This window comes from Rutidosis leptorrhynchoides, chromosome 6, assembly GCF_046630445.1.
Source record: "Rutidosis leptorrhynchoides isolate AG116_Rl617_1_P2 chromosome 6, CSIRO_AGI_Rlap_v1, whole genome shotgun sequence".
Lineage (NCBI taxonomy): Eukaryota > Viridiplantae > Streptophyta > Magnoliopsida > Asterales > Asteraceae > Rutidosis > Rutidosis leptorrhynchoides.
Genome location: NC_092338.1, coordinates 245,561,684 through 245,705,862, shown reverse-complemented (window position 1 = coordinate 245,705,862; position 144,179 = coordinate 245,561,684).

Sequence of the window (144,179 nt, the reverse complement as noted above, 5' to 3'; positions counted from 1 at the left end):
CTTCTTTAACCATGAAATGGCATTTCTCCCAATTAAGAACTAGATTTGATTGTTCGCATCTAATGAGAATTCGTTCAAGATTAACTAGACATGATTCAAATGTATCACCGAAGACTGAAAAGTCATCCATGAAAACTTCCATGCATTCTTCTATCATGTCATGAAAAATCGCCATCATACACCTTTGAAAGGTTGCAGGGGCGTTACAAAGTCCAAATGGCATGCGTTTGTAAGTAAAAGTACCATAAGGGCACGTGAATGTGGTTTTCTCTTGATCTTCGGGTGCTATTGGAATTTGAAAATATCCGGAAAATCCATCTAGAAAACAATAGTAACTATTTCCGGCTAATCTTTCCAACATTTGATCTATGAAAGGTAAGGGAAAGTGATCTTTTCTGGTGGCGTCATTTAATTTTCTATAATCAATACACACACGCCATCCTGTTACAGTCCTAGTAGGAATAAGCTCATTTTTCTCATTTGTAATGACAGTCATGCCACCCTTCTTAGGCACGCATTGAACTGGGCTTACCCATGGACTATCAGAGATTAGATAATTTAGACCTGCGTCTAGCAGTTTAATAATCTCTTTCTTAACTACATCTTGCATATTAGGATTTAGTCTTCGTTGGTGTTGCACATACGTCTTATGACCTTCTTCCATAAGGATTTTATGTGTGCAATACGAAGGACTTATTCCTTTAATATCATGAATCTTCCATGCAATGGCTGGTTTATGAGCTTTCAACACAGAAATGAGTTGTGATTTCTCATTTTCAGTAAGAGAAGACGATATTATTACAGGTAATTCAGATTCACCATGTAAATAAGCGTATTCCAAATGGTTTGGAAGTGGCTTTAACTCTAATTTCGGAGGTTCTTCTATCGATGATTTATATCGATATCTGTCTTCTTCTTTTAGCATTTGAATTTCTTCTGTTGTTGGTTCATATCCATTAGCTATAAGTGTAGCTAACATTTCAGCTTCATCAATTGGTTCATTACCTTCTCCTAAAGAACATTCTCCTGTTCCTTGTAATTCTGGAAATTCTTCTAATAATTCTGCATGTGCATCTATAGTTTGAATATAATAACATGTATCATCTGCAGATTGTGGTTGTTGCATTGCTCTATCAACTGAAAAGGTAACACTCTCATCCTCTATACTTAGGGTCAATTTCTTACCGAACACGTCTATCATTGCTTTAGCCGTGTTTAAGAATGGTCTTCCTAATATGAGAGGAACTTGAGAATCTTCTTCCATGTCCAAAACAACAAAATCTATTGGAAATACTAAAGTACCAACTTTAACTAGCATGTTCTCCATTATCCCTCTAGGATATTTTATTGATCTATCGGCTAGTTGTATGCTTATTCTGGTTGGTTTCAATTCTCCAAGGTCTAGTTTAGTGTATAGTGAATATGGCATTAAATTTATACTAGCACCTAAGTCTGCCAATGCTTCTATTGAACTAAGACTACCCAGAAAACATGGAATTGTGAAACTTCCTGGATCAGATAATTTTTCTGGTATCTTATTCAACAGCACTGCTGAACAATTAGCATTCATAGTAACAGCCGAGAGTTCTTCCATTTTCTTTCTATTTGAGATTAGATCTTTCAAGAATTTAGCATATCTAGGCATTCCTGAAATCATATCAATGAAAGGAAGATTTACATTTATCTGTTTAAACATATCCAAGAATTTGGATTGCTCGGCTTCAAGTTTCTCTTTCTTCATTTTACTCGGGTAAGGAAGTGGTGGTTGGTATGGTTTAACATAAGGTTTAGCCTTAACTGTGTTATCTTCATTAACCTTTTCAACTACCGGTTCTTTTTCCTTATCTTGATCAGGTTGTGGTTCTTGTGGAGTAGGAATAGCTTCATCAGAAGTTACAGGTATTTCCGGTGGTTTAAGTATTGTACCACTTCTTGTGGTAATAGCTTTAGCTGTTTCATTCTGGGGGTTAGCATTTGTATCACTAGGTAGACTTCCCGGTTTTCTTTCACCTATTAACCTTGCTAGGTTACTTACTTCTTGTTCCAGATTTTGAATAGAAGCTTGTTGATTTCTAAATGCTTGAGCATTTTGTTCATTAGTTTGTTTTTGAGATGTGAAAAACTGCATTTGAGTTTCAACTAGCTTTGTCATCATATCTTCTAAATTTGGCTTTTTATCATCGGTTTGTTGTGGTGGTTTGTTTTGAAAATTAGGTCTTTGCTGGTTGTAAGTATTATTGGATACTTGTTGATTGCTAGGACCTTGTTGGTTGTTGTATGGAATATTTCTGTTATAATTCTGGTTTTGATTGTAAATCGGTCTTGGCGGTTGATAATTATTCTGATAATTATTTCCAGGCCTTTGGTTTATGTATGAAATATTCTCTCTTTGTTCCATTGTTAATTCAATACTGAGACAATCTTTTGTCAAATGTGGTCCTCCACACTGCTCACAACTAATTCGTATTGAGTGAATCTCTTTAGTCATCTTTTCCATTCGTCTCTCGACAGCATCTATCTTTGCGGAAATGGAATCTAAGTCATGGCTAGAATCGGCTCTAGCTGCTTTAGATGATCTAACGATATCTTTTTCTTGGTGCCACTCATGTGAGTGGGAAGCAGTGTTATCAATAATTTTGTAAGCATCAGTTTCGGTTTTCTTCATAATAGAACCACCAGCTGCTATATCTATGTCTTTCCTTGTAGTGATGTCGCATCCTTGGTAGAATATTTGTACTCTTTGACAGGTGTCTAAACCATGTTGCGGACATCCTCTTAACAACTTTCCATATCTAGTCCATGCCTCATATAGAGTTTCATTCGGCTCCTGTGTGAACGTAACAATTTCTGCTTGAAGTCTTACGGCTTTAGATGCCGGAAAGAATTGTTTAAGAAATTTGTCAACTAAAACATCCCATGTATCGATCGCCCCTTCAGGTAATGATTCCAACCAATCTTTGGCTTCTCCCTTTAAAGTCCAGGGAAATAACATGAGATATATCTGTTCATCCTCCACTTCTCGGATTTTAAATAGTGCGCAAATCCTATTAAAGGTACGTAGATGTTCATTTGGATCTTCCTTCGGCGCACCACTAAATTGGCATTGATTAGTCACCATGTGTAGAATTTGTCCTTTGATTTCATAATCTGGCGCATTAATGTCTGGATGAGTAATTGCGTGACCTTGGCCAGTGCGTTTAGCTCTCATTCGGTCTTCCATAATTAAAGGTTTCAGATTCTCAATAATTTAATTTGTTGAATCGAAATCACTAGAGGATTCTAATTTAATGGTTCGTTCCTCAACAATCTCTGTTTGAATGATTGGTGGTTCCGGAGGAAAGTTTAATGGTTCAGGATCTACGAACCGTTCCTGAATATTCTCCGGATTCTCAATTGTGAGGTCGGGTTCAAAAAATGGATTATCGAAAATTTGAACTGAAGTACTTGGTCGACTGGATGACGATTCTAAAGAGAAATCAATGGCGGTTATATTTGCTAAATGTCTTGATCTAGTTACAGGTGGTGAACGTACAAAAGGTGGTGAACGTCTTGCTCGGTGCATTCACTGAATATCCTATTAGTTTTAAAAAGGAAAGAAAAATTATAATAAGTTATCCAATCAATAGACTTTTCTGATTTTGCCCACGTTTTGAATAGCCAAAAGATGCAGCAGAGGGGCAGGATTCGTTTGGTCTCAATATAATTGAGGACTGTTTGGCTCCAATAACCCGGTCCACATACAAATCCAACTATTACTACGAACCAGAAAATTTTGATGTCTATCAATTTAACCACTTAAAATAAATTTTCGTAATTTTAAGAAATTTAGATAAGAAGTAGAATAAAAATCTATGTCCTAAAAACTAGAATAGCGAGAAATAAGAAAGAAAAAGAGTTCGTCGGAAAAAGGTTGAAAAAGAAAAATGGTTGAAAAATAAAAGGTGACGGAAAAATTAAAGAAACTTATAAAACTTAAAAGTACTTGACTAACCTAACCTTATTACTACAACTAACTTAAAATTATAATCGCAAATTGAAATTACTAATTGGAATGATAATTGATACATAGTAAAAGGTGTCTAAAAATATTAAAGCTTACAGGAAAAACTATATCCCAAATGGAAATAACTTAAAAAGAAACTAAAACTTAAAAAGGCATCGCAAAATTCTAAAGCACTTAAATCTTAGTCTAAAGAAAAACTTAAGGAATTCTACGGCAAAGCCTAAAAATCTAGAAGTAAAAATAACTATGGCAAAAACTATGAATTAAAACTAAATATGAGCGAAAAATACAAATATTACGCTAAAACGATTAAAAATGAAAAAAATATAAAAAAATATAAAAATATATAAAAAGTTGTAAAAAGTACAATTTTTATAAAAATATTATTTTTATATTATTTATTTTATTAAACTATTAATTTTGTAATTTATAAAAACTAATTAAAATTTTAAATACAAATTAATTAAAACTAATCTAAATAATAAAATAACCTAAACCCTAATTAGGGTTATAATTAATTATAATTAATAATTATACTCCGTAATGATTGCTGGCTGCAGTCTAATCTGGCGTGTCAGATGGGCTCATGCGATCGCATGAGTCCTCAGTTGCCCAGCCATGCGATCGCATGGGCTAGGGTTTCGGGCCAAGAGCTGGGCTGCTAAAGTGTTCGGGCCGAATTAATTATTTTTTTTTGTTTTGTTTTTGCTGTAAAATATAAAATATATTTATAAATTTAATAAAACTTAAATTTTTACAAACTAAAAATTAGAAATAAAGAAACTTTATAAAACTTAAATATTTAAAAAACTCTTAAAAAAATATTTATATTTTTGTTTTTCTTTTAATATTTTTGAATATTTAAAACGTATTTTTACAAAAGCGTACTAAAAATAAAAATCTTTTTTTTTTATATCAGCGTTGCGCTTCCGGCTTTTAAGCTAGAATGATGGTCCCCGGCAGCGGCGCCAAAAATACTTGATGTTTTAGCAGAGTGGTATAAAATAGTTATTAATTTTAGCAGGAAAATACTATTAAATACGATACAATTTTACACAAGATATTTATTTATTTATAGAATAGATATACTTAAACCTTGCTACAACACTTATAGGCAGTGTACCTAATCGTACAGTAGTGTAGTTTTTAGTAAGTCCGGTTCGTTCCACAGGAAATCTTTTTAAACAAAGCTTAATGCTATATTAGTTTACTTTTATAAAAATACAAATATATATATAAGTAATATTATTATTATAAAGGGGGGTTTTTACCGTTTAATGACCGGTTTGTCGATTTTAAAACTTTAGTCGCAGTTAAAACCAAATGTAAAATATTAAAAATAAATACAAGACTTAAATTAAAGCATAAAGTAAATAACGATAATGAAATTGCGAATAATAAAAGTGCGATAAAATAAACTTGCGATAATTAAAAGTGCAATTAAATACAATAACAATAAATAAAAATGCGATAATTAGAAGTGCAATTAAATATAAAATAAAGGAAATTAAATATGAAATAAAAGAATTATGCTTATTTAAACTTCCGTAATCATGATGTTTGACGTGTTGATTTTAGTTTTATGCCCATGCGTTAATTGTCCTTTGTCCTGGATTATTTAATATGTCCGTCTGGTTTTTGTCCATAACAGTCCATCAGTCATAAATATAAAGTGCGAGTGTCCTCGTCAAATTATCCTTATACCCGAAGTTAAATATTCCAACTAATTGGGGACTCAAACTGTAACAAGATTTTAATACTTTGTTTAATAATTACACCAGGATGTCGACTGAGTGTAACTCAAGGTTTTAATATTTTGTTTATCAATTATACCAAGTGTCCTTGTACATAATTTCACCCCTGTTTTAATTATTCTAGTGGCTATTAATCCATTCCCGTGTCCGGTTAAATGAACGATTATTCGTACATATAAATACCCCGCCCATCGTGTCCGATTGAGTGTATATGGTAATTTATAGGGATGCCCAATTGTAAATCTTTATATTAACATTAACAAACTATCATTTAGTTAAACAAATATAAAGCCCATTAATAGCTCATAGTCTAATTTCCACAAGTGTCGTTCTTTTGTCCAAACCCCAATTATGGTACAAAGCCCAATTACCCAATTTTAGTAATTAGCCCAACATCATGATTACTTCGTTTTAAATAAGCATAATAATAACTTAGCTACGAGACATTAATGTAAAAATGTTGAACATAACTTACAATGATTAAAAATAGCGTAGCGTTACACGGACAGAATTTCGACTTACACCCTTACAACATTCGCTAACATACCCTTATTATTAGAATTATAATTAAAATTAAAATATAAATTATAAATATATATATATATATTTTACGTATGAATGAGGAGAAGAAGAAAAAGATTATGAAAAATGCTCAGAATTCGGTTGGCTTTATAGGCAGTTTCTCATTTTGGGGGTCCGCGACTCGCGGCCAATTTTGCCTCCAAACTCCGCGAGTCGCGGAGTTTGAAATTACAGCTCAGAGGAGTTTGGCTCTTTGTTTACCGACGGTTTTAAATAAATATAATATATTAAATAATTATAAGAATTATTTAAATATTATATTATATTTATTTGCATAGTTAACTTATAATTTTTAGTCCGTTGCGTCGAGCGTTGAGAGTTGACTCTGGTCCCGGTTCCGGATTTTCAAACGTCCTTGCGTACAATTTAATATCTTGTACTTTGCGTTTTGAATCTTGTACTCTTGTAATTTCGAGACGTTTCTTATCAATAATTGGAACCTCTTTGATTGTCTTTTGTACTTTTGAGCTTTTTGGTCATTTGCATCTTCAATTCGTCGAATCTGTCTTTTGTCTTCACCTTTTATTATTTAAACGAATATCACTTGTAAATAGAACAATTGCAACTAAAAGCTTGTCTTTCTTGAGGAATAATGATATGAAATATATGTTCGTTTTTAGCATTATCAGGTAGTTTACTTATTACTCATTTTATTATTATTATTATTATTATTATTATTATTATTATTATTATTATTATTATTATTATTATTATTATTATTATTATCATTCTTAATGCAAGTAGTATTATTATTGAAACTAAAATTTTTATTTTTTATTCTTATATAAAAATTATCATTTTTATTATTAGAACTATCATTATTATTATTATTAGAATTATCAATACTTTTTATCATTATTATTTTTATTATCATTTTATTATTTCTAACACTAATATTATTATTTTTATCATTATTATTTTTAGTATTATTAATATATCAAATAAAGATTTTCTATATAAAATATATTATTTACATAAAACATAACTGTATTAATATGTTTGTAATAAATATTAATTATCTATTTAATGTATAAAAATAAATATAGTTAATTTAGTTATTAATAAAACGTACAAGTTACTAAAATAACAATTAATAATAATACCTAAATTGTTCGATTACCATTATATGTGTTAATATATATACTTGATATAGGTTCGTGAATCCAAGGCCAACCCTACGCTTGTTCAATGATGTCATATGTATTTTTATTACGAAATACAGTATCGTGAGTTTCATTACTCCCTTTTTATATATATTTTTGGGACTGCGAATACATGCGCTAATTTTATTAATGTTTTACGAAATAGACACAAGTGATCAAAAACTATATTCTATGGCTGGATTATGAATATTGAATATCACCCCTTTTTAGCTTGGTAACCTAATGATTAGGAAACGGGTATGGCCATAATCGACACGAATCCTAAAGATAGATCTATAGACCTCGACAAGTCTCATTCGGGGTACGGATGCTTTAGTACTTCGAGATTATTGTTATTATACAGATGAGAGGTTCTGTTTGGGGATATTCTATGCATTAAAGTTAAGTCAGTTATCATAATTTTAATTCGCGGGTTACGCGTGTTATTATGTACTCGAGTTACGTGTACAATTATATATCTGAAATCTTGTGGTCTATTAAAATGATGAAAATGAATGTTTATGATAAACTAATGAACTCACTAACCTTTTGGTTGGCACTTGAAAGAATGTTTATTCTCAGGTTTGAAAGAAATCTTCCGCTGTGCATTTGCTCATTTAGAGATATTACTTGGAGTCATTCATGACATATTTCAAAAGACGTTGCATTCAATTCGTTGAGTTCAATAAAGATTATGATTAAGTAAATGACAGATTAGGTCATTTATAGTTGGATATTATGAAATGGTATGAATGCCTGTCAACTTTCGATGTAAAGAAAGTTTGTCTTTTAAAAATGAATGCAATGTTTGTAAAATGTATCATATAGAGGTCAAATACCTCACAATAAATTCAACTATTGTGAATCGTTTATAAACGTATATGAACGGGTCCTTTCAGTTGGTATCAGAGTGGTGTTCTTAGCGAACCAGGTCTTGTATTAGTGTGTCTAACTGATAGTTGTTTAGATGCATTAGTGAGTCTGGACTTCGACCGTGTCTGCATGTCAAAAGTTTTGGTTATCATTTTGTGTCGAAAATTACCTGCTTATCATTCTTATGGAATCATTTGCTTATCATTCTTAGTTTAGATACATCTTACTGTATTGATTGCATGAATAGTGTATAGACAAAATTCATATCTTACTGTATCTGTTACTATAAACTTTGCATGATATATTCCTCAAATTCCTCCGTAGTCTACGAAATCTTTAGTACTATATATATAGATATTCTATATAGTTAGAATGTCATCCAATATTCGAAAATCATTTCATATCAAAAAATCCTTTATTCACTCTTTTCGACCGACAATCATCCCGGAATAATAGAAGAAGTCAACGAACTTCGCGCTCGGGTAGTGGCTTTGGAGAAAATGGTGCAAAGGTTACAAGCACCAGCGGCAACACCGGCAGCAACAGTACCACCATCCACAACATCCACATCCCATGATTCAACATCACAATCTGTATCTCGAGCATCAACGTCATACGCACCATAGCTACCAAGGAGTACCAACAACAACAACCGATGTAAAATTAATCTATAACATCATTGGAGAAACAATCGATAGCAATAATGTAATCCCTAAAGTCTTAGAGATTATTCATTTCTAGTTCCAGCCGAAAATCAAATGAGCTTAATATGATATTAACTCATATTACATCTGAAGAAAATATATATGTAAGTATATTTTCATAAAGATTGTAAATAAAAATTCTTTCGTACAAACTGTTAATGGTGAAAATATTTTAACGGGTGGGTAATACCCGAGGAATATTTAGATTTCACATTAATAAATTACATTGTACATTCTTCGAACCTGATTCAACAGTCATATACTATCCTATTTACATCCACAGATATACGTATCTGTTCACCGCAGAATAACCATTTTCATTCAATTTCATATTTGGATTTTGACCTATCAGAATCCAACAAGTGGCATAATGAAGAAAACATTGGACAAAAATAAAATTTTTTAGAAACAAACAATTTAACTATGAGAAGAATTTTGATAAGAATCCACGCTAACTGTTCCTAGCTAACTGTTCCTAGCTAACTGATTAATTCCGTATAACAGTTTATTTATCGCAATTTATTTATCGCAATTTAATTATCGCAATTTTAATTATCGTAATTTTATTTATCGTCATTTAATTCCTGTTATTTATTTTACGCACTTTAAATATCGGGACACGTATACAAGGTTTTGACATATCATGTCGACGCATCTATATATATTATTTGGAATAACCATAGACACTCTATATGCAGTAATACTTGAGTTAGCTATACAGGGTTGAGGTTGATTCTAAATAATATATATACTTTGAGTTGTGATCGAGTCTGAGACATGTATATAACGGATCACGACTATATTAATCTATATATGAATTATTGAATTACTAATTGTGGACTACTAACTGTGAACTGCCAACATTGAACAATTAAAATGAATTAAAATATTGATTATAACATATGAAACTAAACAATTCTTCAAGTTTACCACTTGATTTTATCTTAAACCTCATTTGTATCTTGACGATTACAATCTGCGTTCAAACTTTTCATGAATCTTGAAAACACCTCAAAATAAAGGATGAACCAACCGCACTTCATCTATGGAAGGAAAGATTTATGCATATAGTTATGCACCTGAAAACTCTTGGGAACTGAGTAAACGTTTAAACATGTATCTGTGCTAGCTCTTTTGGCATTGTTATTACCGAAAATCACTTTGAAATCCCTTTCCAAATTAGCCAATTCTATCACAGGTCCATCAAGACAACTTCAACTTTTCATCCGGATTAGCTTTATTATAACCTTGATATATACGTTACCCTATATGTCATTGTTATCAGAGAACCGTTTATATTCCACCACAGTAGCAGTAAACTTACCAGCAACTTCATTACTCATTGACTTAAGTCTCTCCGAAGAACCATTATATCTGTTCATTAAAAACCTGCCTTCGAAGAATCCAAATAATTCAGTATCTGCTGAAGTCATTAACGAATACGTTGCTCCTAACTCTACACTTTTACGGATAAATCTTCATCATCATTCAACGATATTAGAAATTGTAAGATATCATCATATCTTTCATTATAAATATTCTCAATATTTCTGAAGATATCTTCATAAATATTCTCGTCCGATATTAATTATCTCTCCGCGCTATCTGTGTTATCTCATAAAAGGAAACTGTTTTAGTTTCTATATTATGTAAATATTCGAATTTAAAATATGAATGTTTTGAAGTAATGTTAGAAATTGATGCATGAGTTAGTATAATATAATGACACTTGATCAACGTGATTATATTACAGTAAGTCATGCTGAGTTTCTAATAGAACGTGATGATTCACAGATTATAACGTCATTATGTGTCATGTTACACGACTCTTACATTCTATCTAATCTCCAAACATATCAAGAACATATCTTTCTGAAAATTCTATCTTTTCTCTTGAATTCTGGTAATTTAACAAATCAAGATCGTGCTATTACAATTTCTCTCATAGAACGTTAGTCATGTTCATTCGAAACTTCATACCTACGAATTCTGGACCATTTTTCGCTTGACTTAAAGTCGGGAAGAGAAAACAAGAGAATGGAACTCCAAAATATAAAGGACACGAAGAGGGTGGAGTTATAATGAAATATCAGACAAAGCAATCGAGACAGATAGTCGCATTTAATCAAATAGGATCCTAATTTCCTTAAATTCCGAAGAATCAAATCTTATTACGAAAATTTTCTCTAAATCCCTTGAATTCCGGAAATCAACCATATTTACGTCAAAAGATATGACGAAACATTTTTTTCTCATTTCACTCTTTTGTGATAGCTTCATTCGTACTCTTCGAATAATCGAATTGTTTCATTCATATTATTCAAGGATGATAAAACTCTATTTATCAACTCATATTCGTCATGAAAACATATTTATTGTCAACAATGACGATCTCTATCAAATTTCGGGGACGAAATTTCTTTAACGGTTAGGTACTGTGACGACCCGGAAATTTCCGACCAAATTTAAACCTAATCTTATTATGATTTCGACACGATAAGCAAAGTCTGTAATGTTGAGTCTCGAAAATTTTGGAACTATGTTCATATGTTCAATTGACCTTCGACCAATTCCGACGATTCACGAACAACTATTTGTAAATACATATGTATATATTAATTTGAAATATTATATAAATCAATTATCTGAATTTACTATGTAAGATAAAATAAAATATGATATTATAATAGTTATTATTTAAAAACATAACTATATACATATAAAGTGTATTAAAAAATAAATATTAAGTGATTGTAATACTCGTTAGACGTTTCGATTATTATTTAGAGAAGTTTTATTCGAACTTATATGATTTTAAAATAAAAGGTGATCCGAAAATGAGTTATATAAGTTATAGGCTTATTAAAAGTATATTTAGGATCTAATTATTTAATTTTAACACTTTTTATATTTTACCCATAAATGAGAGGGACAGTTGATGTAATTTTTATTTATTAAATTAATGACTGAATTTTATACCATAATGACCAAAATAAATAAATATAGTTAATTTAAAAATATGGGATTATTCTGAACACTTTTATCCGTCACTGATTTCGCACGATACACAGTCCGTGAAAACTGTCGGTAATAAATTCCAAAGTTTATGGCTGCTGTACTGTGTTCGATATTGTGTTTGATTGAATTTATATTCCACATGTCTATTTTTATATTATGTTATAAATATATTTATTATATTAAATAATTCTATATTCATATATATGTTAACATGATTACATCGGGCAACTTGTTTATGTAATGTTTACTGTACTTTATTGAAACCCACAACAACCATTTTTTCTGTTGTTACTGTAAATTATGTCATCATATTACAAATGAGTTTTGTTGTTTTCTTTTTGATCAAGGAATCACTTAACTTTCTTTGCTTCTCTTTTTGTGTAAAAACTGAACCCATTACCATCATAGATGGGATATTTATATATACATAGCCTATACATATACATTTAATTTAATTGATTCCTGTCCTTGTTTGTTATAAGTCACCATCCAAGCCATATATATATATGCTTGTGATACAGAGAGACATAAACAATCATCTCTCCCTCTCCTCTTCTCATTCGAAAACTACCACAACCATCGATCACCTTGGTTAATACACGGCTTCCTTCTTCAACAAAAGGCCACCATGAACCGGTTAAACACTTTCACCATGAAACAACCATTACTCGCCATCCACAATCATGAACACCATCATCAATCACCTTTTTAAACCGTTGTAACTTTATTATATGTTCCTGTCTTCGATTACCAACACCACACCATCAAGGCTGCTGCCATTCACAGTTAAATAACACCAAAAACACCACCATTCACCTCCTGGTTCAACCATCGATAACCACTCAACATTACCAATTTTGCTATCTTTATTCTTATCAACCTACAACTATTGATCCCCATCACCAAAACCCATTTGAATTGGTTGCTGCACTAAACCAAACACTCTTTTCACTCTCATACAATTATCGGTCACCACCATCTTTCCATGCAATTAATTGTTTCTTTTCATTTTCATTGTCACCAACAAAACAAGCTCACAACCACCGTAACTGATAATGCTAAAAACGAACATATATTTCATAGCATTATTCCTCAAGAAAGACAAGCTTTTAGTTGCAATTGTTCTATTTACAAGTGATATTCGTTTAAATAATAAAAGGTGAAGACAAAAGACAGATTCGACAAATTGAAGACGCAAACGACCAAAAAGCTCAAAAGTACAAAAGACAATCAAAGAGGTTCCAATTATTGATAAGAAACATCTCGAAATTACAAGAGTACAAGATTAAAAACGCAAAGTATAAGATATTAAATTGTACGTAAGGACGTTCGAAAATCCGAAACCGGGACATGAGTCAACTCTCAACGCTCGACGCAACGGACTAAAAATTACAAGTCAACTATGCACATAAATATAATATAATATTTAAATAATTCTTATAATTATTTATATATTATATAAATATTTAAAACCGTCGATAAACAAAGAGCCAAACTTATGTGAGCTGTAAAAGCAAACTCCGCGACTCGCGGAGTTTGAAGGCAAAAAGGGCCGCGAGTCGCGGAGCCCCAAATTCTGAAACTCCCTATAAAGCTCGCGCATTCTGATCATAAAAATCATCCTTTTTCTTCTTCTCTCATAATACATAAATATTTATATTTATATTTTAATTTTAATTTTAATTTTAATTTTAATTTTAATTCTAATAATAAGGGTATGTTAGCAAATGTTGTAAGGGTGTAAGTCGAAATTCTGTCCGTGTAACGCTACGCTATTTTTAATCATTGTAAGTTATGTTCAAACTTTTTAATTTAATGTTTCGTAGCTAAGTTATTATTATGCTTATTTAATCCGAAGTAATCATGATGTTGGGCTAATTACTAAAATTGGGTAATTGGGCTTTGTACCATAATTGGGGTTTGGACAAAAGAACGACACTTGTGGAAATTAGACTATGGTCTATTAATGGGCTTTATATTTGTTTAACTAAATGATAGTTTGTTAATGTTAATATAAAGATTTACAATTGGGCGTCCCTATAAATTTCCATATACACTCGATCGGACACGATGGGCGGGGTATTTATATGTACGAATAATCGTTCATTTAACTGGACACGGGAATGGATTAATAATCACTAGAATAATCAAAACAAGGGTGAAATTATGTACAAGGACACTTGGTATAATTGATAACAAAATATTAAAACCTTGGGTTACACTCAGTCGACATCCTGGTGTAATTATTAAACAAAGTATTAAAATCTTGTTACAGTTTAAGTCCCCAATTAGTTGGAATATTTAACTTCGGGTATAAGGATAATTTGACGAGGACACTCGCACTTTATATTTATGACTGATGGACTGTTATGGACAAAAACCAGACGGACATATTAAATAATCCAGGACAAAGGATAATTAACCCATGGGCATAAAACTAAAATCAACACGTCAAACATCATGATTACGGAAGTTTAAATAAGCATAATTCTTTTATTTCATATTTAATTTCCTTTATTTTATATTTAATTGCACTTCTAATTATCGCATTTTTATTGTTATTGTATTTAATTGCACTTTTAATTATCGTACTTTTTAATTATCGCAAGTTTATTTTATCGCACTTTTATTATTCACAATTTCATTATCGTTATTTACTTTACGCTTTAATTTAAATCTTGTATTTATTTTTAATATTTTACATTTGGTTTTAACTGTGACTAAAGTTTTAAAATCGACAAACCGGTCATTAAACGGTAAAAACCTCCCTTTATAATAATAATATTACTTATATATATATTTGTATTTTTATAAAAGTAAACTAATATAGCGTTAAGCTTTGTTTAAAAAGATTCCCTGTGGAACGAACCGGACTTACTAAAAACTACACTACTGTATGATTAGGTACACTGCCTATAAGTGTTGTAGCAAGGTTTAAGTATATCCATTCTCTAAATAAATAAATATCTTGTGTAAAATTGTATCGTATTTAATAGTATTTCCTGCTAAAATTAATAGCTATTTTATATACACCTCGCACGACATCAAGTTATTTTTGGCGCCGATGCCGGGGAAAACTCTTAAACGCCGGAAGCGCAACTCTAATATAATATATATAAAAAAACGCGTCGAATATTAAATAACCTGTCAGTTGAATTCTGGAACCCCGCGAGTCGCGGGGTTTGATGCTTTGAATACCGCAAGTCGCGGAGCCGTCTGACACGGGCCACACAGAACCCTAATCTGCATTAATTACGGAGTATTATTAATTATTATTAATTAATTTGTATTAGGGTTAAATATTTAATTAATTTAGTATTTAATTTAAGTTTTAATTAATTTATGTATTTAGTTTAATTAGTTTAATTAATTTGTAAAATTAATAGTTTTAATAAATAAATAATATAAAAATAATATTTTTATAAAAATTGTATTTTTTATAACTTTTTGTATATTTTTATATTTTATCCCTTTTTAATCGTTTTAGCGTAATATTTGTATTTTTAGCTCATATTTAGTTTTAAACTTAGTTTTTGCCATAGTTATTTTTACTTCTAGATTTTTAGGCTTTGCCGTAGAATTCCTTAAGTGCTTTTTCTTTAGACTAAGATTTAGGTACTCTAGAATTTTGCGACGCCTTTTTAAGTTTTAGTTTCTTTTTAAGTTATTTCCATTTGGGATTTAGTTTTTCCTGTAAGCTTTAATATTTTTAGACGATTTTTACCTATGTATCAATTATCATTCCAATTAGTAATCTCAATTTGCGATTATAATTTTAAGTTAGTTGTAGTAATAAGGTTAGGTTAGTCAAGTATTTTTAAGTTTTATAAGTTTCTTTTATTTTTCCGTCGCCTTTTATCTTTCTTTCTTGTTTTTCTTTTTCGACCTTTTTCCGACGAACTCTTTTTCTTTCTTATTTCTCACCATTCTAGTTTTTAGGACATAGATTTTTAATCTATTTCTTATCTAAATTTCTTAAAATTACGAAAATTTATTTTAAGTGGTTAAATTGATAGACATCAAAATTTTCTGGTTCGTAGTAATAGTTGGATTTGTACGTGGACCGGGTTATTGGAGCCAAACAGTCCTCAATTATATTGAGACCAAACGAATCCTGCCCCTCTGCTGCATCTTTTGGCTATTCGAAACGTGGGCAAAATTAGAAAAGTCTATTGATTGGATAACTTATTATAATTTTTCTTTCCTTTTAAAAACTAATAGGATATTCGATGAATGCACCGAGCAAGACGTTCACCACCTTTTGTACGTTCACCACCTGTAACTAGATCAAGACATTTAGCAAATATTACCGCCGTTGATTTTTCTTTAGAATCGTCATCCAGTCGACCAAGTACTCCAGTTCAAATTTCCGATAATCCATTTTTTGAACCCGACCTCACAATTGAGAATCCGGAGAATATTCAGGAACGATTCGTAGATCCTGAACCACTAAACTTTCCTCCGGAACCACCAATCATTCAAACAGAGATTGTTGAGGAACGAACCATTAAATCAGAATCCTCTAGTGATTCCGATTCAACAAATTCAATTATGGAGAATCTGGAACCTTTAAGTATGGAAGACCGAATGAGAGCTAAACGCACTGGCCAAGGTCACGCAATTACTCATCCAGTCATTAATGCGCCAGATTATGAAATCAAAGGACAAATTCTACACATGGTGACTAATCAATGCCAATTTAGTGGTGCGCTGAAGGAAGATCCAAATGAACATCTACGTACCTTTAATAGGATCTGCACACTATTTAAAATCCGAGAAGTGGAGGATGAACAGATATATCTCATGTTATTTCCCTGGACTTTAAAGGGAGAAGCCAAAGATTGGTTGGAATCGTTACCTGAAGGGGCGATTGATACATGGGATGTTTTAGTTGAAAAATTTCTTAAACAATTCTTTCCTGCATCTAAAGCCGTAAGACTTCAAGCAGAAATTGTTACGTTCACACAGAAGCCGAATGAAACTCTATATGAGGCGTGGACTAGATTTGGAAAGTTGTTAAGAGGATGTCCGCAACATGGTTTAGTCACTTGTCAAATAGTACAAATATTCTACCAAGGATACGACATCACTACAAGGAAAGACATAGATATAGCAGCTGGTGGTTCTATTATGAAGAAAACCGAAACTGATGCTTACAAAATTATTGATAACACTGCTTCCCACTCACATGAGTGGCACCAAGAAAAAGATATCGTTAGATCATCTAAAGCAGCTAGAGCCGATTCTAGCCATGACTTAGATTCCATTTCCGCAAAGATAGATGCTGTCGAGAGACGAATGGAAAAGATGACTAAAGATATTCACTCAATACGAATTAGTTGTGAGCAGTGTGGAGGACCACATTTGACAAAAGATTGTCTCAGTATTGAATTAACAATGGAACAAAGAGAGAATATTTCATACATAAACCAAAGGCCTGGAAATAATTATCAGAATAATTATCAACCGCCAACACCTATTTACAATCAAAACCAGAATTATAACAGAAATATTCCATACAACAACCAACAAGGTCCTAGCAATCAACAAGTATCCAATAATACTTACAATCAGCAAAGACCTAATTTTCAAAACAAACCACCACAACAAACCGATGATAAAAAGCCGAATTTAGAAGATATGATGACGAAGCTAGTTGAAACTCAAACGCAGTTTTTCACATCTCAGAAACAAACCAATGAACAAAATGCTCAAGCATTTAGAAATCAACAAGCTTCTATTCAAAATCTGGAACAAGAAGTAAGTAACCTAGCAAGGTTAATAGGTGAAAGAAAACCGGGAAGTCTACCTAGTGATACAAACGCTAACCCCCGGAATGAAACAGCTAAAGCCATTACCACAAGAAGTGGTACAACACTTAAACCACCGGAAATACCTGTAACTTCTGATGAAGCTATTCCTACTCCACCAGAACCACAACCTGATCAAGATAAGGAAAAAGAACCGGTAGTTGAAAAGGTTAATGAAGATAACACAGTTAAGGCTAAACCTTATGTTAAACCATACCAACCACCACTTCCTTACCCGAGTAAAATGAAGAAAGAGAAACTTGAAGCCGAGCAATCCAAATTCTTGGATATGTTTAAACAGATAAATATAAATCTTCCTTTCATTGATGTGATTTCAGGAATGCCTAGATATGCTAAATTCTTGAAAGATCTAATCTCAAATAGAAAGAAAATGGAAGAACTCTCGGCTGTTACTATGAATGCTAATTGTTCAGCAGTGCTGTTGAATAAAATACCAGAAAAATTATCTGATCCAGGAAGTTTCACAATTCCATGTTTTCTGGGTAGTCTTAGTTCAATAGAAGCATTGGCAGACTTAGGTGCTAGTATAAATCTAATGCCGTATTCACTATACGCTAAACTAGACCTTGGAGAATTGAAACCAACCAGAATAAGCATACAACTAGCCGATAGATCAATAAAATATCCTAGAGGGATAATGGAGAACATGCTAGTTAAAGTTGGTACTTTAGTATTTCCAGTAGATTTTTTTGTTCTGGACATGGAAGAAGATTCTCAAGTTCCTCTCATATTAGGAAGACCATTCTTAAACACGGCTAAAGCAATGATAGACGTGTTCGGTAAGAAACTGACCCTAAGTGTAGAGGACGAGAGTGTTACCTTTTTAGTTGATAGAGCAATGCAACAACCACAATCTGCAGATGATACATGTTATTATATTCAAACTATAGATGCACATGCAGAATTATTAGAAGAATTTCCAGAATTACAAGGAACATGAGAATGTTCTTTAGGAGAAAGTAATGAACCAATTGATGAATCTGAAATGTTAGCTACACTTATAGCTAATGGATATGAACCAACAACAGAAGAAATTCAAATGCTAAAAGAAGAAGATAGATATCGATATAAATCATCGATAGAAGAACCTCCGAAATTAGAGTTAAAGCCACTTTCAAACCATTTGGAATACGCTTATTTACATGGTGAATCTGAATTACCTGTAATAATATCGTCTTCTCTTACTGAAAATGAGAAATCACAACTCATTTCTGTGTTGAAAGCTCATAAACCAGCAATTGCATGGAAGATTCATGATATTAAAGGAATAAGTCCTTCGTATTGCACACATAAAATCCTTATGGAAGAAGGTCATAAAACGTATGTGCAACGCCAACGAAGACTAAATCCTAATATGCAAGATGTAGTTAAGAAAGAGATTATTAAACTGCTAGATGAAGGTTTAATTTATCCAATCTCTGATAGTCCATGGGTAAGCCCCGTTCAATGCGTGCCTAAGAAGGGTGGCATGACTGTCATTACAAATGAGAAAAATGAGCTTATTCCTACTAGGACTGTAACAGGATGGCGTGTGTGTATTGATTATAGAAAATTAAATGACGCCACTAGAAAAGATCACTTTCCCTTACCTTTCATTGATCAAATGTTGGAAAGATTAGCCGGAAATATTTACTATTGTTTTCTAGATGGATTTTCCGGATATTTTCAAATTCCAATAGCACCCGAAGATCAAGAGAAAACCACATTCACGTGCCCTTATGGTACTTTTGCTTACAAACGCATGCCATTTGGACTTTGCAACGCCCCAGCAACCTTTCAAAGGTGTATGATGGCGATTTTTCACGACATGATAGAAGAATGCATGGAAGTTTTAATGGATGACTTTTCAGTCTTCGGTGATACATTTGAATCATGTCTAGTTAATCTGGAACGAATGCTTATTAGATGCGAACAATCAAATCTAGTACTTAATTAGGAGAAATTCCATTTCATGGTTAAAGAAGGCATCGTTCTTGGACGTAAAATTTCAAAAGAAGGAATTGAAGTGGATAGAGCTAAAGTAGATGTAATTGCTAAACTTCCACATCCCACCAATGTTAGAGGAGTTAGGAGTTTTCTAGGGCATGCCGGTTTTTACCGACGTTTCATAAAAGATTTTTCTAAAATTGCCACTCCTATGAATAAACTCCTAGAAAAGGATGCTCCATTCATCTTTTCAGATGAGTGTATCAAATCTTTTAATATTCTTAAAGAGAAACTCACTAATGCGCCGATCATGATAACACCAAATTGGAATCTACCATTTGAACTAATGTGCGATGCAAGTGATTTTGCAATGGGATCCGTTTTAGGACAAAGGATTGAAAAACGATTTCAACCTATATATTATGTTAGTAAGATGTTACAAGGAGCACAAACGAACTATACAACTACTGAAAAAGAACTCCTTGCTATTGTCTTTGCTTTTGACAAATTTCGATCATATCTCGTTCTAGCAAAAACGGTGGTCTATACCGACCATTCTGCTCTTAGATACCTATTTTCAAAACAAGATGCTAAACCAAGATTAATCCGTTGGATCTTACTCTTACAAGAGTTTGATATTGAAATCCGAGATAAAAGAGGAGCAGAAAATCTCGCCGATGATCATCTTTCTCGTCTTGAAAATCCCGAATTAGAAGTTCTAAATGAATCGGCCATACAAGACAACTTTCCTGATGAATATCTATTGAAGATAGATTATAAAGAAATTCCATGGTTTGCAGACTATGCAAACTACTTAGTTTGTGGATTCCTTGAAAAAGGATTATCGTATCAAAAACGAAAGAAATTCTTCAGTGATATAAAACACTATTTTTGGGAAGATCCACATCTGTTTAAAAGTTGTCCCGATGGAATAATACGCCGATGTGTATTTGGAGATGAAGCTAGTAAAATATTAAACCATTGTCACACAGGACCAACAGGAGGGCATTATGGGCCTCAACTAACAGCAAGAAAAGTTTATGATGCTGGATTCTATTGGCCTACAATTTACAAAGACGCACACCTTCTTTGCAAATCCTGTGATGCTTGTCAAAGGGACGGAAAAATAAGTCAACGTGATGAAATGCCACAAAATGTCATTCAAGTATGTGAAGTATTTGACATTTGGGGTATTGACTTTATGGGTCCATTTCCAAAATCTCATAATAATCTATATATACTCATAGCCATTGATTATGTATCTAAATGGGCGGAAGCACAAGCTCTCCCAACTAACAATGCACGAGTTGTAGTCAACTTTTTAAAACGTCTTTTTGCAAGGTTTGGAACACCGAAAGCTTTAATAAGTGATCGGGGTACTCATTTCTGTAATAATCAACTTGAGAAAGTTCTTAAAAGATATGGAGTAACTCATAAAATCTCAACCGCATATCATCCACAAACAAGTGGACAAGTTGAAAATACCAACCGAGCTTTAAAACGTATTCTAGAGAAAATCGTAGGATCAAATCCGAAGGAATGGTCCATTAAATTGGAGGATGCACTCTGGGCTTTTAGAACAGCCTACAAAACTCCAATTGGAACCACACCTTTTAGACTTGTTTATGAAAAGCATGTCATCTTCCAGTAGAAATTGAACACAAAGCATTTTGTGCTTTGAAGACATGTAATCTTGATTTACATGAAGCTGGACGTCTACGGTTAAGTCAACTAAACGAATTAGAAGAATTAAGACATGAAGCATACGATAATTCGTTAATCTATAAGGAAAGAACGAAGAAATGGCATGATAAAAGAATCAGAAGTTCAAAAGAATTTAAAGAAGGAGACAGAGTTCTTCTTTTCAATTCACGATTCAAGCTATTTCCTGGAAAATTGAAATCAAGATGGTCTGGACCATTCATAGTTAAAAGAGTTTTCCCATATGGAACGATAGAATTAATAAATTCAAATGGGATTGAATTTAAAGTTAATGGTCACCGAGTTAAACACTACATAGATAGTCTGATGGAAGTCGACAACGAAGTTAATCACAATTTCGATAACACAGCTAACTAAGTGTGGGGAGAATCAAGTCTTTAAAGGATAATATGTATTTCTGTTAGAGTTAGATTGTCTGTTTTCGTGTAGTTCTCGAAAATGGAACCCGAATGGTCTTTCCCTAGCAGACCCTAAAGAACTAGTCTTCTCCCCCCATTCTGAATTTTTATTTTTTTTAGGAAATGAAGACTGCCTGTGAACTAAACCATGGTCTAATGCTACACGCTTTGATCACTAAACGTAATAATGACACACTACCGAGTGAAATAGTATCAGTAATCAGAGAAAGAATGGACGGAGTTAGAAAAGAATCCAGATGCGAAGATAATAAGTTACAATTTGGTAAAGGAAAATCAAAATCCGCAGCGAAAAGAAGAGCACGACACCTAGAAAGATGTCACAAATGCGGAAAATGGTCACATGGAGGTAAATGTTCAAATAATCAAACCTATTCAAACACCGAATTTGTTACTTTATGCAGAGATGGACCGTTCATATGTTTAGAAGAAAAGACACTGAATGCTCGAGGTTACGCCTATGTAGCTATGGAAAACCAATTAAATCGACTATCTTATGAATGGGATAGATCATATAACTAAGAATACTATCTCACAGGTAAGTCTGTACAGTCTTTATTTATTTTTATTTTTAACCTTTTGATAATAAACGCTAATTTGTTCGCTAAAAAGTATTAAATTGGTATTGAATAAATTAGGTTTGGCGACCGAAATTATTGATATCATTCAAAAATTTATTACATCACTGCGAAATTTAACGTTTATTCTTAAGGTATAAATATCTTAAATCAATCAACTCAAAATATTTCAAAAATTCGTCATGAGTTAAATTAGGTCTTGGAACCGAAATTACTTTACCGAAAAGAGGGGCGCATATTTTCGATAATATTTGATTGATTAAAGTGTGATAAAAAGCCAAAAAGATTTTTAATTTTATTTTTACCATGTTTTAAAATTAATATTTAAATCTTAAATTAATATTGTAAACTTTGTAAAATCAATATATTTAAAATTGTGAATATTTGAAAAATTAATATAAGTTTGGTGTGAATTTATAATATGAATTTTTTTATTAAGTTTGGTGTGAATTTTTAATTTTTAAAATATGAATTTTTAATTTTATGCATTTTAAATTTTAAGTTTGGTGTGAATTTTTAATATTAATTTTGAATTTTATATTTAAATTGTGTGAATTTAAAAACAAAAATTTACTTTATCTCATTAAGTTAAAAATATGATTTTTAAAATTCGTCGTAAGTTGAAGACTAGGTCTTTGAACCGAAATTGCTTTACCCGAGGGAGGGACGAGAACTTTTATTATCATTATTTTTAATCTTATTGAATTAAAGTATGCCAAAAACATTTAAAAAAAAAACCCAAAAATCTTAGCTTTTAAAATAATCGCTACAAAAAGACAAATTTTAAAATTTTGTCGAAGGACGGACTAGGACATCGATCCGAAACGACCTCGTCCTAAATAACAAGGGAAACAAAATTTTAAATTTAATTACTTAATTGTTTTAATTAATATAAGATGTTATAAAAAAAAATACAAACTCCGCGACTTGCGGAGTTTGAAAGGGAAATCCACCGCGACTCGCGGAGGATGAAAAAACCAGAAAAAAATATAAGCTGAACGAACAGCTCAAACCACAAACACAGAAAATAAAAAAACTGCGAAATAACCCTCGAAAAAACCCGCAAAAACACCCCCAAAATCAAAATTTTTAACCGTTAATCATCAAATCTTTTACTAAAATCATGTTAAGAAGGATGCTATCAAGGAATTACTCAAGAAAAATGGTAAATTTCTACACCTAAACACCATTTAATCCGAAAATTAGTGTTCTTGAGCAATTTTTTTCCCAATTCGATTTTGATGCTTTTTTGTGTAATTATGCTTAAATTGTTTATGTATTATGCTTGTATAACCTAGATTGATGCTATTTAACATGATTAGAAGCCTTAAACTTCAAATTTAGAGTAATCTAGGGTTTGTGTTCTTGAGCAAATTTGGGGCTTTTTGATATAAACAGGTTATGGCCGATTTTTGTCATGAATTGTTGTTAAATTAAGTAGTGTAACATGTTTAGGTAGTTAAATGATCCAAACTTTGAGCCTAAACATGATTTTGAGAATTAAAGTGGACTTTTTCAAGTCTAAAATTCATGAACTTGATTTTTGAGAGATAATGCCATTTGAAACTTGTTTAATTGCTAGTAATGATTATTTTGACATGTTATTTGAGTTGAATGCTTATGAACTTGGCGAACATTTTCGTATATGCTTATTTGAAAAAGTGTAGATTTGATGAAAATATGAAAATGAGTTTAAGTTTGATATAAATTGATCATGTCATTGTAATTATTTTAATTGATGATTTTGCTGACACTAATGCATATTTGGATGCACAAAAATTGTGGTTGATGTGTTTTGCAGACTGAAAGGGGTGAATCTTCATCCCAAGCTCGCAATGCTCCTGCTGAGAATGCGGAACAACAGGAGGTGGATAACTACTACAATCAAGATATACCTCATCCAGTCATGACATTTTCTGATATGCACTTGGAAGATTTGCACCCAAACCTGAGATTTGACAGACTTTGGATAGATTATCCAAAATACCAAAGGGGTTTGCATACTCTTCATTCTAAAGTTGTTGAGGTACCTAGGGTCATAGAATGGGGACCATTAGAAGCTGTAGAATTGGTCGGGCCAATTAGGGAATTACTTGCACAGAGGTATGGTAATTCTACTTTTAATGACTGGGTACGTTTATTCACCATGCGTAGACCTGTATATAAAGTATGGTGTGAAGAATTGTTGTGTAGTATAGAATTAAATGATCGGGTAACTAGTTTAACCGATCGATCTTTTATTAGATTTTTGTTAGGAGGTTCGATGTGCCACATGTCTTTACTAGACATGGCTCAGGCTTTACGTATATATACGCCTGAGGAGTTAGCATCTGCCGATTGTAGAGGGTTGATACTAAATGGTAGAAAGATAGATGAAAATTTTGATACACACGGTGTATGGAGTCAAATGACAAGCCATCACCGATTCAAAGGGGAAATTACTCTTATTTGGATATAGATAGAGCTGAATTAAGAGTGATTCATAGGTTTTTAGCTAATTCGATTACACAAAGAGGTAAGAACAAGGAAAAGGTAAATGAACAGGATTTGTTTTACCATATGTGTATTCGAGACCCACAAAGCGCTGTAAGTATACCTTATTGTGTGGGTTATTATTTATCAGCTATGGTTAGGGGGATGAGACCGCATAGCATAATAGGAGGTGGTATTTTTATTACTTTGATTGCTGAATATCTCGGTGTGGATATAAGTCAGGGGGGATTATTAGTCGAAGAACCAGAACCCCGCGATACAATAGGTTTAAATGTATACCATGGTGCGAAAGTTTTGAAGAGGCGAAATAATGTCGCAGTACAATACCATGGTAGACATCCACAGGTTGAGAGAAACCAACATCAAGGTAATGTAGGAGGGGGAAATGAAATGCAAGAAATGCAAAGGTTTATAGCTTCACAGGAGTACGAAAATGCTAGACAGAGAGCATTTGAAGATTGGCAAGTTCATCAAAACCAAATCATAGCTCATTGCCAACATATAGGTAGAAACTATATTCCTACGCCAAAACCCATATTCCCTCCCTGGTCTATAGAGATGCAACCACCGTATCCTACGTATAACCCTGCCGAAGCATTCTATAGCACCTATGGTTATGCTTGGAACCACTATTGGTATCAATATCATCCCTAGTCTACTTAGTTTTATTTATTTTGTAATTTGTAATACGTTTAATACTTATGTTAATATTGTAATAGTTTTTATAATTTTCTAACTTTTATTCTTAGATTTTAATAATTTTTGAATGTGGGGTAATATACCAAACTTCAAAAATATGTATATATGTTTGCAGTTTATCTTATGTACACAACAGGGTAAAACAACGCATTTTTAAAGACTGGCATTAAGTTCAGCAAAAGCAACTAATTTTGACGACAAGATGCAAAATATATGTGAAATAACAACAAGACGGAATGAACAAATGATGTGCACCATTTATCATTCAGCAAACAAACACCAATATATTTGGAAACTTTGGTAAAAATTTAATCATTTACACACAAATCACCCTCAATAATTTAAATTGTTACTGATTTCTTGCAAATGAGGGCATTGCAAGATCTTAAGTGTGGGAAGGGGTTAAATTCTTTCGGATTTTAAAATTTTTACTTTATACACTTGGTTACCATTAAAAATACTAGTAAAGCAGTAGTTGTATTAGAATCTAGTGCTCTCTGATAATAAAGAACAGCCCTAGTCTTATATACTGACTACCCAATTCTAGTAAAATTTTTCAAAATTTTCAATTAAATGAACTCAAAATCATATTTATACATATTTATGAACGATAAAACTAGGTTTTAACACCGAAATTATTGTTACCTCGAAAAGGACATAAATTGAGAAACAAACCAAAATGTTAAAATTCATTTAAAATGGAATAGAGGACGATAAAAAGGAAAATAAAAGCCAAGTGTGGGAAAGTTCTCCAAGTTATCTTAAACATATGTCACATATATCTATAACAAATAACTGAAAATACTTTTGCTTTGGACTAAACTAAAAAGTTTTACCTGATTTACTGTAAGAAAGATGGATCTACACGATGAATCAATTCCATCATTAAAAGGAAGTAAAGTCTTCCGAAAAAGACACGCGCTTCTTGATTTAGGTCATGAAGTTGTCGTCCAGACCAGCTGTAGGTTGACGAAAAATCTAGAAAAGTCATCACTAAAATCAGCAGGAAATCCACGGACCTCAGCATTAAACAGGGTCGCCAAGTGGTCAGATTTATCCTAACCATGAGAAGGATTTATCTCGTAAAATGGGGGGGGCACCATGCAAATTAGCTGGATAAGACTAATGAATCAGATCCCCAGAAAGGATAATCTCCTTAAAAGATCAAAAATCAGCTTTTAAGCCTGATATTACTCAATCCTTGAGATTGACCTTAAAGATTGAGAATTACAAACTCATGGAATTCAATGATATGTAAACTCGAGCTTGAACGAGAAAATATTTTGATCAAAAATAAAACCGATTTGTTTTCTGAAAACCCTATTTTCAATGCGTTCATTACCATTGAACGTAAAATCCTACGAATTCACCTGGAATTCATTAGGTCACCTGAACTAAATCGGGTGTCAACCGTGAGAACGGTGGTTGCATAGCATGGTCAAAGACAGGACCTTGTGCCAGACCGAAAAATCATAAGGGTGAGCTTTACTATTGCTCCTACCAAGGATAGTAATTGCGTCCAACACGTTATAGACCATAATTAAAAGCATGTCAGGGGACATTGCCTTAACATTTTCTTGTTCAACGCTTTCCTTTACAACCGGACGGTAGTTTACCGAAAGGTAATATACGAGACAAGTAAACTGGACGTGTTGCTTTCCAAATACAAGGTTAGCAAGTGGGTGACACAAAACCATAAGTTTTGAGCTAAAATTTTCAAATCTGAAACCCACCAAACCCACAAAAATATTTTGCAAACACCTGTAAAGGGTTATTCCGGAAAACTTATCTAGGGTAAAAACTAGATTTAATTTTCAAAAGATCAAATGTTTTCATAAAGATCCAATTTCCTTAATGGATCTAAATTTTTATAGTCATGTGGGACGGTAAACCATATCGTTACTACCATTGTTTATACCGCCGTATAGAAATCACTGATGTACAAAGTGTGAAGAATAAACAAGTGATTCTAGTATTTCAAGACGATATTGCTTGAGGACAAGCAACACTTAAGTGTGGGAATATTTGATAATGCTAAAAACGAACATATATTTCATAGCATTATTCCTCAAGAAAGACAAGCTTTTAGTTGCAATTGTTCTATTTACAAGTGATATTCGTTTAAATAATAAAAGGTGAAGACAAAAGACAGATTCGACGAATTGAAGACGCAAACGACCAAAAAGCTCAAAAGTACAAAAGACAATCAAAGAGGTTCCAATTATTGATAAGAAACGTCTCGAAATTACATGAGTACAAGATTCAAAACGCAAAGTATAAGATATTAAATTGTACGCAAGGACGTTCGAAAATCCGGAACCGGGACATGAGTCAACTCTCAACGCTCGACGCAACGGACTAAAAATTACAAGTCAACTATGCACATAAATATAATATAATATTTAAATAATTCTTATAATTATTTATATATTATATAAATATTTAAAATCGTCGGTAAACAAAGAGCCAAACTTGTGTGAGCTGTAAAAGCAAACTCCGCGAGTCGCGGAGTTTGAAGGCAAAAAGGGTCGCGAGTCGCGGAGCCCCAAATTCTGAAACTCCCTATAAAGCTCGCGCATTCTGATCGTAAAAATCATCCTTTTTCTTCTTCTCTCATAATACGTAAATATTTATATCTATATTTTAATTTTAATTTTAATTTTAATTTTAATTCTAATAATAAGGGTATGTTAGCAAATGTTGTAAGGGTGTAAGTTGAAATTCTGTCCGTGTAACGCTACGCTATTTTTAATCATTGTAAGTTATGTTCAACCTTTTTAATTTAATGTTTCGTAGCTAAGTTATTATTATGCTTATTTAATCCGAAGTAATCATGATGTTGGGCTAATTACTAAAATTGGGTAATTGGGCTTTGTACCATAATTGGGGTTTGGACAAAAGAACGACACTTGTGGAAATTAGACTATGGTCTATTAATGGACTTTATATTTGTTTAATTAAATGATAGTTTGTTAATGTTAATATAAAGATTTACAATTGGGCATCCCTATAAATTACCATATACACTCGATCGGACACGATGGGCGGGGTATTTATATGTACGAATAATCGTTCATTTAACCGGACACGGGAATGGATTAATAGCCACTAGAATAATTAAAACAAGGGTGAAATTATGTACAAGGACACTTGGTATAATTGATAACAAAATATTAAAACCTTGTGTTACACTCAGTCGACATCCTGGTGTAATTATTAAACAAAGTATTAAAATCTTGTTACAGTTTAAGTCCCCAATTAGTTGGAATATTTAACTTCGGGTATAAGGATAATTTGACGAGGACACTCGCACTTTATATTTATGACTGATGGACTGTTATGGACAAAAACCAGACGGACATATTAAATAATCCAGGACAAAGGACAATTAACCCATGGGCATAAAACTAAAATCAACACGTCAAACATCATGATTACGGAAGTTTAAATAAGCATAATTCTTTTATTTCATATTTAATTTCCTTTATTTTATATTTAATTGCACTTCTAATTATTGCATTATTATTGTTATTGTATTTAATTACACTTTTAATTATCGTACTTTTTAATTATCGCAAGTTTATTTTATCGCACTTTTATTATTCGCAATTTCATTATCGTTATTTACTTTACGCTTTAATTTAAATTTTGTATTTATTTTTAATATTTTACATTTGGTTTTAACTGTGACTAAAGTTTTAAAATCGACAAACCGGTCATTAAACGGTAAAAACCCCCCTTTATAATAATAATATTACTTATATATATATTTGTATTTTTATAAAAGTAAACTAATATAGCGTTAAGCTTTGTTTAAAAAGATTCCCTGTGGAACGAACCGGACTTACTAAAAACTACACTACTGTACGATTAGGTACACTGCCTATAAGTGTTGTAGCAAGGTTTAAGTATATCCATTCTCTAAATAAATAAATATCTTGTGTAAAATTGTATCGTATTTAATAGTATTTCCTGCTAAAATTAATAGCTATTTTATATACACCTCGCACGACATCAGTAACCCTGACCTCTTCATCGAATCACCTATAACCACTTGTGATTTGGTGTAACCATCAACCATTTAACCATCTTGCTCACTATTACTATATGTTATTCGAACCTGTAACACAAACCCGGACACCTTTTGTTGAATATTACTATAATTATTCCATTCGAAGGCTATTCATCTCGTTGTACAACCCAAACCCACTTTGATCACACTATCACTACCACCATAACAAACCACTAAACCACCACTACTATCACTCTCTCTCTTCTTTCTCACCTCTTTATAATTATTTTTCTTCTTCGTGAACCACGATCAACAATCACAACCACCCCCACCTCTCACCATCACGACAACCATGATCAAATACTTTTACCGCTAAACTATTTCTATTTTTCTGTTTCTTTGACAAACATAAACCACCACCACTTTCCATTTTTGTTCTACTATGATCGTTTCTGTTTCAGATCGTATACCACCACCATCCAACCTGTAAATCCTTCTTGAATTGTTGATATTTTTCTGCTGTGTTGCAGCTGTTTGGCAACCCAAGAATCAACCAATTGCAGCGGCAAATGCCATGTTTCTGTTTCTATTCAAGTTGCTGTTATGCATTTTTTTTTATCCAAAACCGCTCATTTATCGTCTTGTTGGGCGACAATTACAAATATAAAGTATCCCACTTGCTAACTTATTCACTAGTGGGTTACAGAGGTAAATTTTTTTAATATAATAAAGGGACACTTTACAAGTCACTTAAAAGTGATGTAGTGATGCATGATAGAAACAGAATACAATGAAATTGATATCCAGATTCCTTATTTACTTAATTTGGGCCGTAAATTATATTGATAGTGGGCCGAGCTCTATTTAAGGTGTTGGGCCGATTAGTGGTTAGATTTTCTGATGGGCCGCAAGTATATCAGTTGGGCCAAGACTCTTAGACTACTAGAAAGTTAAGTGATTTTGATTATGATAATAGCGCATGATGTATAGGATGATACATGTAAAATGATGATGATTCTGTGATCTTCACTGTATAGTAATGATAATGATAAGATGATGATATAATCATATGATATGATGCCAAATGATGATGAGATGATGAACGAGAACGATGGTGATATTTAGATGATTAGGGTTATGATTATGATGGCGTAATAATGGTAAATGAGGTTGATTTCAAATGATTGATAATGATCATAAAATAATGATGATCATGAATCCAAGATGATTTTGGGTCAATAATGATCATGGAGTATGATTATGGTCATGACGGTGTTAATGATGTGGTTAAACGATGATAGATGTTAGATTGATGTGGATTAGGTGATAATGATATTAGACTATGTTAATAATATGATGATGATGATGATGGAACATATGATGATACGGGTTATATAAATATGTTCAGTGAAATAAAACAGGAAGATAGATTAACTCAACTGGTTAAGGATGTTATCGGGTTAGCGGGACATCGCGGGTTCAAACCCGGGCTTGGGAAATTTTTTTAGGACTACTTATTTGAGGTAGTTTACTTATTACTCATTTTATTATTATTATTATTATTATTATTATTATTATTATTATTATTATTATTATTATTATTATTATTATTATTATTATTATTATTATTATTATTATTATTATTATTATTAATATTATTATTATTATTATTATTATTATTATTATTATTATTATTTTATTATTATTATTTTTAATGCAAGTAGTATTATTATTGAAACTAAATTTTTTATTTTTTATTCTTATATAAAAATTATCATTTTTATTATTAGAACTATCATTATTATTATTAGAATTATCAATATTTTTTTATCATTATTATTTTTATTATCATTTTATTATTTCTAACACTAATATTATTATTTTTATCATTATTATTATTAGTATTATTAATATATCAAATAAAGATTTTCTATATAAAATATATTATTTACATAAAACATAACTGTATTAATATTTTTGTAATAAATATTAATTATCTATTTAATGTATAAAAATAAATATAGTTAATTTAGTTATTAATGAAACGTACAAGTTACTAAAATAATAATTAATAATAATACCTAAATTGTTCGATTACCATTATTTGTGTTAATATATATACTTGATATAGGTTCGTGAATCCGAGGCCAACCCTACACTTGTTCAATGACGTCATATCTATTTTTACTACGAAATACAGTATCGTGAGTTTCATTACTCCATTTTTATATATATTTTTGGGACTGAGAATACATGCGCCGATATTATTAATGTTTTACGAAATAGACATAAGTGATCAAAAACTACATTCTATGGATGGATTATGAATATTGAATATCACCCCTTTTTAGCTTGGTAACCTAATGATTAGTAAAAAGGTATGGCCCCTAATCGACGCGAATCCTAAAGATAGATCTATGGACCTCGAAAAGTCTCATCCAGGGTACAGATGCTTTAGTACTTCGAGATTATTACTATTATACAGACGAGAGGTTCTGTTTAGGGATATTCTATGCATTAAAGTTAAGTTGGTTATCAAGCCGTTACCATATGAATGAATTTTAATTAGCGGGTTACGCGTGTTATTATGTACTCGAGTTACGTGTACAATTATATATCTGAAATCTTGTGGTCTATTAAAATGATGGAAATGAATGTTTATGATAAACTAATGAACTCGCCAACCTTTTAGTTGACACTTGAAAGCATGTTTATTCTCAGGTTTGAAAGAAATCTTCCTGCATTTGCTCATTTAGAGATATTACTTGGAGTCATTCATGACATATTTCAAAAGACGTTGCATTCAAGTCGTTGAGTTCAATAAAGATTATGATTAAGTAACTGACAGATTAGGTCATTTATAGTTGGATATTATGAAATGGTATGCATGCCTGTCAACTTTCGATTTAAAGAAAGTTTGTCTTTTAAAAATGAATGCAATGTTTGTAAAATGTATCATATAGAGGTCAAATACCTCGCAATGAACGGGTCCTTTCATTATTATTGTTAAAATGATTATTATTACTATCGTCATTATTATCGTCGTTATTATTATTATCTAATAATAATAATAATAATAATAATAATAATAATAATAATAATAATAATTATTATAATAATAATTATTATTATTATTATTATTATTATTATTATTATTATTATTATTATTATTATTATTATTATTATTATTATTATTATTATTATTATCATCATTATCAATATTAATATAAGCATTATTATTAAAGATTGTTATTGTTATTATTATTACTATCATCATTAAAGGTTATTATTAATATTAGCATTATTATTATTATAATTATTAGTATTACCATTAATATTATTATAATATTTATTAGTATCATTATCATTAAAACTAATATTAGTATTATCTAATTATTATGATTGATATTATTATCATTATTATGAATGTGATATAAAAGAGGACTAAAAGCTATTAAACAAATCGATTAGGAAATACTGAGTATAAGTATCATGATGAAATTAAAATATTGTAAGATATCGATTTAGATAAAAATATCGTTTTCAGCAATTTTTTTATCATTATTATTATTATTATTAAAAGTATTATTAATATTAAAACTATCATTTTTACTAAAATTATCATTTTTAATAGAAATATCATTGTTATTATAAAATATCATTATTATTATCATTTTAGTATTATTATTATTAAAAATTATTATTTTGAATAGAATTATAATTTTTATAAAATATTATTATTACTGTTAATATTAAAAAGTATCGTTATTATTAAGATTATCATGATTAGAATTATCATTTTATCATAATTAATATCATCTTTAGTAAATATAAATAATGTTATTATTATTCGTAGAATAATAATAACTATTATTATTACAAAATAATACAACTTTTACTTATTATTATTATTATTATCAATATTATTTTATCAAATGAATATGTGATACAAAGATAATTAACCACATGTAATATAATTACATTAATAATACATACCACTATATTTTTATGATATTAAATGAACTTTATAAATTTTATTACTTAAGATATATAAAAGTATATTTTTATTATATATAAATTTTTATATAAAATTTTTATTAATAAATGATTTATATTATTTACTCTAATAAAATCTGATAAATATATTTAAATATATAAAAAGACTATTTAAGTTATATAATAAACATGTATAGATTTTGTAAATCATTTTGGGTCAAATTAACTTTTGTTGACTTTTGCATATCGATCTCGAGGATTAGGATTGTGATACACTACGACTTGGCCTAAATTGTTAGACAGATATTGACCAACATATAAATATATATAATTAATATAGGTTCGTGAATCCGAGGCCAACCCTGCACTTGTTCAGTGCCGTTATATACATTATTGCTATGAAATACAGTATTGTGAGTTTCATTTGCTCCCTTTTTAAATGCTTTTGCAATATATATTTTTGGGACTGAGAATGTATGCGCTGCTTAATGATACGCATAATGATCCGTCTCAAAATAGGCAAGCATCTCGGCAATATCTTACCCGGTACTACGCGTCCCGGGTTGCCGACTCCTTTCTCGACATCCGTCTGACATCTTCCCGGTAATCCTACCATGACGGACAAATGGCAGGACCAAGAACTTGGATGACACACACAACCGGCACCATGCAGGCGGTCAGGATAATCACAACTAGGCACCGTAAAGCCAATCATTATAATCATGACCGAGAAGAAATACTTGAAACAAGTGTCTGGCGAAACCTACCCGGCTAGACTGAGAACATCGTGATGCCTTAACCGGAATCAAACCGCCGACACCACCGTCTCGGCATTCCAAACCGACATGAAGACATTCTCCCGGGACAAGCACGTTGTCCCGAAACAGAATGCATCACCACGAATAGGCACTCTGTCCCGGAGTGACCACTTGATCATGAAACAAGCATGCAAGCAAGCCGCATGCCACGTCAGTCCGCAAATCTAAGGAAGTTTGTTAGGATCTGTTATTCCCCATGAAAGGGACAGGTGCCACATCACCCCTCGGGATTGACAAAGTTTGTTACAACCATGAAAGGGACATGTGCCACGTCATCATTCCCTCTATAACATCTATAAATACACAAGTGAAATCCTTCATTTGGACAACACTGGATGCATAAACGTTACTCTACCAAAATCAATGGCGATAACGTCACTCCAGTCGTTAATTTAATTCCGATCGGTGCTCTGATCACCATCTGAGTTAATCCACGCTAAGATATTAACTTATTCGATTCCGATCGAATAGGGTTAATTCAATTGGTTGTTTTACGCCCTTGGAATCCAGATTCCAAATCGGGGTTTGCACAATTATTGGAGTTAAAACAATCAACCTACTCTTTTTCCCAAATTAAGCACTCAAACCCGAAATCCATTTACACTTAACAATTTTGGTTTGATCAAATGGCGCTACCTAAAGGTACGAAATTAATCACAACTTGCCAAAACGAGCTAGAAAATGAAGAAGCAAGCATACGCAGCACTAGCGACACCGATGTTTATATCATTCATTCATGGGTCGTGGGACAGAGATGGAAATCAGGGGTGTTAGATGAATGGAAACACGAACCCATCATTTTCCCCTCATTATTTAACATCAACCCATCTTCAGACCCTGTTATCATACGAGCACATATCTCCAATTGCCAGATTGGGCGAATATACACCGACACTGGTGCGGGAGCTGAGATCATGTTCGAACATTATTTTCTGCAGCTACCAGAAAATGTCAGATGACAAAAGAAGGCAGCAACTTCGCCACTAGCAGGATTCAATTGCAACTTGGCCGATGGGGTCCATAACCCTGGAGGTGGTTTTGGGAACATTACCCTTTCAAAGTGCAGGAGACATAGAATTTTCTATTTTCAAAACAGATTCAAGATATAACGTCATTTTGGGACGTAATGCCATGCAGAAGTTTGGCGCGATTGCCTCCACAGTCCATGGTATGCTGAAATTCCCGACTCCAGCCGGAATCGCTACAATCCGGACACAAGAAATGGAACCACTTGAATGCATGCAAATATTCAACGGAGCAAGTGATATCGTCGTCCATGATGACGGTTATGTATCCCTAAATCCCAAGCATCCGGACCAACGGATACAGATTGGTACTAATTTGAGCACAAATGCAAGGGATACGCTCTGCAAACTCCTAGCAGCAAGTATTGACATCTTCACCTGAGAACCATCGGACATGACGGGTGTCCCACGTGACACAGCCCAACATCGGCTAAACGTAAACCCGAATATCACACCAGTTGTCCAGAAGAAAAGGGCAATGGCGTCGGAACGAAGTGAATTCCTGGATAACAAAGTACAACGACTAGTCGATGCCGGCATAATGAAAAAAGTAAAATATCAAACATGGGTAGCGAACCCCGTGATGGTAAAGAAGTCAGACGGATCTTGGCGCATGTGTGTCGACTACAAAGACATTAACAAAGCATGCCCAAAAGACAATTACCCTCTGTCGAAAATTGATTGGAAAGTTGAGTCTCTCTCAGGTTACCAGTTTCTAGGCTTCCTGGACGCATACAGGGGCTATTAGCAAATCCCTATGGCAGAAATCGATGAAGTAAAAGCCGCATTCTTCACGAACAAAGGAATCTTTTGCTATACCAAAATGCCATTCGGGCTAAAGAATGCTGGAGCAACATACCATCAGTTAATTGACAAAGCATTCCAGGACCAAATCGGACGAAATATAGAAGCATACGTGGACGACATCGTCATCAAGAGCAAAACAGAAGCGCAAATGATCCTAGACATCATCAAAATGTTCGATTTTCTACGCAAAATCAATATGAAGCTAAATCCGTCAAAATGTTCTTTCGAAATGGAAGAAGGTCGTTTCTTGGGTTTCTTGATCACTCCGAGAGGGATCAAGGCAAACCTTAAGAAGATCCAAGCAATCGAGAACATGCAGTTACCCAAGAGCGAAAAGGATGTGCAGAGCTTAAACGGGAAGCTAGCGGCACTCAAATGGTTCCTGTCACGGGCCGCCGATAGGGCTCTCCCTTTTTTCCAGACGTTAAAAGGGCGCCTGAGCAAAAAAGATTTCATATGGACGCACGAAGTCGAAAGAGCCTTCCAGGATATGAAGGCATTCTTAAAAGAGTTACCAGCGTTAACGGCACCTATACCGGGAGAAACCCTCACGGTATATCTCGCCGTCTCCACCGAGGAAATTAGCTCAGTTCTAATCGCTGATAGAGGCAAGACTCAAATGCCGGTGTACTTTGTAAGCAAAGTATTGCAAAATGGAGAGGTAAACTACCCAGCCATGGAAAAACTGATTTACGTTTTAGTACACACAGCCAGACGGCTACGGCGATACTTCCAAGCACATCCGATACAAGTCCTTACGGACCAACCAATCAAACACATTCTGACCAGGCCGGAAATCTCCGGTAGAATGGAAAAATGGGCAATAGAACTCGGAGAACACGAGATCACTTTTCTCCTGAGGCATTCGGTCAAGGGACAAGTCATAGCAGACTTCTTAGTAGAGCTCCCTTCTGACATGATCAAACAGGGCGAAACCACCATTACAAGAAGGGAAGTGGACGAATTCTGGGAACTATATACGGACGGGTCATCAAGTGAGGAAGGAGCTGGCATAGGCATTCTCCTCGTTTCCCTAACCGAAGAAGAGATCACTTACGCTATCCGGCTAAATTTCGCTGCCTCAAACAACGAGGCCTAGTACGAAGCACTAATAGCCAGATTACGCTTGGCCAAAAGTATTGATGTCCGGCAACTCACAGCTTATGTCGACTCTCAGCTAGTCGCAAGCCAGCTAAACGGCAGCTTTGAAGCAAGAGATACGTCAATGCAAAAATACCTAGAACTTACGAAAGCACTAACCAACACCTTCGCGGCATTTGAAATAAAACAAATCCCCCAAAATCATAACAAGAAAGCGGATGCCCTGAGCAAGCTTGCCTCTTTGCTATATGATCACTTTACCAAGAAAGTTATGGTTGAAGTTCTGGAAAGAAAGTCAACTGAAGAGGATACCCTCATGGCGACAGTTACAACAGAAGAAGAATGTTGGATGACACCCTTCATAAGATACCTCACTGACGGTACTCTCCCAAAATATAAATTACAAGCCCGCAGGATACGAATGCGGGCACCAATGTATTATTTTAGAAATGGCATCCTGTACAGGAAATCTTTCACGGAGCCTTACTTACGATGCGTTGGCCCGACACAGGCCAAAGAAATAATACGGGAAATGCACGAAGGATCCTGCTCCACACATTCCGGCTATCGAACGATAGTTAGCAGGATCAAGAGAATGGGTTATTTCTGACCACACATGTATCGAGATACGTATGACCTAATCGTTAACTGCGAGGCATGTCAAATACACGCTCCCGTCAACAGAACCCCTTGTCAAAACATGATTCCAATACACGCTGCCTGGCCACGGCCCATTCCCACGGGGTGTCGGCAACATTAAATTCTTAGTAGTCGCAATCGACTATTTTACCAAGTGGGTTGAAGCGAAACCGTTAAGCAAAATTACAGGAAGGAAGATCTTAACATTTGTATGGGAGGACATTGTTTATTGTTTCGGCTTACCACGAGAGATAGTCAGCGACAATGGTACGCAGTTCGCACATAATCCATTCAAAGACTGGTGCGCCGACATGGACATTCAACAGTCATTTACCTCCGTGGCCTACCCGCAGGACAATGGGCAGGTCAAGGTCACAAACAGAGACATCGTTGCAGGCATAAAAGTAAGATTAGGCAAACACCGACAAGGATGGGTAGATGAACTCCAACATGTACTGTGGGCACATCGAACAACGCCGAAAGACAGTACAAACGAAACACCTTTCAGTCTGGTATACGGAATCGAAGCGGTCATACCGGCTGAGGTAATAGTTCCAACTGATCGAATAACGGAATTTGATGAACAGCAAAATGACGACGCATTAAGAGAAAACTTGGATGCTCTCGAAGAGCGACGAACAATAGCCCATATCCGGCAAGCTGAAAAGAAGCAACAAATCGCAAACCACTATGACAAAAAAGTCAAACCACTGGACTTTCAGTTAAACGATTTGGTATTGCGCAGCAACGAGGCCAGCCAGCAACAAGATGTCGGCAAATTAAGCCCCAGATGGGAGGGACCCTACAGGGTTTTCGGAATAACTGAGTACGGTGCATACCACCTGGAGACACCGGACGGAATTCCGATACAACGCCCTTGGCACGCCTTTCATTTAAAGAAATATCATGTGTAACTTACCTGCAACCGTGAGGATTGATCACCCACTCGGACGGCAGAAACACTTATGTATTCAAATAATTTCTATGTATAAGTCATCAATAAAGCTTCATTTTATATACTTATGCACTGTAATGACTCTGAATATGACAAAAGTAACATCAAAAAGTCCTTTGACTTATTTCGAACCTACCGCCAGAAGAAATCTTTCGTTGGTAGGAGGACACTCCTTGAAGAACCTTAACGGATAATAAGGACGTCCGACCATATCATCAGTGGCACGGTTTTACCATATAAACAACTCGACCACACTCACGCGTAGTCTAGATATCTACGTTTTTGTCATGACAAATATAAGAAACACAATGGAAAAGTAAACTAGTTTATACACAACATGCAACACGATGTAACAAAATCACATTAATTATACAAAAACCCAACCGAGTGCATATCTCTACGGTTGGTAACTTACAATATCATCAACGGATGAGTTCTCATCCCTACAGATTTTATCTAGTTCATCAAAACTAATCCGACCGAGAGCCTCATGTGCCCGGTGGCAATCCTGCATACAGGCAACACTCAAAGCAGCCTTTTTTCACTGGGCCGCGCTACCAGGAGGTAGGAAACACTGCACCGCCTTCAATACCTCAAACGTAGTCAACTTCTTAATGGCCTCAATAAAGGCACTGAACGGCTAATGAACAATAGATGACTTCAGGAGGCGGGCAAAAAGCACGGGAATGCCATGCTGAAGACGGGTAAGTTCGCCTAGCATGGCTGACACCTTCCCCGATAAATTTTTATTGTCATCAGAAAGTAAGGCGACTTTCTCCTATTCCCAAGCAAGCGCAGCTTTCAACTACTCCTGTGTTTCCTTGGCTGACACCAACTCCCCTTCAAGGCGAGCAATCGTACCCGACAATTCCGCCACCTGACGGTTATCATTTTCAAACAGCACACAATACTCGTGAATACGATGAGCATCAGCCTCGCTTCGGTTCAGCTCATCTGCCGCAAGATGCTGAGAAAATATGGCGAATTAAGAACGCAAGTGTTGTGCCTGAGTAGCAAAAAGCGCGGCCAACGCCTCTTTCAAAGCCGAAAAAGTAATGAAATCAAGATATTCCTTATAGACCGGATAATCTGAAGCTTCACAGCGGAAAAGATCACGGAATGGCCCAATATTACAGTCGGGCAGCACATAAACATTCTGCCCAGCACTAGTCGTCAACCGGGGACGAGCATCCGAGATCTCTATGACGGGTTCTTTACCGGGACGATGCCCTCGAGCCGTATCTCTGCCCATGGCTGACCCTTCCGTCGTCCGATTCTCCCTAGCAACCGACCGAAGTCCTTCTCGGGAAACGGCCCCTTCCAGCAATGGCACCGAGCGAGTAGACGTGTGCGCCCTCGCAGGGGTCACAACTGTGTTACCTGCGCAAAACACAAACTATAATATAATCAGTATCAGATACAGTTAAGTCAAAGAAAGTGAAGGACCAACGCATACCTTTAGCTACCGGCTCAATCCAACGACTGGTACGTCGGATCAGTCCGCCCTCCGAAGAGCCACCAGTCGAAGACCCCAAATCTTCAGGAGGCGCCACCCTGCGGCGGCTGTAGGAAGCCGGTGCGGTCCCTTCAACCAGTTTAATGGTAAAGACCATGCCATCTATGCTCGACGCCCTCAGAACTTCTGGCATGGTCAACTCTGCGCAGATTATAAATTATCATCCTATAAATCACGGTAACATTAAAAAGATGGAAAGCATCAAACGGTAAGCTACCTCTCCCGCCTCTTCGGGCAATAGGGATTCTATCAGCATGAGTCCAGTTGTTGCTAACATTTGCCATTACCAGCACCTGCTTCTCATAAGACCGTTGAGGAATCCTCAGGCCCCTCAATTGGTCTACCATTAATTCGCCTAGCTCAGAGAGCTGCCTTGGTGGCTGAACAGTCACAGACCTAAATAGATAGAATTATTCGTTCTTCAATGGAAAGACAGAACACTTAGCAAAAACGAACAATTGCACCCAACTGTCTGCAATCGCCGGTGCCTCCTCCAGAAAATCAATTTCGTCAGTAAACGTGTCCCACCCCTTACGATAGGACGATAGCCAAAAAATGCTCCTGAAAATATTCAAGCTTAGGCTCATGCCTAAACCATTGAAATACATCTCGAACAACACGATCGCATGAACCCCATTCGGATGTAAGCGAGCAACGCTAAGGTTATAGAAATTTAAAACCTTCATGAAAAAGCGGGTGAAGGGGTACCTCAAATTTGAAACCTCGAACGGTCTCAAATAGATGGCACAATGATTGGGGGCCCACAGGCGCGCTGATGTGACCTTGGAATGATCAACTCCAAACCTCGTAACTGAGGGCATATGTAACAAATCCTATCGAGATATGCTTCGTCAACGCTGCTGGGTGCACGTAACACATCATGAAGAATGTTAGGTCTAGGGGCCATACTAAAAAAAAAGACGAAGATACAAACCACAGAAGATAAGAAAATCGTTTCTCTGTAATTTAAAAAAGAAAGTATTATCGAAGGTGGGACGAATAAAATGAAGAGAAACGCTCCTTTATATAGGAAAAAGTCCCACGCGGGACCCATTCAACTCAAAAAAAGGTACGTTGGAACACGAGAAGTACTATGATTAAGACAGCATGCAACGCGCATTTATTGCACGTCGAATCACATGAACGGGTCATAATAATTTAAGTTTGGCAACGCAACTGTCCCAGCTGACCTTACCAAATTGGGGGGACTTAATGATACACATAATGATCCGTCTCAAAATAGACAAGCATCTCGGCAAAATCTTACCTGGTACTACACGTCCTGGGTTGCCGACTCCTTTCTGGACATCCTTCTGACGTCTTCTCGGTTATCCTACCATGACGGACAAATGGCAGGACCAAGAACTTGGATGACACACACAACCGGCACCGTGCAGGCAGTCAGGATAATCACAACTAGGCACCGTAAAGGAAATCATTATAATCACGACCAAGAAGAAACACTTGGAACAAGTGTCTGGCGAAACCTACCCGGCTAGACTGAGAGCACCATGATGCCTTAACCGGAATCAAACCGCTAACACCACCGTCTTGGCGTTCTAAACCGACATGAAGACATTCTCCCGGGATAAGCACGTTGTCCCGAAACAGAATGCATCACCACGAAGTAGGCACTCTGTCCCGGAGTGACCACTTGATCATGGAACAAGCATGCAAGCAAGCCGCATGCCACGTCAGCCTGCAAATCTAGGGAAGTTCGTTAGGATCTGTTATTCCCCATGAAAGGGACAAGTGCCACATCACCCCTTGGGATTGACAAAGTTTGTTACAACTATGAAAGGGACATGTGCCACGTCATCATTCCCTCCATAACATCTATAAATACCCAAGTGAAATCCTTCATTTAGACAACACTGGATGCATAAACGTTACTCTGCCAAAATCAATGGTGACAACGTCACTCCAGTCGTTAATTTAATTCCGATCGGTGCTCCGATCACCATCCGAGTTAATCCATGCTAAGATATTAACTTATTCGATTCTGATTGAATAGGGTTAATTCAATTGGTTGTTTTACGCCCTTGGAATCCAGATTCCAAATCAGGGTTTGCACAATTACTGGAGTTAAAATAATCAACCTACTCTTTTTCCCAAATTAAGCACTCAAACCCGAAATCCATTTACACTTAACGATTTTGGTTTGATCACTGCTTTTATATATGTTTTACGAAATAGACATAAGTAATCAAAATTACATTCTATGGTTGGATTATCGAAACCGAATATCGCTCCTTCAAGTCTGGTAACCTAAGAATTAGGGAAATGACCCCTAATTGACGCGAATCCTAAAGATAGATCTATGGGCCTAACAAACCCCATTCTGGAATTTGGAATGCTTTAGTACTTCGATTTAAATGGTGATTGTGATTGCCAATATTTATGGCATACTTGCGAGTATGCGGGGGATATTATATATGCATTATGTTAATGTCGGTTACCAGGTGTTCATCATATGAATGATTTTTATTACACTTGCGAGTGTAATGTTATTTATGAAAAATGAGAATCTTGTGGTCTATTAAAATTATGGAAATAATTGATTACGATAAACTAATAAACTCACCAACCTTTTGGTTAACCCTTTTAAGCATGTTTATTCTCAGGTAATAAAGAAATCTTCCGCTGTGCATTTGCTCTTTTTAAAGATATTATTTGGAGTCATTCATGGCATATTTCAAAAGACGTTGCATTCAAGTCATTGAGTTCAATAAAGATTATTATTAAGTAAATGACAGATTAGGTCATTTATAATTTGGATATTATGAAATGGTATGCATGTCTGTCAACTTTCGATGTAATGAAAGTTTATCTTTTGAAAACGAATGCAATGTTTGTAAAATGTATCATATAGAGGTCAAATACCTCGCAATGTAACCATATGTTATTGTATCCGTCCTTATGGATTAGGACGAGTCTCTTCACGGGTAAGCGTGTGGACTAGTGGATGTAACATCCCGCATTTTTCCGTTAAATTATTTTAACGCTCGTCTTTTTGTTTTAATAATATCCTTCGTATCTAGATTCGTATCCTCCGTTAGCTAACATTCTTAATATTTTCGTTATTGGATTATAACGTATCCCGTACTCTCGTGTAATTCAAAATATTCGTTCGGCTAATTTCCGCACCCGATTACAAACTTGAGGGACTAGTTTTGTCATTTAACCAAAAAGATGACTAGTGGTTGACTAAGTCAACCACCTCCCACCATTTTCCACCATTCATCTCTTTCTCTTTTCTTTTTCCATTTTCTAAATACTTCCTCCAAAACTCTCTCAAACACCAAAACAAGAATTCATCATCTAAATTCAGATTTGGGAGCTAACATCAAAACAAATTTCATATTTGGAATCCTCTCTTCATCCTCTACGACTTGATACCAATTTCATCTCATTTGGGTAACTTTCTAAAATTACTAGATTTTGTGTTCTTGATGTTTTTGATTTATAAAGTTGTTAATTAGTGTCTATGGCTCAATTCTAACATGAATATATGATTTATATGCTCGATTTGTTGTTTTAGAGTAACTAGCATGAACTTGAAAATGGGTATGCTTAATCTTTGATTTTGGATAAGTTAATGTGGTTAAATTGTTTAAGTTCATGTTTTAATTGTGTTACTAGTATCACAAGCTTCATTTTGATGCGTAGGTTGATTAAGAAAACTTCAAATACATGATTATTGATTTTTGTGAATTTTGGTTAGGGTTTGATAAGCCTAAAACGAACTTTTGATGTTTTGGATGCCATGAAATGTTAATTGTAAGTGTGTAGTTGTAATGTATGTTTCATTACCTTCAAAACGGCATATCATATGTGTGAATTGGATTCCCGAAACTTAAAATGAATTTTGTGAACTTGAAACTTGAAAATGGACTTTTAATGATCACTTGACGAGAAATCGGTTATTGAAATTGATGTTTTTATTTGATGAAATGTATCTAGTTGTATTCCTCTTTAAATTACCTTTCCAACGATATAAGATACATGTTTTGAATGTTTACGGTTCATAAGTTACGTTTGTTTGAAGTTTTGATCGAGCCTACACTTAAAAACTGCACAGGTATCCTGTCATGCTTTAGCCCGCGGCGCGGCTCCTCTAGATGCGGTGCGGCTTAACACTAACTCAGATGTCTGAAACCATCAAAATGCTCGACCTTCAAAACTAGTGTTAGCCCGCGGCGCGGGTCTTCCAGCCCGGCGCAGCTTAAAGCGTGGGCAGATGGTTGTTCACTTTTCAACTTTCATTTGAATTCTAACTATGCTACGCACCTCCGATTGACATGAAACTTGGCCAACATGCTTATATATGATTTCTAAGCTTATAAAAATTGTTCGAGACCCGACCCGAACACGTTGACTTTTTCGTTGACTTTGACTTTGACCAAGTTTGACTTTTAGTCAAACTTAACCAAATACGTATGCAATCGTTCTAAATTTGCTTTTATAGTTGTATTTTGTATGAAACTTGACAACGTGATTCACCTGCTACATAATCGAGTCGTAACAAGCCATAGGACTAATTGAACATCTTTGACCGATCGTGATTACCGTTATTGATACAACCCTAATTGTTTAGGTCAAGACTAGCGTTTATCTTTGCGCGCGTTTACTTGTTGAAGTACTCTATTACTCTTGCACTCGAGGTGAGATCATAGTCCCACTTTTACTCTTTTGAACTTACATTTGGGATGAGAAAACATAAACATTACTTTTAAGCTAAGTGAACACAAGTAGAGGAAAACAAACATTCTACATACGAGTTTAGAACGAAATCCTCTATTCGATTATCATTAGTTACTCTTGCAGTGTGTAAGTGTAGGCGTGAACTTATGTTGTATGGCCATATGGATTTGACAAACCCTCATCTAGGACGGTTCGCTACCGTCTACGGATGAAATATATTTTCAAAAAACAGTGTTGTTCTAGCACTATTAATGGGGTATCAACGGACGGAATGTTAAGCCTTGATAATTGGGTGCTCGTGAATATTAACTTTTAGAATGTATTACTATTTTATCAATGTTGCAAATCTTGTGGTTCGACTTACTTTTACTCACTTACTTATTTAAACCTATGATTTCACCATCGTTTTCGTTGACTGATTTCTATGTTTTTCTCAGGTCTTTGAACGATATGTGAAACATGCTCCCGCTCATTATTTGATACTTGCATTGGATGTCGAGTATATGTGCATACATGGAGCGTCTATTGACTTTATTTAAAACTGTGTCGCCTAGATTTCATTTGTACGTATAACCTTGTAACGAAACTTTTGGTCGAACAATTATTGTAAACTTGGGAAAAATCTTTATTTAAGAAATGAAGGCGACATGTTTTGGTCAAACGTCATTTTAAAGACTTACGACCACGCAATGGGACCTAAGTAGTCGGCGCCGTCAATGACGATTTGGTCGGGTCGCTACAGTGGACTTGCGTAGTTGCTTTAGAAGGCGTGCTTTTGGATTGATTAGGATTGGGTAGCGTATCCCCAATCTCCATGCTCGGTCTTTATTTTGTGTTAAAACTCACGTGGTCGAAAACTTGTATTTTGTACGAAAGTCGTAAAACGGTCGATATGGACCCGGTGTCATAAAACTCGTTTTATTATTGGAACGCGTTTTTTATCTATTATAATGTGTTGTGAAAACCATTTCGTCTAAAAGTGTCGGGAAGTGGGAGATCATTAAGCCAAAATGGCAAAATTTTGACCGCAAGCTGTCAGGCCTTGTACGCGCCGCGCACATATGGGGCTGCGCGCCGCGCACCCCTTCTTTATAAAAAAAAAAATTCTTGCATATTCGGTTGGATAACGGGTTGGGTCGTTACATTAAAGGATGGGACCGATTCCTGCTATTACCTGAGTTTTCTTATAATAACAGCTACGATTCAAGTATCCAAGCCGCACCGTTTGAGGAACTATATGGGCGAAAATGTAGATCGCCAATCTGTTGGAAGTGGGTGATCGACAATTGATTGGTCCCGAGATCATCCACGAGACGACCGAACACATTGTAAAGAATAAGCAATGGCTAGAGACTGACCGAAGTCGTCAAAAGAGTTATGCCGACATTAGGAGAAAACCATTAGAATTCCAAGAAAATGACATGGTCCTACTAAAGGTATCACCGTGGAAAGGTGTAATACGTTTTGGAAAATGAGTAAAGCTGAGCCCATGGTATGTGGGGCCTTTTAAGATCATCGAACGTATTGGGCTAGTGGCCTATCGACTAGAATTACCTGAACAACTCGCTGGAATACACGATACGTTTCATGTGTCGAATTTGCAAAAGTGCTTAGCAAAAGTGGACCTTATCATCCCACTTGATGAAATTCAAGTTGACGACAAACTAAACTTTATTGAAAAACCTGCGAAAATCATTGACCGAAGCATCAAAAGACTTCGTCAATGTAGAATACCAATTGTCAAAGTTAGATGGAACGCTCTTCGAGGACCCGAGTCCATGTGGGAACATGAAGATCACATGAGAGAGAAACTCCTCACTTATTTGCAAATGAAACGCCAGCTAACGGCAACAACCAAATTTCGGGACGAAATTTCTAATAACGGGTAGGTACTATAACACCCCAACTTTTTCGATCATTTTTATACGAACGAACTTGAAACTTAAGTAGTCCAACGCAAACATATTCGGTTAGAAAACCGAAACTATTGAAAGTAACGAAATGGGTAACGAGGTTACCTAAACTAACGATCATGGGTCATCATCAATAAACATTTAACGAAGGACTAACGCAAATAAAATGTGCAGGGACTAAAATGCACATTAATTAAAATCATAAAAATTAAAAATATAATATATAATATATATAAAACCGAAAAATATATATATATAAATATATATATTTAAATATAAAAAATAAAATAAATAAATAATAATAATAAATAAATAAATAAAATAATATAATAGTAAGATAAATTAAATTATAAAGCTAGGCATTTTTGAAATAAAGAGATAAAGCCTAATTCTAAGCATAAACAAATTGTAATCTAATCCTAACACTTAATCTCTAGAATAATCTTTAAGCAACATGAATTGTGTAGTGACCCGGAAAATTTCGACTAATTTTAAACCGAACTCTCGATACGATTTTAATATTTTTGACACGATAAGCAAAGTCGGTAATGTTAAATCTCAAAAATTTTGAAATGTTTATTCAATTGACCTTCGACTGGTCTCGACGATTCACGAATAACTATTTGTAAATATATATATATATATATATATATATATATATATATATATATATATATATATATATATATATATATATATATATATATATATATATATATGTATATGTATATATACATGAATGTTAATTGTATATATATTTATTTGAATATATATATATATATATATATATATATATATATATATATATATATATATATATATATATATATATAATAAAACCTGATATTAAAATGTATTTATATATACATATAGGATATGGAAAATAAACAATTTCTAAACTTATCAGTTTTTAGAATAGTTAACGTTATAATAAGAAATTGTTATTTACTCGAACACCACAAGTAAGACTTTGTCAACAATCTAAGCACACACTTATGATTCGATTTTCATCCCTTTATGTAATATATGTTTATTGATCAAATTGTTAATACTAATACTATATTTAATGAAATCCTTAATATCATTCATACAAATATCCAATTCAAGGACTAGCTTTCATAAAGTATAATAATTGAGGATTATTTATTAGACCTGTGAACCATACTATTCTTGTTTGTGTTTAACAACGCGTAAATTCTTTTAACTTTACATACCTCATTCATGCCTCAAAACATCTTTCCAAAATATCACCAACAATTGATTTACCTTCTATTTTTGCTTTATGCTCGACCAACCACAGCCTATACACATGTATTATTCTATCTCTTCCATGTCCTACAAGATGCAACTTGTTTTAATTATTGCCAAGGGAGGCTACTGTACCTTCGAATGATTAAAAACTGATTACAATTATTTCTCATCTAAAATCTATTACTTGTATATATAAATATACATGCATATTAGGAAAAACAATACTTCTGCTTTTTGGTTTAGTTAACAAACCACAACCCATCATCTTGTCACTTTTCTAATTTAATAATCGTACCACCAGTGTTGGTCCATAATCTCTCAAAATAAAACTGTTCACGGACTGAATGATCTTTTATCATAATCAATTCACCAAAAACTTTTCACACTATCGAACTTCTTATAAATTGAATTAACACTATTAACTCTACGACTAAAATAACAATGATCATGATTGTTTCTTGTTTGAAATCCAAATTTAGACCAAATAATTATAACTAGGTCCCATCTTTACACATTATTTCAAAGTGGGAGACTTATATTAACCGAACTCTTTCCACTTCTACTATTCGATTTTTGTATCTTTCAAAACAATCCCACACATGCATGTACTTACTTATATAATACTACCTTTCTTTTCTTCTTCTACTGGACATCTCTACTACTGCTATTATTCTCCTTTTCGTTTCTTGTTTTCTTGTGTGATTAACAACATTCATCAAACTACTTGACTATTGCAATTCGCCACCATAACCTATTTCACGTGCAGCTGAATGTTTCTGTTTTTACACAGTCCGAGGACCACCACCTTGGGTTCTTTGGTCATCACAACCAACCGCCACTTGACCCACATTACCGGTCACCCTACTACCGTAAACCACCACCACACCACCCATCAAAACAGCTACACTCTTCTGTTTCTGTATACTACTCGACTGCTACAGCTGCACTTCCTGCTTCTATTCAGCTAGTAACCGAGACCCAAGAACCACCTCACTTTACACCTACTACAACTACAACCTCTTCTATTCCTCTATTTTATTTTTCTATTAATCGAAACCCATTAGAAGGAGGATGAGAACTGTAATATTTTTTTTATGATCGTTAAATCATCTGCAACACAAGGGATAATGATGGTGCGTATATTTTTTTTCTGTTCGGTTAGAAAAATAAGGAGATAAGGAACCTAAAGTGTTTTTTTTTGGATAATGCTACTTTACAGTATTATGTGGAACAAATTGAAAGGCCTACCAAAGTGGAAGTTTGATTAATCTATTTATTTTTTTTCTTTCCTTGGACCGAAGCATCCAGCTCATATATTTTTTTCCCTTAATTTAACCTAGGCTAAGTAATGGTGTTGGGCCAAAGTAAGTTGGGCAGTAAATGAGTAAGTGGGTTATTGGAATTGTTGGGTTATCTTAATAGATGGGCCGATGCTACTATAAATCGTAGTTATTATTATTATTATTATTATTTTTGAGAACGATACACTACAAAGAGAATAGACTTATAAGCTGATATTACAATTATGATTATGATAATCATGATAAGAATAAATGACGTTTAGGAATTTAAAAGAAGAATGGAGATAATGACATGATCAAATGAAAATAATTCGTGGTTATGATATACAGTGATGAAAGTATGATAAAGGTGATGCTTTATTAATGATGAAGGGGACGATGATGATATGGGTAAGTGTAGGAGAAAGTGAACGTGGGATGATGATTATGTCACGATATTAATATTGATGATGATTAGGATGATAGATGATGATTGTGATTATGTGAAAAGATGATGATGATTCATGGATTTTGTTTGTAGAAGGATAGGGATAACATATTAGTGGGTTTAATATAAAAAGGTGGGTTTAATATAAAAAGGTTTCGGATTTTAACAGATAAATAGAAATAGATTAATGGTTAAGGGCGTTTGCTGGTCAGCGGGAGATTGCGGGTTCAAACCCGGACTTGGGCATTTTTAAGAGCTACTTCTGTGAGGTAGTTATTTATTTATTTATTTACTTATTATTATTATTATTATTATTATTATTATTATTATTATTATTATTATTATTATTATTATTATCATTATTATTATTATTATTATTATTATTATTATTATTATTATTATTATTATTATTATTATTATTATTATTATTATTATTTATCTAAGAAATATTAAATACATAAAAAAATATAATTGATACATAATATATTAGTATTACATAAATTATAGGATAAACTTATTAACACTAATTATATAAATATTTGCATATAACAAATTATTGATTTTCAACATAATATTAATCACATATATATATAAAACTATCTAAATATAAATTATTTTAAATGAATATACAAACTAAATATATATAAGATATATAATTTAAGATATAATATATAAATTTATTAGACTACAATTATGTGTGTTAATATATATATAAATGATATAGGTTCGTGAATCCGAGATCAACCCTACACTTGTTAATTGACGTCATATGTATTTTTACTACAAAATACAGTATGGTGAGTTCATTTGCTCCCTTTTTACTCATTACATTTTTGGGATGAGAATACATGCAAATGCTTTATTAACTGTTTTATAATATTTATATGCGTAAGTTCATTTGCTCCCTTTTACTCTTTATATTTTTGGGACTGAGAATACATGCGCTGTTTTTTTTACAACTGCTCTATTAAATGCTTTTGAAATATATTTTGAACTGCATGAAATGATTTTATAAATGTTTGATGAGATAGACACAAGTAAAACATTCCTCAAATGAATTATTATGCAGACAGAAGTTATGCGGATTATTATTGAATTATGTGGACATGATAATTGCCACCATTGAAATATGTGGACATGATAATTGCCACCATTGAACTATGTGGACATGATAATTGCCACCATTGAATTATGTGGACATGATAATTGCCACCAGTTGATGTGAATGTTATATATCGAGAGAATAATTTTATACACAGGTTATGTGTATGTTATTTTTGTGCACAAGATAAGTATACGGTTACTATGATTTATGAAAATGGTTAGGTACACGAGAAAGATGTACTGTATTTAAAAGATATAGCATGTACATTACAGGTGGGTATAGGATTCAGGCCCATTTGTACCATACAGGATTTAAATCTTGTAGTCTATCAAAATGATGAATTTCATTGTTTTATGATAAACCTATGAACTCACCAACCTTTTGGTTGACACTGTAAAGTATGTTTATTCTCAGGTATGAAAGAAATCTTCCGTTGTGCATTTGCTCTTATTACATGGAGTCGTTTATGGCATATAGAGGTCAGAACTCGCAATGGGACCAACTGCTGAAGACTTCGTCCAGATAGATTAGGACGGGTTACTACATGTGGTATCAGAGCGGTGATCTTAGCGAACCAGGTCCTGCATTAGTGTGTCTAACTGATAGTCGTTAGGATGCATTAGTGAGTCTGGACTTCGACCGTGTCTGCATGTCAAAAGTTTTGCTTATCATTTAGTGTCGAAAATTACCTGCTTATCATTCTTAGTCTAGACACGTCTTATTGCATTTAGTGCATCGATAGTGTATAGACAAATTCATAGCTTAGCGTATCTATTATGGTATACTTTGCCTGATATCTCCCGTAAATTTCTCCTTAATTTAAGGGATCCTGGTATTATATATATCTATGCATATTATGCATTGAGAATACCATCCAACTATCAATTACTGTCACTAAACTTTTCATACCAAAAAATCTTTTCTGTGATCGTGTAAGATGGCCTCTACGAATCGACCAAGTTCCTCTGACTCCGAAGACAGCATGACAGGAGCGCACCAACCGATTAACTACCGTGATTTCTTTAGAAAGTGGGGATGTGTTCGCGAAATACTTGCCCTATGGAGAAATGAAGAAGGTACTCCATATCACGAGCCGAACTTACCGCCTAACGTCGGAGTGCTCGATCCGCTTACCGGCGAACCTGTTCGCAATACCGTTTTCACTCTTTTCGCACGGATTTTCCGCCTCGAAGGTCGACTCGATGTCGTTAAAGATAGTATTCGTTCTCTACTCCCGAATTCCAATCAGATAGGATCATTAGAAGAAGTTAGAAGACTTCGAAATAAATATCAAGAATTGACAAACCTTACGGAAGAATGGGTAGAACTAATTCATAGACTCGAGCGTAAAGTAGAAACCATGGAGGTGACGGTATTGGATTTGGAAGCTAGGCTCGCATCTACTACGCAGGTACCACAAGCAGTACTAACACCAGCAGTAACACCACCAGTACCGGCATCCTCTTCAACACCACAAGCACTGCAATCACCACAAGCTCCGTAAGCACCACAGACATCGAAGAGTACTAAAAATGATGAATTATGAAATATTAATTCAAATACTTTCGGTTCACGATTAAAAGGATATACGTATATATGTTTATGTATATCCCGAGATTGTAACAAAATTCTTTTCATATTAATTATGACGTGTGAATTTTTAACGAGTAAGTAATACCCGAGAAAGATAAAAAAAGCTTTAAAGGACTTTTATCATATTTAATTCACATATGCTATCATTCACACCTTCCATCAACAATCTAACAGTCGATATCTATAATCTTTAATCTTCGCTCTACATATCATCCTACATCATTTATCTTTGTTCTACATGTCGATTATGAAATCTCTAATGTTTTAAGAGATTATATATTATAATTCAAACAAAAAAATTAAATGAGATTAATATCATATTAATTCATCAAATCCAAGATTACATCTGAAGAAAATATATATGTATATATATTTTCATAATGATTGTAATTAAAAATTATTTTGTACAAACTGTTAATGTTGAAAATATTTTAACGGGTAGGTAATACCCGAGGAATATTTAGATTTCACATTAATAAGTTACACTGTACATTCTTCGAATCTGATTCAACAGTCATTTACTATCTTACATACATCCACCGACATACGTATTCGTTCACCACATAATAACCATTTTCATTCAAATTTCATATTTGGATTTTAACCTATCAGAATCCAACCAGTGGCATAATGAAGAAAACATTGGACAAAATAAAATTTGTTAGAAACAAACAAATTATCTATGAGAAAAAATTTTTTTTGTTAAGAATCCACGCTAACTGTTCCTAGCTGACTGTTCCTAGCTAACTGTTCCTATATGACTATATCCTTATAATATACTAGTTTTGGTCGAACTATTTGACTATTGGACTACTATCATGGACAATTAAAAAGTATTAAAAGAGTAGGAAATATTAACTACAACACATTTTGACTTAAAAGATCCTAAATAAATTACATCTACTACAATTAAATATTTCCTCAAGTTGCCACTTGATTTCATCTTAAACTTCGTTTGTATCATGACGATTACAATCTGCGTTCAAACCTTTCATGATTCTTGAAGACACCTCAATCAAGAGGATGAACCAACCGTACTTCGTCTACGAAAGAAAAGATTGATGCATATAGTTATGCACCTGAAAAACTCTCAGAAACTGAGTAAATGTCTAACACATAGATGTGCTAATTCCTTTAGTGTTATTATTACCCCAATATAACTTTGCAGTTCTTTTTCGAAATAGCCAATTTTGTCACAGCTCCAGCAAGTCAACTTTGACTTTTCGTTCGAATCAACCTTATTATAACTTTGATATATACGTTTGCCATTGTTATTGTTATCAGGAAACCTGTTATATTCTACAATATTACCAACAGACGTACCAGCAACCTCGTTGCTCCTCGGCTTAAATCTCTCCGACAAATCACAATATTTATCTATTGAAGTCTTATCATGTACTCATCGACATCTTATAGCGATAGTTGCCATACCAAATACCGGAAAGCATTAATCATTAATTCTCAATTTTCGCAGCGTTCCTACGTTAACAATTATATATCTATATATAACGTATATCTTCTGGACCGATGAATTTCAAATTCGGAATCTCTGAATTCCTGAAAAGCACTCTAGCTTACGAATCAGATCTCTGAGTTCTGAAAATGCTGATGAAGCAGCAAAAGTTGTAGATAGTCTTAATGGCCAAAAGTTTGATGATAAAGAATGGAGTGTTGGAAACACTCAATAGGAAATTGGTACTGGAAAACGAATTGAGCAAACCATGAAAGAGACTGTGGACAAATCACAAATAGTAAACATGTACTTAACGAATCCAGACGACTCAGTACCTGACGAAATCTCCAGCGAATATCTTACTTCCTACTTATTTCAATTCTTTGCAGAAAAAGTTTCGGCTTCACCCTTTAATTTCAAGTACTTTAGAAATTCTAAGATATCATCGTATCTTTCGTTGTAAATATCTTCGATATTTTTGAGGATACCTTCACAACTATACTTGTCCGAAATTATTTGTCTCTTTGTGCTATCTATATTACATCATAAAAGAAACTGTTTTAGTTTCTAGAATCGAGTTTAAAATATGAATGATTTCCTAGAGAAATGTTGGGAATTGAAGCATGAGTTAGTATAATATAATGATGTTAGGCCAACGTGGTTATATTACAGTAGGTCATGCTGAATTTCTAATGGAACGTGATGAAGGTTCACAGATCATACCCTCATCATGTGCCATGTTACATAACTCTTTCATTCTACTTAATCTCTAAGCATATCAAGGAAATATTCCTTGATATTTCGGTTCTTCCGTAATTCCAACAGTTTGTTAATAAATCGTGCTATTTCATTTTCTTTCTGATTAGAAGATTTCCTTAAATTCCTTGAATTTCGAAAATCAACAGTGACTACGCCAAAAGTCAAGATGAATCTTTATTTATCATTTCACTCTTTTGTGATAGCTTCATTCGTACTCTCTGCATGATCGAATTATCTTATCTATATTACGCAACGGTGATAAAATTCTATTTTATCAATTCATATTCGTCATGAAAACATTTTTAATGTTAGCCATGACGACCTCGATCAAATTTCGGGACGAAATTTCTTTAACGGGTAGGTACTGTAGTGACTCGGAAAATTTCGACTAATTTTAAACCAAACTCTCGATACGATTTTAATATTTTTTACACGATAAGCAAAGTCGGTAATGTTAAATCTCAAAAATTTTGAAATGTTTATTCAATTGACCTTCGACTGGTCTCGACGATTCACGAACAACTATTTGTAAATATATACACACACGCACACACATATATATATATATATATATATATATATATATATATATATATATATATATATATATATATATATATATATATATATATATATATATATATATATATATATATATATATATATATATATATATAGTTATATAATAAAACCTGATATTAAAATGTATTTATATATACATATAGTATATGGAAAATAAATGATTTCGAAACTTATTTGTTTTTAGAATAGTTAACGTTATAATAAGAAATTGTTATTTACTCGAACACCACAAGTAAGACTTTGTCAACAATCTAAGCACACACTTATGATTCGATTTTCATCCCTTTATGTAATATATGTTTATTGATCAAATTGTTAATACTAATACTATATTTAACGAAATCCTTAATATCATTCATACAAATATCCAATTCAAGGACTAGCTTTCATAAAGTATAATAATTGAGGATTATTTATTAGACCTGTGAACCATACTATTCTTGTTTGTGTTTAACAACGCGTAAATTCTTTTAACTTTACATACCCCATTCATGCCTCAAACATCTTTCCAAAATATCACCAACAATTGATTTACCTTCTATTTTTGCTTTATGCACGACCAACCACAGCCTATACACATGTATTATTCTATCTCTTCCATGTCCTACAAGATGCAACTTATTTTAATTATTGCCAAGGGAGGCTACTGTACCTTCGAATGATTCAAAACTGATTACAATTATTTCTCATCTAAAATCTATTACTCGTATATATAAATATACATGCATATTAGGAAAAGCAATACTTCTGCTTTTTGGTTTAGTCAACAAACCATAACCCATCATCTTGTCACTTTTCTAATTTAATAATCGTACCACCAGTGTTGGTCCATAATCTCTCAAAATAAAACCGTTCACGGACTGAATGATCTTTAATCAATTCACCAAAAACTTTTCACACTATCGAACTTCTTATAAAGTGAATTAACACTATTAACTCTACCAATAAAATAACAATGATCATGATTGTTTCTTGTTTGCAATCCAAATTTAGACCAAATAATTATAACTAGGTCCCATCTTTACACATTATTTCAAAGTGGGAGACTTATATTAACCGAACTCTTTCCACTTCTACTATTCGATTTTTGTATCTTTCAAAACAATCCCACACATGCATGTACTTACTTATATAATACTACCTTTCTTTTCTTCTTCTACTGGACATCTCTACTACTGCTATTCTTCTCCTTTTCGTTTCTTGTTTTCTTGTATGATTAACAACATTCATCAAACTACTTGACTATTGCAATTCACCACCATAACCCATTTCACATGCAGCTGAATGTTTCTGTTTTTACTCAGTCCGAGGACCACCACCTTGGGTTCTTTAGTCATCACAACCAACCGCCACTTGACCTGCATAACCGGTCACCCTACTACCGTAAACCACCACCACACCACCCATCAAAACAGCTGTACTCTTCTGTTTCTGTATACTACTCGACTGCTACAGCTACACTTCCTGCTTCTATTAAGCTAGTAACTGAGACCCAAGAACCACCTCACTTTACACCTACTACAACTACAACCTCTTCTATTCCTCTATTTTATTTTTCTATTAATCGAAACCCATTAGAAGGAGGATGAGAACTGTAATATTTTTTTTTATGATCGTTAAATCATCTGCAACACAAGGGATAATGATGGTGCGTATATTTTCTTTTCTGTTCGGTTAGAAAAATAAGGAGATAAGGAACCTAAAGTGTTTTTTTTTAATAATGCTACTTTACAGTATTATGTGGAACAAATTGAAAGGCCTACCAAAGTGGAAGTTTGATTAATCTATTTATTTATTTTTTCTTTCCTTGGACTGAAGCATCCAGCTCATATATTTTTTTTCCTTAATTTAACGTGGGCTAAGTAATGGTGTTGGGCCAAAGTAAGTTGGGCAGTAAATGAGTAAGTGGGTTATTGAAATTGTTGGGTTATCTTAATAGATGGGCCGATGCTACTATAATTCGTAGTTATTATTATTATTATTATTATTTTTGAGAACGATACACTACAAAGAGAATAGACTTATAAGCTGATATTACAATTATGATTATGATAATCATGATAAGAATAAATGACGTTTAGGAATTTAAAAGAAGAATGGAGATAATGACATGATCAAATGAAAATAATTCGTGGTTATGATATACAGTGATGAAAGTATGATAAAGGTGATGCTTTATTAATGATGAAGGGGACGATGATGATATGGGTAAGTGTAGGAGAAAGTGAACGTGGGATGATGATTATGTCACGATATTAATATTGATGATGATTAGGATGATAGATGATGATTGTGATTATGTGAAAAGATGATGATGATTCATGGATTTTGTTTGTAGAAGGAGAGGGATAACATATTAGCGGGTTTAATATAAAAAGGTGGGTTTAATATAAAAAGGTTTCGGATTTTAACAGATAAATAGAAATAGACTAATGGTTAAGGGCGTTTGCGGGTCAGCGGGAGATCGCGGGTTCAAACCCGGACTTGGGCATTTTTAAGAGCTACTTCTGTGAGGTAGTTATTTATTTATTTATTTACTTATTATTATTATTATTATTATTATTATTATTATTATTATTATTATTATTATTATTATTATTATTATTATTATTATTATCATTATTATTATTATTATTATTATTATTTATCTAAGAAATATTAAATACATAAAAAAAATATAATTGATACATAATTTATTAGTATTACATAAATTATAGGATAAACGTATTAACACTAATTATATAAATATTTACATATAACAAATTATTGATTTTCAACATAATATTAATCACATATATATATATATATATAACTCTCTAAATATCAATTATTTTAAATGAATATACAAACTAAATATATATATATAAGATATATAATTTAAGATATAATATATAAATTTATTAGACTACAATTATGTGTATTAATATATATATATATAAATGATATAGGTTCGTAAATCCGAGATCAACCCTACACTTGTTAATTGACGTCATATGTATTTTTACTACAAAATACAGTATGGTGAGTTCATTTGCTCTCTTTTTACTCATTACTTTTTTGGGCTGAGAATACATGCAAATGCTTTATTAACTGTTTTATAATATTTATATGCGTGAGTTCATTTGCTCCCTTTTACTGTTTTTTTACAACTGCTCTATTAAATGCTTTTGAAATATATTTTGAACTGCATGAAATGCTTTTATAAATGTTTGATGAGATAGACACAAGCAAAACATTCCTCAAATGAATTATTATGTAGACAAAAGTTCTGCGGATTATTATTGAATTATGTGGACATGATAATTGCCACCATTGAATTATGTGGACATGATAATTGCCACCATTGAATAATGTGGACATGATAATTGCTACCATTGAATTATGTGGACATGATAATTGCCACCAGTTGATGTGAATGTTATATATCGAAAGAATGATTTTATACACATGTTATGTGTATGTTATTTTTATGCACAAGATAAGTATACGGTTACTATGATTTATGAAAATGGTTTCGTACACGAGAAAGATGTACTGTATTTAAAAGATATAGCATGTACATTACATGTGGGTATAGGATTCAGGCCCATCTATACCATGCAGGATTTAAATCTTGTGGTCTATCAAAATGATGAATTTTATTGTTTTATGATAAACCTATGAACTCACCAACCTTTTGGTTGACACTGTAAAGTATGTTTATTCTCAGGTATGAAAGAAATCTTTCGCTGTGCTTTTGCTCTTATTACATGGAGTCGTTCATGGCATATAGAGGTCAGAACCTCGCAATGGGACCAACTATTGAAGACTTCGTCCAGATGGATTAGGACGGGTTACTACAAATTGTAGTCCAACTCTAAACAACAACACAACAACAACAAAACCCAATACCACGTGAGTGGTGTATGGGGATGTGAGATGTAGATAATCCTTCCCATGTCTAAGAATAAAAACAAGTAATTTCTCCACCCAGAGTGAAACACTCTCAAAAGTAGAGAAAGTCATCCCTCTCTCTATTCGACGGTTAAAGAGATTGCTTCCGAGTGGACCTTCGGCCAGTAAGTAGGGAATTTTTTTAAAAAAATAGTAAAATAAAATTGAGACGCCATGAAAATGGTAGAATCAAATTTTCATGGGTTTTAAACACTTGCATTATAAAAGGGACTCCTAGCTTCTCTTTTTCTCATTCACAATTCAATACTCAAAACACACCAAACACTCCCTTCCTCCTTGTGATTTTGGCTCACAATATCCCCACCCCCACTCCCTATTTTCAGCCACCCTAACCGAACCATCACCACCGCCTTTGGCCACCCCAAACTGCCCCCATCACTACTGCAGGTCTGCTGTTTTTGCAGCCCACAACAACCACAAAACCGCAGCTTTTGCTGCTGAGTTCGACCACCAAACCGCCACCAATTAAAGCAAGTTTTTGCTGCTATAAAACGCCATCAAACACCACCCATTTTGCTGTTCATGCGCCCTCAAAACAGCCCCTAAATAGCTTCCTGCTACTGCATATTTTCTATCTGCTGTCCACCACAGAAAACCCACCCAAATCGCTATCTTTTGCTCCTGTTTTCTGTTGATTTCTGCTACTGCTATTCGACTTCTGTTTCAGCTGCAAACACCACTCGAAACCCTCTATTTTTCTATTACTACACCGCGCAAACTGCTGTTGCTATTTATGTTCCTGTTCTGTTGCAAACCGAAGCAAACACACCCTTCTTTAAAAAAAAAATTTCGTTAAACGACTCAAGGTATCCCCTAAATACTAAGACTTTAATTTATACATGTTATGCTATAATTATATGCTACATTAGTTTTTGAATATGGTTTGAAAGTTAATATATTAAGAACATCAACATGAACATGATTATGAAGATTAAAGTTTATGAAGGCGAATATAATTATAAAGATGATAAGATTTTATGAAGATTAAAGATAAAGGTGTAATATTTTGAGAGTTATAATGATATTTTGAAATTATGAAGTTTATATTATAAATATAAAGCTTATAATCATGGATGGGTAAAAATAATATGACTAATACTAGCACGTATAGGAGTAAAAAGTGATTAAAAACTAAGTATATGTGCATACATACACGAGAATATATACATATAAAATTTAAACTAATGAATTATGTGTATATGTATATGTATATGTATATGTATATGTATATGTATATGTATATGTATATGTATATGTATATGTATATGTATATGTATATGTATATGAATAAAATCTTATCTTGTTATGAGCTAGAATATAAATTTAATATTTTTAATGAAATTATATAAGTTAGATATATAAGGATGGTTAAAAGCTATAGTTATGATCTAATAACAAGGACACAATGATATTAAAGATGATAAAGATTATGAATATGAATATAAAAATGATGTTGTGTATATATGAAACATGTAGATATATATGGAAGATTGTGTTCATGCGTATATGTAGATATACATGTATACATGAGTGCACACATGTATAAATGTAGATACATATATACGTACCCCAAAATTAGAAGTATATGTGTACGTGTGTAAATATATATACATTAAAAGAGATAATGTAAAGAAATTATAATGTGACTTAAATATTATTAAAGGATAATATAATATATGATATATATCGAAAACGGAAATAAAAAAGTGATGTATTCTTATACTCACTAGAACATACGTGGAATTATAATTGCAAACAGATAAAGTATGACTTTCACGAGACTCACCGCTACTTACTGTCATGGATGGTGTCTGGGTTGCCAGTTTGAGATATGGTTGTGGATCTCGAATGTCACGACTTAAAGTCGGATCAAGAGTCCTGGCCCCAGTTACATCTTGCTATCCATTGACTTACTTGATAGCAACGAGGATCGTTTGAGTTATGCAACATCTAAAGTGTGAGAATGGTCGTCATTGAATACTCCTAAAAGGAACACCGGAAATATATATGAACATATATATCAAGCTCATTACTATAATGAGGATGATGATGACCATGATGATCCAACTAATTTAAACCTAATGATGATAGGTTGACAACTTTGGACTACTATTGCTATGTGCTATCACACTGTTACTGTGCTCATAAGGTGAGTCAAAGCCCTAACTTTTTAACTGTTTTATAAACTGTTTTCGGGGTGAGAATACATGTCTTTTTTGTTTTACAACATAGACACAAGTACTAAATTTACAATCTATGCTGAGTTATAACCAAAAATCCCTTAGCTTTGATAACTAGTAACTACCAGTTTATGAACTGGTGGGCGCGAATAGGTGTATATGGATCCATAGGGCTTGACATCCCCATCCAGGCTAGTCGCGCTAGCACAAAACAGACGTATACTATTTGAAGTTGTACACATTGTTTAAGTGTATTTAAAAACAGGGGTACTAAACAAACGTTAAGACTTAGTTACCGGGTGCTCAAACTTATAGAATCTTTTTATATTTTTAAAGATGTCGGCAAAGCATGCAAACAAATAAATCTTGCGGTCTACACTCTACACTTTATAATACTTAAACCTATGATTCACTCAACCATTGTGTTGACGTTTTTACAAGTTTATTCTCAGGTAATTAGGGAATGCTTCCAATGTAGCTAGTAAGGCAGTAGAGGTCATGCATTTGGATTGAATACTTGTTTAAACTTTAATAGTGGTATTATGTCTTTTCATTTTAAATACATTTGGTTTTGATTAGTACTTTGTTGGTTTTTAACTTAAAGTATTGTAAACGCCTGGTTTTTGAATAAAATGCCACTATTGCTTTTAAAACATTGCATATAGCTTGCATCGATCATACTTTGACCAATGGTAATACAGCACGTCAGGGCCACATTTTGACGGGGTATTACATTCTGTTTCTACTGTAGACTGTGCAACAGTGCTCTACTTTGAGCTCTTCCAATCAATTATCTCGCCCATCATGAAAATGACATAGCCTGATTGGGATCGAGAATCATCTCGATCAGCTTGGAAACTAGAATCGGCATAATATTTAATACGTAACTCATCTTCCAAACTACCATTAACCAAGAACATATCTTTAGTATTCTGCAAATACTTAAGATTATTCTCAATAAAAATCCAAAGTTCTTCACCTAGACTCTCTTGATAATGACTCGTCAAACTCAGAGATAAAGAGACATCATTTTAGCACATAACTTGGCATACATAATGGATCCTATAATCGAAGCATACAGGATACATTTCATTCGTCTTATCTCATCAGATGTGATGTGATAGGACTTTGAGACTTGATCAATGTTATACCCATGTGCATTGGCAATGTTCCATGCTTGGAGTGTTGCATGCTAAATCTCTACAAGATAATGTATGTACTTTGATTCAAACCAATAAGTAATTTTGATCTAATTCTATGGATCCCGACTCCAAGAAACTAGCTTCTCTAAGATTCTTCATGGAATAATATTTCCAAGCTAAAACTTGACATCTTGCAAGTTGGAATGTTATTTCCAATAAGTAGTATGTCATCAACATACAAGATCAAGAAGATTACTTTGCTCCCACTAGCTCTAATGTAAACAGGGCTCATTTTGATTTTGAGAAAAACCAAACACTTTGATTTCTCATCAAAATTAAGATTTAAGCTCCTAGATTATTTCTTTAATCCATTAATGGATTTTTGAAGCTTGCATATTTTTTAGGATGCTTAGGATTAACAACCATTCCGGCTAAACCATATATATGTTCTCACTTAGGTCGCCATTTAGGAAAGAGGTTTTGACATGCATTTTCCATATTTCATAATCCTGAAAAATAGCTATGGCAATAAGTATCCTAAATTATAAAGCTCGCGATCAGTGAAAAAGTTTCATCATAACCTTTTGCCACGAATCGACCTTTAAAAATGTTTACATTACCTTCCATGCCAGTCTTCTTTTTGAAGACTCATTTACACCCCATTGTCTTACAATTGGGTGGAAGATCAATCAAGTCACATACTTGATTATCTTTTATGGACCGCATCCTTGCATTCACAGCATCTAGTTATTTAGTGGATAAATTTGATAAGACCTCATGGTAGCTAGAGGGTTCATCATAATCTCCTAGATGAGGTTCATCTAAATTAATCAGATAATCAAACCTCTTATGCTGATGAGGAGTTCTACTAGATCTATATAGTGTAAGCGCAACACGTTCTTGCTCACCAACAATACGCTCAAATTCAACGTGTGGATAACTAGTGCTTATAGAAGGAATGTTACTTTGTGGTTCTTAAATTTCTTCATGATCTACTTTACTCCCACTAAATTCTTATAAGAGAATATCTCTTTCTAAGAACTAAGAAGACCAAGTAGTAAATACATTGTGTTGCAGATTGGCAATGAAAGTAGTAACCCATTGTTTCATTAGGGTATCACAAAAGTGACATTGATACTTTGGGTTATGTTTAAAGTGTCATGTTTCACATACGCTTCACAATCCAGACATTCAAATAAGACAACTTAAGACTCTTCCCATGTCAAAGCTCATATGGAGTCTTTTCAACCTTCTTGCTTGGAATCATAGTGAGTGTGCCTACAACAGACTCTAATATATATCCCTAAAAGACAATGGTTGAGTAATTAGACTCATCATATATCAAACCATATCAAATAAAGTTTAATTTCTCCGCTTAGACACACAATTATGCTGTGGTGTGTAAGATGAAGTGAATTGTGAGACAATCCCACAATTCTTCAGTGGTCCAAAAACTCTTGACTCATAAACTCACTTCCGTCATCAGAGACAAGTGATTTAATGATATTTCTAAGCTGACTCTTTACTTCATTTTCGAAGACTTTTGAACCTTTCAAAAACTTCATGTTTATGTTTTAACAAGTAAAACATAACCATATCTACTATAACCATCAGTTATTGTAACAAAGTAAGACTCATCATTTCTAGACATTGTTCTAAAAGGGCTACATACATCAGTATGTATTAGTCCTAAAAGATCTTTAGCTCTTTCATCTAAACCGGAGAAAGGAGCCTTTGTAATCTTCCATATTAACATGAATCGCATACATAAAATGACTCATAACCAGATGATTCCAAAAATCCATTAGGTTTTGAAATGCCTTGTTTATATGACCAAGACGACAATGTCAAAGATAGGTTTTATTCAAATCTTGCTTTAATTGTTTGGCGGTACAGGTATACACAGAATTTATCACTTGAAATCACACCATGTATATCAATTTCAAAACACCATCACATGGATATGCATTAAGATAAAAAAATATTATCCTTAAAAACTGAAAAAACCAAAGTGCGTAAATGCAAGTTCAAAACCAGCACCTTTCAAACTATATTGCTCCTAATACTAGGAGCATAATAACATTGTTCCAACAAAACAATAAGACCACTTGGAAAAGTAAGATCATAGTGACCAATGGCTTCAATCGAAACTTGATTCCCATTGCCCACTCGCAAATCTAGTGTGCCTTTCTTCAATCTATTACTTCTACTCATTCCCTTTATATTGTTACACGTGTGAAGGCCACAACCAATTAACAAAGATCCATGAATCACTAGAAGAAGTGTATAACTGTATATGAAATATACCCGAGTTTGCTAGTCTTACCAGCATTTCTTTTTCTCAGCTCAGATTAGTAGATAAGACAACTTCCTTATCCAATTGACAACCTTTCTGTAGTGACCCGAACTTTTCCATGTTTATATATATAATAAATGAAATTTTTATTTACATGATTAAGTGTTTCCAACCTGCTAAGCAATCAAACTTGTTAATACTTGATTAATTGAAATAGGTTTCATATAGACAATTGACCACCCAAGTTGACTGGTGATTCACGAACGTTAAAACTTGTAAAAACTATATGATGACATATATATGGATATATATATATATAGTTAACATGATATTATGATAAGTAAACATATCAATAATTATATTAACAATGAACTACATATGTAAAAATAAGACTACTAACTTAATGATTTCGAAACGAGACATATATGTAACGATTATCGTTGTAACGACATTTAACTGTATATATATCATACTAAGATATATTATATATCATAATATCATGATAATGTAATAATTTAACATCTCATTTGATATAATAAACAACGGGTTAACAACATTTAACAAGATCGTTAACCTAAAGGTTTCAAAACAACATTTACATGTAACGACTAATGATGACTTTACGACTCAGTTAAAATGTATATACATGTAGTGTTTTAATATGTATTCATACACTTTTGAAAGATTTCAAGATACTTATCAAAATACTTCTACTTAACAAAAATGCTTACAATTACATCCTCGTTCAGTTTCATCAACAATTCTACTCGTTTGCACCCGTATTCGTACTCGTACAATACACAGCTTTTAGATGTATGTACTATTAGTATATACACTCCAATGATCAGCTCTTAGCAGCCCATTTGAGTCATCTAACACATGTGGGAACCATCATTTGGCAACTAGCATGAAATATCTCATAAAATTACAAAAATATGAGTAATCATTCATGACTTATTTACATGAAAACAAAAATACACATCCTTTATATCTAATCCATATACCAAAGACTAAAAATACCTACAAACACTTTCATTCATCAACTTTCTTCATCTAATTGATCTCTCTCTCAAGTTCCATCTTCAAGTTCTAAGTGTCCTTCATAAATTCCATAAGTATAGTTTCATAAAAATCAAGAATACTTCCAAGTTTGCAAGTCTACTTCCAAGCTTTCTAATCCATTACAAGTAATCATCTAATATCAAGGAACCTTTGTTATTTACAGTAGGTTATCTTTCTAATTCAAGCTAATATTCATATTCAAACTTTGATTCAATTTCTACAACTATAACAATCTTATTTCGAGTGAAAATCTTACTTGAACTGTTTTCGTGTCATGATTCTGCTTCAAGAACTTTCAAGCCATCCAAGGATCCTTTGAAGCTAGATCCATTTTTCTCATTTCCAGTAGTTTTATTCAGAAAACTTGAGGAAGTAATGATGTTCATAACATCATTCGATTCATACATATAAAGCTATCTTATTCGAAGGTTTAAACTTGTAATCACTAGAACATAGTTTAGTTAATTCTAAACTTGTTCGCAAACAAAAGTTAATTCTTCTAACTTAACTTTTAAAATTAACTAAACACATGTTCTATATCTATATGATATGCTAACTTAATGATTTAAAACCTGGAAACACGATGAACACCATAAAATCGGATATATGCCGTTGTAGTGAAACCGGGGGCTGTTTTGGTTTGGATAATTAAAAACTATGATAAACTTTGATTTAAAAGTTGTTCTTCTGGGAAAATGATTTTTCATATGAACATGAAAATATATCCAAAAATCTTGGTTAAACTCAAAGTGAAAGTATGTTTTTCAAAATGGTCATCAAGATGTCGTTCTTTCGACGGAAATGACTACCTCTTTAGTAATTGACATGTAACTTAAATTTTCGACTATAAACCTATACTTTTTCTATTTGGATTCTTAAATTAGAGTTCAATATGAAACCATATCAATTTGATTCAATCAAAACCGATTTAAAATGAAGAAGTTATGGGTAAAACAAGATTGGATATTTTTGATCTTTTTAGCTAAGGGAAATGTTTAACAAATCTATACAAATCATATCCTAGCTAACTTATATTGTATTATACATGTATTCTAATATATTATGTAATCTTGGGATACCATAGACACGTATGAAAATGTTTTGACATATCATATCGACCCATGTATATATATTTTTGGAACAACCATAGACACTCTATATGCAGTAATGTTGGAGTTAGCTATACAGGGTTGAGGTTGATTCTAAAAATATATATACTTTGAGTTGTGATCTAGCCTGAGACGTGTATACACTGGGTCATGGATTTATTCAAGATAATATATATATCGATTTATTTCTGTACATCTAACTGTGGACAACTAGTTGTAGGTTACTAACGAGGACAGCTGACTTAATACACTCAAATCTTTAATACATAATAAAAATGGTTGTAATTATATTTTGATCATATTTTGATGTATATGTACATATTTGTATAGGTTCGTGAATCGATCTGTGGCCAAGTCTTATTTCCGAGGAAGGAAATATCTGTGAAAGTGAGTTATAGTCCCACTTTTAAAATCTAATATTTTTGGGATGAGAATATATGTAGGTTTTATAAATGATTTACAAAATAGACACAAGTACGTGAAACTACATTCTATGGTTGAATTATCGAAATCGAATATGCCCCTTTTTATTAAGTCTGGTAATCTAAGAATTAGGGAACAGACACCCTAATTGACGCGAATCCTAAAGATCGATCTATTGGGCCTAACAAACCCCATCCAAAGTACCGGATGCTTTAGTACTTCGAAATTTATATCATATCCGAAGGGTGTCCCGGAATGATGGGGATATTCTTACATATGCATCTTGTTAATGTCGGTTTCCAGGTGTTCACCATATGAATGATTTTTATCTCTATGTATGGGATGTGTATTGAAATATGAAATCTTGTGGTCTATTGTTACGATTTGATATATATAGGTTAAACCTATAACTCACCAACATTTTTGTTGACGTTTAAAGCATGTTTATTCTCAGGTGAATATTAAGAGCTTCCGATGTTGCATACTAAAATAAGGACAAGATTTGATGTCCATGTTTGTATGATATTGTGTAAAAACTGCATTCAATAAACATATGTCGATGTAATATATTTCTATTGTAAACCATTATGTAATGGTCGTGTGTAATCAGTATATTTTAGATTATCATTATTTGATAATCTACGTAATGTTTTTTTAAACCTTTATTGATAAAATAAAGGTTATGGTTGTTTTAAAAATGAATGCAGTCTTTGAAAAATGTCTCATATAGAGGTCAAAACCACGCAACGAAATCAATTAATATGGACCATTTATAATCAATATGAACGGGACATTTCAGTTGGTATCTGAGCGTTGGTCTTAGAGAACCAGAATTTTGTATTAGTGTGTCTTATCAAGTTTGTTAGGATGCATTAGTGAGTCTGGACTTCGACCGTGTTTACTTGAAAAATGATTGCTTAACAAATTTTGTTGGAAACTATATATTTTTAACATGTGAATATTATGTGATATATTAATCTCTTAACATTTTTGATATTATGTGATAGATGTCTACCTCTAGAACAAGTCCCATTGAATCACCTAATAATAATGAAGAGTCAAATGTAAATTGGAATGATTCGTGAACTGATTCACAAGTTCCCGAAGAGGAACCGGAAGAAGAATCGGAACCGAAAGAAGAATCGGAACCGAAAGAAGAATCGGAACAGGAAGAAGAAATAGAACCAGTGGGGGAAATAATAAAACGGTTAAGTAGAAGAAAATCCTCAACCAACCAACCAAAGTTAATTATGGTCAATGGTGTTTCCGCCAAGGAAGCAAAGTATTGGGAGGATTACCAATTCTCCGATGAATCGGATCCGGACAAGGATTCCGATGATGTTATAGAAATTACCCCAACACAATTTAATAAGGCAAAAGAGAACAATAAGGGAAAGGGCATAAAATAGAGAAATTTGATTCCAAACCCGATGAACTTTATATGTATCATCAACACCCGTATTTCTTAAGTTGTGACAAAAACCCGGGAACCTCTAAACCACCAGGTTTTTCTAAACCAATGTGGAAAATGACGGCTCGTATTAGGGGAACATCATATATCCCAAGAAACTTGGCAAAACGAACCAAAACCGAAGAAGAAGAAACGAGCGAGTCGGAATAAGATAGTTGTATTCGTGTGGAGTAATATATGTAATATAGTGTGCTTATGCTTTATGATATATGTAAAAATTGCTTGTATTAATAAGTATTTTTTTTATGAATCTAACTCTTGTCTATTTTACAGTATAAAAACACAAAATGGATAGACAACCCAATATTTTAAGAGACCTACCCGGAGACATGATTGATAAAATCTTGTCTAGAGTCGGTCAGAATTCCTCAGCACAACTATTTAAGGCAAGATCAGTTTGTAAGAAATTCGAAGAACGTTCCAAGAATGCCTTGGTTTATAAAAGTCTATCGTTCGAAAGATGGGGGATATCACATTGGGAAATCCATAAGTTACGATGTGTTTACTTTGACGCATATATTGCGGGGAACCCAAATGCTATTTTACGCAATGGGTTAAGAAATTATTTTAACTCAATATATCCGAATATAGGACTTCGTGATTTAAAAAAAGCAGCTAACATGCAACATAAAGAAGCATGTTATGCTTACGGGTTAGTAATGTTCGCTTCTCACCAAAATGAGAACAAGAACATCGGGCTACAACTATTAAACAAAACGTTCCCACAAGTGACGGAGTCGGTAATTGGGGTAAGAAATGAGGTTTTTAGGTTATTACGAGACTGTTGGTCATTACGAAACCCTCGTCCTTTTGACGACATTACAACATGCTGCCTAGCTAATGGTCATAACGGTTATTTTTCTCAAGACCAAGGATGGGAAGTCGTCTTAATAAAACCAGAATGCATGACTTGTTTCTGGACTTATGAATTACGTGTCTTTATTTCCTTTGCTGAACAACTTGCGTATTAACTAGATTTATCTTCAAAACTGTCCTGTATCATAGTGTACTATATTTCATGTTATATGTAATATAGCGAAGTTGTAAGTTTGAAGAATATTTGTATGTGATATATTATTATAATCAGTTTTTCATATAGAATTGTAGTAGTTGAATTGTATATTAGCTACTAAGTATGAACTTAACGGGTAGGTAGTACCCAAATTTAAACTTGTAAAACGCTAATATGAAGAAAAAGCTTTTATAAATGAGTTCATATTATGCTACGAGATACTATTGACTACTCTTAATATTCTGTATTATTAAATTGTTTCATTTGAATATTTTGAAGGAAATGGCACCGACTACTCGACACACCTTGAATATGAGAGAAGAGGAATTTCGTGCCTTTCTTGCTTCAAACATAGCCGCAGTACAGGCTGCGCTACATACCAACAATAACTTTGAATCTAGCAATACAGCTAACGGCGCAAGAAATTGTGTAGGATGCTCCTACAAGGAATTCACTACCTGCAAACCTTCAGAATTTGATGGGACCGAAGGACCAATCGGATTGAAAAGGTAGACCGAGAAAGTTGAATCGGTGTTTGCCATAAGTAAGTGTGCTGAAGGAGACAAAGTGAAGTACGCTACGCATACCTTCACAGGTATTGCGTTAACATGGTGGAATACCTATCTAGAGCAAGTGGGACAAGATGCTGCTTACGCGCTACCGTGGTCAGCATTCAAGCACTTGATGAATGAGAAGTACCGTCTCAGAACCGAGGTCAATAAGCTCAATTCAGAACTTAGAGGGTTACGAACACAGGGATTCGATATTACTTCGTACGAAAGACGATTCACAGAATTATGCCTATTGTGTCCGAGATCGTTCGAAGATGAGGAAGAGAAGATCGACGCGTTTGTGAAAGGGTTATCGGAGAGAATCCAAGAAGATATAAGTTCACACGAGCCTGCCTCCATACAAAAGGCATGTAGAATGGATCACAAACTAGTGAACCAGATTGAGGGAAGAATTAAAGAACAGGCGGCTGAAGAGGCCAACGTGAAGTTAGTCAAAAGAAAGTGGGAGGAAAACGGTGATAAGAGTCACCAAAACAACAACAACTATCCCAAAAATCGCAACATCAATCGCAACTACAACAAACGGCACAACAACAACAACAACTACAACAATCATCCTAACAACATTAACAACTGCAACAACAACAACAACAACAACAACAACAACAATCAGAAGCAGCTATGCCAAATGTAGTGACCCGGAAATTTCCGATCAAATTTAAACTTTAATCTTTATATGTATCCGACACGATAAGCAAAATCTGTAATGTTGAGTCTCGAAAAGTTTGAAAACTATATTCATGTAATCAATTACCCTTTGACCATGTCTGACGATTCACGAACAAAAATGTGTAAATAGAAATGTATGTGTATGTACATATGTGTATTTTTTTTAAGCTAAGAAATATTGATAAAACATTTAAGAGCTTGGTGATACAAAAATAGATTATGAGATTATTATGTGACTTGAAAGCATTGAACGAATTAGTTGATATGAATATAAGCTACGAGATCTATTTTATGAACATAGAAATGCCATCACAGTAGTTAGTAAATAATACTTTACTTGAACGTATTTGTTCGATGTAAGTTTATCAATGAGATTAAAAGAGAATATCAAGTGATTGATTTATCAGGTACATTGAATTATAATTACGAGTCTTTGTTATGAGGTCCACTTGAATTAGAAAACTCTTACTTTTAACGGTATTCGGAATATTTAGTAAAGTGATTCCATGTAAGAACAAAAGTGTTATTATTGAGGATTAGACAGAGGTTAGCGGAGAGTCTCGTTTAATTATCAAAAGCGTACCTTGCAATGATTGACTTGTGTCACTTGGTAGGTTAATTATTTAGTTTTCTTAATATTGAAGACGTTTTACGATATAGATGAAACCTTTTAAAGAATGATTTTGAATATAACTAATTCTGGAAAACTAAATTATATTTATTCAATTTAGTACAAACACATTTTTTTCGATATAATAGAATTTGATTATAAAATATTTTTATGGATTTTCAATGATATAAAAAATAAAAATAAATATAAAATAAAGATTTCTAATGAGCACCAAAAGACTACAACATTTCATCACAAGATTGAAAGTTAAAATGTTGGAAATCACTAAACCTGCGCACTTGCACGAGAAAAATCATAACTAAATCATACTGACTCGAAAAAGGGTGATTCCGGTGTCCAAACGACCGTAACTCAAAAATCTACAACTTTCATGAAGACACCATACACGAATCGTGTACCTATCTACACGAAACGTGTAATCTTGTGCCGACATATTTTGGTGGCGGCTCACTATGCAACATGTTTTTAATTTTTTATTAATATTATATTATATTATTATATTATTTATAAATCTATATATATAGGATCGATCATAATTGTTTTCTAACTATCTATCTCTCACACTCTCTCTATAATTATATTTATTATTATTATTGTTAGTGTTATTATTATTATTATTATTAGTATTATTATACATAAAATACTACGACGAGGTCATGGGCGAGTTATTTCAAAACGGGTTTTATGAGCGGGATAGAGCTAAGGAAATTATGAGTTATGGTTATGGAGGTGATGGGTATTGTTCATGGGTATGCTTGTGAGGTTAAACTAGTGTTTGTCACCTCCATTGCGTCTACGTACCTTTCCTACAATATTGAACCTCAATATTGATACGTGAGTACTCCTAATTTAATTTTTACATACTAATAGTGTATCCCTGACTAGTGCTCGAGAAAATAGGATTATGCATGCTTGTAAATTTGATAGTGCCCTTAGATAGGTTATGCCGAATCTTAAAGGTTGTTATATTATAGTTGAAGGAAGATATAAGATTTGCATGTCCTTAAAAAGCTAGAAAAAAATTAAGAACTTTTCCTTTAGATGCCAAATAGATTTGATGGACGGATTAAAAGTTATAGTCAATTAAAATTTCGTAAAAATGATTATTATCGTCGTTAATATCGTTGTCTTAATTTTTTTTTATCAAATTGTTATTATTCCAAAATAACACGACTGTTACTTATTATTATTATCAATACTATATTATTAACTAGAAATGTAATACAAATTATATAACTACCTTAATAGAATCTATCGCAGTATTTTTATGATATTAAATGAACTTTATAAGTTTTATTACTTAAGATATATAAAAGTATATTTTAATATAAAATTTTATTTATAAACGAATTATATTATTTACTTTATTAAATCTTTAAAAAAAAAATATTTTAAAAATATAAAACGACGATATTTAAATTATAAAACATTTATAAAGTTTTGAAATCATTTGGAGTTAAACTAATTTTTGTCGACCTTTGCATACTAGACTCGAGCATTAGGATTGTGGTACACTATGACTTAACTTAATGTATTAGACAAATATTGACAAATACATAATTATATATAAATAATTTAGGTTCGTGAATCCAAGGCCAACCTTACACTTGTTCAATGATGTTATATGTATTTTTACTACAAAATACAGTATGGTGAGTTTCATTTGCCTTTTTACCCTTTATATTTTTGGGCTGAGAATACATGCGCAACTTTTATAACTGTTTTACAAAATAGACACAAGTAATCGAAATTACGTTCTATGGTTGAATGATCGAAACTGAATATGCCCCTTTTTATTAAGTCTGGTAATCTAAGAATTAGGGAACAGACACCCTAATTGACGCGAATCCTAAAGATAGATCTATTGGGCCTAACAAACCCCATCCAAAGTACCGGATGCTTTAGTACTTCGAAATTTATATCATGTCCGAAGGAGGATCCCGGAATGATAGGGGATATTCTTATATGCATATTGTTAATGTCGGTTACCAGGTGTTCACCATTTGAATGATTATTTTTGTCTCTATGCATGGGACGTATATTTATGAGAACTGGAAATGAAATTCTTGTGGTCTATTAAAATGATGGAAATAAATGATTATGATAAACTAATGAACTCACCAACCTTTTGGTTGACACTTGAAAGCATGTTTATTCTCAGGTTTGAAAGAGATCTTCCGCTGTGCATTAGCTCATTTTAAAGATATTACTTGGAGTCATTCATGACATATTTCAAAAGACGTTGCATTCGAGTCGTTGAAGTTCATTAAAGATTATTATTAAGTAAATGACAGATTAGGTCATTTATAGTTTGGATATTATGAAATGGTATGCATACATGTCAATTTTCGATGTAAAGAAAGATTATCTTTTAAAAACGAATGCAATGTTTGTAAAATGTATCATATAGAGGTCAAATACCTCGCAATGTAATCAACTATTGTGAATCGTTTATAATGTATATGAACGGGTCCTTTCAGTTGGTATCAGAGCGGTGGTCTTAGCGAACCAGGTCTGCATTAGTGTGTCTAACTGATAAGTCGTTAGGATACATTAGTGAGTCTGGACTTCGACCGTGTCTGCATGTCAAAAGTTTTGCTTATCATTTCGTGTCGAAAATTACCTGCTTATCATTTTTAAGTCTAGACGCGCTTTCCTGCATTTATTGCATAATAGTGTATAGACGAATTCTTATCTTAGCATATCTGATACTGTGAACTTTGACTGACATTTTTCAAAGATTCTCCGTAATTTATGGGATTTTGGTATTATATATACATATGTAAATTATGTATAGAAAGATATCAAATCTAACTCCTATAATCTATTTCATATCAAAAATTCATTCCCTTGATCATACGAGATGGATCCCTCAACCAGTTCGAATTCCTCAGATTACGACAGCTATTCCGATATGGAGTCTCATTCCAGCTCTGAAAGCAGTATGACCGGAATAGATCAACCAATCAGTCATCACCTATTCTGGATGAAATGGGGATGGGTTCGTAGCCTCCTCAATTATTGGAGACAAGAAGAAGGTGATCCTTTCCATCCACCAAATTGCCCTATTGACAATGAACCTGAAGCACTTACCTGCGAACCTGTTCGAGAAACCATTTTCTCTCTCATCTCCAGAGTATCTCGTCACGATTATATACTACACCAAATTCTTGATTATATTTATCCGCTCGTCCGAACCGACGATCACCCCGGTGTAATAGAAGAAGTTAACGAGCTTCGCGCTCGGGTAGTGGCTTTGGAGAATACGGTGCGAAGGTTACAAACACCATCAGCAGCACCAGCAGCGTAACCAGTACCGCCAGTAACATCCACATCGCAAGTCTCAATACTAAAAGCACCAGTAGCATCACTGACATCAACATCAACCACCATTATTAACATCAACAGGATCATTACCACCACCAACAATCACATCCGCATCACACACCTCAATATCCCAATCTGTATATCGGACATCAACGTCACACGCACCAAAGATACCAAGGAGTACCAACAACAACAAACGATGAAGTATTGATTCATAACTTCATCGGAGAAACATTCTGTGGTGATTAGGTAATCTCTAAAGTTTTAGAGATTATCTATCTCAGCCTTAACCGTAAACCAGATGAGTGGACAGAGATGATAGAGAGAAGAACCGAAACCCTAACAAGACTGGTGCGTAAGGTACAAGCTAGACTTGTTTTACCAACATCATCAGCAGTACCAATATCCTCACCAACACAGTCAATGCTGTCAACATTGTTAGAATCGTCAGCACCTCTAACCTCACAAGTTTCGCCAATTCAAGAATCACTGTGGAAACCATTACAAATTAATAACAAGTATATTGTATCAACGAGTTATGAAGTATTAACTCAGTTCCTCCGAAGAATTTATATGTATATTCTATAAAAAAATTTTTACCATAATAAATCTTTCTGTACTAAGCTATTATGTATGGAACTTAACTATCTGGTTAATTCATATTACTAATTTGCTATGATGTACATTCTTCATTAACAATTTAATCATTGTTAACTACAATCTCTGCTTCAACTCAATGAATTTTATTTCATAATAAATCAAGTGTATCATTCAATAACATGTTTGATTATACACTTTCATCTTTGATATACCCGAAATTTACGGGAAAACAATATTCGTATCTTGCGAAGTTAGCAAGAGTTCCATGAGCATCAGCATGATTCACTAAGGAAATACATATAAATATTGAAGCATTGATTACATTAGTGAAATACTCCGCAAAGTTTATGTAATCTCTAATGTTTTAGAGAAAATTCATTTCTAATTCAATCCGAAAATCAAATGAGCTTAGTATGATATTAACTCATTGAATCTGTACTACATCTGAAGAAAATATACCCACATATATTTTCATAAAGATTGTAATGAGAATTCTTGTTCAAAATATTATTTGTGAAATTTTTTTAACGGGTAGGTAATACCCGAGAGATATATAAAATCACAATTAATATGTTACATTCTTCAATTCTGATTCAATAATCATCAACTAAACCAATATACATTCTTCTATAGAAATCAAAACAATCATACTCATTCGAATCTAATTACATATTCTGATTTTGGGAATTTCAGAATTCAACTCGAGATACAACCAAAATCATCACTCTTAGATCCTTATATTTTTCAAAGCTATACTTTGACTTCAAAACTGTGATAGCACATCACTTTTAATCGTAACACACAAGATGGATATGAGAAATCATTCGGGATTTAGGACGATTTCATCATTTGGATATTGACTATGACAATCTGCAATCAAAACCCTCCGAAATTCTAGAAGACACTTCAAATAATATACAATTGAGATGATGATCCAACCACACGTTACCCGAAGTTTTGTACCTGAAAAACTCTCGAAACCAAAGTCATAATCTAACATGTACCTGCGTCGAATTCTTCTAGCAAGAACAACATTTCGATTCCTTTTCAAAGTAGCCAATTTTGTCATGGATCCAGCAAGTCAACTTCGATTTTTTCAGTCGGACCAGTCTTATTATAACCCTGATAGATACGTTGCCCTTTCGTCATTATTACTGGGGAACCTTTCATATTCCACCATATTACCACCAGCGTTTAATCATCTAAAACACGATTCTTCTGAACCCACCTCAGATTGATAACCAGAGATTCAGTTATTATTGCATTAAATGCAGAGGAAACATAAAAATGGTAGATGGTTTAAACGGTCAAAAGTTTGATGATAAAAGATAGTGAGTTGGTAAAGCTCAGAAAAAGAAAGGATTTGGTACTGAAAAATGGATTGAGCAAAGTATGAAGGAAGCCATGGACAAATCACAGAGACTGAATCTGCCTTCAAAGGATCCAAATGATTCAGTGCCTGCTGAACTCGTTAGCGAACACCTTATTTCTTATTCTAAATCTCCACAGACAAATATTCTTCATCATCATCATATCTTGAATATTCTAAGATATCATAGTATCTTTCATTATAAATATCCTTGATAATTCTGAAGATATTTTCATAAGTATTCTCATTTGAAATCAATTATCTCTCTGTAATATCTGCAACATAAAAAGAAACTGTGTTAGTTTCTAAATACTGAAAAATTCGAATATGAATGTTTTTGAAGTAGTGTTGGGAACTGATACATGAGTTAATATAATATAATGACACTTGATCAACGTCATTATATTACAGTAGGTCATGTTAAGTTTCTAATGGGATGTGATGATTCACAGCACCATCATCATGTGCCATTTACACGACTCTTACATTCGATCTAATCCTTAAACATAGCAAGAAAATATTTCTTGATGATTTGATCTTTTACAGGATATTCTGGTAATTTGACAAGTCAAAATCGCATCATTAAGATTTCCTTCTTAGAACATTAACTATGTTCATTCCGAAATTCATAACTGCAAATTCTGGACCATTACTCGCTTGACTCGAGGACGGGAAGAGGAAACGAAAGAATGAAGCTCCAAACTAGAAATTGGAGCATAAACCGCAGCAAATAAAAGAGAATATTAATTATGGGTGACAATGATTATAGAAGACAGATGCAGGGGCATCGAAATATAAGGGAAGATATAAAACTCAACAACCACCCTGAAGCTACAAACCGTGCATATCAATACGTATTGCCACGTAAAGGCACGGAAAAATTAATAACACTATAACCCCAAGATAATAGTAGAAGTAAATAAAATCTTCCGGTGGTAGATGAAAGAGAAGGATGACAGATGTAAAAATTAAGAGTATATCAAGGATCAAAATGGGATGGAGCATATTGACGAATGTTTTAAAGTATGAACTGAGGAGAAAGAATAGAAGGTGTGAGTTGTAAGGAAACAAAGAGGGTGGATTTATAGAAAAATATCCGACAGAGCAATCGGAACAGATTATTACATTTACTCAAAGAAGATCCTGATTTCCTAAGTCGCCGAAGAACCAAATCTTATTACGAAAATTTTCTTTAAATCCCTTAAATTCCGGAAATCAATCATAGCTACGTCATCAGTTAAAACAAATCTACATTTACTCATTTCGCTCTTTTACGATAGCTTCACTCATACGCTTCGAGAAATCGAATTATTTTATCCGTACTTCTTAATCATGATAAAACTCTATGTATCAGCTTATATTCGTCATAATAACATTCTTACTATTAGCTATGACGACCTCTATCAAATTTCGGGACGAAATTTCTTTTAACGGGTAGGTACTGTAGTGACCCGGAAATTTCCGATCAAATTTAAACTTTAATCTTTATATGTATCCGACACGATAAGCAAAATCTGTAATGTTGAGTCTCAAAAAGTTTGAAAACTATATTCATGTAATCAATTACCCTTTGACCATGTCTGACGATTCACGAACAAAAATGTGTAAATAGAAATGTATGTGTATGTACATATGTGTATTTTTTTAAGCTAAGAAATATTGATAAAACATTTAAGAGCTTGGTGATACAAAAATAGATTATGAGATTATTATGTGACTTGAAAGCATTGAACGAATTAGTTGATATGAATATAAGCTACGAGATCTATTTTATGAACATAGAAATGCTATCACAGTAGTTAGTAAATAATACTTTACTTGAACGTATTTGTTCGATGTAAGTTTATCAATGAGATTAAAAGATAATATCAAGTGATTGATTTATCAGGTACATTGAATTATAATTACGAGTCTTTGTTATGAGGTCCACTTGAATTAGAAAACTCTTACTTTTAACGGTATTCGGAATATTTAGTAAAGTGATTCCATGTAAGAACAAAAGTGTTATTATTGAGGATTAGACAGAGGTTAGCGGAGAGTCTCGTTTAATTATCAAAAGCGTACCTTGCAATGATTGACTTGTGTCACTTGGTAGGTTAATTATTTAGTTTTCTTAATATTGAAGACGTTTTACGATATAGATGAAACCTTTTAAAGAATGATTTTGAATATAACTAATTCTGGAAAACTAAATTATATTTATTCAATTTAGTACAAACACATTTTTTTCGATATAATAGAATTTGATTATAAAATATTTTTATGGATTTTCAATGATATAAAAAATAAAAATAAATATAAAATAAAGATTTCTAATGAGCACCAAAAGACTACAACATTTCATCACAAGATTGAAAGTTAAAATGTTGGAAATCACTAAACCTGCGCACTTGCACGAGAAAAATCATAACTAAATCATACTGACTCGAAAAAGGGTGATTCCGGTGTCCAAACGACCGTAACTCAAAAATCTACAACTTTCATGAAGACACCATACACGAATCGTGTACCTATCTACACGAAACGTGTAATCTTGTGCCGACATATTTTGGTGGCGGCTCACTATGCAACATGTTTTTAATTTTTATTAATATTATATTATATTATTATATTATTTATAAATCTATATATATAGGATCGATCATAATTGTTTTCTAACTATCTATCTCTCACACTCTCTCTATAATTATATTTATTATTATTATTGTTAGTGTTATTATTATTATTATTATTATTAGTATTATTATACATAAAATACTACGACGAGGTCATGGGCGAGTTATTTCAAAACGGGTTTTATGAGCGGGATAGAGCTAAGGAAATTATGAGTTATGGTTATGGAGGTGATGGGTATTGTTCATGGGTATGCTTGTGAGGTTAAACTAGTGTTTGTCACCTCCATTGCGTCTACGTACCTTTCTACAATATTGAACCTCAATATTGATACGTGAGTACTCCTAATTTAATTTTTACATACTAATAGTGTATCCCTGACTAGTGCTCGAGAAAATAGGATTATGCATGCTTGTAAATTTGATAGTGCCCTTAGATAGGTTATGCCGAATCTTAAAGGTTGTTATATTATAGTTGAAGGAAGATATAAGATTTGCATGTCCTTAAAAAGCTAGAAAAAAATTAAGAACTTTTCCTTTAGATGCCAAATAGATTTGATGGACGGATTAAAAGTTATAGTCAATTAAAATTTCGTAAAAATGATTATTATCGTCGTTAATATCGTTGTCTTAATTTTTTTTTATCAAATTGTTATTATTCCAAAATAACACGACTGTTACTTATTATTATTATCAATACTATATTATTAACTAGAAATGTAATACAAATTATATAACTACCTTAATAGAATCTATCGCAGTATTTTTATGATATTAAATGAACTTTATAAGTTTTATTACTTAAGATATATAAAAGTATATTTTAATATAAAATTTTATTTATAAACGAATTATATTATTTACTTTATTAAATCTTTAAAAAAAAAAAATATTTTAAAAATATAAAACGACGATATTTAAATTATAAAACATTTATAAAGTTTTGAAATCATTTGGAGTTAAACTAATTTTTGTCGACCTTTGCATACTAGACTCGAGCATTAGGATTGTGGTACACTATGACTTAACTTAATGTATTAGACAAATATTGACAAATACATAATTATATATAAATAATTTAGGTTCGTGAATCCAAGGCCAACCTTACACTTGTTCAATGATGTTATATGTATTTTTACTACAAAATACAGTATGGTGAGTTTCATTTGCCTTTTTACCCTTTATATTTTTGGGCTGAGAATACATGCGCAACTTTTATAACTGTTTTACAAAATAGACACAAGTAATCGAAATTACGTTCTATGGTTGAATGATCGAAACTGAATATGCCCCTTTTTATTAAGTCTGGTAATCTAAGAATTAGGGAACAGACACCCTAATTGACGCGAATCCTAAAGATAGATCTATTGGGCCTAACAAACCCCATCCAAAGTACCGGATGCTTTAGTACTTCGAAATTTATATCATGTCCGAAGGAGGATCCCGGAATGATAGGGGATATTCTTATATGCATATTGTTAATGTCGGTTACCAGGTGTTCACCATTTGAATGATTATTTTTGTCTCTATGCATGGGACGTATATTTATGAGAACTGGAAATGAAATTCTTGTGGTCTATTAAAATGATGGAAATAAATGATTATGATAAACTAATGAACTCACCAACCTTTTGGTTGACACTTGAAAGCATGTTTATTCTCAGGTTTGAAAGAGATCTTCCGCTGTGCATTAGCTCATTTTAAAGATATTACTTGGAGTCATTCATGACATATTTCAAAAGACGTTGCATTCGAGTCGTTGAAGTTCATTAAAGATTATTATTAAGTAAATGACAGATTAGGTCATTTATAGTTTGGATATTATGAAATGGTATGCATACATGTCAATTTTCGATGTAAAGAAAGATTATCTTTTAAAAACGAATGCAATGTTTGTAAAATGTATCATATAGAGGTCAAATACCTCGCAATGTAATCAACTATTGTGAATCGTTTATAATGTATATGAACGGGTCCTTTCACCAAAGGTGTGAAAAGTATCACTCGGGGTTCTGCACCAAATTTTGCAACAAGTGTAAAAGATATGGTCATAGCGCGGCGAAGTGTGAGGTCTACGGACCAGGGGTTAACAGAACGAAAGGAACAAATGGTGTCGGAACGAGTAATGGCGGAGCAAGTAGTGTTGGAACAAGCTACGCCAATGTAGTTTATTATAAATGTGGAAAACCGGGCCACATTATTAGAAATTGCCCGAACCAGGAGAACACGAACGGACAAGGCCGCGGAAGAGTTTTCAATATTAATGCTGCAGAGGCACAGGAAGATCCGGAGCTTGTTACGGGTACGTTTCTTATTGATGATAAATCTGCTTATGTTTTATTTGATTTGGGTGTGGATAGAAGCTATATGAGTAGAGAATTTTGTGCTAAATTAAGTTGCCCATTGACGCCTTTGGATAGTAAATTTTTACTCGAATTAGCAAATGGTAAATTAATTTCAGCAGATAATATATGTCGGAATCGAGAAATTAAACTGGTTAGCGAAACATTTAAGATTGACTTGATACCAGTAGAGTTAGGGAGTTTTGATATGATAATCGGTATGGACTGGTTGAAAGAAGTGAAAGCAGAGATCGTTTGTTACCAAAATGCAATTCGCATTATACGAGAAAAAGGAAAACCCTTAATGGTGTACGGAGAAAAGAGCAACGCAAAGTTAAATCTTATTAGTAACCTGAAGGCACAAAAACTAATAAGAAAAGGTTGCAATGATGTGCTAGCACACATCGAGAAAGTCAATTCCGAAGAAAAGAACATCAATGATATTTCTGTCGTAAAAGAATTTCCCGATGTATTGCCGAAAGAATTACCGGGACTACCTCCACACCGATCCGTTGAATTTCAAATAGACCTTGTACCGGGAGCTGTACCAATAGCTCGTTCTCCATACAGACTCGCACCTAGCGAAATGAAGGAATTTCAGAGCCAATTACAAGAACTTTTAGAGCGTGGTTTCAATCGACCAAGCACATCACCGTGGGGAGCTCCTGTTTTTTTTGTCAAGAAGAAAGATGGTACATTCAGGTTGTGTATCAACTACCGAGAGTTAAACAAACTTACCATCAAGAACCGCTACCCACTATCGAGAATCGACGACTTATTTGATCAACTACAAGGCTCATCTGTTTATTCAAAGATTGACTTACGTTTCGGGTATCATCAAATGCGGGTGAAAGAAGATGATATTCCAAAGACTGCTTTCAGAACACGTTACGATCATTACGAGTTTATGGTCATGCCGTTTGGTTTAACTAATGCACCAGTTGTGTTCATGGACCTTATGAACCGAGTGTGTGGACCATACCTTGACAAGTTTGTCATTGTTTTCATTGATGACATACTTATTTACTCAAAGAATGACCAAGAACACGGTGAACATTTGAGAAAGGTGTTAGAAGTATTGAGGAAGGAAGAATTGTACGCTAAGTTTTCAAAGTATGCATTTTGGTTAGAAGAAGTTCAATTCCTCGGTCACATAGTGAACAAAGAAGGTATTAAGGTGGATCCGGCAAAGATAGAAACTGTTGAAAAGTGAGAAACCCCGAAAACTCCGAAACACATACGCCAGTTTTTAGGGCTAGCTGGTTACTACAGAAGGTTCATCCAAGACTTTTCCAGAATAGTAAAATCCTTGACTGCATTAACGCATAAAGGGAAGAAATTTGAATGGAAGGATGAACAAGAGAAAGCGTTTCAGTTATTGAAGAAACAGTTAACTACGGCACCTATATTGTCATTACTTGAAGGGAATGATGATTTTTTGATATATTGTGACGCCTCAAAGCAAGGTCTCGGTTGTGTATTAATGCAACGAACGAAAGTAATTGCTTATGCGTCTAGACAATTGAAGATTCACGAACAAAATTATACGACGCATGATTTGGAATTAGGCGCGGTTGTTTTTGCATTAAAGACTTGGAGGCACTACTTATATGGGGTCAAAAGTATTATATATACCTACCACAAAAGTCTTCAACACATATTTAATCAGAAACAACTAAATATGAGGCAGCGTAGGTGGATTGAATTGTTGAATGATTACGACTTTGAGATTCGTTACCACCCGAGGAAGGAAAATGTGGAAGCCGACGCCTTGAGCAGGAAGGACAGAGAACCCATTCAAGTAAAATCTATGAATATAATGATTCACAATAACCTTACTACTCAAATAAAAGAGGCGCAACAAGGAGTTTTAAAAGAGGAAAATTTAAAGGATGAAATACCCAAAGGATCGGAGAAGCATCTTAATATTTGGGAAGACGGAACCCGGTATAGGGCTGAAAGGATTTGGGTACCAAAATTTGGAGATATGAGAGAAATGGTACTTAGAGAAGCTCATAAAACCAGATACTCAATACATCCTGGAACGGGGAAGATGTACAAGGATCTCAAGAAACATTTTTGGTGGCCGAGTATGAAAGCCGATGTTGCTAAATACGTAGGAGAATGTTTGACGTGTTCTAAGGTCAAAGCTGAGCATCAGAAACTATCAGGTCTACTTCAACAACCCAAAATCCCGGAATGGAAATGGGAAAACATTACCATGGATTTCATCACTAAATTGCCAAGGACTGCAAGTGGTTTTGATACTATTTGGGTAATAGTTGATCGTCTCACCAAATCAGCATACTTCCTGCCAATAAGAGAAGATGACAAGATGGAGAAGTTAACACGACTGTATTTGAAGGAAGTCGTCTCCAGACATGGAATACCAATCTCTATTATCTCTGATAGGGATGGCAGATTTATTTCAAGATTCTGGCAGATATTACAGCAAGCATTAGGAACTCGTCTAGACATGAGTACTGCGCCTATCATCCACAAACTGATGGGCAGAGCGAAAGGACGATACAAACGCTTGAAGACATGCTACGAGCATGTGTTTTTGATTTCGAAAACAGTTGGGATCGACATCTACCATTAGCAGAATTTTCCTACAACAACAGCTACCATTCAAGCATTGAGATGGCGCCGTTTGAAGCACTTTATGGTAGAAAGTGCAGGTCTCCGATTTTTTGGAGTGAAGTGAGGGATAGACAGATTACGGGTCCGGAGATAATACAAGAAACTACCGAGAAGATCATCCAAATTCAACAACGGTTGAAAACCTCCCAAAGTCGACAAAAGAGCTACGCTGACATTAAAAGAAAAGATATAAAATTTGAAATTGGAGAGATGGTCATGCTTAAAGTTTCACCTTGGAAAGGCATTGTTCGATTTGGTAAACGAGGGAAATTAAGTCCAAGGTATATTGGACCATTCAAGATTATTGATCGTGTCGGACCAGTAGCTTACCGACTTGAGTTACCTCAACAACTCGCAGCTGTACATAACACTTTCCACGTCTCGAATTTGAAGAAATATTTTGCTAAAGAAGATCTCACTATTCTGTTAGATGAAATCCAAATCAATGAAAAACTTCAATTCATCGAAGAACCCGTCGAAATAATGGATCGTGAGGTTAAAAGACTTAAGCAAAACAAGATACCAATTGTTAAGGTTCGATGGAATGCTCGAAGAGGACCCGAGTTCACCTGGGAACGAGAAGATCAGATGAAGAATAAATACCCGCATTTATTTCCAGAAGATACGTCAACACCTCCAACTGCTTAAAATTTCGGGACTAAATTTATTTAACGGGTAGGTACTGTAGTGACCCGAACTTTTCCATGTTTATATATATAATAAATGAAATTGTTATTTACATGATTAAGTGTTTCCAACATGTTAAGCAATCAAACTTGTTAATACTTGATTAATTGAAATAGGTTTCATATAGACAATTGACCACCCAAGTTGACAGGTGATTCACGAACGTTAAAACTTGTAAAAACTATATGATGACATATATATGGATATATATATAGTTAACTGAAGGTATTTCGTATGCCCGAGAGACATATTAAATTAATGTGGCTGACGTGTTATGATCCAAGTCGGGTCATACCCAATAAAAAACTTACCGACACCTTATTTGTATTTGATTTTAACGATTGGTTCATTGATCAAATACGCGACACTTGAACTTTAAGAAAAATGGTTTTCTTAAATATTACTTGATGTGTATTATATAAATTATGGAATAATTTATATATTATGGATTTAATTATTTATAGGTTAAATAATTAATTTATGTTACATTTTATATATAAATTGGTTTTATATAATAAAATGTATATAATAATATGGAAGTTTTATAAAACTAGTTTTATAAAATTCAAATTTTATAAAAACTATTCTTTATAAAATATAATGGGAGTGACATGGGAGTTAGAGTACACATGCTCTTTGATTCCTTCTTGGTCAAAGACAATTCCCTTTTCCATATACATGCAAGCATCTTGACTCCTAGAGACACACACTTGCAAAAAAAACACATCAAGCAAAAAAAAAATCTGCTCCAAGAAGGTGCTGCTGCCGTGGGCTTTCAAGGCTCAAAGGGAGTTCATTTTCAAGTTTTTCAAGTTCATTTTAAGTGTCTAATAAATCCTAACCAAAAGCTAGGGTGTTGGTGCAAAGTTTGGGGTATAACAACTTGAGGTTTCACACTTTTGGAGCTCCATTCATCATCATCATCTTCATCATTTACTAGCAAGCTTGGAGTAGGTATAATCTCTTTACTTGCTTGTAGTTTGTAAGTATATATCACAACTTGATCCTAATTGGGATTTAACTTTAATTGGTTAAAGTTTAACAAGTCTTAAATTGGTAATTAACATGCTTCCGCTTTCTTAATTCTTAAAATGGTTTAAGTACATTATGAACTTGTTAAATCCCAACAATGGTATCTAGAGCCGAAGTTGTTGAAATATGCTTCGAGATGGTTATTAAACCCACTATAATCTTGCATTCTATGAACATGCATGAAGTAGAATGTAAAATTTTGGGTTTTGGGTGGTTGTCATTTTGGCCAAAATCACTTGTGATTCTGCATTCTGTACTGCCAATCACTTGTGATTCTGTACTGCCAATCACTTGTGATTCTGTACTGCCAATCACTTGTGATTCTGTACTGCCAATCACTTGTGATTCTGTGTTGCCAATCACTTGTGATTCTGTGTTGCAGATCACTTGTGATTCTGTGTTTCCAATCACTTGTGATTCTGTATTGCCTATCACTTATGTTGATGATGTTCACAATCTAAGCCTTGACCTTGTGTTTGGTTGCATGCATGGTTGATTAATATTTATTTAATTGGTTTGTAATAATATTTATTCATTTGACATGTAATAATTCATTTGGTTATGTAATTTATTTTATATTTGGTATGTAAAATAGATTAGGTTGTAATTTCATTTTTTAGACAAAATGTATTAGGATATATTTTGTAAAATGATGAAGAATGATGAAGACTTGAAGAACACATGAAGAAGCATTTGGATGCAAGGTTAAGTGGGAGATTTGAAATCTCCTACTTTGTGTTATAACCCCTTATCCGGTGGCATTTGTTTTCGGCTAAACAAATGTCTACCAAAATGGCTTGATTGTGAACATATTTGTTTTGCATGCATGGTTGTTTATTGTATGATTGTGGATTGTATGGTTGTATGCTACAAGTTAATCACACAAGTTAACAACAAGCAAAATGGCAATTTAATTGGTTAAATTATACATTAATTAACGACATGCAAAACGGTTAAATTAAAAATGGCTAAAAGGACATTAATAAACGGTTATTAAGATCATGATTAGGATCATATATATAAAATGGTTTATAGACATGAAATTGGCTTTTCATAATGAACTATACACCAAATGCATGTTGGTGTATGGCAAATGTTTTCTTAAACTAGAATTTATGAAAACTTAAAATCCCTTTACTAAAACAAGGTAAACAAGTTAAACGCCATCCTTTTGTGGAAACACTTAGACATATTAGGAATCTCTTGATGGGATAAAGGTCACCTAACCGTCATGAGTGAACTAATATGAATAAGGTACACTTCGCATACATGTGGGATAAAGGTCACCTAACCACTTGTATGTTAAGTCTACATGTTTACACAAGTAGGACGACTTGATTTAGGAATCATGAACTTAGGGTCACCGAATCATGAGGAACAAATAGGCGTTGATGGGATAAATATGCCATGCAAAAGGATTGCATGATCCCATAACTTAGAAGTTGCAAAAGGATTGCAATTGTCACATAAATGACTACCTAGCTAAATCAAATAACGGGATAAAGGTCACCTAACCGAAATTTGATTTACCGTTGGATTCTAAGATTTAATAAAACAATTAAAAATAAAAGGGTATTGTTTATTAAATTTAAATTCGATACTTAAAAGGACTTTTGTTAAATTTTGTAGATGGCCGCAAATAACAACAACATGCAAAATGCACCACTTAACCTAAACAACCTATCATTAAGGTCTCTCCTCGAGAAAGACAAACTCAACCATACGAACTTTATGGATTGGTTCCGTAATCTTAGGATTGTCCTCAAACTTGAGGACAAAGCGTATGTGTTGGAGGACCCTATTCCCGACCAACCGGATGAGGAAGATATAGAGGGCATGGCTTATTATGACAAGTATTGCGCCAATTCGGTGCAAGTCGCTTGTCTAATGCTTGGGACTATGATACCCGAACTCCAAAAGGATTTCGAACATCATAGTGCATATGACATGATTACGCAATTGAAGGAGATGTTCCTTCAACAAGCACGTGTCGAGTGCTTCGAAACGGTTCGAGCGCTACATGCATGTCGTATGGATGACACCCAATCCGTCTCCTCTTATGTCCTCAAAATGAAGAGCCTTATTGATCGTGCTAACCGTCTTAACCTAAACATATCAAATGAGTTAGCCACCGATCTTATCCTTAATTCCCTATCAAAAAGGTTTGATCAATTTGTAATTAATTACAATATGAATGGGATGGATAAGAGCATAGGTGAGCTTCACGGTATGCTTAGAACGGCGGAAACTAGCATGGGTAAAAGGGCTTTACCCGTGTTAGCAATCGATCAAGGTGGGTCCAAAGGTAACACCTCTAAGCCAAAGGTGGCTAAGAGAAAAGGACCCGCCTATCAAGGCAAAGGGAAGGGGAAGATGGTTACCCCAACCATCAACAAGGCCAAGAAGCAAAAGGTCACCGAGAAGGCAAACCCCAAGGAAGACCCATGTTTCGGTTGCGGTGAGATGGGTCATTGGAAACGAAACTGTCCAGTCTACCTTAAGGAGTTGAAGGACAAGAGGGATGCAGGGCAAACCTCAGGTAATATATATATGGTATATATAGAGCTAAGTATTACTTCTTCTAATACATGGGTATTAGACACTGGATGTGGAACTCATATTTGCAATTCTTTGCAGGGGTTCAAAAGAAGTGATCATAAGGCGGGAACATCAAGTCTCTATATGGGCAATGGTGCAAAGGTGCATGTTAAAGCTCAAGGAGATTTTATTTTGAAGCTTCCAAGCGGATTGGAACTTATTTTAGAAAATGTTTTGTATGCTCCGGATTTGTGTAGAAACATTATTTCTATTTCTCGCTTAAAACAATGTGGTTACGTTGTTAATTTTATTGATGATGATATTCATGTTTCTAAAGATAATGTATTCTATTTCAAGGCTTCGCCTTCAAATGGAATTTATGAATTGGTTCATGATGACACATCATCTAGTAGCTCAATGTACCATACAAGCACCAAGAAACTCAAAAGGGATTTGAGTGATTCCTACTTATGGCATTGTCGCCTTGGTCACATAAACAAGAACCGAATACATACACTTCAAAAGAATGGACTTTTGAAATCAAATGAAATGGATTCGTTTGAAGTATGTGAATCTTGTTTACAAGGCAAGATGACTAAAGCACCTTTCAAAGGGACCTATGAAAGGGCTAAAGATTTATTGGGATTAATACATTCGGATGTATGTGGACCCTTTAAACCCATGACTAGGAAAGGTGAAAGATACTTTGTTACTTTCATTGATGACTTTAGTCGTTTTGGATATGTCTACTTATTAAGACACAAGGACGAAACGTTTGAAGCATTCAAAGAATATCAAAACGAAGTACAAAATCAACTCAATAAGACAATTAAGGTACTACGTACCGATAGAGGAGGTGAATACCTAAGCGATGCCTTCCAAGATCATCTTAGGAGTTGTGGGATTATCTCACAACTTACTCCACCCGAAACACCCCAACTTAATGGAGTTTCCGAAAGGAGGAACCGAACCCTAATGGATATGGTTCGATCTATGATGGCAAGAAGCTCGTTGCCTCTATCATTTTGGGGTTATTGTCTAAGCTCCGCGGCTCGTATTTTAAATATGGCCCCAACCAAGAAGGTGGAACGAACTCCTCATGAGATGTGGTTTGGAAAACCTCCTTCTCTTTCATACTTGAAAGTATGGGGATGTGAAGCTTATCCTAAGTGTTATGTAGCAAATAAGCTACATGCTCGATCCACAAAGTGTATCTTCATAGGATATCCCAAAGATGACATGGGATATTACTTCTATGATCCATCCGAGCAAACCGTATTTGTTGCTCGGAAAGCGGAATTCCTTGAAACCAAATTCCTTATGGAAGGTGATGGTGAAAGGAAGATAGATCTTGTAGAGGTACAAGATCAAGCCGATGATACACAATTGGTTGGCACTAGTACTCAACATGAGGATGTTGAAAATGATCAAGTGGATGATCAAGGTACACAAGACGTTCGAAGATCTAGTAGGATTAGTAATCCTCCCGAGAGATATGGGTTTCTCGTGGAAGGTTGCTATACGGTTGATTTGGATGAACCGACAAACTACAAAGATGTTTTATCAAGAATTGATAAAGATAAATGGCAGGAAGCCATGAACGCCGAGATGCAATCCATGTATGAAAACCAAGTTTGGGAACTTGTTGTGCAACCTCCTAGCTCCAAGCTAGTTGATTGCAAATGGCTTTTCAAGAAGAAAACCGACATACATGGAAACTTGGATACATACAAAGCTAGACTTGTAGCAAAAGGTTTCACTCAAACTCAAGGGGTTGATTATGATGAAACTTTCTCGCCAGTGGCAATGCTAAAGTCTATTAGGATATTATTTGCCATTGCTGCTCACTACGACTATGAAATATGGCAAATGGATGTCAAAACCGCTTTCCTAAATGGATATCTTATGGAAGATGTCTATATGGTCCAGCCTGAAGGTTTTGTTGATCCAAAATATCCTAAAAAGGTATGCAAGTTAAAGAAGTCAATCTACGGATTGAAACAAGCATCTAGAATGTGGAATCATCGTTTTAATGAGGAAGCCGAGAAATTTGGCTTCATTAAAAATGGTGATGAAGCTTGTGTATATAAGAAAGCTAGTGGGAGCACTATCATGTTCCTTGTACTATATGTGGATGATATATTATTATTTGGGAATGATATTACCACAATGCAAGGAGTCAAAACTTGGCTAAAGAGTTGCTTCTCCATTAAGGATCTTGGAGATGCACAATACATATTGGGGATAGGGATCTATAGGAATAGATCCAAGAGATTGATAGGTTTAAGTCAAAGTACATACATTGATAAAATCTTGAAAAGGTTCAAGATGGAAAACTCTAAGAAAGGTTTGGTACCTATTCAAAGAGGAACCGTTCTCAGTTCATCTCAGTGTCCTACCACGAAAGATGAACAAGATAGAATGAAGAAAGTCCCATACGCATCTGCAATTGGGTCTATCATGTATGCGATGATATGTACTAGACCGGATGTGTCATGCGCTCTAAGCTTGACAAGTAGATACCAGAATAACCCAGGAAACAGTCATTGGATTGCTGTTAAAAGTATACTGAAATACCTTAGGAGGACTAAGGATATGTTTCTAATATACGGGTCTGGTGAGGAGGAACTCACCGTAAAAGGTTACGTGGATGCGAGTTTCCAAACTGATCGAGATGACTCTCGATCACAATCCGGTTATGTCTTCATGTTAAATGGTGGTGCGGTCTCTTGGAAGAGTTCGAAACAGGAGGTTGTTGCGTTATCCACTACAGAGTCGGAGTACATTGCCGCCTCACTGGCAGCTCAGGAAGCTGCATGGATGAAGAAATTCATCGACGACTTAGGAGTGGTCCCTTCCATTCAGGACCCTCTTGAGATCTTTTGTGACAACGAGGGTGCGATTGCTCAAATCAAGGAACCTCGTGCTCATCAAAAGACTCGTCACATTGAGCGGAGATTCAACTACATCAGGGATGAGGTTGAAAAGGGAAAGATATGTATTCACAAAGTTCACACAGATCATAATGTTGCGGATCCACTCACGAAGCTTTTACATGGGCCAAAACATGAGGGACATGTTTGTGCGTTAGGGCTTCGATATTCTAGTGATTGGGATTGATCTACTTTATGTATTGTAACGGAACGAATTAGTTCAAACTCATTAATATAATTATGGTATTAATTTAATTATGAGTCATGTTCCAATTTAGCATATTTCATCCATGAATAAACTATTATTCTAAATTCCGTAGTTGATCACATTTATGGGAACAAGTGTGAGGTTTAGACTATTATGAACTCGGATTGGTATACATTCATAGGTTGAATGTGGGGCAAGGTTGCAACCAAGGTTCATAGATATTTGTGGGAAACAAATATTGGAAGACCCGCTCTCAAGAATTACTGTATAGAGCCTTTGTGGTTGATCACATGTAATCTTGAGTAAAAGCGAATATCATTGTATCCTCTGACCTGAGATACATATTGGGTTCGGATATTCACCAAGTACTGTGCCTTGATTCTTTCCTTCGCTATTCTGAAACATGGTAGTACATAAGGAAGAACTCAGGTATATTACAAAGTGTATATCTAGGACGTATGTAGTCAAGATGGAATTTGTCCCTCTTATTCGTTGAGAGTCAGATGTCTAAGGCCTGAAAAGTTAAATCTATAAGAGAGTGATCACTCTGTATCTCTTGGATTTAACATGACATCTAGGACGAAAGGAAATAATGAAAGATTCACCTAATCATATTCGAGATGGGAACTCGAAAGGGATGATGTTATTGAATGGCACAAAGTCATAACATATTAGGGGTGATGGACGGTGTGTTAGGCTGTATCCATCACTTGCATTAATTTCTTATGTTTCTCGTGCAAGTGGGAGATTGAAGGTATTTCGTATGCCCGAGAGACATATTAAATTAATGTGGCTGACGTGTTATGATCCAAGTCGGGTCATACCCAATAAAAAACTTACCGTCACCTTATTTGTATTTGATTTTAACGATTGGTTCATTGATCAAATACGCGACACTTGAACTTTAAGAAAAATGGTTTTCTTAAATATTACTTGATGTGTATTATATAAATTATGGAATAATTTATATATTATGGATTTAATTATTTATAGGTTAAATAATTAATTTATGTTACATTTTATATATAAATTGGTTTTATATAATAAAATGTATATAATAATATGGAAGTTTTATAAAACTAGTTTTATAAAATTCAAATTTTATAAAAACTATTCTTTATAAAATATAATGGGAGTGACATGGGAGTTAGAGTACACATGCTCTTTGATTCCTTCTTGGTCAAAGACAATTCCCTTTTCCATATACATGCAAGCATCTTGACTCCTAGAGACACACACTTGCAAAAAAAACACATCAAGCAAAAAAAAAATCTGCTCCAAGAAGGTGCTGCTGCCGTGGGCTTTCAAGGCTCAAAGGGAGTTCATTTTCAAGTTTTGCAAGTTCATTTTAAGTGTCTAATAAATCCTAACCAAAAGCTAGGGTGTTGGTGCAAAGTTTGGGGTATAACAACTTGAGGTTTCACACTTTTGGAGCTCCATTCATCATCATCATCTTCATCATTTACTAGCAAGCTTGGAGTAGGTATAATCTCTTTACTTGCTTGTAGTTTGTAAGTATATATCACAACTTGATCCTAATTGGGATTTAACTTTAATTGGTTAAAGTTTAACAAGTCTTAAATTGGTAATTAACATGCTTCCGCTTTCTTAATTCTTAAAATGGTTTAAGTACATTATGAACTTGTTAAATCCCAACATTAACATGATATTATGATAAGTAAACATATCAATAAGTATATTAACAATGAACTACATGTAGTGACCCGAACTTTTCCATGTTTATATATATTAATTGAGATTGATATTTACATGATTAAATGTTTCCAACATGTTAAGCAATCAAACTTGTTAAGACTTGATTAATTGAAATATGTTTCATATAGACAATTGACCACCCAAGTTGACCGGTGATTCACGAACGTTAAAACTTGTAAAAACTATACAATGACATATATATGGTTATATATATAGTTAACATGTTTTTATTATAAGTATGTATCTCATTAGGTATTTTAACAATGAGTTATATACATAAAAATGAGACTATTAATTTAAGAAACTCGAAAACGATATATATAACGATTATCGTTATAACAACGTCTTACTAGGTACGTATGAATCATATTAAGATATTGATACACTTGGTTAAATATATTAAATGATAAGTAAATATATTATTAAGTGTATTAACAATGAAATACATATGTAAAAATAAGACTACTAACTTAATGATTTCGAAACGAGACATATATGTAACGATTATCGTTGTAACGACATTTAACTGTATATACATCATACTAAGATATATTATATATCATAATATCATGATAATATAATAATTTAACATCTCATTTGTTATAATAAACAATGGGTTAACAACATTCAACAAGATCGTTAACCTAAAGGTTTCAAAACAACATTTACATGTAACGACTAACGATGACTTAACGACTCAGTTAAAATGTATATACATGTAGTGTTTTAATATTTATTCATACACTTTTGAAAGACTTCAAGACACTTATCAAAATACTTCTACTTAACTAAAATGCTTACAATTACATCCTCGTTCAGTTTCATCAACAATTCTACTCGTATGCACCCGTATTCGTACTCGTACAATACACAGCTTTTAGATGTATGTACTATTGGTATATACACTCCAATGATCAGCTCTTAGCAGCCCATGTGAGTCACCTAACACATGTGGGAACCATCATTTGGCAACTAGCATGAAATATCTCATAAAATTACAAAAATATGAGTAATCATTCATGACTTATTTACATGAAAACAAAATTACATATCCTTTATATCTAATCCATACACCAACGACCAAAAACACCTACAAACACTTTCATTCTTCAATTTTCTTCATCTAATTGATCTCTCTCAAGTTCTATCTTCAAGTTCTAAGTGTTCTTCATATATTTTACAAGTTCTAGTTACATAAAATCAAGAATACTTTCAAGTTTGCTAGCTCACTTCCAATCTTGTAAGGTGATCATCCAACCTCAAGAAATCTTTGTTTCTTACAGTAGGTTATCATTCTAATACAAGGTAATAATCATATTCAAACTTTGGTTCAATTTCTATAACTATAACAATCTTATTTCAAGTGATGATCTTACTTGAACTTGTTTTCGTGTCATGATTCTGCTTCAAGAACTTCGAGCCATCCAAGGATCCGTTGAAGCTAGATCCATTTTTCTCTTTTCCAGTAGGTTTATCCAAGGAACTTAAGGTAGTAATGATGTTCATAACATCATTCGATTCATACATATAAAGCTATCTTATTCGAAGGTTTAAACTTGTAATCACTAGAACATAGTTTAGTTAATTCTAAACTTGTTCGCAAACAAAAGTTAATCCTTCTAACTTGAATTTTAAAATCAACTAAACACATGTTCTATATCTATATGATATGCTAACTTAATGATTTAAAACCTGGAAACACGAAAAACACCGTAAAACCGGATTTACGCCGTCGTAGTAACACCGCGGGCTGTTTTGGGTTAGTTAATTAAAAACTATGATAAACTTTGATTTAAAAGTTGTTATTCTGAGAAAATGATTTTTATTATGAACATGAAACTATATCCAAAAATTATGGTTAAAGTCAAAGTGGAAGTATGTTTTCTAAAATGGTCATCTAGACGTCGTTCTTTCGACTGAAATGACTACCTTTACAAAAACGACTTGTAACTTATTTTTTCCGACAATAAACCTTTACTTTTTCTATTTAGATTCATAAAATAGAGTTCAATATGAAACCATAGCAATTTGATTCACTCAAAACGGATTTAAAATGAAGAAGTTATGGGTAAAACAAGATTGGATAATTTTTCTCATTTTAGCTACGTGAAAATTGGTAACAAATCTATTCCAACCATAACTTAATCAACTTGTATTGTATATTATGTAATCTTGAGATACCATAGACACGTATACAATGTTTCGACCTATCATGTCGACACATCTATATATATTTCGGAACAACCATAGACACTCTATATGTGAATGTTGGAGTTAGCTATACAGGGTTGAGGTTGATTCCAAAATATATATAGTTTGAGTTGTGATCAATACTAAGATACGTATACACTGGGTCGTGGATTGATTCAAGGTAATATTTATCGATTTATTTCTGTACATCTAACTGTGGACAACTAGTTGTAGGTTACTAACGAGGACAGCTGACTTAATAAACTTAAAACATCAAAAAATATTAAAAGTGTTGTAAATATATTTTGAACATACTTTGATATATATGTATATATTGTTATAGGTTCGTGAATCAACCAGTGGCCAAGTCTTACTTCCCGACGAAGTAAAAATCTGTGAAAGTGAGTTATAGTCCCACTTTTAAAATCTAATATTTTTGGGATGAGAATACATGCAGGTTTTATAAATGATTTACAAAATAGACACAAGTACGTGAAACTACATTCTATGGTTGAATTATCGAAATCGAATATGCCCCTTTTTATTAAGTCTGGTAATCTAAGAATTAGGGAACAGACACCCTAATTGACGCGAATCCTAAAGATAGATCTATTGGGCCTAACAAACCCCATCCAAAGTACCGGATGCTTTAGTACTTCGAAATTTATATCATATCCGAAGGGTGTCCCGGAATGATGGGGATATTCTTATATATGCATCTTGTTATTGTCGGTTACCAGGTGTTCACCATATGAATGATTTTTATCTCTATGTATGGGATGTGTATTGAAATATGAAATCTTGTGGTCTATTATTATGATTTGATATATATAGGTTAAACCTATAACTCACCAACATTTTTGTTGACGTTTTAAGCATGTTTATTCTCAGGTGATTATTAAGAGCTTCCGCTGCCGCATAGTTAAATAAGGACGAGATTTGGAGTCCATGCTTGTATGATATTGTGTAAAAACTGCATTCAAGAAACTTATTTTGTTGTAACATATTTGTATTGTAAACCATTATGTAATAGTCGTGTGTAAACAGGATATTTTAGATTATCATTATTTGATAATCTACGTAAAGCTTTTTAAAACCTTTATCTATGAAATAAAGGTTATGGTTTGTTTTAAAAATGAATGCAGTCTTTGAAAAATGTCTCATATAGAGGTCAAAACCTTGCAACGAAATCAATTAATATGGAACGTTTTTAATCAATAAGAACGGGACATTTCAGTTGGTATCAGAGCGTTGGTCTTAGAGAACCAGAAAATTTGCATTAGTGTGTCTTATCGAGTTTGTTAGGATGCATTAGTGAGTCTGGACTTTGACCGTGTTTTCTTTAAAAATGATTGCTTAACATTTTTGTTGGAAACTATATATTTTTAACATATGAATATTATGTGATATATTAATCTCTTAACGTGTTTGATATTATGTGATAGATGTCTACCTCTAGAACAAGTCCCATTGACTCACCTAATAATAATGAAGAGTCAAATGTAAATTGGAATGATTTGTGGACTGATTTACAAGTTCCCGAAGAGGAACCGGAAGAAGAGTCGGAACCGGAAGAAGAATCGGAACCGGAAGAAGAATCGGAACCGGATGAAGAAATAGAACCGGTGGGGGAAATAATAAAACGGTTAAGTAAAAGAAAATCCTCAACCAACCGACCAAAGTTAATTATGGTCAATGGTGTTTCCGCCAAGGAAGCAAAATATTGGGAGGATTACCAATTCTCCGATGAATCGGATTCCGACGAGAATTCCGATGATGTTATAGAAATTACCCCAACTGAATTTAAAAAGGCAAAAGAAAATAATAAGGGAAAGGGCATAAAAATAGAGAAATCTAATTCCAACCCCGATGAACTTTATATGTATCGTCAACCCCCGAAGTTCTTAAGTTGTAACAATGACCCGGGAACCTCTAAACCACCAGGTTTTTCTAAACCAATGTGGACAACGACGGCTCGTATTAGGGGAACATCATATATCCCTAGAAACTTGGCAAAACGAACCAAAACCGAAGAAGAAGAAACGAGCGAGTCGGAATAAGATAGTTGTATTCGTGTGGTGTAATATATGTAATATAGTGTTCTTATGCTTTATGATATATGTAAAAATTGCTTGTATTAATAAGTATTTTTTTTATGAATCTAACTCTTGTCTATTTTACAGTTTAAAAACACAAAATGGATAGACAACCCAATATTTTAAGAGACCTACCCGGAGACATGATTGATAAAATCTTGTCTAGAGTCGGCCAGAATTCCTCGGCACAACTATTTAAGGCGAGATCAGTTTGTAAGACATTCGAAGAACGTTCCAAGAATGTCTTGGTTTATAAGAGACTTTCATTTGAAAGATGGGGGATATCACATTGGGAAACCCATAAGTTACGATGTGTTTACTTTGACGCATATATTGCGGGGAACCCAAATGCTATTTTACGCAACGGGTTAAGAAATTATTTTGACTCAATATATCCGAATATTGGACTTCGTGATTTAGAAAAAGCGGCTAGCATGCAACATAAAGAAGCATGTTATGCTTACGGATTAGTAATGTTCGCTTCTCACCAAAGTGAGAACAAGAACATCAGGCTACAACTATTAAACAAAACGTTTCCACAAGTGACGGAGTCGGTAATTGGGGTAAGAAATGAGGTTTTTAGATTATTACGGGACTGTTGGACATTACGTAACCCTCGTCCCTTTGACGACATTACAACACGCTGTCTTATCAACGGCCATAACGGTTATGTTGCACAAGACCAAGGATGGGAAGTGAAATGTCCCGTTCTTATTGATTAAAAACGTTCCATATTAATTGATTTCGTTGCGAGGTTTTGACCTCTATATGAGACGTTTTTCAAAGACTGCATTCATTTTTAAAACAAACCATAACCTTTATTTCATAAATAAAGGTTTAAAAAGCTTTACGTAGATTATCAAATAATGATAATCTAAAATATCCTGTTTACATACGACCATTACATAATGGTTTACAATACAAATATGTTACATCGAAATCAGTTTCTTGAATGCAGTTTTTACACAATATCATACAAACATGGACTCCAAATCTTGTCCTTATTTTAGTATGCAACAGCGGAAGCTCTTAATATTCACCTGAGAATAAACATGCTTTAAACGTCAACAAAAATGTTGGTGAGTTATAGGTTTAACCTATATATATCAAATCGTAACAATAGACCACAAGATTTCATATTTCAATACACATCCCATACATAGAGATAAAAATCATTCATATGGTGAACACCTGGTAACCGACAATAACAAGATGCATATATAAGAATATCCCCATCATTCCGGGACACCCTTCGGATATGATATAAATTTCGAAGTACTAAAGCATCCGGTACTTTGGATGGGGTTTGTTAGGCCCAATAGATCTATCTTTAGGATTCGCGTCAATTAGGGTGTCTGTTCCCTAATTCTTAGATTACCAGACTTAATAAAAAGGGGCATATTCGATTTCGATAATTCAACCATAGAATGTAGTTTCACGTACTTGTGTCTATTTTGTAAATCATTTATAAAACCTGCATGTACTCTCATCCCAAAAATATTAGATTTTAAAAGTGGGACTATAACTCACTTTCACAGATTTTTACTTCGTCGGGAAGTAAGACTTGGCCACTGTTGATTCACGAACCTATAACAATATATACATATATATTAAAGTATGTTCAAAATATATTTACAACACTTTTAATATATTTTGATGTTTTAAGTTTATTAAGTCAGCTGTCCTCGTTAGTAACCTATAACTAGTTGTCCACAGTTAGATGTACAGAAATAAATCGATAAATATTATCTTGAATCAATCCACGACCCAGTGTATACGTATCTCAGTATTGATCACAACTCAAACTATATATATTTTAGAATCAACCTCAACCCTGTATAGCTAACTCCAACATTCACATATAGAGTGTCTATGGTTGTTCCGAAATATATATAGATGTGTCGACATGATAGGTCGAAACATTGTATACGTGTCTATGGTATCTCAAGATTACATAATATACAATACAAGTTGATTAAGTTATGGTTGGAATAGATTTGTTACCAATTTTCACGTAGCTAAAATGAGAAAAATTATCCAATCTTGTTTTACCCATAACTTCTTCATTTTAAATCCGTTTTGAGTGAATCAAATTGCTATGGTTTCATATTGAACTCTATTTTATGAATCTAAACAGAAAAAGTATAGGTTTATAGTCGGAAAAATAAGTTACAAGTCGTTTTTGTAAAGGTAGTCATTTCAGTCGAAAGAACGACGTCTAGATGACCATTTTAGAAAACATACTTCCACTTTGAGTTTAACCATAATTTTTGGATATAGTTTCATGTTCATAATAAAAATAATTTTCTCAGAATAACAACTTTTAAATCAAAGTTTATCATAGTTTTTAATTAACTAACCCAAAACAGCCCGCGGTGTTACTACGACGGCGTAAATCCGGTTTTACGGTGTTTTTCGTGTTTCCAGGTTTTAAATCATTAAGTTAGCATATCATATAGATATAGAACATGTGTTTAGTTGATTTTAAAAGTCAAGTTAGAAGGATTAACTTTTGTTTGCGAACAAGTTTAGAATTAACTAAACTATGTTCTAGTGATTACAAGTTTAAACCTTCGAATAAGATAGCTTTATATGTATGAATCGAATGATGTTATGAACATCATTACTACCTTAAGTTCCTTGGATAAACCTACTGGAAAAGAGAAAAATGGATCTAGCTTCAATGGATCCTTGGATGGCTCGAAGTTCTTGAAGCAGAATCATGACACGAAAACAAGTTCAAGTAAGATCATCACTTAAAATAAGATTGTTATAGTTATAGAAATTGAACCAAAGTTTGAATATGATTATTACCTTGTATTAGAATGATAACCTACTGTAAGAAACAAAGATTTCTTGAGGTTGGATGATCACCTTACAAGATTGGAAGTGAGCTAGCAAACTTGAAAGTATTCTTGATTTTATGAAACTAGAACTTTTGGAATTTATGAAGAACACTTAGAACTTGAAGATAGAACTTGAGAGAGATCAATTAGATGAAGAAAATTGAAGAATGAAAGTGTTTGTAGGTGTTTTTGGTCGTTGGTGTATGGATTAGATATAAAGGATATGTTATTTTGTTTTCATGTAAATAAGTCATGAATGATTACTCATATTTTTGTAATTTTATGAGATATTTCATGCTAGTTGCCAAATGATGGTTCCCACATGTGTTAGGTGACTCACATGGGCTGCTAAGAGCTGATCATTGGAGTGTATATACCAATAGTACATACATCTAAAAGCTGTGTATTGTACGAGTACGAATACGGGTGCATACGAGTAGAATTGTTGATGAAACTGAACGAGGATGTAATTGTAAGCATTTTTGTTAAGTAGAAGTATTTTGATAAGTGTATTGAAGTCTTTAAAAAGTGTATAAATACATATTAAAACACTACATGTATATACATTTTAACTGAGTCGTTAAGTCATCGTTAGTCGTTACATGTAAGTGTTGTTTTGAAACCTTTAGGTTAACGATCTTGTTAAATGTTGTTAACCCAATGTTTATAATATCAAATGAGATTTTAAATTATTATATTATCATGATATTATCATGTATGAATATCTCTTAATATGATATATATACATTAAATGTCTTTACAACGATAATCGTTACATATATGTCTCGTTTAAAAATCATTAAGTTAGTAGTCTTGTTTTTACATATGTAGTTCATTGTTAATATACTTTATGATATGTTTTCTTATCATAGTATCATGTTAACTATATATATATATATATCCATATATATGTCATCATATAGTTTTTACAAGTTTTAACGTTCGTGAATCACCGATCAACTTGGGTGGTCAATTGTCTATATGAAACATATTTCAATTAATCAAGTCTTAACAAGTTTGATTGCTTAACATGTTGGAAACATTTAATCATGTAAATATCAATCTCAATTAATATATATAAACATGGAAAAGTTCGGGTCACTACAGTACCTACCCGTTAAATAAATTTCGTCCCGAAATTTTAAGCTGTTGAAGGTGTTGACGAATCTTCTGGAAATAGATGCGGGTATTTCTTCTTCATCTGATCTTCACGCTCCCAGGTGAACTCGGGTCCTCTACGAGCATTCCATCGAACCTTAACAATTGGTATCATGTTTTGCTTAAGTCTTTTAACCTCACGATCCATTATTTCGACGGGTTCTTCGATGAATTGAAGTTTTTCGTTGATTTGGATTTCATCTAACGGAATAGTGAGATCTTCTTTAGCAAAACATTTCTTTAAATTCGAGACGTGGAAAGTGTTATGTACAGCCGCGAGTTGTTGAGGTAACTCTAGTCGGTAAGCTACTGGTCCGACACGATCAATAATCTTGAATGGTCCAATATACCTTGGATTTAATTTCCCTCGTTTACCAAATCGAACAACGCCTTTCCAAGGTGCAACTTTAAGCATGACCATCTCTCCAATTTCAAATTCTATATCTTTTCTTTTAATGTCAGCGTAGCTCTTTTGTCGACTTTGGGCAGTTTTCAACCGTTGTTGAATTTGGATGATCTTCTCGGTAGTTTCTTGTATAATCTCCGGACCCGTAATCTGTCTATCCCCCACTTCACTCCAACAAATCGGAGACCTGCACTTTCTACCATAAAGTGCTTCAAACGGCGCCATCTCAATGCTTGAATGGTAGCTGTTGTTGTAGGAAAATTCTGCTAACGGTAGATGTCGATCCCAACTGTTTCCGAAATCAATAACACATGCTCGTAGCATGTCTTCAAGCGTTTGTATCGTCCTTTCGCTCTGCCCATCAGTTTGTGGATGATAGGCAGTACTCATGTCTAGACGAGTTCCTAATGCTTGCTGTAATGTCTGCCAGAATCTTGAAATAAATCTGCCATCCCTATCAGAGATAATAGAGATTGGTATTCCATGTCTGGAGACGACTTCCTTCAAATACAGTCGTGCTAACTTCTCCATCTTGTCATCTTCTCTTATTGGTAGGAAGTGTGCTGATTTGGTGAGACGATCAACTATTACCCAAATAGTATCAAAACCACTTGCAGTCCTTGGCAATTTAGTGATGAAATCCATGGTAATGTTTTCCCATTTCCATTCCGGGATTTCGGGTTGTTGAAGTAGACCTGATGGTTTCTGATGCTCAGCTTTGACCTTAGAACACGTCAAACATTCTCCTACGTATTTAGCAACATCGGCTTTCATACCCGGCCACCAAAAATGTTTCTTGAGATCCTTGTACATCTTCCCCGTTCCAGGATGTATTGAGTATCTGGTTTTATGAGCTTCTCTAAGTACCATTTCTCTCATATCTCCAAATTTTGGTACCCAAATCCTTTCAGCCCTATACCGGGTTCCGTCTTCCCGAATATTAAGATGCTTCTCCGATCCTTTGGGTATTTCATCCTTTAAATTTCCCTCTTTTAAAACTCCTTGTTGCGCCTCCTTTATTTGAGTAGTAATGTTATTATGAATCATTATATTCATAGATTTTACTCGAATGGGTTCTCTGTCCTTCCTTCTCAAGGCATCGGCTACCACATTTGCCTTCCCCGGGTGGTAACGAATCTCAAAGTCGTAATCATTCAACAATTCAATCCACCTACGCTGCCTCATATTCAGTTGTTTCTGATTAAATATGTGTTGAAGACTTTTGTGGTCGGTATATATAATACTTTTGACCCCATATAAGTAGTGCCTCCAAGTCTTTAATGCAAAAACAACCGCGCCTAATTCCAAATCATGCGTCGTATAATTTTGTTCGTGAATCTTCGATTGTCTAGACGCATAAGCAATCACCTTCGTTCGTTGCATTAATACACAACCGAGACCTTGCTTTGATGCATCACAATAAATCACAAAATCATCATTCCCTTCAGGCAATGACAATATAGGTGCCGTAGTTAGCTTTTTCTTCAATAACTGAAACGCTTTCTCTTGTTCATCATTCCATTCAAATTTCTTCCCTTTATGCGTTAATGCAGTCAAGGGTTTTGCTATTCTGGAAAAGTCTTGGATGAACCTTCTGTAGTAACCAGCTAGTCCTAAAAACTGGCGTATGTGTTTCGGAGTTTTCGGGGTTTCCCACTTTTCAACAGTTTCTATCTTTGCCGGATCCACCTTAATACCTTCTTTGTTCACTATGTGACCGAGGAATTGAACTTCTTCCAACCAAAATGCACACTTTGAAAACTTAGCGTACAATTCTTCCTTCCTCAATACTTCTAACACCTTTCTCAAATGTTCACCGTGTTCTTGGTCATTCTTTGAGTAAATAAGTATGTCATCAATGAAAACAATGACAAACTTGTCAAGGTATGGTCCACACACTCGGTTCATAAGGTCCATGAACACAGCTGGTGCATTAGTTAAACCAAACGGCATGACCATAAACTCGTAATGACCGTAACGTGTTCTGAAAGCAGTCTTTGGAATATCATCTTCTTTCACCCGCATTTGATGATACCCGGAACGTAAGTCAATCTTTGAATAAACAGACGAGCCTTGTAGTTGATCAAATAAGTCGTCGATTCTCGGTAGTGGGTAGCGATTCTTGATGGTAAGTTTGTTCAACTCTCGGTAGTCGATACACAACCTGAATGTACCATCTTTCTTCTTGACAAACAAAACAGGAGCTCCCCAAGGTGATGTGCTTGGTCGAATGAAACCACGCTCTAAAAGTTCTTGTAATTGGCTTTGCAGTTCTTTCATCTCACTGGGTGCGAGTCTGTAAGGAGCACGAGCTATTGGTGCAGCTCCTGGTACAAGATCTATTTGAAATTCAACGGATCGATGTGGGGGTAATCCCGGTAATTCTTTCGGAAATACATCGGGAAATTCTTTTGCAATGGGAACATCATTGATGCTCTTTTCTTCAGTTTGTACTTTCTCGACGTGTGCTAGAACAGCATAGCAACCTTTTCTTATTAGTTTTTGTGCCTTCATATTACTAATAAGATGTAGCTTCGTGTTGCCCTTTTCTCCGTACACCATTAAGGGTTTTCCTTTTTCTCGTATAATGCGAATTGCATTTTTGTAACAAACGATCTCCGCTTTCACTTCTTTCAACCAGTCCATACCGATTATCACATCAAAACTCCCTAACTCTACTGGTATCAAATCAATCTTAAATGTTTCGCTAACCAGTTTAATTTCTCGATTCCGACATATATTATCTGCTGAAATTAATTTACCATTTGCTAATTCGAGTAAAAATTTACTATCCAAAGGCGTCAATGGACAACTTAATTTAGCACAAAAATCTCTACTCATATAGCTTCTATCCGCACCCGAATCAAATAAAACGTAAGCAGATTTATTGTCAATAAGAAACGTACCCGTAACAAGCTCCGGGTCTTCCTGTGCCTCTGCCGCATTAATATTGAAAACTCTTCCACGGCCTTGTCCATTCGTGTTCTCCTGATTCGGGCAATTTCTAATAATGTGGCCTGGTTTTCCACATTTATAACAAACTACATTGGCATAACTTGCTCCGACACTACTTGCTCCGCCATTACTCGTTCCGACACCATTTGTTCCTTTCGTTCTATTAACCCCTGGTCCGTAGACCTCACACTTCGCCGCGCTATGACCATTTCTTTTACACTTGTTGCAAAATTTGGTGCAGAATCCCGAGTGATACTTTTCACACCTTTGGCATAGCTGTTTCTGATTGTTGTTGTTGTTGCGGTTATTATTGTTGTTGGGATGATTGTTGTAGTTGCTGTTGTTGTTGTTGTTGTTGTTGTTGTTGGGCCGTTTGTTGTAGTTGCGATTGATGTTGCGATTGTTGGGATAATTGTTGCGATTATTGTTGTAATTGTTGTTGTTGTTGTATTGGTGATTCTTATCACCGTTTTCCTCCCACTTTCTTTTGACTTGCTTCACATTGGCCTCTTCAGCAGTCTGTTCTTTAATTCTTTCTTCAATCTGGTTCACTAGTTTGTGAGCCATTCTACATGCCTGTTGTATGGAGGCGGGCTCGTGTGAACTTATATCTTCTTGGATTCTTTCCGGTAATCCTTTCACAAACGCGTCGATCTTCTCTTCCTCATCTTCGAATGCTCCCGGACACAATAGGCACAATTCTGTGAATCGTCTTTCGTACGTGGTAATATCAAATCCTTGGGTTCGTAACCCTCTAAGTTCTGTCTTGAGCTTATTGACCTCGGTTCTGGGACGGTACTTCTCGTTCATCAAGTGCTTGAATGCTGACCACGGTAGTGCGTACGCATCGTCTTGTCCCACTTGCTCTAGATAGGTATTCCACCATGTTAACGCAGAACCTGTGAAGGTATGCGTAGCGTACTTCACTTTGTCCTCTTCAGTACACTTACTTATGGCAAACACCGATTCGACCTTCTCGGTCCACCGTTTCAATCCGATCGGGCCTTCGGTTCCATCAAATTCCAAAGGTTTGCAGGCAGTGAATTCTTTGTAGGTGCATCCTACACGATTTCCTGTACTGCTAGATCCAAGGTTATTGTTGGTATGTAGCGCAGCCTGTACTGCGGCTATGTTTGAAGCTAGAAAAGTACGGAATTCCTCTTCATTCATATTCACGGTGTGTCGAGTAGTCGGTGCCATTTCCTTCAAAATAGTTAAATGGAACAAGTTAATCATACAGAATATTAAGAGTAGTTAATAGTATTTCGTAGCATAATATGAACTCATTTATAAAAGCTTTTTCTTCATATTAGCGTTTTATAAGTTTAAATTCGGGTAATACCTACCCGTTAAGTTCATACTTAGTAGCTAATATACAATTCAACTACTACAATTCTATATGAAAAACTGATTATAATAATATTTCGCGTTCAAACTTTTATACAATATTTTACAAACTTACAATACCGCTTATTTTACATAAAGCATGAAATATAGCACACAATAACTTTGATACAAGATAGTTGTGAAGACAATTCTAGCTAGTACACAAGTCGTTCAGCAAAGGCAATAAAGACACGTAATTCATACGTCCAGAAACAAGTCATGCATTCTGGTTTTACTAGGACTACTTCCCATCCTTGGTCTTGTGCAACATAACCGTTATGGCCGTTGATAAGACAGCGTGTTGTAACGTCATCAAATGGACGAGGGTTACGTAATGTCCAACAGTCCCGTAATAATCTAAAAACCTCATTTCTTACCCCAATTACCGACTCCGTCACTTGTGGAAACGTTTTGTTTAATAGTTGTAGCCCGATGTTCTTGTTCTCACTTTAGTGAGAAGCGAACATTACTAATCCGTAAGCATAACATGCTTCTTTATGTTGCATGTTAGCCGCTTTTTCTAAATCACGAAGTCCAATATTCGGATATATTGAGTCAAAATAATTTCTTAACCCGTTGCGTAAAATAGCATTTGGGTTCCCCGCAATATATGCGTCAAAGTAAACACATCGTAACTTATGGGTTTCCCAATGTGATATCCCCCATCTTTCAAACGAAAGTCTCTTATAAACCAAGACATTCTTGGAACGTTCTTCGAATGTCTTACAAACTGATCTCGCCTTAAATAGTTGTGCCGAAGAATTCTGGCCGACTCTAGACAAGATTTCATCAATCATGTCTCCGGGTAGGTCTCTTAAAATATTGGGTTGTCTATCCATTTTGTGTTTTTAAACTGTAAAATAGACAAGAGTTAGATTCATAAAAAAAATACTTATTAATACAAGCAATTTTTACATATATCATAAAGCATAAGAACACTATATTACATATATTACACCACACGAATACAACTATCTTATTCCGACTCGTTCATTTCTTCTTCTTCGATTTTTGTTCGTTTTGCCAAGTTTCTAGGGATATATGATGTTCCCCTAATACGAGCCGTCGTTATCCACATTGGTTTAGAAAAACCTGGTGGTTTAGAGGTTCCCGGGTCATTGTTACAACTTAAGGACTTCGGGGGTTGACGATACATATACAGTTCATCGGGGTTGGAATTAGATTTCTCTATTTTTATGCCCTTTCCCTTATTATTTTCTTTTGCCTTTTTAAATTCAGTTGGGGTAATTTCTATAACATCATCGGAATTCTCGTCGGAATCTGATTCATCGGAGAATTGGTAATCCTCCCAATATTTTGCTTCCTTGGCGGAAACACCATTGACCATAATTAACCTTGGTCGGTTGGTTGAGGATTTTCTTTTACTTAACCGTTTTATTATTTCCCCCACCGGTTCTATTTCTTCATCCGGTTCCGATTCTTCTTCCGGTTCCGATTCTTCTTCCGGTTCCGACTCTTCTTCCGGTTCCTCTTCGGGAACTTGTGAATCAGTCCACGAATCATTCCAATTTACATTTGACTCTTCATTATTATTAGGTGAGTTAATGGGACTTGTTCTAGAGGTAGACATCTATCACATAATATCAAACGCGTTAAGAGATTAATATATCACATAATATTCACATGTTAAAAATATATAGTTTCCAACAAAATTTGTTAAGCAATCATTTTTCAAGTAAACACGGTCGAAGTCCAGACTCACTAATGCATCCTAACAAACTAGATAAGACACACTAATGCAAAATTCTGGTTCTCTAAGACCATCGCTCTGATACCAACTGAAATGTCCCGTTCTTATTGATTAAAAACGTTCCATATTAATTGATTTCGTTGCGAGGTTTTGACCTCTATATGAGACGTTTTTCAAAGACTGCATTCATTTTTAAAACAAACCATAACCTTTATTTCATAAATAAAGGTTTAAAAAGCTTTACGTAGATTATCAAATAATGATAATCTAAAATATCCTGTTTACATACGACCATTACATAATGGTTTACAATACAAATATGTTACATCGAAATCAGTTTCTTGAATGCAGTTTTTACACAATATCATACAAACATGGACTCCAAATCTTGTCCTTATTTTAGTATGCAACAGCGGAAGCTCTTAATATTCACCTGAGAATAAACATGCTTTAAACGTCAACAAAAATGTTGGTGAGTTATAGGTTTAACCTATATATATCAAATCGTAACAATAGACCACAAGATTTCATATTTCAATACACATCCCATACATAGAGATAAAAATCATTCATATGGTGAACACCTGGTAACCGACAATAACAAGATGCATATATAAGAATATCCCCATCATTCCGGGACACCCTTCGGATATGATATAAATTTCGAAGTACTAAAGCATCCGGTACTTTGGATGGGGTTTGTTAGGCCCAATAGATCTATCTTTAGGATTCGCGTCAATTAGGGTGTCTGTTCCCTAATTCTTAGATTACCAGACTTAATAAAAAGGGGCATATTCGATTTCGATAATTCAACCATAGAATGTAGTTTCACGTACTTGTGTCTATTTTGTAAATCATTTATAAAACCTGCATGTACTCTCATCCCAAAAATATTAGATTTTAAAAGTGGGACTATAACTCACTTTCACAGATTTTTACTTCGTCGGGAAGTAAGACTTGGCCACTGTTGATTCACGAACCTATAACAATATATACATATATATTAAAGTATGTTCAAAATATATTTACAACACTTTTAATATATTTTGATGTTTTAAGTTTATTAAGTCAGCTGTCCTCGTTAGTAACCTATAACTAGTTGTCCACAGTTAGATGTACAGAAATAAATCGATAAATATTATCTTGAATCAATCCACGACCCAGTGTATACGTATCTCAGTATTGATCACAACTCAAACTATATATATTTTAGAATCAACCTCAACCCTGTATAGCTAACTCCAACATTCACATATAGAGTGTCTATGGTTGTTCCGAAATATATATAGATGTGTCGACATGATAGGTCGAAACATTGTATACGTGTCTATGGTATCTCAAGATTACATAATATACAATACAAGTTGATTAAGTTATGGTTGGAATAGATTTGTTACCAATTTTCACGTAGCTAAAATGAGAAAAATTATCCAATCTTGTTTTACCCATAACTTCTTCATTTTAAATCCGTTTTGAGTGAATCAAATTGCTATGGTTTCATATTGAACTCTATTTTATGAATCTAAACAGAAAAAGTATAGGTTTATAGTCGGAAAAATAAGTTACAAGTCGTTTTTGTAAAGGTAGTCATTTCAGTCGAAAGAACGACGTCTAGATGACCATTTTAGAAAACATACTTCCACTTTGAGTTTAACCATAATTTTTGGATATAGTTTCATGTTCATAATAAAAATAATTTTCTCAGAATAACAACTTTTAAATCAAAGTTTATCATAGTTTTTAATTAACTAACCCAAAACAGCCCGCGGTGTTACTACGACGGCGTAAATCCGGTTTTACGGTGTTTTTCGTGTTTCCAGGTTTTAAATCATTAAGTTAGCATATCATATAGATATAGAACATGTGTTTAGTTGATTTTAAAAGTCAAGTTAGAAGGATTAACTTTTGTTTGCGAACAAGTTTAGAATTAACTAAACTATGTTCTAGTGATTACAAGTTTAAACCTTCGAATAAGATAGCTTTATATGTATGAATCGAATGATGTTATGAACATCATTACTACCTTAAGTTCCTTGGATAAACCTACTGGAAAAGAGAAAAATGGATCTAGCTTCAATGGATCCTTGGATGGCTCGAAGTTCTTGAAGCAGAATCATGACACGAAAACAAGTTCAAGTAAGATCATCACTTAAAATAAGATTGTTATAGTTATAGAAATTGAACCAAAGTTTGAATATGATTATTACCTTGTATTAGAATGATAACCTACTGTAAGAAACAAAGATTTCTTGAGGTTGGATGATCACCTTACAAGATTGGAAGTGAGCTAGCAAACTTGAAAGTATTCTTGATTTTATGAAACTAGAACTTTTGGAATTTATGAAGAACACTTAGAACTTGAAGATAGAACTTGAGAGAGATCAATTAGATGAAGAAAATTGAAGAATGAAAGTGTTTGTAGGTGTTTTTGGTCGTTGGTGTATGGATTAGATATAAAGGATATGTTATTTTGTTTTCATGTAAATAAGTCATGAATGATTACTCATATTTTTGTAATTTTATGAGATATTTCATGCTAGTTGCCAAATGATGGTTCCCACATGTGTTAGGTGACTCACATGGGCTGCTAAGAGCTGATCATTGGAGTGTATATACCAATAGTACATACATCTAAAAGCTGTGTATTGTACGAGTACGAATACGGGTGCATACGAGTAGAATTGTTGATGAAACTGAACGAGGATGTAATTGTAAGCATTTTTGTTAAGTAGAAGTATTTTGATAAGTGTATTGAAGTCTTTAAAAAGTGTATAAATACATATTAAAACACTACATGTATATACATTTTAACTGAGTCGTTAAGTCATCGTTAGTCGTTACATGTAAGTGTTGTTTTGAAACCTTTAGGTTAACGATCTTGTTAAATGTTGTTAACCCAATGTTTATAATATCAAATGAGATTTTAAATTATTATATTATCATGATATTATCATGCATGAATATCTCTTAATATGATATATATACATTAAATGTCTTTACAACGATAATCGTTACATATATGTCTCGTTTAAAAATCATTAAGTTAGTAGTCTTGTTTTTACATATGTAGTTCATTGTTAATATACTTTATGATATGTTTTCTTATCATAGTATCATGTTAACTATATATATATATATCCATATATATGTCATCATATAGTTTTTACAAGTTTTAACGTTCGTGAATCACCGATCAACTTGGGTGGTCAATTGTCTATATGAAACATATTTCAATTAATCAAGTCTTAACAAGTTTGATTGCTTAACATGTTGGAAACATTTAATCATGTAAATATCAATCTCAATTAATATATATAAACATGGAAAAGTTCGGGTCACTACAGGAAGTAGTCCTAGTAAAACCAGAATGCATGACTTGTTTCTGGACGTATCAATTACGTGTCTTTATTGTCTTTGCTGAACGACTTGTGTACTAGCTAGAATTATCTTCACAACTATCTTGTATCAAAGTTATTGTGTGCTATATTTCATGCTTTATGTAAAATAAGCGGTATTGTAAGTTTGTAAAATATTGTATAAAAGTTTGAACGCGAAATATTATTATAATCAGTTTTTCATATAGAATTGTAGTAGTTGAATTGTATATTAGCTACTAAGTATGAACTTAACGGGTAGGTACTACCCGAATTTAAACTTATAAAACGCTAATATGAAGAAAAAGCTTTTATAAATGAGTTCATATTATGCTACGAAATACTATTAACTACTCTTAATATTCTGTATGATTAACTTGTTCCATTTGACTATTTTGAAGGAAATGGCACCGACTACTCGACACACCGTGAATATGAATGAAGAGGAATTCCGTACTTTTCTAGCTTCAAACATAGCCGCAGTACAGGCTGCGCTACATACCAACAATAACCTTGGATCTAGCAGTACAGGAAATCGTGTAGGATGCACCTACAAAGAATTCACTGCCTGCAAACCTTTGGAATTTGATGGAACCGAAGGACCGATCGGATTGAAACGGTGGACCGAGAAGGTCGAATCGGTGTTTGCCATAAGTAAGTGCACTGAAGAGGACAAAGTGAAGTACGCTACACATACCTTCACAGGTTCTGCGTTAACATGGTGGAATACCTATCTAGAGCAAGTGGGACAAGACGATGCGTACGCGCTACCGTGGTCAGCATTCAAGCACTTGATGAACGAGAAGTACCGTCCCAGAACCGAGGTCAATAAGCTCAAGACAGAACTTAGAGGGTTACGAACCCAAGGATTTGATATTACCACGTACGAAAGACGATTCACAGAATTGTGCCTATTGTGTCCGGGAGCATTCGAAGATGAGGAAGAGAAGATCGACGCGTTTGTGAAAGGATTACCGGAAAGAATCCAAGAGGATATAAGTTCACACGAGCCCGCCTCCATACAACAGGCATGTAGAATGGCTCACAAACTAGTGAACCAGATTGAAGAAAGAATTAAAGAACAGACTGCTGAAGAGGCCAATGTGAAGCAAGTCAAAAGAAAGTGGGAGGAAAACGGTGATAAGAATCACCAATACAACAACAACAGCAATTACAACAATAATCGCAACAATTATCCCAACAATCGCAACATCAATCGCAACTACAACAAACGGCCCAACAACAACAACAACAACAACAACAATAGCAACTACAACAATCATCCCAACAACAATAATAACCGCAACAACAACAACAATCAGAAGCAGCTATGCCAAAGGTGTGAAAAGAATCACTCGGGGTTCTGCACCAAATTTTGCAACAAGTGTAAAATAAATGGTCATAGCGCGGCGAAGTGTGAGGTCTACGGACCAGGGGTTAATAGAACGAAAGGAACAAATGGTGTCGGAACGAGTAATGGCGGAGCAAGTAGTGTCGGAGCAAGTTATGCCAATGTAGTTTGTTATAAATGTGGAAAACCAGGCCACATTATTAGAAATTGCCCGAACCAGGAGAACACGAATGGACAAGGCCGTGGAAGAGTTTTCAATATTAATGCGGTAGAGGCACAGGAAGACCCGGAGCTTGTTACGGGTACGTTTCTTATTGACAATAAATCTGCTTACGTTTTATTTGATTCGGGTGCGGATAGAAGCTATATGAGTAGAGATTTTTGTGCTAAATTAAGTTGTCCATTGATGCCTTTGGATAGTAAATTTTTACTTGAATTAGCAAATGGTAAATTAATTTCAGCAGATAATATATGTCGGAATCGAGAAATTAAACTGGTTAGCGAAACATTTAAGATTGATTTGATACCAGTAGAGTTAGGGAGTTTTGATGTGATAATCGGTATGGACTGGTTGAAAGAAGTGAAAGCGGAGATCGTTTGTTACAAAAATGCAATTCGCATTATACGAGAAAAAGGAAAACCCTTAATGGTGTACGGAGAAAAGGGCAACACGAAGCTACATCTTATTAGTAATTTGAAGGCACAAAAACTAATAAGAAAAGGTTGCTATGCTGTTCTAGCACACGTCGAGAAAGTACAAACTGAAGAAAAGAGCATCAATGATGTTCCCATTGCAAAAGAATTTCCCGATGTATTTCCGAAAGAATTACCGGGATTACCCCCACATCGATCCGTTGAATTTCAAATAGATCTTGTACCAGGAGCTGCACCAATAGCTCGTGCTCCTTACAGACTCGCACCCAGTGAGATGAAAGAACTGCAAAGCCAATTACAAGAACTTTTAGAGCGTGGTTTCATTCGACCAAGCACATCACCGTGGGGAGCTCCTGTTTTGTTTGTCAAGAAGAAAGATGGTACATTCAGGTTGTGTATCGACTACCGAGAGTTGAACAAACTTACCATCAAGAACCGCTACCCACTACCGAGAATCGACGACTTATTTGATCAACTACAAGGCTCGTCTGTTTATTCAAAGATTGACTTACGTTCCGGGTATCATCAAATGCGGGTGAAAGAAGATGATATTCCAAAGACTGCTTTCAGAACACGTTACAGTCATTACGAGTTTATGGTCATGCCGTTTGGTTTAACTAATGCACCAGCTGTGTTCATGGACCTTATGAACCGAGTGTGTGGACCATACCTTGACAAGTTTGTCATTGTTTTCATTGATGACATACTTATTTACTCAAAGAATGACCAAGAACACGGTGAACATTTGAGAAAGGTGTTAGAAGTATTAAGGAAGGAAGAATTGTACGCTAAGTTTTCAAAGTGTGCATTTTGGTTGGAAGAAGTTCAATTCCTCGGTCACATAGTGAACAAAGAAGGTATTAAGGTGGATCCGGCAAAGATAGAAACTGTTGAAAAGTGGGAAACCCCGAAAACTCCGAAACACATACGCCAGTTTTTAGGACTAGCTGGTTACTACAGAAGGTTCATCCAAGACTTTTCCAGAATAGCAAAACCCTTGACTGCATTAACGCATAAAGGGAAGAAATTTGAATGGAATGATGAACAAGAGAAAGCGTTTCAGTTATTGAAGAAAAAGCTAACTACGGCACCTATATTGTCATTGCCTGAAGGGAATGATGATTTTGTGATTTATTGTGATGCATCAAAGCAAGGTCTCGGTTGTGTATTAATGCAACGAACGAAGGTGATTGCTTATGCGTCTAGACAATTGAAGATTCACGAACAAAATTATACAACGCATGATTTGGAATTAGGCGCGGTTGTTTTTGCATTAAAGACTTGGAGGCACTACTTATATGGGGTCAAAAGTATTATATATACCGACCACAAAAGTCTTCAACACATATTTAATCAGAAACAACTGAATATGAGGCAGCGTAGGTGGATTGAATTATTGAATGATTACGACTTTGAGATTCGTTACCACCCGGGGAAGGCAAATGTGGTAGCCGATGCCTTGAGCAGGAAGGACAGAGAACCCATTCGAGTAAAATCTATGAATATAATGATTCATAATAACATTACTACTCAAATAAAGGAGGCGCAACAAGGAGTTTTAAAAGAGGGAAATTTAAAGGATGAAATACCCAAAGGATCGGAGAAGCATCTTAATATTCGGGAAGACGGAACCCGGTATAGGGCTGAAAGGATTTGGGTACCAAAATTTGGAGATATGAGAGAAATGGTACTTAGAGAAGCTCATAAAACCAGATACTCAATACATCCTGGAACGGGGAAGATGTACAAGGATCTCAAGAAACATTTTTGGTGGCCGGGTATGAAAGCCGATGTTGCTAAATACGTAGGAGAATGTTTGACGTGTTCTAAGGTCAAAGCTGAGCATCAGAAACCATCAGGTCTACTTCAACAACCCGAAATCCCGGAATGGAAATGGGAAAACATTACCATGGATTTCATCACTAAATTGCCAAGGACTGCAAGTGGTTTTGATACTATTTGGGTAATAGTTGATCGTCTCACCAAATCAGCACACTTCCTACCAATAAGAGAAGATGACAAGATGGAGAAGTTAGCACGACTGTATTTGAAGGAAGTCATATCCAGACATGGAATACCAATCTCTATTATCTCTGATAGGGATGGCAGATTTATTTCAAGATTCTGGCAGACATTACAGCAAGCATTAGGAACTCGTCTAGGCATGAGTACTGCCTATCATCCACAAACTGATGGGCAGAGCGAAAGGACGATACAAACGCTTGAAGACATGCTACGAGCATGTGTTATTGATTTCGGAAACAGTTGGGATCGACATCTACCGTTAGCAGAATTTTCCTACAACAACAGCTACCATTCAAGCATTGAGATGGCGCCGTTTGAAGCACTTTATGGTATAAAGTGCAGGTCTCCGATTTGTTGGAGTGAAGTGGGGGATAGACAGATTACGGGTCCGGAGATTATACAAGAAACTACCGAGAAGATCATCCAAATTCAACAACGGTTGAAAACCGCCCAAAGTCGACAAAAGAGCTACGCTGACATTAAAAGAAAAGATATAGAATTTGAAATTGGAGAGATGGTCATGCTTAAAGTTGCACCTTGGAAAGGCGTTGTTCGATTTGGTAAACGAGGGAAATTAAATCCAAGGTATATTGGACCATTCAAGATTATTGATCGTATCGGACCAGTAGCTTACCGACTAGAGTTACCTCAACAACTCGCGGCTGTACATAACACTTTCCACGTCTCGAATTTAAAGAAATGTTTTGCTAAAGAAGATCTCACTATTCCGTTAGATGAAATCCAAATCAACGAAAAACTTCAATTCATCGAAGAACCCGTCGAAATAATGGATCGTGAGGTTAAAAGACTTAAGCAAAACAAGATACCAATTGTTAAGGTTCGATGGAATGCTCGTAGAGGACCCGAGTTCACCTGGGAGCGTGAAGATCAGATGAAGAAGAAATACCCGCATCTATTTCCAGAAGATTCGTCAACACCTTCAACAGCTTAAAATTTCGGGACGAAATTTATTTAACGGGTAGGTACTGTAGTGACCCGAACTTTTCCATGTTTATATATATTAATTGAGATTGATATTTAGATGATTAAATGTTTCCAACATGTTAAGCAATCAAACTTGTTAAGACTTGATTAATTGAAATATGTTTCATATATACAATTGACCACCCAAGTTGACCGGTGATTCACGAACGTTAAAACTTGTAAAAACTATACAATGACATATATATGGTTATATATATAGTTAACATGTTTTTATTATAAGTATGTATCTCATTAGGTATTTTAACAATGAGTTATATACATAAAAATGAGACTATTAATTTAAGAAACTCGAAAACGATATATATAACGATTATCGTTATAACAACGTCTTACTAGGTACGTATGAATCATATTAAGATATTGATACACTTGGTTAAATATATTAAATGATAAGTAAATATATTATTAAGTGTATTAACAATGAAATACATATGTAAAAATAAGACTACTAACTTAATGATTTCGAAACGAGACATATATGTAACGATTATCGTTGTAACGACATTTAACTGTATATACATCATACTAAGATATATTATATATCATAATATCATGATAATATAATAATTTAACATCTCATTTGTTATAATAAACAATGGGTTAACAACATTCAACAAGATCGTTAACCTAAAGGTTTCAAAACAACATTTACATGTAACGACTAACGATGACTTAACGACTCAGTTAAAATGTATATACATGTAGTGTTTTAATATGTATTCATACACTTTTGAAAGACTTCAAGACACTTATCAAAATACTTCTACTTAACAAAAATGCTTACAATTACATCCTCGTTCAGTTTCATCAACAATTCTACTCGTATGCACCCGTATTCGTACTCGTACAATACACAGCTTTTAGATGTATGTACTATTGGTATATACACTCCAATGATCAGCTCTTAGCAGCCCATGTGAGTCACCTAACACATGTGGGAACCATCATTTGGCAACTAGCATGAAATATCTCATAAAATTACAAAAATATGAGTAATCATTCATGACTTATTTACATGAAAACAAAATTACATATCCTTTATATCTAATCCATACACCAACGACCAAAAACACCTACAAACACTTTCATTCTTCAATTTTCTTCATCTAATTGATCTCTCTCAAGTTCTATCTTCAAGTTCTAAGTGTTCTTCATATATTTTACAAGTTCTAGTTACATAAAATCAAGAATACTTTCAAGTTTGCTAGCTCACTTCCAATCTTGTAAGGTGATCATCCAACCTCAAGAAATCTTTGTTTCTTACAGTAGGTTATCATTCTAATACAAGGTAATAATCATATTCAAACTTTGGTTCAATTTCTATAACTATAACAATCTTATTTCAAGTGATGATCTTACTTGAACTTGTTTTCGTGTCATGATTCTGCTTCAAGAACTTCGAGCCATCCAAGGATCCGTTGAAGCTAGATCCATTTTTCTCTTTTCCAGTAGGTTTATCCAAGGAACTTAAGGTAGTAATGATGTTCATAACATCATTCGATTCATACATATAAAGCTATCTTATTCGAAGGTTTAAACTTGTAATCACTAGAACATAGTTTAGTTAATTCTAAACTTGTTCGCAAACAAAAGTTAATCCTTCTAACTTGAATTTTAAAATCAACTAAACACATGTTCTATATCTATATGATATGCTAACTTAATGATTTAAAACCTGGAAACACGAAAAACACCGTAAAACCGGATTTACGCCGTCGTAGTAACACCGCGGGCTGTTTTGGGTTAGTTAATTAAAAACTATGATAAACTTTGATTTAAAAGTTGTTATTCTGAGAAAATGATTTTTATTATGAACATGAAACTATATCCAAAAATTATGGTTAAACTCAAAGTGGAAGTATGTTTTCTAAAATGGTCATCTAGACGTCGTTCTTTCGACTGAAATGACTACCTTTACAAAAACGACTTGTAACTTATTTTTTCTGACAATAAACCTATACTTTTTCTATTTAGATTCATAAAATAGAGTTCAATATGAAACCATAGCAATTTGATTCACTCAAAACAGATTTAAAATGAAGAAGTTATGGGTAAAACAAGATTGGATAATTTTTCTCATTTTAGCTACGTGAAAATTGGTAACAAATCTATTCCAACCATAACTTAATCAACTTGTATTGTATATTATGTAATCTTGAGATACCATAGACACGTATACAATGTTTCGACCTATCATGTCGACACATCTATATATATTTCGGAACAACCATAGACACTCTATATGTGAATGTTGGAGTTAGCTATACAGGGTTGAGGTTGATTCCAAAATATATATAGTTTGAGTTGTGATCAATACTGAGATATGTATACACTGGGTCGTGGATTGATTCAAGATAATATTTATCGATTTATTTCTGTACATCTAACTGTGGACAACTAGTTGTAGGTTACTAACGAGGACAGCTGACTTAATAAACTTAAAACATCAAAAAATATTAAAAGTGTTGTAAATATATTTTGAACATACTTTGATATATATGTATAAATTGTTATAGGTTCGTGAATCAACCAGTGGCCAAGTCTTACTTCCCGACGAAGTAAAAATCTGTGAAAGTGAGTTATAGTCCCACTTTTAAAATCTAATATTTTTGGGATGAGAATACATGCAGGTTTTATAAATGATTTACAAAATAGACACAAGTACGTGAAACTACATTCTATGGTTGAATTATCGAAATCGAATATGCCCCTTTTTATTAAGTCTGGTAATCTAAGAATTAGGGAACAGACACCCTAATTGACGCGAATCCTAAAGATAGATCTATTGGGCCTAACAAACCCCATCCAAAGTACCGGATGCTTTAGTACTTCGAAATTTATATCATATCCGAAGGGTGTCCCGGAATGATGGGGATATTCTTATATATGCATCTTGTTATTGTCGGTTACCAGGTGTTCACCATATGAATGATTTTTATCTCTATGTATGGGATGTGTATTGAAATATGAAATCTTGTGGTCTATTATTATGATTTGATATATATAGGTTAAACCTATAACTCACCAACATTTTTGTTGACGTTTTAAGCATGTTTATTCTCAGGTGATTATTAAGAGCTTCCGCTGTCGCATAGTTAAATAAGGACGAGATTTGGAGTCCATGCTTGTATGATATTGTGTAAAAACTGCATTCAAGAAACTTATTTTGTTGTGACATATTTGTATTGTAAACCATTATGTAATGGTCGTGTGTAAACAGGATATTTTAGATTATCATTATTTGATAATCTACGTAAAGCTTTTTAAAACCTTTATCTATGAAATAAAGGTTATGGTTTGTTTTAAAAATGAATGCAGTCTTTGAAAAACGTCTCATATAGAGGTCAAAACCTCGCAACGAAATCAATTAATATGGAACGTTTTTAATCAATAAGAACGGGACATTTCACTACATATGTAAAAATAAGACTACTAACTTAATGATTTCGAAACGAGACATATATGTAACGATTATCATTGTAACGACATTTAACTGTATATATATCATACTAAGATATATTATATATCATAATATCATGATAATGTAACAATTTAACATCTCATTTAATATAATAAAGAATGGGTTAACAACATTTAACAAGATCGTTAACCTAAAGGTTTCAAAACAACATTTACATGTAATGACTAACGATGACTTAACGACTCAGTTAAAATGTATATACATGTAGTGTTTTAATATGTATTCATACACTTTTGAAAGACTTCAAGACACTTATCAAAATACTTCTACTTAACAAAAATGCTTAAAATTACATCCTCGTTCAGTTTCATCAACAATTCTACTCGTATGCACCTGTATTCGTACTCGTACAATACACAGCTTTTAGATGTATGTACTATTGGTATATACACTCCAATGATCAGCTCTTAGCAGACCATGTGATTCACCTAACACATGTGGGAACCATCATTTGGCAACTAGCATGAAATATCTCATAAAATTACAAAAATATGAGTAATCATTCATGACTTATTTACATGAAAACAAAAATACACATCCTTTATATCTAATCCATATATACACATCCTTTATATCTAATCCATATATCAACAACCAAAAACACCTACAAACACTTTAATTCTTCAATTTTCTTCATCTAATTGATCTCTCTCAAGTTCCATCTTCAAGTTCTAAGTGTTCTTCATAAATTCCATAAGTATAGTTTCATAAAAATCAAGAATACTTCCAAGTTTGCAAGTCTACTTCCAAGCTTTCTAATCCATCACAAGTAATCATCTAAGATCAAGGAACCTTTGTTATTTAAAGTAGGTTATCTTTCTAATTCAAGGTAATATTCATATTCAAACTTTGATTAAATTTCTACAACTATAACAATCTTATTTCGAGTGAAAATCTTACTTGAACTGTTTTCGTGTCATGATTCTGCTTCAAGAACTTTCAAGCCATCCAAGGATCATTTGAAGCTAGATCTATTTTTCTCATTTCCAGTAGTTTTATCCAGAAAACTTGAGCTAGTAATGATATTCATAACATCATTTGATTCATACATATAAAGCTATCTTATTCGAAGGTTAAAACTTGTAATCACTAGAACATAGTTTAGTTAATTCTAAACTTGTTCGCAAACAAAAGTTAATTCTTCTAACTTGAATTTTAAAATCAACTAAACACATGTTCTATATCTATATGATATACTAACTTAATGATTTAAAACCTGGAAACACGATGAACACCATAAAATCGGATATACGCCGTTGTAGTGAAACCGGGGGCTGTTTTGGTTTGGATAATTAAAAACTATGATAAACTTTGATTTAAAAGTTGTTCTTCTGGGAAAATGATTTTTCATATGAACATGAAACTATATCCAAAAATCTTGGTTAAACTCAAAGTGAAAGTATGTTTTTCAAAATGGTCATCAAGATGTCGTTCTTTCGACGGAAATGACTACCTCTTTAGTAATTGACATGTAACTTAAATTTCTGACTATAAACCTATAATTTTTCTGTTTGGATTCTTAAATTAGAGTTCAATATGAAACTATAGCAATTTGATTCACTCAAAACGGATTTAAAATGAAGAAGTTATGGGTAAAACAAGATTGGATATTTTTGATCTTTTTAGCCACGGGAAATGTTTAACAAATCTATACAAATCATATCCTAGCTAACTTATATTGTATTATACATGTATTCTAATATATTATGTAATCTTGTATAGGTTCGTGAATCGGTCTGTGGCCAAGTCTTATTTTCGAGGAAGAAAATATCTGTGAAAGTGAGTTATAGTCCCACTTTTAAAATCTAATATTTTTGGGATGAGAATACATGCAGGTTTTATAAATGATTTACAAAATAGACACAAGTGCGTGAAACTACATTCTATGGTTGAATTATCGAAATCGAATATGCCCCTTTTTATTACGTCTGGTAATCTAAGAATTAGGGAACAAACACCCTAATTGACGGAATCCTAAAGATAGATCTATTGGGCCTAACAAACCCCATCCAAAGTACCGGATGCTTTAGTAATTCGAAATTTATATCATATCCGAAGGGTGTCCCGGAATGATGGGGATATTCTTACATATGCATCTTGTTAATGTCGGTTACCAGGTGTTCACCATATGAATGATTTTTATCTCTATGTATGGGATGTGTATTGAAATATGAAATCTTGTGGTCTATTGTTACGATTTGATATATATAGGTTAAACCTATAACTCACCAACATTTTTGTTGACGTTTAAAGCATGTTTATTCTCAGGTGAATATTAAGAGCTTCCGATGTTGCATACTAAAATAAGGACAAGATTTGAAGTCCATGTTTGTATGATATTATGTAAAAACTGCATTCAAGAAACATATGAAGATGTAATATATTTCTATTGTAAACGATTATGTAATGGTCGTGTGTAATCAGTATATTTTAGATTATCATTATTTGATAATCTACGTAATGTTTTTTTTTAAAACCTTTATTGATAAAATAAAGGTTATGGTTGTTTTAAAAATGAATGCAGTCTTTGAAAAACGTCTCATATAGAGGTCAAAACCTCGCAACGAAATCAATTAATATGGAACGTTTATAATCAATATGAACGGGACATTTCACTTTCCACAATGGAAACATTCGACGTCTTTTGTTAGGCTTTCCTTCTTGGAAGGTGAAATATTTTTCCTGGTAAATGATTTGACATTTCCCTTCTACAAAGTGTAGTGACCCATCCTAATCCACCTGGACGACGTCTTCAACAGATGATTCCATTGCGAGGTTCTGACCTCTATATGCCATGAATGACTCCAAGTAGTATCTTTAAATTGAGAAAATGCATAGCGGAATATTTCTTTCATACCTGAGAATAAACATGCTTTAAAGTGTCAACCAAAAGGTTGGTGAGTTCATAGGTTTATCATAAACAATAAAATTCATCATTTTGATAGACCATAAGATTTAAATACAGTACACCTATCTCGTGTACAAAATCATTTTTTATAATGCTTAGCAGAGTAGGTTCGTATCCTTTTCTCCCCCGTAGGTTGCCTAGCGATTTTTAAATAACCGTACACATATCTCGTTCACAAAAATAACATACACATAACCTGTGTATAAAATCATTCTTTCGATACATAACATTCACTTTACATTCATTGCTTGGCTTGGTAACCGACCTTAACACCACGTCTGTATAATATATAAACTTCGAAGTACTAAACACCACGCCCACTAGCTCTTCAGTCTAGTGAACATTCTGGGTGGGGGTGTTAAAGCCGGTAGCTACCTTTAGGATTCGCGTGAATTAGGGCCATACCCGTTTCTAATTCTTAGGTTACCAAGCAATAATAATCAGGGGGAAAATATTCACAATAATTAGTGGCAATTATCACGTCCAACTAATTCAATAATAATCCACAGAACTTCCGTCTGCATAATAATTCATTCGAGGAATGTTTTGCTTGTGTCTATCTCGTCAAACATTTATAAAAGCATTTCATGTATTCGCAGTTCAAAATATATTTCAAAAGCATTTAATAAAGCAGTTATAAAAACAGCACATGTATTCTCAGTCCCAAAAATGTAAAGAGTAAAAGAGAATCAAATGAACTCACTATACAATATTTTGTAGTAAAAATATGCATACGACGGAACTGAACAATGCAAGGTTGGCCTCGGATTCACGAACCTATTATTCAGTCATGTATATCAATACAGGTAATGGTAATCGAACAAATATATATATTATTAGTGATTTTGTTTGTTATTTTATATCATATGTTTTATTAATAACTTAATTAGATATATTTATTTTTTATCTAGATAATTAACATTTATTACCAAAGTATTAATATGGTTAGGTTTCATGTCATAAATATATTTTTATATAGAAAATCTTCATTTGATATATTAATAGTACTAATAAAAATAATGATAAAAATAATAATAATTATGATAAAAATTATGATAATTCTAATAATAATAATAATAATAATAATGATAATTTTAATATTAATGATAAAGATAAAGATAGTACTAATAATAAAAATTATTTGTAATGATAATACTAATAACGTTTAATGATAATAATAATAATTATGATATAATTTTGTTAATAATAATAAATAATCTAACAATACTAACAATAATAGTAATAATAATAATAATAATAATAATAATAATAATAATAATAATAATAATAATAATAATAATAATAATAATAATAATAATAATAATAATAATAATAATAATAATAATAATAATAATAATAATAATAATAATAATAATGAGTAATAAGTAAACTACCTCAAAGAAGTAGTCCCAAAAAAAATGCCCAAGTTCGGGTTTGAACCCGCGACGTCCCGATAACACCCTAACCATCCAAGCTAATCAGATTACCTGATATAATTACGTTTCTATATCCCCTTAATCATTTTATCATGCATGTTCTACTTCATCTTCCTTAAAAAGAAAAACGCCACAGCTGAGGCTCGAACTCGAGACCTCTTGGTTAACAAACACACCCTTAAACCATCGCCCTATTAGTATCTTTCTGCTATAATTAGGATTTTAAATACTTTTAATTCTTTTCCTGTATCCATCTTCTAACATCTCTTATTCATCATCATCTTAACATGCTCGATCACCCACATCTTTATGAAATCTCTTCATCATCCATTAATCATAGAATCATAAATAATAGTCATAACTCATAATCACAATCACGATTATATCAATCATCATCTTAATCGTTAACTTCCATTAACATCTATTTTACCATACCCGATTATCATAAACATTTCCCTCACAGACTCTTTATCATCATTATAAATCTTCTAGATTACCTACTGTAGCTTATTTAAGGTGATGATGGTTATTCAGCTGGAACGAAAACAAAACAAAAGAAGATGATGCAGGGAGTCGACGAGCAACAAAAGCTATCCCAAGTGGACTTTGGGCTGATTAGTAACAGAAAATGGCCCAAGAATAGAAGAAGGTGTTTGGCCCAAAATGAAGAGTTCAATAAAAATATATATCGTGGCATGTGTACCGAAATGAGTTATATGTTTTATCCTTAAAATTGACAGGTCATCATCATTATTCGTTATCGTTAAAAAAAAAAATGAAACAGCGATTGCATGATTGATAAGTGTGTTAATATACACCTCATAACCCACTAGCAAAAATGATGGCAAGTGGAAAGAAAATGTCGGCCAACTACAAAAGAAGAAGAGCACTCACATTTTAATCATTATTTTATATCCATATCACCCACAATCAGTCCGAAGCCAGGAGTAAGGAAGCTGTTTCAAATAAAATCGTTGGATTTGAAATCCAATACATCCCCATCTTGAACCCCACGTCCCGCTCATTAATTCTAATTTACGTCTAAAAATCATGCAATCAAATCCCATTTGTTTCCCAATTTGTCGATACAAAACTGTCCCACCATTTCATTATATAATTTCCTTTATTGAATGCAAATGACCCCAACATGTGAGTGGTACATATTATATATCTTTAAATGGTTCGTGACAAGAGGCAGGAAAAGCATAACAGCAACAATATCTGAAGTGTATAAAAGGTTAGGTGTTGAAAGATGGTGGTGGCGGTTTACATCATGAAAGTGTGAAACAACTAAAAATAAGACGATGGTGTTGTGGGATTTACCTCGAGCAGAAAAAAGAAGAGAAGACGGAAAACACATATGTAGGTGGTTTACATGGTTGATATGGTTGGCCGATGGGGTGTGTGTGTTGGAGATAGTGGTTCGATCGTGAAAAGAAACACGAAAGGTGGTGATGATTATCATCAACAAAGATGGTGGTTTAAGGAACTCGTTGTACAATTGAGTAACATACAAGAAGAAATTACGTACGCAACCGAGGTAAAAAGAGTTTGGTTGTTTTTGTGTTTGGTTTTAATAGAAAAACGAAAGCAATTGCAATAGTTGTTGAGTAATGGCGTTCCAAGTATTTTAGTAGTTCGTGGTGATCTCTCCCTCTCCCTTTGTGCATATCATATATAAGGAGAAAGGCGGTGATCATTGTCGACAGAAGTATTCGAGCCAGGGAGAAGAAAACAATAAAAAAATAAAAGTAGATTATGACCTGCAACAAATTCGTACGATATATACAGCACAAGATTCGATTACAGTTTGTTTTGTAGCTTTGATTGGTTCGACAGAAGAATCTCATGCAGGAAAAAGGTAATAAGAAAATAGAAATAGATAGGGACTTGAAACAAATTCGTACTCTTTAACTGTTATTGACAGCTAACAAATTTTGTATCTGTCTGATTAATTTATTTTCTCATTGAATTGCAGAAGGATTTTATATATAATGGTTTTTTGTAGTGAAGATATTGAATCGACAAGAATCTTGAGCAGAAGAAGAAATCAAGAGAAAAATATAAAAAATGAATAAAGCTGATCACGATGTCTAACTGAATTGTTTCAGTAATTATTTTGTAGCTTGATTCGTTCGACAACATATCTTCTGTCAGAAGAAAAATAGAAATAAAATAGACTTTCAATACAATTTGTTTGATTCCTATTATTGAATTTTGATTTGTACGATTTAGAGACAAGAAGAACAAATTAAACACAGTATGATAGATACATGAAACAGACTTTGATTCCTTCTTTGTATAAATACGTATATAATCAGTATAAATTAATAAATATAGTATTGGTACTATTAACAATAATATAAATACTAATAATAATAATAATAATAATAATAATAATAATAATAATAATAATAATAATAATAATAATAATAGAATAATAATAATAGAATAATAATAATAGAATAATAATAATAATAATATTAATAATAATAAGATCAAAATTTTATTATTAGTTAATAAGGATAATGTTTTAGTAATGATAATCAATAATATTAGTAATAATAATAATATAATAAATTAAAATATATTAAATTTCATATTATAATTTTAATAATATTAATAATATTGATATTAATATTAGTATTAATATTTACTGAAATAATAATAATATTAACTTGGAATTACCTTTAATATGTTAATATTACCATTTATTATTTATGTAATGTTTAATAATTAAATAATATATATAATTGAATATTTATACATTGTAATATATATATATATATATATATATATATATATATATATATATATATATATATATATATATATATATAATTACCTTTAATATGTTAATATTACCATTTATTATTTATGTAATGTTTAATAATTATATAATATATATAATTGAATATTTATACATTGTAATATATATATATATATATATATATATATATATATATATATATATATATATATATATATATATATATAATCATGTATAGAAATAATATATATCTATTTAAATATATATGTGTATCTATTTACAAGTAGTTGTTCGTGAATCGTCGGGAATGGTCGAAGGTCAATTGCATATATGAAAAGAGTTCAAAATTTTTGAGATTCAACATTGTAGACTTTACTTATCGTCTCAAAAATATTAAATCGTATCGAGAGTTTGGTTTAAAATTAGTCGAAAATTTTTGGGTCATTACAGTACCTACCCGTTAAAGAAATTTCGTCCCGAAATTTGAGTGGTGACAGTTGGAATAGAAATCGAGAATGTTTTAGTACCAGATTTGAACTCAAATTCTTAATAGAAAGATTTTTGTCGTCTATGAATGTTTCATCGAAGAATAATGATAAGATTAAAGGTTTCTTCGAGATAGATATGCAGATAGCTTTATGAGTAACCTTCTCGGGTCAAGTTTGGTTTCATGATGAATATAAAAGTCAAGTAACATGGTTCACGATGAATACAAGTCAAGTAACACAGTTCATGGTGATGGTAATATTGATCAAGTATTACCATCATCACGTTCCATTAGAACGTCCGCATGACTTACTGTAATATAATAACGTTGATCAAGTATCATTATATTACATTAACTCATGCTTTCATTCCAATATTACTCTAACATATTCAAGAATTTAATATTTCAGGATTTTACTAAATTTTAGAAATCAAAATAATTTTTGATACGATGTACTGAGGATAGAATGACGGCGAAAATAAATACGAATGAAAACGATATAAATATACCTTCGGAATTGTCGAGGTTATTTATGATTAACGAAGATATAATGATATCATATAAATATTGAAGATATTATGATGAGGAAAGAAGATTTCAATCGTTTTCCGAGCTTTTCCAACGTACAATTCTTTTGTTATCAAGCCTTCAGTCATTAAGACCATCTACGGCTTTTGCTGCTTCATCAGTATTCTCATATCTGAATCATTGGTTATCGATCCGAGGTGTTTTCAAGGATTTTGAAGGGTTTGAAAGCAGATGGTAATTGTCAAGATACTAATGATGTTTAAGATGGAATCATGTGGCAAACTTGAGGAAATATTTAACTGTAGTAGATGTAACTTATTAACGATATTTTAAATCAAAAAGTGTTATAATTAATATTTCCTACTCTTTTAATACTTTTTAATTGTCCAAAGTTAGTATAGGTTTAAAGTTTTACGTAGTTAATTAGTTGGTTACTAATCAATTTTATTTTGTTCATTAATTTTCTTCATTATGCCACTTGTCAAATTTTGACTTGGATTATGATTGGTCAAAATCCGAATGTGAAATTTAATTTGAATGAAAATAGTTGTTCTTCGGTGAACGAATACGTATATGTGTGGATTTGGACAGTATTGTTAATGAATGCTGAATCTGAATGGAAGAATGTACAGTGTAACTTATTAATGTGAAATCTAAATATTCCTAAGGTATTACCTACCTGTTAAAATATTCTCATCATTAATAGTTTGTACAAGAGAAATTTTAATTACATTCTTTATGAAAATATACTTGCATATATATTTTCTTCAGATGTAATCATGGATTTAATGAGTTAATATGATATTAATCTCATTTGATGTACCGTTAGAACTAGAATACATAATCTCTAACATTAGAGATTACATAATCGCCATGTAGAACAAAGATAAATGATGTAGAGAAATATGTAGATCGAAGATAATTGATGTAGAGCCAGATGTAGAATGGAGGTTATGCTCGAGGTATAGTTTGTGATGTTGAGGTTTGTATTGTTGAGGCTACTGGTGCTGGTGGTACTGTTGGTGTCGGTGATGTTGCTGAAGCTGGTAAGTTTTGCACCATATTCTCCAAATTGATTATTCAAGTGCGAAGCTCGTTGAACTTTTTCCATTATTTCAGAATGATTATCGATCGGAACGAGCGGATGAATAAGATTTAGAATAGTAGATATTACGTAAGAGTGACGAGCGATGAGGGTAAATATGGTGTTTCGAACTGGTTCGCCGGTAAGTGCTTCTTGTTTTTCGTCAAGAGAACAATTTGGTTGATGGAAGGAATCACCTTCTTCGTGTCTCCATTGATTAAGTCGACTATGAACTCATCCCCAATTCATCCAGAATAGATGATGGCTAATTGGTTGATCCATTCCGATTACACTGCTTTCGGAGCTCAGGTAAAAATCCATATCGGAATAATTGTCAAAATCCGAGGAACTTGAACTGGTTGCAGAATTCATCATGCATGTTTAGATAAAGGATTTTCGATATGAAATGATTTTTGGATATCGGATGATATTCTAATTACATAGAATACCTAATACCTATATATATTATAGAGTATCCCGTAGATTACAGAGGGAATTAAGGAAACGTGTCAGACAAGGTTTAGTGTGATGGGATATGAATTTGTGTGTACAACAATATGCAATAATTGCAATAAGATGTGTCGAGACTGAAAATGATAGGTAGATATTTTTCGACAAAGAATGATATGCAAAACTTTTGACATGCAGACCAGGTTCAAGTCCAGACTTATTAATGTATCCTAACAACTACTAGGTCGAAGTCCAGACTCATTAATGCATCCTAACAACTACTAGTTAGACATACTAATGCAAGACCTGGTTCGCTAAGACCACCGCTCTGATATCACCTTAGTGACCCGTCCTAATCCACCTGGACGAAGTCTTCAACAGATGATCCCATTGCGAGGTTCTGACCTCTATATGCCATAAATGACTCCAAGTAGTATCTTTAAATTGAGCAAATGCACAGCGGAATACTTCTTTCATACCTGACAATAAACATGCTTTAAAGTGTCAACCAAAAGGTTGGTGAGTTCATAGGTTTATCATAAACAATAAAATTCATCAATTTGATACACCACAAGATTTAAATACAGTACACCTATCTCGTGTACAAAACCACTTTTCATAATGCTTAGCAGAGTAGGTTCGTATCCTTTTCTCCCCCGTAGGTTGCCTCGCAATTTTTAAAAATAACCGTACACATATCTCGTGCACAAAAATGACATACACATAACCTGTGTATAAAATCATTCTCTCGATACATAACATTCACTTTACATTCATTGCTTGGCTTGGTAACCGACCTTAACATATAATGCGCATCAATAATATCCCCAAAACAGAACATCTCATTTGTATAATATATAAACTTTGAAGTACTAAACACCACGCCCACTAGCTCTTACGTCTAGTAAACATTTTGGGTGGGGGTGTTAAACCCGGTAGCTACCTTTAGGATTCGCGTGAATTAGGGCCATACCCGTTTCTAATTCTTAGGTTACCAAGCAATAATAATCAGGGGAAAAATATTCACAACAATTAGTGGCAATTATCACGTCCAACTAATTCAATAATAATTCACAGAACTTCCGTCTGCATAATAATTCATTCAAGGAATGTTTTGCTTGTGTCTATCTCGTCAAACATTTATAAAAGCATTTCATGTATTCTCAGTTCAAAATATATTTCAAAAGCATTTAATAAAGCAGTTATAAAAACAGCGCACGTATTCTCAGTCCCAAAAATGTAAAGAATAAAAGGGAATCAAATGAACTCACTATACGATATTTTTTAGTAAAAATATGCTTACGACGGAACTGAACAATGCAAGGTTGGTCTCGGATTCACGAACCTATTATTCAATCAAGTATATCAATACATGTAATGGTAATCGAACAAATATATATATTATTAGTGATTTTATTTGTTATTTTATATCATATGTTTTATTAATAACTTAATTAGATATATTTATTTTTATATAGATAATTAACATTTATTACCAAAGTATTAATATGGTTAGGTTTCATGTCATAAATATATTTTTATATAGAAAATCTTCATTTGATATATTAATAGTACTAATAATAATAATGATAAAAATAATACTAATTATGATAAAAAATTAAGATAATTCTAATAATAATAATAATAATAATAATAATAATAATAATAATAATAATAATAATAATAATAATAATAATAATAATAATAATAATAATAATAATAATAATAATAATAATAATGAAGATGATAATTTTAATATTAATGATAAAGATAGTACTAATAATAAAAATTGTTTGTAATGATAATACTAATAACATTTAATGATAATACTAATAATTATGATATAATTTTGTTGATAATAATAAATAATCTAACAATACTAATAATAATAGTAGTAATAATAATAATAATAATAATAATAATAATAATAATAATAATAATAATAATAATAATAATAATAATAATAATAATATTAATAATAATAATAATAATAATGAGTAATAAGTAAACTACCTCAAAGAAGTAGTCCCAAAAAAAAATGCCCAAGTCCGGGTTTGAACCCGCGACGTCCCGATAACACCTTAACCATCCAAGCTAATCAGATTACCTGATATAATTATGTTTCTATATCCCTTTAATCATTTTATCCTGCCTGTTCTACTTCATCTTCCTTAAAAAGATAAATGCCACAGCTGAGGCTCGAACTCGAGACCTCTTGGTTAACAAACACACCCTTAAACCATCGCCCTATTAGTATCTTTCTGCTATAATTGGGATTTTAAATACTTTTAATTCTTTTCCTGTGTCCATCTTCTAACATCTCTTATTCATCATCATCTTAACATGCTCGATCACCCACATCTTTATGAAATCTCTTCATCATCCATTAATCATAGAATCATAAATAATAGTCATAACTCATAATCACAATCACAATTATATCAATCATCATCTTAATCGTTAACTTCCATTATCATCTATTTTACCATACCCGATTATCATAAACAATTCACTCACAGACTCTTCATCATCATTATCAATCTTCTCGATTACCCACTGTAGCGAATTTAAGGTGGTGATGGTTATTCAGCTGGAACGGAAACAAAATAAAAGAAGATGCTGCGGGGAGTCGACGAGCAACAAAAACCATCCCAAGTGGACTTTGGGCTGATTAGTAACAGAAAATGGACCAAGAATAGAAGAAGGTGTTTGGCCCAAAATGAAGAGTTCAATAGAAATATATATCGTGGCCTGTGTACCGAAATGAGTTATATGTTTTATCCTTAAAATCGACAGGTCATCATCAATATTCGTTATTGTTAAAAAAAAAATGAAACAGCGATTGCATGATTGATAAGTGTGTTAATATACACCTCATATCCCACTTGCAAAAATGATGGCAAGTGGAAAGAAAATGTCGGCCAACTACAAAAAAAGAAGAGCACTCACATTTTAATCATTATTTTATATCCATATCACCCACAATCAGTCCGAAGCAAGGAGTAAGGAAGCTGTTTCAAATAAAATTGTTGGATTTGAAATCCAATACATCCTCATCTTGAACCCCACGTCCCGCTCATTAACTCTATTTTACGTCTAAAAATCATGCAATCAAATCCCATTTTTTTCCCAATTTGTCGATACAAAACTGTCCCACCATTTCATTATATAATTTCCTTGATTGAATGCAAACAACCCCAACAAGTGAGTGGTACATATTATATATCTTTAAACGGTTCGTGACAAGAGGCAGGAAAAGCATAACAGCAACAATATCTGAAGTGTATAAAAGGTTGGGTGTTGAAAGATGGTGGTGGCAGTTTACATCATGAAAGTGTGAAACAACTAAAAAAAAGACAATGGTGTTGTGGGATTTACCTCAAGAAGAAAGAAGAGAAGATGGGAAACACATATGTAGGTGGTTTACATGGTTGATATGGTTGGCCGATGGTGTGTGTGTGTGTGTGTTGGAGATAGTGGTTCGATCGTGAAAAGAAACACGAAAGGTGGTGATGATTATCATCAACAAAGATGGTGGTTTAAGGAGCTCGTTGTACAATTGAGTAAAATACAAGAATAAATTACGTACGCACTCGAGCTAAAAAGAGTTTGGTTGTTTTTGTGTTTTGTTCTAACAGAAAAACGAAAGCAATTGTAGTAGTTGTTGAGTAATGGCGTTCCAAGTATTTTAGTAGTTCGTGGTGATCTCTCCCTCTCCCTTTGTGCATATCATATATAAAGAGAAAGGCGGTGATCGTTGTTGAAAGAAGTATTCGAGCCAGGGAGAAGAAAACAAGAAAAAAATAAAAGTAGATTTTGACCTGCAACAAATTCGTACGATATATACAGCACAAGATTCGATTACAGTTTGTTTCGTAGCTTTGATTGGTTCGACAGAAGAATCTCATGCAGGAAAAAGGTAATAAGAAAATAGAAATAGATAGGGACTTGAAACAGATTCGTACGCTTTAACTGTTATTGACAACTAATAAATTTTGTATCTGTCTGATTGATTTCTTTTCTCATTGAATTGCAGAAGGATTTTATATATAATGGTTTTTTGTAGTGAAGATATTGAATCGACAAGAATCTTGAGCAGAAGAAGAAATCAAGAGAAAAATATAAAAATGAATAAAGCTGATCACGATGTCTAACTGAATTGTTTCTGTAATTGTTTTTTAGCTTGATTCGTTCGACAACATATCTTCTGTCAGAAGAAAAATAGAAATAAAATAGACTTTCAATACAATTTGTTTGATTCTTATTATTGAATTTTGACTTGTACGATTTAGAGACAAGAAGAACAAATTAAACACAGTATGATAGATACATGAAACAGACTTTGATTCCTTCTTTGTATAAATACGTATATAATCAGTATAAATTAATATATATAGTATTGGTAATATTATTAATAATATAAATACTAATAATAATAATAATAATAATAATAATAATAATAATAATAATAATAATAATAATAATAATAATAATAATAATAATAATAATAATAATAATAATAATAATAATAGAATAATAATAATAGAATAATAATAATAATATTAATAATAATAAGATCAAAATTTTATTATTAATTAATAAGGATAATGTTTTATTAATGATAATCAATAATATTAGTAATAATAATAATATAATAAATCAAAATGTATTAAATTTCATATTATAATTTTAATAATATTAATAATATTGATATTAATATTAGTATTAATATTTACTGAAATAATAATAATATTAACTTGGAATTACCTTTAATATGTTAATATTACCATTTATTATTTATGTAATGTTTAATAATTATATATTTTATATAATTGAATATTTATACATTGTAATATATATATATATATATATATATATATATATATATATATATATATATATATATATATATATATATAAATATATATTCATGTATAGAAATAATATATATCTATTTAAATATATATGTGTATCTATTTACAAGTAGTTGTTCGTGAATCGTCGGGAATGGTCGAAGGTCAATTGCATATATGAAAAGAGTTCAAAATTTTTGAGATTCAACATTGTAGACTTTACTTATCGTCACAAAAATATTAAATCGTATCGAGAGTTTGGTTTAAAATTAGTCAAAAATTTCCGGGTCATTACACAAAGTGTTCAGTTTACTCTTTTTCACCCTTCTATCCTTTTTCTTTCTGATCATCGAACAACATCTGATAAGCATTTTGCTACTCACGGTAGGAAAAACGGATAAGGTCTCTAAATTTTGTTCAACTTCCATTTATGCTTGAGAACGGTTCTCAGGTTGAAGTGTCAGTCTAGGAAATTTGAACACTGAGTTTTATCCTTCTTCAACAAAGAAGGAACCGTGTTTTGGTTTACGTTTAGATTATTTAACATCTACAACAGATATAAGATTCAATTTAGTATTTCCGATATTGTGCTTTAATAAATTAACTACCCGAGTTCATAAAAAATTTAAAAACAATTAATTTTTGAAAGCCTAAGATCTCCATAGATGTTCTATAGCCAAATATATTGATCAGCTAGCAGTTATGAAGTCTATTGGAAGGTAGCGGGTACCAATTGCATTACAAGTGTAACTCTCAGATCTTTATGGGATCTAGAGATATATGTAGTCCAACAAACTAGTATTAGCTACTGCCATGTTTGTCCCATCCTTGTGTCAAACTCAGGTCTCACCATGAATACGATTAAGTAGTTCAATTTGAAAACAGTAGAAATTCACGTTAGTCTCACTAGATTAGAAAATCCACCTCGTGCTAATAATTCATACTAGTCTCACTAGATTAGAAAAATAACGAGGAGTGTTTGCAAGCTCATTAGATGGCATGACTTAAATTTGACGGGTATTATAAAAACGTATGTGTATACACACAAGATACGTTATACTATCAGTTAAAAATCATTTTAACTAATTATATACGCCGATTATGTTTATGTTTTCTAATTTGTTATTTAATTTCTAGCATATAAAAATAACAAATACAAACGTGTATTGTTTTAAAATAATTTTAAAAGATGTCATTATTTAAGTTTTAAAATCATCAATTTTAAACCCGTTAGAGTTTAACTCTAAAAATCAGCAATTTTAATCTTTAAACTTGTTACTTGTTTTATTTAAGGTTTTCATCAAAAACTTTTAGCATATACTATAATCAACAATTATATATATAAATGCGAAAAAAATAAAAAATAATCATGCATCACATACATACATACATAGCCTAGCCCAAAATCCTATGCTAGATCCCATGAACCGGCATGGGATCAAGTAGGCAAACTAAGGACAATACCATAGCTCCTACTTGATATAAGTACCAAGTGATAACTTGTGCTGAACGCCACTGTCGTTAACTTGATCTAAATGCCATCTTCTAAGCCAAAACCTCGTGTCATATCTTTATTTTCAATCTTCATCTTTTTACATTTATATAAAATTGAAAAATACAACTAATCTAATACTTTTACAATTTGAAATAAACCAAATTACAAAACTTCGAAATTGAAAGTAAAAATAATACAACTTTGGCTGCATGGCCTCCCAATAAATCAATAATCAACATGGCTTAAATTGCCATAACGAACAATCATAACAATCACACAAAATCAAACACATAGGTCGGGACATTATGGACTATGTCTGCAATCAAAATTTTAATAACTACATTATTAACACCTATATATGGCTTGTGGTTACAATGCATGTGGATAACCACGGAATAAAACACTCAACAATTTTAATAATTATTCAAGTCATAACAATTAAATCTACAATTTAAAATAGTGATATTCTTCAATCATATTGTGCTTCATGAAGTTAAGTCTAAATCAACCGAGTTGACTTTAAAAACCAAAAAGGTTTTGACTTTCACCAATACACCACAAAGCTAAATCTAAAGAATAATCAAACACAAAACGGTGTAAAAGCGGCTCTGATTACCACTGATGGAAAATCGTGTGTACTTTTAACTTTTATAAACACAGCGGAACGATAAAATAAACATATTTTTCAATTAAACAGATACACGATTAACGGTTCCACAAGATAAAATTACACCACTAATAATTGTCAAATAATATAAAATCACAAAGTGGAGTATAGATATACCTTTATCGAGCGATGCAAGAGCGGTAGAAACAATTGTCCACATCTAGATTGAAACATATATTCAAAGTGTATGAATATCTCTATGGTTGATCCACTCAGCACCTCAAACAACACCAATCGAATGATAGTCCATATAACCCGAAAACAATAACTTATATTGTTTCGATGAAAAGCAAACAAAATTTTCGTGGTGTAGTGACCCGAACTTTTCCATGTTTATATATATTAATTGAGATTGATATTTACATGATTAAATGTTTCCAACATGTTAAGCAATCAAACTTGTTAAGACTTGATTAATTGAAATATGTTTCATATAGACAATTGACCACCCAAGTTGATCGGTGATTCACGAACGTTAAAACTTGTAAAAACTATATGATGACATATATATGGATATATATATATATAGTTAACATGATACTATGATAAGAAAATATATCATAAAGTATATTAACAATGAACTACATATGTAAAAACAAGACTACTAACTTAATGATTTTTAAACGAGACATATATGTAACTATTATCGTTGTAAAGACATTTAATGTATATATATCATATTAAGAGATATTCATATATGATAATATCATGATAATATAATAATTTAAAATCTCATTTGATATTATAAACATTGGGTTAACAACATTTAACAAGATCGTTAACCTAAAGGTTTCAAAACAACACTTACATGTAACGACTAACGATGACTTAACGACTCAGTTAAAATGTATATACATGTAGTGTTTTAATATGTATTTATACACTTTTGAAAGACTTCAATACACTTATCAAAATACTTCTACTTAACAAAAATGCTTACAATTACATCCTCGTTCAATTTCATCAACAATTCTACTCGTATGCACCCGTATTCGTACTCGTACAATACACAGCTTTTAGATGTATGTACTATTGGTATATACACTCCAATGATCAGCTATTAGCAGCCCATGTGAGTCACCTAACACATGTGGGAACCATCATTTGGCAACTAGCATGAAATATCTCATAAAATTACAAAAATATGAGTAATCATTCATGACTTATTTACATGAAAACAAAATTACATATCCTTTATATCTAATCCATACACCAACGACCAAAAACACCTACAAACACTTTCATTCTTCAATTTTCTTCATCTAATTGATCTCTCTCAAGTTCTATCTTCAAGTTCTAAGTGTTCTTCATAAATTCCAAAAGTTCTAGTTTCATAAAATCAAGAATACTTTCAAGTTTGCTAGCTCACTTCCAATCTTGTAAGGTGATCATTCAACCTCAAGAAATCTTTGTTTCTTACAGTAGGTTATCATTCTAATACAAGGTAATAATCATATTCAAACTTTGGTTCAATTTCTATAACTATAACAATCTTATTTCAAGTGATGATCTTACTTGAACTTGTTTTCGTGTCATGATTCTGCTTCAAGAACTTCGAGCCATCCAAGGATCCATTGAAGCTAGATCCATTTTTCTCTTTTCCAGTAGGTTTATCCAAGGAAATTAAGGTAGTAATGATGTTCATAACATCATTCGATTCATACATATAAAGCTATCTTATTCGAAGGTTTAAACTTGTAATCACTAGAACATAGTTTAGTTAATTCTAAACTTGTTCGCAAACAAAAGTTAATCCTTCTAACTTGACTTTTAAAATCAACTAAACACATGTTCTATATCTATATGATATGCTAACTTAATGATTTAAAACCTGGAAACACGAAAAACACCGTAAAACCGGATTTACGCCGTCGTAGTAACACCGCGGGCTGTTTTGGGTTAGTTAATTAAAAACTATGATAAACTTTGATTTAAAAGTTGTTATTCTGAGAAAATGATTTTTATTATGAACATGAAACTATATCCAAAAATTATGGTTAAACTCAAAGTGGAAGTATGTTTTCTAAAATGGTCATCTAGACGTCGTTCTTTCGACTGAAATGACTACCTTTACAAAAACGACTTATAACTTATTTTTCCGACTATAAACCTATACTTTTTCTATTTAGATTCATAAAATAGAGTTCAATATGAAATCATAGCAATTTGATTCACTCAAAACGGATTTAAAATGAAGAAGTTATGGGTAAAACAAGATTGGATAATTTTTCTCATTTTAGCTACGTGAAAATTGGTAACAAATCTATTCCAACCATAACTTAATCAACTTGTATTGTATATTATGTAATCTTGAGATACCATAGACACGTATACAATGTTTCGACCTATCATGTCGACACATCTATATATATTTCGGAACAACCATAGACACTCTATATGTGAATGTTGGAGTTAGCTATACAGGGTTGAGGTTGATTCCAAAATATATATAGTTTGAGTTGTGATCAATACTGAGATACGTATACACTGGGTCGTGGATTGATTCAAGATAATATTTATCGATTTATTTCTGTACATCTAACTGTGGACAACTAGTTATAGGTTACTAACGAGGACAGCTGACTTAATAAACTTAAAACATCAAAATATATTAAAAGTGTTGTAAATATATTTTGAACATACTTTAATATATATGTATATATTGTTATAGGTTCGTGAATCAACAGTGGCCAAGTCTTACTTCCCGACGAAGTAAAAATCTGTGAAAGTGAGTTATAGTCCCACTTTTAAAATCTAATATTTTTGGGATGAGAATACATGCAGGTTTTATAAATGATTTACAAAATAGACACAAGTACGTGAAACTACATTCTATGGTTGAATTATCGAAATCGAATATGCCCCTTTTTATTAAGTCTGGTAATCTAAGAATTAGAGAACAGACACCCTAATTGACGCGAATCCTAAAGATAGATCTATTGGGCCTAACAAACCCCATCCAAAGTACCGGATGCTTTAGTACTTCGAAATTTATATCATATCCGAAGGGTGTCCCGGAATGATGGGGATATTCTTATATATGCATCTTGTTATTGTCGGTTACCAGGTGTTCACCATATGAATGATTTTTATCTCTATGTATGGGATGTGTATTGAAATATGAAATCTTGTGGTCTATTGTTACGATTTGATATATATAGGTTAAACCTATAACTCACCAACATTTTTGTTGACGTTTAAAGCATGTTTATTCTCAGGTGAATATTAAGAGCTTCCGCTGTTGCATACTAAAATAAGGACAAGATTTGGAGTCCATGTTTGTATGATATTGTGTAAAAACTGCATTCAAGAAACTGATTTCGATGTAACATATTTGTATTGTAAACCATTATGTAATGGTCGTGTGTAAACAGGATATTTTAGATTATCATTATTTGATAATCTACGTAAAGCTTTTTAAACCTTTATTTATGAAATAAAGGTTATGGTTTGTTTTAAAAATGAATGCAGTCTTTGAAAAACGTCTCATATAGAGGTCAAAACCTCGCAACGAAATCAATTAATATGGAACGTTTTTAATCAATAAGAACGGGACATTTCAGTTGGTATCCGAGCGTTGGTCTTAGAGAACCAGAAAATTTGTATTAGTGTGTCTTATCGAGTTTGTTAGGATGTATTAGTGAGTCTGGACTTCGACCGTGTTTTCTTTAAAAATGATTGCTTAACATTTTTGTTGGAAACTATATATTTTTAACATATGAATATTATGTGATATATTAATCTTTTAACGTGTTTGATATTATGTGATAGATGTCTACCTCTAGAACAAGTCCCATTGACTCACCTAATAATAATGAAGAGTCAAATGTAAATTGGAATGATTTGTGGACTGATTCACAAGTTCCCGAAGAGGAACCGGAAGAAGAGTCGGAACCGGAAGAAGAATCGGAACCGGAAGAAGAATCGGAACCGGATGAAGAAATAGAACCGGTGGGGGAAATAATAAAACGGTTAAGTAAAAGAAAATCCTCAACCAACCGACCAAAGTTAATTATGGTCAATGGTGTTTCCGCCAAGGAAGCAAAATATTGGGAGGATTACCAATTCTCCGATGAATCGGATTCCGACGAGAATTCCGATGATGTTATAGAAATTACCCCAACTGAATTTAAAAAGGCAAAAGAAAATAATAAGGGAAAGGGCATAAAAATAGAGAAATCTAATTCCAACCCCGATGAACTTTATATGTATCGTCAACCTCCGAAGTCCTTAAGTTGTAACAATGACCCGGGAACCTCTAAACCACCAGGTTTTTCTAAACCAATGTGGACAACGACGGCTCGTATTAGGGGAACATCATATATCCCTAGAAACTTGGCAAAACGAACCAAAACCGAAGAAGAAGAAACAAGCGAGTCGGAATAAGATAGTTGTATTCGTGTGGTGTAATATATGTAATATAGTGTTCTTATGCTTTATGATATATGTAAAAATTGCTTGTATTAATAAGTATTTTTTTATGAATCTAACTCTTGTCTATTTTACAGTTTAAAAACACAAAATGGATAGACAACCCAATATTTTAAGAGACCTACCCGGAGACATGATTGATGAAATCTTGTCTAGAGTCGGCCAGAATTCTTCGGCACAACTATTTAAGGCGAGATCAGTTTGTAAGACATTCGAAGAACGTTCCAAGAATGTCTTGGTTTATAAGAGACTTTCGTTTGAAAGATGGGGGATATCACATTGGGAAACCCATAAGTTACGATGTGTTTACTTTGACGCATATATTGCGGGGAACCCAAATGCTATTTTACGCAACGGGTTAAGAAATTATTTTGACTCAATATATCCAAATATTGGACTTCGTGATTTAGAAAAAGCGGCTAACATGCAACATAAAGAAGCATGTTATGCTTACGGATTAGTAATGTTCGCTTCTCACCAAAGTGAGAACAAGAACATCGGGCTACAACTATTAAACAAAACGTTTTCACAAGTGACGGAGTCGGTAATTGGGGTAAGAAATGAGGTTTTTAGATTATTACGGGACTGTTGGACATTACGTAACCCTCGTCCCTTTGATGACGTTACAACACGCTGTCTTATCAACGACCATAACGGTTATGTTGCACAAGACCAAGGATGGGAAGTAGTCCTAGTAAAACCAGAATGCATGACTTGTTTCTGGACGTATGAATTACGTGTCTTTATTGCCTTTGCTGAACGACTTGTGTACTAGCTAGAATTGTCTTCACAACTATCTTGTATCAAAGTTATTGTGTGCTATATTTCATGCTTTATGTAAAATAAGCGGTATTGTAAGTATGTAAAATATTGTATAAAAGTTTGAACGCGAAATATTATTACAATCAGTTTTTCATATAGAATTGTAGTAGTTGAATTGTATATTAGCTACTAAGTATGAACTTAACGGGTAGGTACTACCCGAATTTAAACTTATAAAACGCTAATATGAAGAAAAAGCTTTTATAAATGAGTTCATATTATGCTACGAAATACTATTAACTACTCTTAATATTCTGTATGATTAACTTGTTCCATTTAACTATTTTGAAGGAAATGGCACCGACTACTCGACACACCGTGAATATGAATGAAGAGGAATTCCGTACTTTTCTAGCTTCAAACATAGCCGCAGTACAGGCTGCGCTACATACCAACAATAACCTTGGATCTAGCAGTACAGGAAATCGTGTAGGATGCACCTACAAAGAATTCACTGCCTGCAAACCTTTGGAATTTGATGGAACCGAAGGACCGATCGGATTGAAACGGTGGACCGAGAAGGTTGAATCGGTGTTTGCCATAAGTAAGTGTACTGAAGAGGACAAAGTGAAGTACGCTACGCATACCTTCACAGGTTCTGCGTTAACATGGTGGAATACCTATCTAGAGCAAGTGGGACAAGATGATGCGTACGCACTACCGTGGTCAGCATTCAAGCACTTGATGAACGAGAAGTACCGTCCCAGAACCGAGGTCAATAAGCTCAAGACAGAACTTAGAGGGTTACGAACCCAAGGATTTGATATTACCACGTACGAAAGACGATTCACAGAATTGTGCCTATTGTGTCCGAGAGCATTCGAAGATGAGGAAGAGAAGATCGACGCGTTTGTGAAAGGATTACCGGAAAGAATCCAAGAAGATATAAGTTCACACGAGCCCGCCTCCATACAACAGGCATGTAGAATGGCTCACAAACTAGTGAACCAGATTGAAGAAAGAATTAAAGAACAGACTGCTGAAGAGGCCAATGTGAAGCAAGTCAAAAGAAAGTGGGAGGAAAACGGTGATAAGAATCACCAATACAACAACAACAGCAATTACAACAATAATCGCAACAATTATCCCAACAATCGCAACATCAATCGCAACTACAACAAACGGCCCAACAATAACAACAACAACAACAACAGCAACTACAACAATCATCCCAACAACAATAATAACCGCAACAACAACAACAATCAGAAGCAGCTATGCCAAAGGTGTGAAAAGAATCACTCGGGGTTCTGCACCAAATTTTGCAACAAGTGTAAAAGAAATGGTCATAGCGCGGCGAAGTGTGAGGTCTACGGACCAGGGGTTAATAGAACGAAAGGAACAAATGGTGTCGGAACGAGTAATGGCGGAGCAAGTAGTGTCG